At 38.0% G+C, this 133,184-nt stretch overlaps 3 protein-coding genes across 5 annotated transcripts; 1 reads left to right on the top strand and 2 right to left on the bottom strand.

The window, feature by feature from the left end:
* Positions 1 to 36,056: 36,056 nt before the first annotated feature.
* Positions 36,057 to 89,224, bottom strand: txndc16.L (thioredoxin domain containing 16 L homeolog). 3 transcript variants are annotated; one of them, XM_041573049.1, is made up of 22 exons: positions 88,937 to 89,214; positions 80,048 to 80,197; positions 77,463 to 77,539; positions 75,811 to 76,013; positions 71,733 to 71,815; positions 69,395 to 69,456; positions 67,302 to 67,376; positions 66,864 to 66,985; positions 66,194 to 66,284; positions 65,451 to 65,598; positions 63,557 to 63,723; positions 63,233 to 63,293; positions 62,976 to 63,093; positions 61,045 to 61,191; positions 59,510 to 59,569; positions 56,614 to 56,782; positions 52,241 to 52,377; positions 51,272 to 51,353; positions 49,508 to 49,646; positions 46,817 to 46,977; positions 42,318 to 42,508; positions 36,057 to 36,656 (listed from the first exon to the last, which is right to left on the bottom strand). In XM_041573049.1, the coding sequence occupies exons 4-22, from the start codon at positions 75,959 to 75,961 to the stop codon at positions 36,391 to 36,393; spliced, it is 2,430 nt and encodes an 809-aa protein (XP_041428983.1). In that variant the 5' UTR covers positions 75,962 to 76,013; positions 77,463 to 77,539; positions 80,048 to 80,197; positions 88,937 to 89,214; the 3' UTR covers positions 36,057 to 36,390. The 3 variants fall into 3 exon arrangements, 2 of the variants coding, with proteins under 2 accessions (XP_041428983.1, XP_041428984.1); XR_005963437.1 differs by having other exon boundaries at positions 36,497 to 36,656; positions 46,864 to 46,977; positions 88,937 to 89,224; XM_041573050.1 differs by lacking the exon at positions 77,463 to 77,539 and having other exon boundaries at positions 88,937 to 89,215.
* Positions 89,225 to 89,402: 178 nt separating this feature from the next.
* On the top strand, positions 89,403 to 108,387 carry gpr137c.L (G protein-coupled receptor 137C L homeolog). The gene is made up of 8 exons (XM_018230531.2): positions 89,403 to 89,542; positions 89,658 to 90,074; positions 96,984 to 97,027; positions 97,237 to 97,465; positions 99,414 to 99,563; positions 103,096 to 103,221; positions 103,304 to 103,428; positions 104,735 to 108,387. The coding sequence occupies exons 2-8, from the start codon at positions 89,757 to 89,759 to the stop codon at positions 104,874 to 104,876; spliced, it is 1,134 nt and encodes a 377-aa protein (XP_018086020.1). The 5' UTR covers positions 89,403 to 89,542; positions 89,658 to 89,756; the 3' UTR covers positions 104,877 to 108,387.
* A 437-nt stretch (positions 108,388 to 108,824) lies between these two features.
* On the bottom strand, positions 108,825 to 128,010 carry LOC108698765 (ERO1-like protein alpha). The gene is made up of 16 exons (XM_018230529.2): positions 127,622 to 128,010; positions 124,999 to 125,118; positions 123,798 to 123,881; positions 122,329 to 122,364; positions 121,199 to 121,284; positions 121,041 to 121,114; positions 119,572 to 119,692; positions 119,107 to 119,153; positions 117,065 to 117,076; positions 116,315 to 116,341; positions 116,070 to 116,162; positions 115,456 to 115,702; positions 112,681 to 112,750; positions 112,116 to 112,202; positions 111,888 to 112,021; positions 108,825 to 110,182 (listed from the first exon to the last, which is right to left on the bottom strand). The coding sequence occupies exons 1-16, from the start codon at positions 127,748 to 127,750 to the stop codon at positions 110,125 to 110,127; spliced, it is 1,425 nt and encodes a 474-aa protein (XP_018086018.1). The 5' UTR covers positions 127,751 to 128,010; the 3' UTR covers positions 108,825 to 110,124.
* Between the last annotated feature and the right edge of the window lie 5,174 nt (positions 128,011 to 133,184).

The raw sequence follows: 133,184 nt of genomic DNA, 5'->3' as shown, positions 1-133,184 counted from the left end.
ATCATTAATAACTGGTTTCCTATTAATAAAATTGGGATCATATCACTGGCCTTCATATATATTTATCTTTATTCCCTATTAATAACATTTAGATGATAGATCAACCATTATTTTTACCGGCCAGGCCAGTAAAATACCAACCAGATGCCAACCCTACCTACAAATTGTAAGCAGCAGTCCTGCCCTGCTTTATGCCCTGCTTTATGGCAGCTGAGATTCTAGCTATCTGTATAACAGAGCATTCTGTCCCAGTGGCTGCACAGATCCTATCTGATCCCCATTGTAAGCAGCAGTCCTGTCCTGCTTTATGGCAGCTGAGATTCTAGCTATCTGTATAACAGAGCATTCTGTCCCAGTGGCTGCACAGATCCTATCTGATCCCCATTGTAAGCAGCAGTCCTGCTCGCTTTATGGCAGCTGAGATTCTAGCTATCTGTATAACAGTGCATTCTGTCCCAGCAGCTGCACAGTTGGGGGGCCCATAATTTTTCTTTTGCAGGGGGGCCCTGTTACTTCTAGTTACGCCACTGATCAAGTCATTTAAAGGGGTAGTTAACCTTTAAATTAACTTTTAATATGACGTTATGAGTAATATCCTTAAAACTATCTGCAATTGATTTTGATTTTTAGTTATTTGTGGTTTTTGAATCATTTAGCTTTTTATTTGGCCACTCTCCAGTTTGCAAATTCAGCAATCTGGATGCTAGGGTCCAAATTACCCTAGCAACAATGCACTGATATGAATAAAAGACAGAGATATGAATAGAAGAGGACCTGTATAGAAAGATGAGTAACAAAAAGTAGCAATAACAATACATGTGTAGCCTTACAGAGCATTTGTTTTTTAGATGGGGTCAGTGACCCCCATTTGAAAGATGGGAAAAGTCAGAAGAAAACAATTCAAAATGTAAAAAAAATAAAGACCAATTGAAAAGTTTCTTATAATTAACCATTCTATAATATTCTAAAAGTTAACTTGAAGGTGGACCACCCCTTTAAAGAAAATGGTCCCCACACAATCGCTGTGTCTTTCCATAGTTTAAAAAATCCTGTCCACCTAAGATGCTATCAAAGAGCCATAGAGACCATAATGGAACAACCCTTAACATGTCCATGGGTGCAGCCATAGCTGTGAAAAAGCAATTGTAACATTTAAGCATAACTATTAAATTAAAACAGGAAACCAAAAAAATCAGTGTACTGTATGTGTGTGTGTGTGTGTGTGTATATGTACGTACTGATTAACTGGCCAAAACAGGGTCATTTTCTTTGCAAAACTGAGATTTTCTCACTTTTACCCTGATTATCACTGTTCAAATCATGCTATAGATGATTTATTTCACCTTTCATAGCAGATGTAAATAAATTGTAATTGAATGTATCGATTAAAGGGACACTATAATCATAATTATTCATAATAAAATGGCTTTATTTATTTGTATAGAGGCTTAAATTGCAGTGCAGTTTTATGGTTACATGAAATGTGGTTTTCTTGTTCCACTTTCTGTAGTGATGTACACAGTGTAAGCCCTATGGGATGTATAAAAGAAAATTACATAGTAGAATTAAAGCCTTTTTTTTGATTAAAGAAAAATCAAATGTATGTTTTGACACCTTCACAGAATGTAACAATATATATCTGGAAACATGGGATACAAATGAAAGATGTTTTTTTTCCTAAAAAAAATGGCTTTTTGTGAGGATCATAATGGCCTTTTTATAGAATCTGTACAGATACTGTTTTATCCAAGATCCCTGACCCACAATTTAGCAAAAATTGGATTACTGAGTAGGGACTTTTTCAAATCCTTTTCCAATATGTTGATATTTTGTGAAAATATAAAAGGGAACATACAAACAATACTTGCCCACTGGTAATGGATCTGTATGGCCAATGCCCAGCACTTCTGATTATGATGTTAGAATTGTGGTATCACAATCACCAGGTTCAATCCATATATGTTTCCATAGTTATAGAAGCAGCTATTGCTAAAACATGGTTTCATGAGTATCAGAACAGTGCAGAAAAAAGCTCTACCTGCTTTATCTCAAAGAACTGAAGGCTTTCATTGCCACATGTATGGTGCTTTCATCAATTTGTTCATTCCTTCAACATACACAATTGTGTGCTATATATATATATATATATGTGTGTGTGTGTGTGTGTGTGTGTGTTTGTATGTATAATTCCATTGTATGATGGACTCCCAAGCTGTTGCTTGAGTCAGCCAGTCAAAGGACACCTATAAGAACAATTCCCTTTTAATTTAGTATTACTGCATGAATGGTCTCTGATCCAGAATGCTCTGGACCTGAAGTGTTCCAGGTAACGGATGTTTCTGTAATTTGGATCTTCATACCGTAATTCTACTAGAAAATCATATCAATATTAAATAAGCCCAATAGGCTGGATTTGCTTCCAATACGTATTAATAATACCTTAGTTGGGATCAAATACAAGGTACTATTTTATTATTATAGAGAAAAGGGAAATAATTAAAAAAAAATTGTATTATTTGGATAAAATGGAATCTACGGGAGCTGGCCATTCCATTATTCAGAACTTTCTGGATAATGGGTATCCGGATAACAGATGCCATACCTGTATAAGAAAATTGCACAAAGGATACTTTGTAATCAAAAGTAATAAATCAACTTTAATGTGCAATCTTTTATCAGTTCTGTGTATATTAAACATGTTATTTAATTAGGTTTTATAAAAGTGTTATGTTTTTTAATAAAAAAAATGAAAACCTAAAGAGCTTTGTGTGTTTCTGATTAATATATATATATCATGTATATTTCAAAAGGTTTTTAGGACTATATTTATGCACTTGGTTAAGTGTTTATTTAAATGTATGTGTGTGTGTATATATATATATATATATATATACACACACATATATATATATATATATATATATATATATATATATATATATATATATATATATATATATATATATGGGTTAAACCTACATGTGATGACACTGGCACATTTATACTGTGTGGGTGGAGGCTATTTAAAGGAACACTAACATCAAAAAATTTAATTGTTTTAAAGTAATACAATTATATTGCAGTGTTTGCAACAGAAACACTACTATTGTTTATATAAATAAGCTGCTGTGTAGCCACGGGGGCAACTATTCAAAGGAGAAAAGGCTCAAGTTACAAAGCAGATAAGCTTTGTAAAACATAATGGTATCTGTTATCCACTATTTAACCTATGCCATATAGCCTTTTTTCGATTTCCGCCGTTTTACCAGTGCAGAGCAACACTACATGATATTTTTATTACTTTAAAACACTTTAATTTTTTGGTGTTACTGTTCCCTTAAGTGAGAGTTTGGTGTATATATATATGTACCTTAGAAAAAAAAATGGTTGTACATACAGTACTATGCAATATTATTTCTTTTTTTGATACTGCAAGAGCCTTGGTGCTGGCTTTTGATTTATAATTTTATATATATATATGTATATATATATATATATATATAGACAAATACAATACATATATTTATATATATATATATATATATATATATATATATATATATATATATATATATATATATATATATACACAGTGCACGCTACCAATTCATTTGTGCCACACATTTAATTCCAAATAAATACAATACATTTAAATACAAATAAAATACAGACCACACTGAACTTAAAGTAATTGTTTAGTATAAAAATAAAAACAAATAGTTAGACTGTGTAAAATAAAAAATGTTTCTTATATAGTTAGTTAGGCAAAAATGTCATGTATAAAGGCTGGTGTGACTGGATGTCTAACAGAACAGAAAACTTCCTGCTTTACAGCTCTTTTGGTTTCCACTGATTGGTTACCAGGCAGTAATTGATTGTGATGACTTATCAACACATACATTTTTCGGGAATGCCTGTATGTAAGCTTTGAACATAGTGGGTAGAGGGCTTTCCTGAAGGGCATTACCACTGTATAACATATGTATTAATGCACTTTGTTATCATCTTGTAGTGCAATCTTAAATCCACTGTGCTCAGGATTATATTTGTATTTATGTCTTGAAAAGGGTCAGATTTGTTTGTTAACTTTTTAAAATTTAAGAAGAAAAATTCAAAGTATAGACACATCCTATATAACCTATTGCTGTCATATCAGTGCTATCCACAAACATATAGAACATGGTCAGATGTTGTTGATAGATATATGGAAAATATACACATAAACATTACCCCACAAAGAGAAGCCATAATTGCACCAAGGCAATTCACCCCACTTTGAGAAAAATGACACATTATAATAAATCACTGCTTGGAGCAAATTCACTTAAGAGCCGTGAAGGCTTCACCACATTCCGCCAGCCGCAAATTTGCTACCACTATGCTAATTCACTAAAATGCAAAGTTGCGTCTCAGCAGCCGAACACTGGCAAAGTTTTGCTAGTGTTAATTTGTCAGCGCCAGCATTTCATAGTGAACTTCCGCTAATATTCGTTTCTGCCTAGCGAAACTTTGTTAGTACTCTTGTAATTAGGTCAATTTGAATAGGGCGGGTACATATAGGTCATATATATGACTTTATTAGAGAAATGCTTAAAGTGGCCACTTAATATTACAAATGTCCAAGGAAGCAAAGTAAAGACAAAAGAGATCCGCTAATGCCTTAGACATGAGCCCACCCTAAAACAAATGTGGCATGCCCATCAAATGGTAAAAAATATTAATAGTTACAACTTTTAAAGACAATCCCGCTTTAAAATATGAAAAAAAACGCCAGCCTTTTTTAGAGCTTGTATGGCTTTTCAGCATACAGGATATGATGTCACTGACATAAGATACAAGAGGATGTAGCTTCATCTTATCAGTTTGCCAGGTCTAAGCTGGTGAAGGAAACTCTGGTGAGGTAACGTTCTGTAATATTCGCACTTTAGTGAATTTGCAGAGTAACGTGAAAATTCGTCTGGGGATAGAGCGCGAAAATTCTATAGCGATGTAATGCTAGCCAATTGTCCTCTATGCCCGTAAATTGTAAATTGCCAATGTCCCTGCAGATTGGATTTCGGGCAAATTTTCACTAACGATGGCCACTTCACCCTTTAGTAAATCTGCGCCTTTGTGTCTTTGTGATTCCCCTCATTTTGGTGCCAGAAATTTCTGTGCAAAAGTTCCAAAATGTGGGTGAATGGCCTAGTGTGCAATAATTGACATTCTCTGTTCCACATCCTCTCTTGGAACTGCCAGAGGTTTTCATGGGTTGCTTCCTACTGTGGTTGCAAAATCATTCTTCAAAAACATAACACAGGCAAGGCTTGTGTCTGTGTGTCATACCCACTGCAGTGTCCATTAACTACAAATGTAGGCATATAATGTCATGATATTGTGCAATCACAACCTTTCCTTAGGAAATTCGCAGCAATACAGTGTGACTGTGACATGTGATACTAATTAGGTGAAGGACAGAAGGTGTTGCAAATTTGACCAAATCAGCAAAAGAAATGGACCCTCAGTTTGTGTTTATTTGAGTGACGAGAGCAGTGTTGTAATTATTACAGTCTGTTGTATTCATTTATACAGGGTCTCCAAATCCAAATTCTTTGCAGTAGCAGCAGCAGAAATAGCGTGTATACAAGCCTCTAACTGGCTAAGTGATATGGTTAGGTACTAAACCCTTACCAAATAAGCCTGCTGCAAAGGGATACATGGCCATAGCAGAGGGTTTTACAAAACAGGAGGCATGCAAAAAGCTATGAAGCAGAAGACATTGTTGTCCCAGGCAGTGTAAAGTAATCCTATGAATAATATGCAGTCTCAATTATTCACAAAGTTTTCTGAAGGGGGTTAAGTTGCCCTTAAAACAAAAATATCATGCTCTCTTGGACTGATGCAGAATTTTAGGACATGCAGAGTAAATGCAGGAGGCAATCATATTATATTATAATATAAATTATATTATTTTCTATGACATGCTAATTATTTCTGAGATAGTATACCTTCAACATCATGACATCTTACAGCTGTTGTTGTTTTATGTTCAAAAAGTGAACTTAAAGGTGGAGGGCAAGGTCTGCCCTGCTATACACAAGGCTCCAAAGAACAAACTGGTCTGAGAAAGCTAGTATTTAATGTGCTAGATTATTATTTTTATAGCAATTGTTCTTTTCATGTTGTTAACAGTCCGTATCAATCACCAAATTACTTGTGGCAAGGAAGGATAGCACAGAGCAGACCATGATCATCAAACCCATCTATAAGCATGAGATAGATTTAATCAATATAGATTTAATCAACTCCTCTAATCACTGAAACATAGGGGTCAACTTATTTGATGACGGCCCTAGCAATCGCAACCTACAATAAAATACTAACACTGGCACTTGGAAATATATAGTAAGTAATGTCCACACCCTCCTGTTCTGGTTCATTGTCCGGTTAGCTAGCTCTGGCTTTTGGGTGTCACGGTTATTATCTACTCCTCTTGCCTTGCAAACCTAATTACTTCTTACTGTCTTCAAACTACCACTCTCATTGCTTCCTCCCTTATCCTTGTAGCTGTCTCACCATAGCTACATTAAACATTTAAAGATTAATCAACTACTTTGCCAAGATTGAGGTGAGCACCAGATGAAATACTGGGTATGAAACATTCATTTCAGTTGGCACTTTAGGGTCACCCTAGAGTACAGTTATTGGACTGGAAAAAGGTTCAACACCATGGGAAGGATTCCTATAGTTATACTAAATATTGTTGCTTTTTGAAAGAAGACCACCTGCAGACAGCCTTAGCCTTGTTGCCTCTGTTCTTACATGCGTAGAACCTAGTATCAGAATCTAGAGCTTGGTAGTATATCCTAAGAGGGAAAAAGGGGCCCCACTTGTGTGTGTAAAATCATATTTACTCAACACAACAGTGTGTATATGTTGGTAAATAGAAGGTGCCTAAGGTGACACAAAGTGCAATTAGTATTTTTGCCCTGTTGGAACCTAACATACTGACCTGTAAAAGGGTAGAACCTTATACAGTCATATGAAAAAGTTTGGGAACCCCTGTCAGCCTGCATAATAATTGACTCCACTTTCAACAAAAAAAGATAAAGGTGGTATGTCTTTCATTTCCCAGGAACAACATACTGGGGTGTTTTCTGAACAAAAATTTTAGTGAAGCCGTATTCAGTAGTATGAAATCAAATCAAATGTGAAAAACTGGTTATGTGAAAATTTGGGTACCCTTGTAATTTTGCTAATGTGAATGCATGTAACTGCTCAATACTGATCACTGGCAACACCATAAGCAAGATTTACTAAAGTTCTAATTGTCGCCAGCGAATGCTTCTCACACATCACACCACTTTGCCAGGCACAAATTTGCTAACACTATGCTAATTCACTAAGTATGGCAGGGTGATGACAAAGAAGCCCTTTCTGCACTCACACCACAAACAGAGTCACTTGTTGTATGCAAACGCTCATTTAGACAAGCCACAGTCATTTTGGAACAAAGTGCTTTGGACTTATGAGACAAAAATTTAGTTATTTGGTTCATAACAAAAAGCTCTTTGCATGGCGGAAGAAGAACACCGCATTCCAAGAAAAGCACCTGCTACTACTGTCAAATTTGGTGGAGGTTCCATCATGCTGTGGGACTGTGTGGCTAGTTCATGGACTGGGGCCCTTGTTAAAGTTGAGGGTCGGATGAATTCAACCCAATATCAACAAATTCTTCAGGATAATGTTCAAGTATCAGTCACAAAGTTGAAGTTACACAGGGGGGCCAATGGCCCTAAACACACTTGGAAATCTACAAAGGCATTTATGCAGAGGGAGAAGTACAATATTCTGGAATGGCCGTCACAGTCCCCGGACTTGAATATCATCAAAAATCTTTGGGATGATTTAAAGCAGGTTGTCCATGCTCGGCAGCCATCAAATTTAACTGAACTGGAGAGATTTTGTTTGGACGAATGGTCAAAAATACTTCCATCCAGAATCCAGACACTCATCAAAGGCTATAGGCGGCGTCTAGAGGCTGTTACATTTGCAAAAGGAGGCTCAAATAAGTATTGATGTAATATCTCTGTTGGGGTGCCCACATTTATGCACCTGTCTAATTTGTTATGGTGCATATTTTATGTTAATAAACTTTATGTCCCTGCTGAAATACTACTGTTCCCATAAGGCATGTTATATATTAAAAGGAAGTTGCTACTTTGAAAGTTCAGACAATGATAAACAAAACTCCAACGAATTAAGAGGGGTTTCCAAACTTTTTCATATGACTGTATGTTCTCTATAAATATTTTTTTTAGCTTTACTGGGGCAGGGACTGATGAGGATGATAAATAATCTCTGTAAAGTATTGCAGAATCTGTTTGTAAATAAAGAAAAGAATAGTCACAAATTGGATTTCTGTTGACCCTCTCCTCTTGGTAGATTTAAAAGAAACTCCATTACTGCAAATACATTACCATTTTCATCTTTGTACCTCTGAAAGGGAAATTAATTTTGTAAAAAGAGAAGCTCTAAAATGGTAAAACATTTCTGTTTTCTTATGTCAGACTGCTGTTTCTAAAAATGATTCTGGATAAGTACTGAAAAAGTGTAGTTTTCCTATTAAAGGGCTGATTTACTAACTTTTCAATTTCAATTTCTTCTATAAAATATATATATATATATATATATAGTCAAATACAAAAGTCCTCTGCACTCAACCCATTATCAATATATTTAAGACAGCGACATTTTGTGCATACTGCTACTGAAAAATGCCTTACCCTTTAAACAAAACAGGGATTGTTTGTCCATATATTGCAATATATTTAAGCTGGCCAACTACGTCAAAGTCATCCCATATCTGGCCAGTCCTATGCTCAATTTTAACTGATTCATTCTATTGATAATGGGTTGAGTGCAGAGGACTTTTGTATTTGACTATATGTATTTTGTGGTCACACCCTCATTGCACCCCCGCCTAATGGTTTTAAAAAATAGTGGTGAGCACAACTTTCCCTTGTTTGTTATAGTTTATACAGGAGCAGTGACCAGCTCCATGTTGTAGCTCCCACCCTTCCCAGCTATAGTCAGGTGATCCCACTGGTGTCTAATAAAAGGGCAGCCAAGTTTGGGAGGTTTACTTTGAAAGCAGCAAGTAAGTTGCAGGTAAAACTTAGTCCCTTTGTAAAATGTATAATGAAGCAATAGAATTCTTAATGAATCAGATGAAAATTGAGCATAGGACTGGCCAGATATGGGATGACTTTGACGTAGTTGGCCAGCTTAAATATATTGCAATATATGGACAAACAAACCCTGTTTTGTTTAAAGGGTAAGGCATTTTTTAGTAGCAGTATGCACAAAATGTCGCTGTCTTAAATATATTGATAATGGGTTGAGTGCAAATACATATTTGACTATATGTATTTTGTGGTCACAGCCTCATTGCACCCCCGCCTAATGGTTTTAAAAAATAGTGGTGAGCACAACTTTCCCATATATATATATATATATATATATATATATATATATATATATATATATATATATATATATATATATATACATATAATGAATTCTCTAAAACTTTAAATCATTGTGGTAAAAACCACGAAAAACTCCTAATACAAAATTATGTAAAGTAAAAGTAGTCAAGGGCCTATAGAAGTCAGTGGGAGCTGTGATAATCCTATTGGATCATTGCATCGATTTAGAAGTTTTCAGATTTTTTTTGTCGCTAGTAATTGTCCTAAAAACGTGGACAACACTGTATCCTACTGCGCATCGTTTAGCATTTTCTTTTTCATTTGTACTTTTTATATTTGGGTCTTTTAATAAATGACATGGCATTTGTGGTTTAAAATTAGTTTATTTGTGATTTCAAAAACCTCTAAAACCACTAAAATGAGAATGCTGATAAATGGGCCTCCTCAATTTTGGAGCTGGGATTTTTATCATACACCTAGCCAATTCTCAACCTGCAGTCTGCGCCACGGTTCAAACAAATGTACAGACATATTGTACATGACATTCTTTATTTTTGGGGGTTTTGCATCTGACAGTCTAACTGCTTGAAGCAAGTTATGTAGCTTTTCATATATGCACCAAAACATAGCACGAGCATGATGAAGAGTCATTAAAGCACCCATTCTGCTTTATTTGTTGGCATTACTTCTCTTTGTTCTCATCCTCTTTTTATTGAGCAGTTTGCTCTTTGTCTCTTTATTATGTAGCTTAGCAGTAGGGATTTTGAGAGGATATTTTCCTTTTGAATTCCAGTCTGTAATAAGAGGATTGGGCTAACAACTGAATAGTGAGCTAAGCTTTCCTTTCCTTTCAGAATACAGTCTGTTAACAAAATACAATTGAAAGGTTGTCTCCTCTTGAGCAGAGTAAGAGGCGCAAGCTCATTTATTGAAAGTGACAAAAATGTGTAAAAGACGTATGTGCCCTAAATGCTCTGGATCCAAAACCTGTCTGTGTGGGAGTTGTATATTGTTATAATATTCAAAAGATTGTATTCTTCTCCACATATGTAACTGATCACATCCAACCAATCATGATGGACTCAATTGGTGCATCAAAACAAACTCTATTTGCTTTAATTCCCATGAATGCATTTAGCGTATATGAAACACATCGTTAAATGGCTTTTTGGCATGAAAGAGAAACAATCGGAAAAAGCTAGTTTGAATTATAGTGCATCTATTTAGAGAGAGACATTTAATAAACACAAGCCAAACTATTTGTTAAGAACATCCAGATGTTTTGCACTCAAATTAATATTTGAAAAGTTACAAAGTTAAAAAAAACATATTGAACTTGGGACGAATTTGAGCGCCTTTAGGTGGCAGAAAATAACGCAATATTTATTATATTATAGCATTTTTATACTTCCGTATATCTAAAGAATGTAAAATATATATTTCAAGTATCAAATTCAACAGATATATTTTAGTAGGTTTGGCTGCCCATCCAGAACAGACTTAACTAAATAAAGGCATATGTTGTTATTTGTATCCAAGGAAAAGTTATGCATGTTATTATAATTTAGGCACATTGAGTCCATGCCTTGCGGAGCTCATAGCTCAAGTTTTGGTGCCTAATGTTCAGTGCAATTAGATGACATGCCCAAGGTCACAAGTAGGGGAGACACAAATCAGTTCCAACTTTCCTGAACCTTAAGTTCTCTTATTCATTAATATACAACATAACACTACATGCAAGCTAGATGCACGCATGCCGTCCACCGACCACCATTTGTAAATAAACTGTCCACCCTTGTGTTCAAGCAGATGTGACGTGTGTAAATATAATTATCTGATGAATGAGAGGGCGTATGAATATGTTCTTCAACTGCTCAGGGGACCAAAAGACTAACCTGGACCAAGCGTGCAGCTAAATTAAGGTCATGTTGTGTAATCCCTGCAAACACTCATAATGTAAAACAACGCTATTCCTTTAGACCAATGACAGAAAGAGGGAGTGATTTACCCTGGTAAACCACAAAGGTAAGACTTGAACCCATAAAAAGTCTTTTAAAAACTGGCCTATAAATTTCTAAAGAACAGCATGTTCTACATGCACAGAGAAGGACTTGCCACATGGTGCCTCAAACAGCTGCATGCCCATAATATGTAAAGCTCTAGTCACCCCTCCTGGTGAAATATTTTAAGGTGTAATGTTCTCCCTGTAATAATATTTAGAAGAGCTTATCCTTTCACAGGATGACCCTACATTTCTGCCAGCTATTATCCTGTAACAAAAACGTGTGCCAGTTCTATTACACATCTTGTTGCATGGGTTGATAAACAGCTTAATTATTTTGCTTGTGCTCCTGCAATAAGTGATAAATAGAGGAGTTGTAAGCCCTCTGCCACACAGGAAAGGGAGCGATCCAATAGCTTTTAGTAACAGGCTATTATTGAGCAAAATTAAAAACATGTGGAACCCATGGTTTAATGTGTGACATATTGTTTGTGTTTCGGTGAGGAATTAGTATGTATTTATGGTAGGGCTAAAACAGGGGTGCCCAAAAGGGAAATCAGGGTTCTACCAATAGACCTTTAGCTGGTGATCAGTAGATCTCAAGACACTGTCAACAAACAGCTTGTCAAAATCACCCTCCTGTTTCGTGCTTTTCATTCAGATATTTATTTTGTTAAGGTTACATAAGAAATACTTGTTTGTTAAATATAGCAATATATATTTTCCCATAAAATCAATATTTAAATAATGTATTCCATGGAACAGAATGCTAACAATGCTTTTATGGATGTAGATCATAATGGGACAACATCACTAAGGGGCAGATTTACTAAGGGTCGAATTTCGAAGTACAAAAAACTTCGAAACTCGACCATCGATTTAAAAAACTTCGAATTCAACATTTTTTTTAACAAATTTGGTAATCCTGCGGTTGAATAAAAATCGTTTGAATCGAATGATTCAAATAGCGATTGAACAAAGGATTTCTATTAAAAGATGATAAACAAGAAATGCCCTAGTCAATATGTCTCCCTGTATTCATTTCATAAAACTAGATTCGGTCTCTGCAAGTGCTACCAGCAGTCACAATTGGCTTTTGAAAGGGGTTGATTTTCTATATAAATCTTCTTTCTATATACAGGTATGGAATCCGTTCTCTGACTTGTGGAAAGCCAGTCTCCCATAGACTACATTTTATCCAAATAATCCAAATTTTTAAAAAATGATTTCCTTTTTCTCTGTGACAATAAAACAGTACCTTGTACTTGATCCAAACTATGATATAACTAATCCTTTTTGGAAGCAAAACTAGTCTATTGGGTTTATTTAATGTTTACATGATTTTCTAGTAGACAAACACACACTTTTTTTCAGTTCAGTTGTTTTCAGATTGTTCCCCAGAAATAAAGACTTGTTTCAATTACTTTCCATTGTTTATTTTTTACTGTTTTTCCAAAATCTAATTTTAAAGTTAAATGTTCGTGTCTCTGGTGTTTGAGTCTGGCAGCTCAGTAATTCAGGTGCAGACTCTGAACTGTTACAATTTTGCAACATTGAGTTGATCCATTTCTCAGCAGCATCTCTGGAGTATTAGCAACTATTGTATCAATTCTAACAGCTGCCCGTAATGAAACCCTGAGATTCTGCTCAGCATTATCCATTATGCGGAAAACCCTAGGTCCCGAGCATTCTGGATAATAGGTAAAACCTATAAATATCTACAGTTTATCCAGGGCAGTAACACTGGGGCTTATAAGCTCATGGGATCTAAAAAAGACTCTGAAAAGGTAACCTCAACTAGTCAATAAATTCACTCATATGCTAGAAAATCACATAACTATATAAATGTATTCAAAATGTATAAAACTCAGTCACTGGGTTAGAAAAACTGAATGGAGCCAACAACAGCCAATCAGATTTCATTCATTGACTTCACATGTTTTTCAAACCAACATGAAGCTTATTTTTAAACTTCCCTTTCTAGTTGTATTTTGCAAAGCATTATAATGTATGTTAAATGTGTATTAATGTATTTTGGTGTGCAACATAACATTGAAACACCTCACCCTTTATTTGATTCATCTCAGGAATCACAATATTTTTTTGCTGTTTTTAAGTTTAACTGCATGTTTTTTCCCTTTGTTATGCCAGTGAATATTGTTTAAAAAGTTGCAATTTTATTTACTGAATATGCTATGCACAGTATTGGATAAAAAAATCCATATATATATATATATATATATATATATATATATATATATATATATATATATATATATTTATATTATGGATAAATTATCTCTTTAAGCAACTGGGTAACTTTTGCTTTATGAGTCTTCAGGGATATCGTTAACATCTTATTACAAGAAAGAGGAAGTTCAAGTCTTTAATCAAGCTATGTAAATACAATGTACGCATTTATTACATGAATGGGATATAATAATAAAATTTTCAACACATGTGCTGGCAAATATAAACCATGCAATACTGTTACCATGCTGTAAAAATCGTAAAGAAAATACTAATGTTTTGATGTTGATGACTGGGAAGGCCATACAGGCAATTCAGTTGTGGTACTATACCAACTCTGCAGCATGTGCAAGACTGTATCTCAGTTGACCGTTCTGGCTTTCTGGAGGCTTTCTCACAGTATTTAAGCAGTGTGAAAGTCCCCATGTAGCCCTTGCCTAAAACATATGGAACATTTCAAGTGGAAAAATTAATACACATTTAATGTGCAGCTTGACATACTGAGAAAATTCTTGTCATACTTTATTCCTGCCATGTTTCACTGTTTCGAAAGAGGAATCCCCAAAGGAACTAGAAACACTAAAAATGCACATGTGTAATTATGTCTGAAGTTCTAAGAGGACTTAACATTCAATTGGGAAATGCAGTTGCTTGCAGTTATGGACTCGTACATGGAGGACTAGCCTCCTAGAGGCAGTGGAATATGGAGTCGAGTGACTGTATAAATCATGTGAGTAAAGTGCAGATTTTTTCTCAGCCTTTGATCTAACCTAAATCTTTGATACTATTCGTTATGGGATACATACAATTTTTTCTAGTTTTTCTTTCTTCCAGTCTCCCTTGCCACTTTTTTTCTTTTGATTGCCCCCTCCACCTACCAGTGTAACATTTTCGTATGACTTTACTCTTTTAGGAGGGTCATTTTCTCCTCTTGAGGCACCCTCCTCTCTTTACTACGGTTAACAGATAACTATGCAAAAGATCTTGTACAGCGTGCAGCTTTTAGGGCAAGCATTGCAAAATTAAAAACAAAGCTAAGGCACTTTAAAATATGACTCTTCAGTACTTGCTGAGCTAAAATTTCGCAGCATCACCTTAAAGGTATACTGTCATGGGAAAAAAATTTTTTTTCAAAATGAATCAGTTAATAGTGCTGCTCTTGCAGTATTCTGCACTGAAATCCATTTCTCAAAAGAGCAAACAGATTCTTTTATATTCAATTTTGAAATCTGACATGGGGCTAGACATTTTGTCAATTTCCCAGCTGCCCCTGGTCATGTGACTTGTGTCTGCACTTTAGGAGAGAAATGCTTTCTGGCAGGCTGCTGTTTTTCCTTCTTAATGTAACTGAATGTGTCTCAGTGGGACATGGGTTTTTACTATTGAGTGTTGTTCTTAGATCTACCAGGCAGCTGTTATCTTGTGTTAGGGAGCTGCTATCTGGTTACCTTCCCATTGCTCTTTTGTTTGGCTGCTGGGGAAGGAAAGGGAGGGGGTGATATCACTCCAACTTGCAGTACAGCAGTAAAGAGTGATTGAAGTTTATCAGAGCACAAGTCATATGACTGGGGGCAGCTGGGAAATTGACAATATGTCTAGCCCCATGTCAAATTTCAAAATTGAATATAAAAAAATCTGTTTGCTCTTTTGAGAAATTAATTTCAGTGCAGAATTCTGCTGGAGCAGCACTATTAACTGATTCATTTTGGAATTTTTTTTTTACCATGACAGTATCCCTTTAAAGTTCGCTTTTTAGAGGATGCTAATCGAATTGCATTAGAGAGCCATGAGCTTGGCATCTCTTCCCTACAAAAGCACTTTAAATGTAATTTCCTCATATTGTATTTTGTTTGTGACTATAAATGATTTTACAATTAATACACATTTGTGAGCATGAATTCAATGGGGACATAAGAAGACATTGGGGAGGGCATCATCATGTAGAGAGACCATTGGGTCCCTTAACAATAAGTTATTTTGATATGTGTTTGTGTCAATGAAGTTAGTTAAATATATTTTTCAAAAGTGATGCATAATGATGTTTGTGCTATATAATTAAAGGATATGTAATACAAATAGTTTAGGCCTTAAACTTTTTTTTTGTGGGGCCCAGAGACTATTTGTTGCCATAAGCTTAATCATTCATATGGTCTTGATTGCTTCGTTATTAAATGCTGTCCTTAATAGTGATATGCAGGTTGACCTGTGGATTGACCACTGGTTGGGAGGGTTCGGTTTGAAATTTGGCTAATCAGGGTGGGTTAGGGTTGGGTTCAGGTCAGACTGGGAAACTACATTCTTGCACAGCTCCTGAAGATTCTGTGTCTTGGACCCAGAAGAGAGCACAGAAGTAGTGTACAGAATGTGTGTGTACAGGTGTAACCAAAATGTTGCAGGTTAGGGTTGGGTGTGTCATAATCTGCCTGCCCTATGTTCCATGTGTGTGCCATATTCTGTCTGCCATATGCTCCCTGTGTGTGCCAAACTTTGCCTGCCCTATGCTTCCTGTGTGTACCGTATTCTGCCTGCCCCATGCTCCCAGTGTGTGCCATATTTTGCCTGCCCTATGCTCCTGTGTGTGCCATATTCTGTCTGCCATATGCTCCCCATGTGTGCCATACCCTGTGTGCCCTATTCTACCAATGTGCCATAACAGGCCTTTTGGACAAATAAAAAACAAGAACACAGCAATTCTTTTGGGAGAATGTGCCTAACAATTGGAGCAGTCGTAAACATGTACTAATGCTCTCTGCTCCAACCTGGAGTGTTGCATGTGGTCCACCCATAACCACACTCCTGCCAGGCTGGAATATTGAAGGAGATCTTCTCACAAGTAACATTTGTCTCACTTTCTGTGCTGCCATGTAGTAATTATCTGTATTAATTACAAATCAGCCTTATATTGTGACATTTCTATTCTATGTGTACTGTATATTGTGAGTGGGTCCCTAAGCTCAGTAAGTGACATCAGCACAGAGCATGTGCAGTGAATCAGCAGGAAAGATGATGGGGAGCTACAGGGGCATCTTTGGAGACACAGATCTTTACTGCCAAGAGGCTGTGGTTTCTTTGGGCTGGTACAGAAAAACAAAACATATTGTGCAAAATTTCTAGCTACTTCTTCAGTTAGACTTTAGTTTTCCTTTAATGAAATGATCTCAAGCTACACTTTTAACATTTAATTTATGCTTTTAATTCACTTCTGTGGTATTGTTTATATTATAAATGAAAATGATCTTCCTGTAAGGTGATAGGTGCTGATGAATGTTTGGAAAAGTTGGAAATCCCAGCTAGCTTTGTGGAAGGGTTACTGGTTATTAAATATTTGGTGCGTGGGAACACAAAAAATAAAAATGTTGAGTCAAGCAATTACCACCTAAAGCAAGTTAAAGGAGAACTTTACCCCCAAAATGAATACTTAAGCAACAGATAGTTTATATCATATTAAGTGACCTAGTAAAGAATCTTAACAGACTGGAATATACATATTAGTAAATATTGCCCTTTTACATCTGTTACCTTGAACCGTCATTTTGTGATGGTCTGTGTGCTGCCTCAGAGATCACCTGACCAGAAATACTGTAACTAACTGTAACAGGGAGAAGTTTGGAAGCAAAAGACAGAACTTTGTCCGTTAATTGGCTCATGTGACCTAACATGTATGGTTTGTTTGTGTGCACCTTGAACTGTAGGATCCCTTATTTTTTAAAATGGCAGTTTTCTATTTATGATTACCCAATGCACATACTACTAAAAAAGTATATTACTATGAAAATGGTTTATTTACATGAAGCAGGGTTTTACATATGAGCTGTTTTATGCAATATATTTGTATAGAGACCTACATTGTTTGGGGGTATAGTTTTCCTTTACAGATTAGTTTATTGATCGCTGGGTCCAGACAGCCTGTCAATTGAATGGTAAAGAGCGCACTCTTCGGTCCTTTTCCCCAAAATGTGCTCCCTTTTTAATAAAGCCTCTAAATCGAATATACTTCCCTCTTTGTGGCAAAATTCAGCATTTGGTCATGAACAAATTTTTACCATTAAAAAAACTCAAGAGAAAAACTTCCACAAAGAAAGAAATTTCTCACTGAAGCAAAATGGGACAGATTTGCTCATCGCTATTCCCATTAGCACCACTGTATCTGACTGTTGATATCATGTCCTTACTATGGATTTATGGATTTGCTTGATGCCAGACAAAATGTCAAGTTTAGACTGTTCCCATAAACCATTATTGCAAAAGGATTAGGGATAATCCAGGTGTGCTTCTGTAACTGTGATATGAATATTGGTGTTACTTTTGAATAACAGTAGTTTCCACCTTGCTATTCTCCCATCAATCACAATTTTGGCCAGTTGTGAAAATGCAAACACTGATGCTAAGGCTACAGAGACCTGCAGTTCATTTTTTTTTTTTAAATACTTTAACAGGCTGCCCACTCACTATTGTGTTTTCTACATCTGAATATCATATAAAGACACAGTCCATGAGCCTTTGAAATGGCTTTGTAACCCTTTAAATATACTGTATATAATATATATATATATTTTAGCAACTTACGTTCTCATCTATCATCTTAAATTCTTTTTGATTGTGGTGAACCATTCTGTAGAAACTTGGTTACTTTTCAAGGTAAGGTAAAAAGTATATATATCGTGAGGTTTAGATTCAATTGGGCTGATGGCAATCGGTTCAATGAGCTGATTCTAATTGGCATCTTCATTTAGTCAACTGGTTGAGTAACTAAGGGCATCGTTTATTTTCACATGGGTCATATGAGGGTTAAATGACTTTTTTTTTACAGGGGTATTATACTCTCTTGCGTAACATGAGTTTAATGAAAAGGGCTTGCGCCGCACATATTTTGCCTATTGTCTTTATCACAAAAAAGTCCAAAGTAATTGTGCCCTTCCTGATACAGTTTTCAAATGGTTTATACATTTATTTAAAGGGGAATTATACTCCTTAATTCAACCTGAGTGCAATGAATAGGGCTTGTGCTGAACATATTTTTGCATATTGTTTTAATCACAAATAAAAAGTATGTTCTTGAGCGACACAGTGCAAACAGGGAAATTGAAGCTACTCAATTTTTGGTCCTTGTGAGGTAAATACTCTGATTATTATTACATAACCTCTCTCTCTCTCGCTTCACCATTTGTTGTGACTGTTTTGTCAGAAGGAATCCATTATTTTTTTGGGGGGGGGATAATCTGTGCACTGGTAATCTTATTATTTACCATACCTAGGCCAGACAGATTTTTTCCAAGCACATTGTCACAATATATATCTGCAAAAATGGTTGCACGTCCAAACAAAGCGACAGTCCCCAATGTGCTGGTGCCAAACCATATAGGAGAATGCAATGAAAAAACAGCCAACTATTGTTAAATTCCAACTGGGGTACAATGCATCTATGTTCTTTCCATGCTAGTGTGGGTTTCCTCTGGGAACTCCTGTTTCCTTCCGCATTAAAAAAACAATTAATTGCCTCCTTATGAAACAGATCATAATGTGTGCGGTAGGGACCAGAGATGGTAAGTTCCAATGGGCATTACATGTGAATGTAAGGTACAGTCTAACATGAAAGTACTACATAAATAAAAGATAATAATAGCATGCATGACAAAACCCACTGAAATCGAATAATTAATATAACATTACTATGACACATTGACCCAAGAGATTCATTTTCTTAGAATATAGTCTGTAGAAATGTTGCGTGTATATTACAGGAAATGTAATTTATAAAATCCAGAACCCCTGCCAAGTGAATCATTCCCTAGCGCCAGAAGGCAGCTGTATGCAGAATGCTCCATCTTTTTACACACATGCAATATGCTCTCAGGATATAGTCTGATGTTGGCACTGTACATTAGAGAAAGAATCATTGGATATCCATAGAGATTTGCGATCACTGGGAAATGTCTTCAGATAGTTCTCATGGCCTTTATAAAATAAACAGCTTGCTTTGCCTAGATGCAACAAAAGTCTGCATTTTTTCCATAACACCTCTTTATAAAATAAGCCATTGACATGGCACTGAACGCAAGCTACCCATGTCTATCTTTTCACTTTTTGTTGGTCACCAATCCTTACATTTTCTACTTTTTTCTTCAATTACTTTTTATGCTTAGTAATATCCAAGTATCTACGGTCCTCAACCAAGGTTTTACCACCCTTTGGAAACATAGAAAGCTTCCAAATTCCTGTTTCTGAAGGCCACTAGCTAACTTAGTCTGAAATGTGTTTATTAGACCATCAATTTAAATACCCACCAACATTTGAAAAATCATGAGGGACAAAAGGTTCTGGCACACATATTGCGGCACATTTGTTTTGCCCATTTTGTGGCCACCCACCCCTAAAAACCATGTCCATTTTACAAAATTTGGCAGGTTATGGAAAGTCTGAACACATTTCTGGGGGTTTTAGGGCCATGTTTTATGTGTTAAGACAGTTTTGCTTATGAAAGTGAATCGCCCTTTAAGCTGTGAGTCACAGTTTCCCCAAGAGACCTGCTTATCTTACAATTGTATACAATTTCAATAAATATTGGTAAAATAGGTCAATCTGTAGACATTTTGGGGGTCTGAAAAATAATTTGCTGTGGGACCCGGTAATTTCTAGTTACACCACTGTTTCCACTGACTGGTTACCAGCCATTAACCAATCAGTGACTTGAGGGAAGCACATGGGTAATAACTGTTTGCTTTTGAATCTGAGCTGAATGCTGAGGATCAATTGCAAACTCACTGAACAGTTATGTCCCATGTGGCCCCCCTTATAGTCACTGACTAACTCAGAGTTAGAGAGCTGAAAAGCAGGAAGTTGTGTTCTGTTCCATTATGTTAGACATCCAGTCACTCCAGCCGTTATAGATTACATTTTTGGCTAGCTACCTACAGTATATTAGAATTTTTAAAGTGTCAGTGGTAGAATTAATGTAAATACTTTCTAGTGAGTGATCATCTTCTGTTCCCAATAAATGCTGTATCAGACAAAGTCCATTAAGTAAATCCATTCTGCTGGGAGATTTCAACAACTATGGTCATGTACATGATTCCGCAGAATAGCAGAGGATTTATTTATCTCCGATGGGCAACCCACACTTCCCAGTTACTCTCACTGGCCAGTTCACAAAACCCTGGTTGAACCCTGGTTGCTCATTGAAAAGCGGAGGTGACAGCCAAAAATATACATGAGGAGACACATGAGGAAATGCAGATTGTAGCAAAGAAGTAAAGGGCATTGACTGCTATCAAAAGGATTTTGTAAGTCAAGATTAATGTCATGTAGTCATGATTAAGATTTTATCATTGGATGAGCAGATTCCTTCTGAGAGCAGGAGGATTCTAGCAGTAGTGTTTTATGTGATTGAAGGATAGTGGAGGGAGTCAGAGACTGGTTATTAGAAGGTTGCAATAGTCTAAGGTTAATCTAATTGTTAATACGGCCAGATATTGGTCTGTTGCCAGTTTGTTCTGGAAGGGAGTCAATAGTACTGACCAGTGTATGGACAGCTTTAGATATCAAATGGCAGATGGATCTATTAAATCTCTCAGAGTCTGATGCACTTAGAACCCCTTTTTTCATATCCGCACCTAAAATAACACAGGTAAAACTGTCAAAAGTACAACTCAGCTGTTGATTAATACCAAGTCTGAGCCCAGAAAATGTGAACAGCACAAACAGTAATCTATAAACAGTGGTTGAGGAGAGCACTCAGAGAGCAGTCCTGCTCACTTGAGAAGGGGCAGGTAAGGCCCAAAATATGTTGTATATTTATGTAGTCCTGAATTAAAAACTTGATCACAGCAGTCCTGCTCTCTGAGTGCTCTCCTCAACCACTGTTGATAGATTAACTATCGGGATGGTAGTAACCCAGACGAGGATTGATGTACCTACACTGAAATTAATCAAAGACAGAGCGTAAGACACTTTACAAATTTCTAGCATAAACAGTAAGTTTGTATAAACAAAGTATACATAACTTTCTTAGAATCTGTGTACACAACTTTTTGAAATTGTGCATAAAAGATCACTGTACATTCAAGAAATTAGAAAACGACTGCTTCTGATGTCTTTCCTAGGTCTACTGAATACTGCATACAATATGCTGCAACCAAGAGTGAAACAGTCTCCTCTATCTCTATGAATATTTAAAGAAGAACTAAAGCTTAACTAAACAAGTAGGACAGAAATGTTGTACTTTTATGTTTTGGGCTTCTGTACCAACCACAGCCCTTTAGCAGTTAAGATCTGTATGATCCAGTAGCACCCCATTTTTTTTCTGCTGATTCACTGCAAATTCTCTAGGTGCTTTCAGTTACTTAGCTTAGGGACCGACAACACAAGATACTGTATATATATTATAGTGAATAAAGTACCCCTTATTGTAAAATATAAGGATATTATAAGTCACCGAGACCAAATAAAAAACTGAAGGCCAAGTGCTTTTACACAGGTCATGAAACTCTGAGGTTACTTATATGTATGCAATCATTCAAAGTGGGCCAGCACACCAAGAGGCAAATTTACTAAAGGGCGAAGTGACTAACGCGGGTGAAAATTCGCCAGTACTTCGCTGATTTACTATCGGTCGCTGGCGTAACTTCGCTAGCGAAGGAGATAGACTCTAGTGGTACTTGGCTCCCCAATGCCTGGCGAATTTGCGCTCTGGTGAATCGACGTAACTACGCAAATTCACTAAGATGCGGATTTTACTGAACGTTACCTCTTTGCTGCAACATATCCGTCCATTGAACTTTAAATTCCCACCGTATGCAAATTAGCCAACGCTAGCGCAACTTCGCCAGTGTTTGATGCCTTGGACGCAACTTCGCATTTTAGTGAATTAGCGTTGTCCTGGCAAATCTACGCCTGGCGAAGTGTTGCGCTGTCAGTGAAGCAGTGGCTGGCAAATTTGCGGAGGTTAGTGAATTTGCCGGCAACTTCCGGCGTGAATTTGTATTCAATGCACAAGTGATTATTGAATAAAAATTCACTCCTAACAAAACCCAAGATGGGAAACTGCTGTGACAACTTTGAAAGCCTGGATCATTACTACTATAGATATGCTAGTTCAGTATGTTTGATATATAAAATATGCCATTTCTAGTCATATTCATTTTTAGGATTTAGTTTTCCTTTAAACATGCATGTATATGTTAAGTATTATTGTGACATAATTCAAATTAAATCTAGCTTTTCTGCCAAAAGTGGAAAACAAGGATGTCTTCAAAATCTGAATTTCTTCTGAATTTAAGGACAATGAGATTGTGCTGAATTACGGTTCAACCAGGGTTTTGTGAACTGGCCAGTGAGAGTAACTGGGAAGTGTGGGTTGCCCATCTGAGATAAATAAATCCTCTGTTATTCTGCGGAATCATGTACATGACCATAGTTGTTGAACTCTCCCAGCAGAATGGATTTACTTAATGGACTTTGTCTGATACAGCATTTATTGGGAACAGAAGATGATCACTCACTAGAAATTATTTACATTAATTCTACCACTGACACTTTAAATAACAGTATCATTTATGCTGTAAGAAAGTGGAAATGGAAAGAAGAATTAGGCTGGGGTGTGAGAATTAGAGATATTGTATACTTAGCATTCAGTATTCAGCAACCCTAAGTAACTTGTTGCCTGCAGCTAATTCTCTACATGAATGTGCAGTTTAATCTGTATAAGCAAGTTTCTAACATCTGTACATAAATGTAATCTCTGTCATCACTTCATTAATCTAAGATCCCTCACTGAAGTAGCCGTTGCACAAGTTTGTAGCCTTCTTCCTGTTATTACAGAAAATCATCAAAGAAACTTTCCATCTTATGTTTTTGGAAACAAACATTGAAGAAACTTGTTTTATGTCACTGCATTGCCTTCTGTCTGTTTGTCTGGATAGAAATTGTGACATTTTAATGCTTCCCAATTGGACAGTAGGGAAGTTTTCAGCTGAGGCAGGAAAGCCGCTGGTCTCCATTACCAAAGAAAGAACAGGGAAGAAGAAATATCACTAGTTAAAATAAAAAAGGAAACATAAAGAGAACAACAGATAGAAATGGGGAAGCTCTGATTCATGGGAGATGGCAAGAGCAGAGCTGGATTGTGTGACAGCAAATATTATTTGGAGAATGGAAACGGGTGCTTTCTAAATGGACTAAATTTATTGCATAACAAAGAATAAAGCTCATTTTTCGATTTGAATATCCTCATGAAATCTTGAAACAAAAGTGACATTTTTACAATCTTCAGATTAAAACATGTTAATCTGATCAGAAAATGCTGCATACTGTAGATAGGCAACCTAAACTTAAGGTTATCAGAGGAAAATCAGTTATCTAGTAATAGTGATCAAAGTCTAAAGCTGACATGTCTGAATAGATTTATTTAAAATGTTTTCATCCCATGACTATAAAATAATATTGCCATTCATTTGATTTAAGGTACAATATTTTATTTCTGCTTTACTACTTCCCAGGGCTTTCATTATTTTTTTTATTTTTTTTTAAAAAAGGAGAAAGAACCCTTACAGGGTGGCAATAAGGACTCTACTGGATCACTCCATATAAACACATTAAAGGCTAAGCTAATATTCCATATTGACTGTATCATATAAAAAATCTTGTTTCCATAGCAAGTTTGTGTAGTGACAGGAAAGTGGCTCAAGATTGGGCATTGGACTGGACATGTAATGGAGATTTGTACTGCAACTCTGCATGTAACCCATTGCTTCTAAAAGGTTGGCTTCTGATAAGATCAGCTCAGTGATCCAGGAGCATCTGAACTGTTACAATTTGATACATTAGTTGATACAATTAGTTAAAACATTTCTTGGCAGTATTAGGGGAATATTAGCAACTATTGTATCAATTCAATTCACCTTCCTCTGGAAAAGCTAACAGATCAGTTCAGCTACTTTCACTTACGCACAAATGTTGTGTTGATGGCTGAATGCAAGTGCTTTCTCAACCTCATCTACTGTTATATTGTGTTACTTTGAAACTGCAGTAAAAGAGCAGCTACTGTTTTTGCAAGGGGTACAAATATATCTGCATTTTACTTAAATGTCCCATAAATGACATTTAACATATCCCTTGTGTTTTATGTGAAAGTAGACCAATAAACATAGTTTAATGTTAAACAAGCCAATCATTAGCCCTGATTTCCAGTAATGTGGATGAACTGTACTTTTTCTATAATTTTGATAATAAAAGAGTGCTATGCTGCATAATATTTTCCATAGTCTGAGCTTTGTCCATGTCAAGTGAAAAATGACTTTGGACCTAGTAGCGCTTCAGTCAGCCCGTTTATGGGACAGATTTAAGATTGTAGGGCATTTTAGACAAAAATCCACCCTGTGTGCTCAGACAGGTGAATTATAATAATTATAATATGGGCTGAATCAGCTGTTTCTCGGCCATTTGAAAAGCACAGGTGAAGAAACTTTAGACTTAGCCTACCCAAAAAAATTCACCCTCAGCCTATGCCTGGGCCACTACTCTACATTGATGATCTTTCTACTACAATTGGATGTATTTAAGCTCATACTGTATGTGGAATATTAGCATGTTAGTTAAGGGGGTTATTTATTAATGGTCGAGTTATTAAATTACAGTTATTTGAGGGTAGTTTCAGTAAAAACTCAAATTTTTCGATAAAAAAACCTCAAGTTTTTCAAGATTTATTATGCTCCGAAGCTGCAAAAAACCCGAATCTGAAAGTACTCCACCTAAAACCTGTCGAGGTCAAGTAGAAGTCAATGGCAGAGGTCAGTCTTCATGAAATTTGTTTTTTTCTGATGTTTTGCACTCAAAAACTCAATCAATTGTAGTTTTTCTTCTGTGATAACTGGATCAATTTGAGTATTCAAGTCCCCCCCCCCCCGACAGCATTGATTCGAGTTTTTACATTTGGGGTTTTTCATAAATAAGCAAACATTTGAGTTGTGAGTTTATTTGAGGTAGAAAAAAACTCACAAACTTGACCTTTGATAAATAACCCCCTAAGACATAGATATTGATTTGCTGAAGTAGCTGCTGTAATGTAGTATACCAGCCTGGACGTAGTGAAATTACCAAAATGTATCATATTTGTTTTTGGCAAAAGTTCATCGAATTTGATATTTCACAATGATCATTTTTCCTTCCTCTGGGACAAAACTATGTTTAACAAGGTGTAGCATAATCAATCCTTTTCTGAAGCTGGACACTAAACCAAGATGCCTATATTTATAATATCAGACTGGCTGATAAGCCTTTATACAATCTGGGAAATCACTAGGAAGAGACATAGATAACATTGGCTGCCTATTTTCACAGTATATGCAGGGAAGTTGTCAAATATTTGTGTTCTGATGGTCCTGGTTTGTGTGAAACAGAGAGGGTTAAAAAATAGTCATGTTTCTTACTGATTTATGTTTTGTGTTCTCAGTTGTACAAGGTGTGTTTATTTGATAGGTGTATTTACATAATAACGCATAAAGATAACAATTAATGAACTTTGTATGTGAGCTATAAAATAGTAAAATGATAATACGAGAGAGAGAGAGAGAGAGAGAGAGAGAGAGAGAGAGAAAGAGAGAGAGAAAGAGAGAGAGAGAGAGAGAGAGAGAGAGAGAGAAAGAGAGAGAGAAAGAGAGAGAGAGAGAGAGAGAGAGAGAGAGAGAGAGGTCCAAGTTGTGACAGCCCAAATCACATACCAAGCAGAACTTTCATGAGAAAATATATTAGTTGCTGGCAGTACTTCATTGCAAGTACAGTATTGCAACTTCTTCATTTTAGCATCAACCGTAACAGCTGTATACAGATTTGTGATCTGTTATCCGGAAACCTTTTATCAAGAAAGCTCCAAATTACGGAATCAAAAATAATGCAATTTATCAAAATAATTCAAATTTCTAAAAAGGATTTCCTTTATCTCTATAATAATAATAAAATAGTAGCTTGTACTTGATCTAAACTAAGATATAATTAATCCTTATTGGAAGCAAAACCAGCCTATTGGGTTTAATTAAGGTTTGGATGATTTTCAAGTAGACCTAAGGTATGAAGATCCAAATTACGAAAAGATCCATTATCTGGAAAACCCCACATCCCGAGAATTCCGGATCTCATATCTGTACAATATGCTAGTGTTTAGATTATCATCTCCGCCTATTATGGCATACTGATTAATTAATTACACAAGAAAAAGACTGCAAACTGCCAGCAGGGTCAACGATAATTGTGTGAACAAGGGACAGGAAAAATATTACCTTTTTAAATAAATACAGTGTAAAGTCTGAGAGCATTAAATGTGCTTATAATCCAGATTCACTTCTACAGCACAGTACTGGGAAAGTCTCCCAGCAACCTTTATTATAGATATGGTCATACTTTATAATGACATCAAATGGATATCACTAATATTTTACTAATATCATTGTTGTGGTTCAAGAAAGGGCAGAGAGCAAATGCAGTAATAAGCTTGGAAAAAGAGATATTCTACTTCTTCTAGGAGCTTGCACATTAGGAAAGAACTACTCGTATAGACACAGAAGAGTGTCATGATCCCAAGAGTGGGTGCTTCACTTGTTATGCTTACTCTAATATAACTTTAGTCATATAAATGTAGCCTTATAACTTATTCCTGCAATTGAATATTTATTAGGGATGAAAAATTACTTTTATTTGATCTTGCCCCATTGATCTAAGTAAATGCTAAATAATGCAGAATCATCTTGGTGGATTCTCCTCATGTTTGAGGGTGCAAGCAAATGACCCAGGATCATTTACAGAAGAATTCAGCCTCAAACCCAGTTTAATATGGAACAAAGAAGAAATGATGGACTGAGTTTGCTAGTGATTCTTGCCACCATCTCATGAGTCAGGGACCAGTAATCTGGAAGGACTCATTTACTAAACCCAAATGTATTGATAACAATGTAACAACATTTTCCCCATGCTTCTAAATTACTTCATATATTATTGGCCAGAATGGGAAACTGAATACAAAGAAATATGCTCCAGCCTAAGCAACAAAGGACATTGTCCTATTGCTCAGTGTTGCCAAGTAACTGGCACCTAATAATTATGTAGCAATTCAGGCAGAATATTTTATTATACATGATCAAACCCAAAAAGATATAAATCATAGTTTTTCAGAGGTAAAAAATGAATGTTAAATGGTCCATCCCAAAATTATATAAAGAAAAAAAAGTGGAATAAAAGTGATGGATAAGAAAAAAAAAAAAGATGGGTTAGTGACTGAATAATGTCTACTGCAGGAGCTCCTTGATAAATATTGACACTGTGGGGCAGATTTATCAAGGGTCAAGTTTTTTTCATCGAATTTGGGTATCCTGTGGTCAAAGTAAAAACGTTCGATCGAACGATTAAATCCTTCGAATCAAACGATTCGAAGTATTTCAGCGATCGATCGAAAGATTTTACGTTGACTTCCAAAAACGTCCCCATAGGCTAACATAGCACTCCGGCAGGTTTAATTTGGCGAAGTATTGAAGTCAAAGTTTTTTTAAAGAGACAGTACTTTGATTATCGAATGGTCGAATATTTGAACAATTTTACTTCTAATCGAATTTGAAGTCATAGTATCCTATTCGATGGTCGAAGTATCCAACAAAAATTACTTCGAATTTCGAATTTTTTTTACTTTGAAAATTCCTTTGAATTCACTTCGACCCTTGATAAATCTGCCCCTGTATATTGGGGTAGCAACCTTCACTTCTCCAGCTGTTGTTAAACTACATACAATCTGCAGTGGCTGATCATTGTGTATTTATATGTTAACTGAGCAAATATCTAGTATTTATAATTAGAACAACATAAGAAATCTCTACTAAATTATCTCTGGCCACCGGCCTGGTTTCCATCAGCAACTTGTCTGGGCACTGCATGTCCAGAAGCAACTGATATCGTATGTGACTGATGAACAGGATAACAAATAAAAATAAATATTTAAAATTTAGAGACCTAAGTATCCTGTTTCCCCGAGTTACTGTATTAACACAAGTTGCTGTCACTGCCACAAACTAATCCAAACTGTAAATGTTTCCAGTGAAATTATAATGTTTTTATCCTGACCATCGAATGGGCTACTTCGACCTTCGACTACGACTTCGAATCGAACGATTCAAACCAAAAATCGTTCGACTATTCGACCATTCGATAGTCGAAGTACTGTCTCTTTAAAAAAAAAAAACGTTCGACTATTCGACCATTCGATAGTCGAAGAACTGTCTCTTTAAAAAAAAAAAAACAACTTTCGAACCCTCTAGTTCACCACCTAAAAGCTACCGAAGTCAATGTTAGCCTATGGGGAAGGTCCCCATAGGCTTTTGGACAATTTTTAGGTCGAAGAAAAATCGTTAGATCGATGGATTAAAATCCTTCAAATCGAACGATTCGAAGGATTTAATCGTTCGATCGAACGAATTGCGGTAAATCCTTTGACTTCGATATTCAATACTCGGCAGTCGAATATCGAGGGTTAATTAACCCTCGATATTCGACCCTAAGTAAATCTGCCCCCTAATATTAGCCATAGCAACCAGTCAGCAGTTTGATTTGAACAGTCACCTATAAATTAGAAAAGCAAAGATCTGATTGGCAATATCATTGGTGATGTTGGTCTCCAGTGTTAATAAATATGCCCATAAGTAACACCATTTTTCACTTGTTCCTGACCATGTTGATTGATGGGGTAAGTTTTAATTGGCTTCATTTCACTACTGGTCTAATAACACAGCAGCCAGTCAGGTAGCATTAAGCTGTTTAAAACACAAAAATGTGATTGTCTGCTATAAGTTACTAGATGTGGGCAAACACAAGACTTTTTATTACATTACTCTGTTTATATAACAAATATAAAGTTTCCACAGAATCTAGAACTATAAGCTGTGTGTATTTTTTGAAATCTGTTTGCTTCGACTAAGAAAACAAGATGTGGAAAGGAATAATCCTTATAAAAACAGAAATTGTTTTTAAAATAGAAAATTGTTTGTGGAATCCCCATGATGGCAGAGTTCACAAGTTTTCCCACTGCTGTGCTTTATCCCTCAAGTCCAGTTTTAAACACACTTGTGTCACATGGAAAATAAAAGGAATGACAAGCTGCAGTCACAAAACTATTGGGAAGTTCTACCATTCAAACTTCATGGATGTGGCTCTTCCTAATTGTGAAAAAGTGGAACATGTGCAATTGATATATAAGAGATTGAGCATATGTGCTTTATATACACACCAATCTACTAAGAATTTTCTTCCAGGGCCGCTTTATTTAATGCACACTACTGAGGTAGAGACTGGGACATTGACATGAGCGTCATTTCCCAAAATCATGTAGAAAAACAGAGCATCTTACAGTTTCACTAATAACATTAAAGAGGCCCAATGGGTCCTCTGCAGCTCACCCTCTACTGCCAGTTTAGTTTAACAAGGTAAAACCCAGTTAGTGAATTACAAGAAGGCATGTAAAAACTAAAGAAGGCTTGTAGCTAACCCAGGGAAGGACTAAAAGATATTGTATAACTTCAGTAAATCCTAGTAATGTAATGATTATTAATACTTCAGTAATAAAATGCTATTGCCATTAAGATGAGTATTCAATATATTACAGTCAAACCAATCAAGTATTCTGAAGGTCTGTCAGAGCTGCCCTTAGCCTAGGGGTCCCAACCTTTTTTATCCATAAGCCACATTTAAATGTAAAACGAGCTGTGGGAGCAACATAAGCATGAATATAGTTCCAGGGGGTGCCTAATAAGGGCTGTGGTTGGCTATTTGTGGTATCTCTTATGTGGACTGGCAGCCTACAGGAGGTTCTGTTTAGCAGTATAATTATAAGCTTCATCATACTGAAATAAGAAACTTTCAAAATACAATCAATCACAATCCCTCTCTCAGCATCTGTTTCTCTTCATTCTCTCTTCATACAGGAGTTGGGTGTCAGATAGTCATTGACAGTTAGATTCAATATATCTTATAGGGCAGTGTTTTTCAACCTGTGTGCCGCGGCACACTGGTGTGCCGCAAACTAATGTTAGGTGTGCCGCTATCAATTTGAAGGCCGAAGTGCGCGGACCTTTCACGTGACGTCACGTGACCTGAGCGGGCAGAAGAGCCGTGCCTGGGTTGGCTGATCAGGGAGGTCGCTGGCTGCACTGCGCGCAGCTTCGATGTGAAGGCAGAAGGCAGAAGTGCACGGACTGACAGGTGAACGGCTAGTGCTGTTATCAAAATATTAAGGAAGCAGACCCTGCGGCTTAGCCATGCTGTAATAAGGAGAACCATATTTCTAGCTGTCTGGCTGCAATGCATGAGGCAGAAGGTTGTCAGTAAGAAAGTAGAAGGAAACATATATGAAAAGGCCAATTGAACTTTTACCTGATAAGATTTTCCAAAGCAGGGTAGCGCTGCCCTCTATTTAAGCTGGTAGGGGCAATAGCGTGGGTACCCGGCATAGCAAGCTTACCCTGGCCTTGAATGATGAATGTGAGAATTCTCTCACGAACACAGAGATTAAATTATTTTGTTATTGTGTTTTTTTGTAATAACAAAATAATAATAAGTGACCTGCTTCTCCCTTTGCACAGTTGCTAGCTGAAGCACCAGATCTAGTTAGTTAGATTTGAGATTTGATTATCAGTATTGTTTATTTATAAAACCCCAACGGTCTTGGCAGCAATTATAAAATATTTGGGGGAGTGTTATTACAAAAAACACAATAACAAAATAATTTAATCTCTGTGTTTGTGAGAGAACTATTGCCCCAACCAGCTTAAATAGAGGGCAGCGCTACCCTGCTTTGGAAAATCTTATCAGGTAAAAAGACTGCAGATGATATAATAAAGTTCAATTGGCCTTTTCATATATGTTTCCTTCTACTTTCTTACTGACAACTTTCTGCCTCATGCATCAATGTTTAAAAAAAAGCTTACATTAACAATAGCACTTATATTGTTAATTTAAGCTTTTTTTCACATTTTCAGCTGGTGGTGTGCCGCGGGATTTTTTCAATGAAAGAAATGTGCCTTGGCTCAAAAAAGGTTGAAAAACACTGTTATAGGGGGCTCCTTTTGCCTAGAAGATGTATTAGAGCTCACTCTATTGGAGTCACCAGTAATCCTGTCTCTCTACATGCAGAATTTGTGCAAAAGGCAGTTATTTTGTTTGTACTGGAATCAGTTATTTGATTAAGCTCTAATACATTTACTAGGAAAGAAATCCCCCTATTAGATATATTGGCTATGTAATTGTCATATTTTTTTCATTTTTCCCTTTAAGTTTTTATGCAACCAAAATGTGCCTGGAATTCAAATATAAGCACCTACCTGAAAGCAAATCCAAAGGGTTGGTGAGAAGCATGTTGTCTAGAGCCACTGTTAGGGATCACTGCTATAGCCCATAGAAACTGCACAAGAGGAGGCCCTTATCCAGTGGTACACTGGGGAGAAGTGTGAGATAAGCTGGAAGCTTTAAAAAAAACTGAAACAAAAAGAAAATTAACTAGAGAGCAAACAAAACAGATGGCAGATTTTGAAATACCCATTACATTTTAATCAGTGGGCTAAACATAGCCAAAAAGACCTCTGTTGTATGTTAAAGACTAACGTCTTCTCAGAACAGAATGTTGTTCTCTTTGCCTCAAAACCAAAAATGAGGCGTCACAATCAACATTTATTATACAGCATCAGCAAGTTATAAAGATTTATACAGATTAACCTATGAATTTATAGAACTTTCTATATCAGAGCCATGTATACAGACCTGTTTTGATCTTGTCCTATGATTTCAAACAAAGAGAGTAAAAAAAAAAAAAAAAAAAGTGAAAATAACACCTCAAAAATTAAAGGTCTTACCTGGAAAGATAAATTATAAACAAATTACTAAATTGCATTGATTTTTAATTTGTTGATATTAAAAAATTTTAAAAGTAGATATGCAATTAGAAAATCGAAAGGGTGTGGAGATATCCCAAAATCTGCTATCTACAAAACTGCAAACCACAAGGAACATGGAGGGAAAGAGGACTTCAAGAAAAAGATCAAGGAGAATATTGCACTGCAAAAGATTTTCAAAAAAAGAGATCGTAGCCACTCATCAGGCACTTTATTTACCAAAGAGTACACCTCAGTGTCGCCAAACAGCTTTTTGGAAAGTTTATATTGTGAGACACTGTAGGTGTGATTTTGTGTGAAACTGAATATTATGGTTGCAAGTCCAGAGCATCAGCACTAAACAGTATTCCGAATATATTTCACAGTTTAGTTTTGGAAACTGCATTTCCCCTTGCAAAAAAAACAACAATTGTTATAAGGAATTGCAAGACAGACCCTTTGGGGCTCATTTATGATGCAAAATATTTATAAAAACCAAGTTGTGCCCAACATATAATGGTCACTGTGGGCAGAAAATGTGAATGCCCTTGCACACCTAATTTATTCAACCAGTAAAAAAAAAAAGATTGCCAGGAGGTGAAAGGGACAGCTTTAGCACTGCACCTACAACCTGCTCAAAGAAAGGTGTTAAAGGGATGGTTCAGCTTTAAGTTAACTTTTAGTATGTTGTAAAGTGGCCAAGTATAATTTACTTTTCAATTGGTCTTTATTATATATAAATAGTTTTTAATTACAAGTGCTCTGTAAAGGTGGCCATACACGGATAGATCCGCTCGTTTGGCGATGTCGCCAAACGAGCGGATCTCCCTCCGATATGCCCACCTTGAGGTGGGCAATATCGGGCTGATCCGATCGTGGGCCCTAGGGCCCAACGATCGGATCCTAGCGTTCGCCAAACGGGCGGTCGGATCGCGGGACCGCATCAACGAACAGATGCGGCCGCGATCCGACGGGATTTTTAATCCCATCCGATCGAGATCTGGCCGACTTTCGGCCAGATCTCGATCGGGGAAGCCCGTCGGGGGCCCCCATACACGGGCCAATAAGCTGCCGACACGGTCTGTCGGCAGCTTTTATCGGCCCGTGTATGGCCACCTTAAGGCTACACATTTATTGTTATTGCTATTTTATTTACTCATCTTTCTATTCAGGTCCTCTCCTATTCATATTCCAGTCTTTTATGTAAATCAATTTATGATTGCTAGGTTAATGTGTGCCCTAGCAACCAGATTTGTAAAATAACTCAAAAACCGCAAATAATAAAAAATGAAGCCAATTGCAAATGGTCTTCCTCCATAATACTAAATAACTCAAAGATGAACAACTCCCTTGTACCACTGAGCACTCCACTCTGTACCTTGTGCCAAATGTTCTACCCATAGCAAGGCCTATTACACAAATACTCATTCTAGGGATAGCAGCCACAGCCACTCCAAGACTTGGGTGTACTCTTTAGTAAATGATCTCTTTTATAATACAATGATGAAATGATAAGGAATGGCATAACAGCCTTTTTAGGTCACAAGATGAAAGTTTTCTAACATTAAAAAAATGTATTGACAGTTCTTTTATTCATAGATAGCAACATGGTGAGAATGAAATATAAAAATATTAAATAAAGCAGCTGTTGTCTGTATGTCATAAGAATCTTCAGTCATGGGGACCACAGACATCACCACTGCCTGTGTGACGCATATTGGTGCCGAAAGCAATAGTTGCCAATTATTTTCCTAACACATTTATGACTGGTAGAGCTTAAAAGAGAGTTGTTGAAATATACCAACTTTCTGCTGGCCATGCAACACTATGGGGCAGATTTATTATGGTTTGGGTTGTGTTTTCCACTAAACAATTCGAATTTTCGAGGTTACTTAAGATTTTTCTGGTTAAAAACGTGAATTTTTGGAGATTTATTATACCGCGACCCTGAAAATTCACCATCTAAAACCTGTCGAGCTCATGTAGAAGTCAATGGCAGAGGTCCCTTGAACCATTTGAAGGTGTTAACAGCCTTCATGATGTTTGAATTTTTTTTGGAGGGTTTCACATGAAAACTTGAGCGATTTGAGGTTTTTCTTTACTGAAAACTCAAGTCAGTTTTTGGGTTGTTGATTCGAGCTTTTTCTTAAATTAGAAACCATTCAAGTTGTGAGTTCATCCGAGGTATAAAATAAACTCTAAAAATCGACCTTTGATAAATAACCCCCTATGCATTGTTAAAATGGAACACTCCTGTTGGGAGTGTGTTTTTTTTATAATGGATGAATGCATTTGGATATGCAGTTCATGAACTTTAGATTGAAAAGTGATTAGCTGCTACTTAAACCACCACTTAAAGGTGGTTATATGGACACATGCTTAATGAAGTTTTTCTTGATTGCATACTCCATGGGGTTTAATTTCATATTTATGCTTATAATATACACGGGCACTATATCAGTATAGAAGTAATATATTATAGATTACCTTTATACATAAAAAGAAACTGTTTAATGCCATTGGTATATTTATTCACAAACTCCTAGGTTTGCGCTTGTAACAATTTCCAAGTGGCTCTTTGCCACAGTTCTGTCCTATACTATGAGGAGAACAGATTATTATATGACATGCCATGATACCATAAGTACAACAGACAATGGCTTATTACTTGGTGGAAGTAAATTCCTCTTCCCTACAACGATGTGACAATGAGCTCTAAATGGCTTCCTCCAGATGTCCATCTGATCAATAAATTGTTCAATTAGGTTGTTATACAGAACAGCAGGAAAGACCAAATTAATTAAGAATTAATTAAAATAATACAGTATAATTGATGATACCAAAAACACAACAGAATGTTCTTAAACAATAAAATAATGTAATAAATAATATGTGTGCTGAATTATAATTGTGAAATATTTGGTCCTTGCACAAAAAGTTCTACAGCATGTTCCTAATATAGCTTACTCAATTTATGCTTTGAAAATGAAATATATAAAGGGCTTTGCAAGTTTATACAGAAAACAAATTCAACTTGAATTTCTGCACAGCAGATCATTTATATAAATTGCATTTTATTATTTTGCTACTACTGTTCCTTTAAAGAATGGGGAATGTAAATTTTTTGGTTGGTAGAGAGCACAGTTTTATCTTACTTTATCTTATTTTATTTTCATTGATGAATTTTGTTATTGTCTTTATTTGATGTTTGGTTAGAAATGAATTGTTGTGTAATAATTCTCTTCTTTTTATGAAACTGACAAATGTTTTGCTGAGCTATTGCTTTGCTGCTTTTTGTTCTTTTTGTTTATTCAAAAATGCTAATAAAAACAATTGTAAAAGAAAAGTTTGGGGAATGAAATACTTTTGCAAACTGTATAAGATTTTTATTATTTATTTTTAAGACAATTTTTCCCCAAATAAAAATAAGCAGTCATATAATAAAAAGCAACGTTGGGTCTTTAAAATAAAATCGGTTAGATAAAAAGCAAAGTATTTGTTAATCAGGACAATGAAAGAATAGGTCAAAGGTTTGAGTACATTTGCAAAGAACTGAATATTTTCAAAGGATTTTATAAATAAGTAACACAAAACAAAAAAACTCAACATGAAATAAAACAGAAAAGCATCCAATAAAAAAATCATGAAGACTTGAACAATAAAAAAAGTGGAAAACTGAACATTTTTCCATAATGGCGTCTATGATGTAAAAGTAGAAGAAAACTGCTCAGATTAGGAATTTTCCACAATATATTTTGTGATCCATACGCCATTTAGATCATAACTCTGTGTGACTTCTGAACTTTTTTCCCTGTTCTATAAACTTTGGCACAGTTCCACGTAAACTTGAGCCTGGCGGATATTCCTCGACTTCAGTTTCTTCTGCTTCAGCTCCCTCTGTGGAATCTTCTGCTTTTTGCCTTCTACTGGGCTTCATTTGAATACGTATTTTCTGTGCAGCAAAGTCTGGGACTTCTGCATCCATCATGTCCAGGAAATTGTAATCGGGAAGTGGTGGTTTCCAGTCTTCATTGGATAAACTATCTAGAATGACAGAAAATACTGTTAAAATACAATTTTTAGTGGTTAGACTAGATGAACTAGTGTTTTCATCTATTAGAAACACAAATGAAATGTGGGAAAGAGGGAAAAGCTCAAATGAGCAGCATAAAGATTAGATGCAATGCACACAATATAATAAATTAGTAATAGCAAGACAATTTTACTCACTGGTTAAAGTCTACCAATCCAGATGATCTATTTAACTCTATGTAGTGGCTTGTTAGCAACATGTTGCTCACCAACCCTTGGGTGTTGCTCCCAGTGGCCTCAAAGCAGGTGCTTATTAATTCCTAACTTAAAGGCAAGCTTTAGCTGTCTAAAACCCATCTGTACTGCTAAACAGAACCTCATGTAGGCTCCCAATCCACATATGGGCTACCAATAGCCAATCAGAACCCATATTTGGCACCCCCCAGGAACTTTTTGCATGCTTAGGATGCTTTTTACAACTGATGTACTGTAGCTCACAGGGGGAAAAAAGGTCAGGGACTGATTTAACTTTAACTATACAGTATATTATATATATATATATATATATATATATATATATATATATATATATATATATATATATATATATATATATATATATCCGTACAAACTGATGTTGAGCGGTATCCCAGTCCGCGACTTAGTCCAAATAATGGACAAAACATATATCCAAACAAAGAAGTCCAGACTCCAATTGCAAGTAAAAAAGTCCTTTATGTGCAAAAAATTGCTGCAACGTTTCGAAGCTCCCGCTTCTTTGTCAAGCATCACATAACATTATGTCATCATTTCCTTTTTAAAGGTAACTAATTAACACACTCAACAGGTGAATTCAAGTCTCACAAGATTTAACCCTCGCTGTACTAACTACAATTAGCTAGTACAGGCAATAGTACATATTCAGCACTATAGACATCTTAACATTTTATATCATATAACATTATTGAGTCAATCATGATAGGGTCAGAAAAGAGTAACAGTATCTCCCTGTGTGCTAACATACAAAGTCCCTTTGCCCACCCCATATTCACAAAATTCATATTTACATAAATGCATACAAGTCGTATTCCCTATTGAGACCTCTAGGATGCAGTGTCTGTAATGCATGTATCCAAAATTTCTCCCTTCTTTGGAGTAACAAGAGTCTGTTGCCCCCCCAGACTTGTCCTCAGAGAGGACAAGCACGCCCGACGCGCGGACCACGTGACACACAGGGGGTTGGACGGCAGGATTCGTCACGCAGCGCTTCGGGAGGATCATCGCAACAAAGGAACACCGATACGTCGGGGGTCGTCTTTTTTAGACGTGGACAGTGCTCCATCAAGCAGCGGAGAGCGCGAAGGGTCCGCAAGAGAGGACGGCGGGGCAGTGGCAGCAACCAGCATACAGCAGACGCGGACAGGCGGCAAGACGGCGCACAAGAAGCAGAGTCGCTAGTGATTAATATATCTAAAAAGGTACTGTCTGAATCGGAAGTGGGTGTGTTACAGAAGGGTCTTTCTTTTTGTCCCTCCTCAAAGTTAGATACTTTCTCTTTGGACATTGATTTACAGAGATTCTATAGACTCCTACGATTGAAGGTGCAGTTTAAGGACAAAAGTTCCACACCAGTTGTGACTAACTCGCTTAACATACAACAATTTGGGTTGCATAAAAAGAGTAGGTATTTACCTCCAACCTCATCACACCCTGTTGAGACAGTAATTGGCCTGATTTCCTGGGACATTGATCGATTGGTGCAGGATCCGAAGAGCCTAAAAACAATGAGGTTTAACAATAATATGTCTAAAATGGAACGTATATCATTAAATGAGTTGATGAGTGATAAGAGTGTTGTATATAAACCAGCTGACAAGGGAGGGGCATTGGTGGTCCTAGATACCGATTATTACATACAGGAAATATTGGGCCAATTAAGCGATACATCCACGTATGCCATTCTGGAGGGGGACCCCACACAGGGATATAAGAACCTAATAGGTGAGATACTGAACCGGTATGAACAGGGTGGAGTGATTAATGAAGGCTTAAAGGAGTATTTAACACAGGATTTTCCTTGTATCCCAGTGTTCTATACTCTGCCCAAAGTCCATAAAAATCTACATTTCCCACCAGGGCGCCCTATAGTTGCAGGAGTAAATTCGATTTTTGCCCCTATAGCCACATTCCTTGATAAAGTTCTTGCCCCGTTTGTACCAATGGGTATGTCCTATATCAGAGATACCTCCCATTTTTTGCGTGCCATCCAGACATTGGAATTAGGTGAGGATCGGATTCTATTGGCAGCGTTTGATGTGAGCAGTTTGTACACATCGATACCCCACGATTTGGGGTTGAGAGCAGTGTATAAGGTGCTGGAGGGATCTGAGTATGAGAAACAACAGGTTGACTTTTTTATGGAACTACTGACGTTGGTTTTACAGAGGAATTATTTTCTTTTTCAGGACACCTTCTTTTTGCAGTTACAAGGGACGGCTATGGGATCTAACGTCGCCCCCACCTACGCCAATATATTTATGAATCAATTTGAGAGCGAGCATGTGTATGTACAGGATCCCTTCAAGGAGCATTGCGTCAAATGGTGGCGCTATATTGACGATTTAATGGTGGTTTGGAGGGGCGATGTTGGATCCCTGCAGACATTCAAGGCATACTTGGATGACTGTGTTTCATCTATTAAATTTACATTGGAGTACAGTGAGGAGTCTATAACGTTTTTAGACACTAGGGTATACAGGAAAGGAGGACATCTGTTTACTGATCTATTTGTGAAATCCACCGACCGCAATAATCTGTTGAGGTACGAGAGTGCACATCCAAGAGCTAATATCTCCTCTCTCCCCAGGTCACAATTTTTACGGGTCAGGAGGATAGTAACTGAGGAAGAGAAGTTGACCACCAGACTGGAAGATATGACCTCTAAATTTGTTGAGAGAGGGTACCCCAGTGAGATGTTGAGTCAGGAGGTGACACGGGTCCAAACGTTGGACCGCGGAGCAATTATTCAGGAGAAAACACAAGTGAAGCGAGAAGGGAAGCGTATTCCGTTTGTGCACACTTACCATCCTTGTGTGCGTAAGGTACATCGTATAATACATAGACACTGGCCGTTGTTAAGGAGGGCATATCCTGATATTTCTGAGTTCTTGGAACCTCCACTTATGTCGTATAAACGACCACGCAATCTGAGAGATAGGCTTGTTAAGTCAGATTTGGGCACAGCGAAAGTGAGTCCTCAGACTCTTGGCTCCACTTAGGAATGGCATGTACCCGTGTGGTAGATGCACCCAGTGTTCTAGTGTGATACGCACCAATGCCTTTTCGCATCCTTATACAGGAAGGAAGTTTGACATACAGGGTCACTTCACTTGTGATTCGGAGTATGTCGTGTATATGTTGAAGTGTCCATGTGGGCTGGCTTATATTGGTGAAACCATACAACCGATCCGCGATAGGATCAGCCAACATAAATCTACTATACGCAAAGAGATGGTGAAATTACCAGTTCCACTTCACTTCCAATGTGCACAACATACTGCAGCGAGCCTGAGATTTTTGGTGATAGAGTCTGTTGCCCCCCCACGTGGGGGGGGCAACAGACTCTTGTTACTCCAAAGAAGGGAGAAATTTTGGATACATGCATTACAGACACTGCATCCTAGAGGTCTCAATAGGGAATACGACTTGTATGCATTTATGTAAATATGAATTTTGTGAATATGGGATGGGCAAAGGGACTTTGTATGTTAGCACACAGGGAGATACTGTTACTCTTTTCTGACCCTATCATGATTGACTCAATAATGTTATATGATATAAAATGTTAAGATGTCTATAGTGCTGAATATGTACTATTGCCTGTACTATATATATATATATATATATATATATATATATATATATATATATATATATAGGAATAAAATATATATATATATATATATATATATATATAGGAATAAAATATATATATATATATATATATATATATATATATATATATATATATATATATATATATATATATATATATATATAGGAATAAAATAACTGGAAAAACAGCAAATAATACAAAAAAGATTTATGCAATGAAAAATATCAGTAATACCAAAACACGTTAAACTGACTCTTGTCTAGAATGAAGGCAAAAGTTTCATTCCACCTCTTCTTTTAGTAACTTTGTAGTTAAATTACTTGGATCCTGAATATATTCTTCCCATCATGCAGATCAACCAATACACTGACTGCAATGACTGCCTACAACTGTTTTGACAACTATGTTCACTAAATTCATTGATTATTACATACAACTGTTAAGCCAAGCCATTTATTTATTATGGAATGGATTATTTATAAATCACTAGCACATTTACTCAGCACTTTACAGAGATAGAGAGTTCATCATTCACAACAGTCACCCTGCTATTCAGCTTTTGAAAATATGAACAAAAGATGCAATTGGACAACAACTGATGTAGCTCATCATTTTATATCACTTTCATTTCTATAAATTCAAGTTACTCTTCACTCTCCCCCTCTGAGCAAACCATCTCTCTTCGTTTTGTCTTCAAGCAGTAGGTGGAGACAGTTAGGTCTAATACATCCTTTGGGGGGTTGCCCCCTTAACCCAGGTGTTCACACTTTAAACATAACCGGGTCTGATGGGTGTTTCATTGCATGCAAGGGTGTTTGCCAGAGTCTGTTATTTTGTTACCTTTTGTTTGTGCTGGAATTTGTTATTTGAGTTATTCTGCTAAGAAACAGAGTCCCCCTAAAAGACCTACCTGTCACTGAAAATCTGACCCAGACCACAGCATGAAGAGAGAATAAAGAGTGACAGGTTGTGGAGAGTACCGAAGACTAACTTGATTTGATATTTCTTAAAAAGTCCAGAATTTTTCAATGATAAAGCCAGGGGGCCAATGAACAAATCATTCTGTGGGCCTACTGACATTATTAGGGAGAGGGACGCCTCAAATCATCCCATGGAACTTGAAAATCTGCCTGATATTTGTCCAGCTTTTGGCCAGATATAGTTCTGGCAGACAGTCCTGAGGGCCTTACACAGGGGCTATGTCAGCAGCTTTTATTGGCCTTTGTATGGTGTAAGTATATAAAGTGATCCAGTATCATGTATTGCTATCCTGTGTAACAAAGAAAAGCCACTTTAAGCCTGACATCATAAACTTCATTAATTTTAATACTTCCCTGTTATTGTCGCCTCAGTTTTCTGACTGTTTCCACATAGTAAACAAGTTCCAATAAAACATTAGGCTTCATTTATTATTAATCTATTTGATCATTGTTACTTACACTGCTTCCATTACGTGTTTCATAAGTATTCAATACCCTGTTAGTTTAAGCAAATAATCTCTCTGGCATAGGTAATGTACTTTATTAGCTGTATCTATTAGCCTTGTTCTTCTCTCTCTCGATTATAATTTATCTAGCAATCTTAGTCAAGTCCGTAAGACTGAGGCACAGAATTTCCTTTCAACAGGGACACATTTACAGGGGCTGGGGATAATTCTCAATCCTACATGAAACACTTTTGGATCTGGGTCATTGGAAGTGGATGGAAGATAGGGAAAGATCTTCATGATTTTTTTTCAGCTCAAAGTTGCAATTTTATTTGCTGGTGTTTGTACTTACAGACATGCATTTCCTCTCCTGCTTTAATCATCTCCAACCAATACAATATATTTACTTCAGTAAGATGGTGATCTGAGGGAAATGGGAAGACTTGACCTGAGGCATCAAAATCAATAAGTACAAACTGTGGTAAACGTGGTACTGCGCCAAAGTACCGCCTCAGTATTCCAATGCCCACTGGAGTATTCTTCCTATAAAAATATAAAAGGAGGATACTGTGAGAAATATGCTTGATCTGAACTATGAAACATTGTGAAACTACATGGTAAACTTCGATTATAGATAGGGATGCACCGAATCCTGGATTTGGATCAGGATTCAGGCAAAATCAATCTTTATCAGGAATTGTATTCGGCTGAATCAAATCCAAGCCCTTTACAGCTGTAAAAAATCTGTGGGCGATTCACATGTGCATTAGGTTTTTCCACCTGTATGTTGGCTTTAACTGCACAGATAAAGGGTATGGATTCGGTTTGGTATTTGGCTAAATCTGTAACCCTAGATTCAGCTGAACCCTAAAGAGCAGGGCTCGTTGCATTCCTAATTATGAATGATTTTCTAGTATAAAATGCACTTTTATAAACAGGACTCTTTATGCATCGAACATTGTCACTGTTTTTCAGCTAGAAGGTACAATACCAAAACTGTACCAAATATTTATCTTAACTCCTCAAGTGAAAACTTTAATCCTCCATGACCATATCTTGCCATATATCAGATTTCTTTTAATGCAGAGTACAGCATTTTTAGTAGGATCTTGCATCTGTGCTTAGAGGGGATCTTCTCTATTGAGCGTTTGGTTTGGAAATGTGCCTCCAGCATAAATGTTCTTTCAAATTTGTTTGTCACTTGATATCCCTTAACTCCTAGCAAGCAGATTTTAGGATTAAGGCTACATTCCTTATACCATATGGACTAGACACGATTTGTGCATCTGTTACACAGAGAACTACATCTGTTTAAATGAGAACAATGTGCATCAGATAAGCAAATATTGGGCAAGATTCAATTCTGTGATCTTGTGGTTTATCATGTGAAAACTTTTGGACGAGATTCGATTCAAAGAGAAAAACTTTTCTCCTAATTCAGTTCAGTTTTACCATTCCTTATACCATATGGACTAGACACGATTTGTGCATCTGTTACACAGAGAACTACATCTATTTAAATGAGAACAATGTGCATCAGATTAGCAAATATTGGGCAAGATTGAGAAAAAGTTATCTTGTGGTTTATCATGTGACAACTTTTGGACGAGATTCAATTCAAAGAGAAAAACTTTTTCTCCTAATTCAGTTCAGTTTTGTCAGGTGATTAAAGGTGAGATACGTTTTTCTGAACTGAATTGCATCTCAAATTGCATCTGATTCATGAATTTTTATGCAATAAACCTGTTTCTAACGGCATTTAATCTGGCCCAGTGTCTGGTTTCTCCATATATCATATGCCAGCAAACTATTAACACTGGAGGCAGTTCCACTTTAATTAACTTTCAGAACTTTTATGTCAACAGTATAAATCTTCTAATATCTGCTACTGCAACAGATTATATTTGCCCAATAAAATAATGTAAGTATGGGAGTGAATTTAGTTATTTTAAAAATATGAGAAGACACTTGGTTCATTATTTGGTCATATTCCCCTTTAAATGCGCAACTGATTTTTCTGTTTATGTTCTGAAAAATTGTTAAACCAATAACGTTATAATGAATATGACAACAACCTTTTAAAAGAATACACAAGTATTGTTTTTCTTCACAAACACCAGGCATGAGTGGAAACATATTTTGGGAGTATTATTTCTCCCAGGCATGAATTATGTAAATAAGTATCCTAAAATAATCTTTAACAGGCTTATAAAAGGAATTCTAATTTCCTCTTCCTTTATATGTTTTGATCAGTGCATCCACATGCCTCTGAGTCACATAATTAAATCACACTGTTATAACAATTTGAAAGTATAAATTATTTTGCTGCTAGGCTACAATTTGCTTTAAACTGCTCACGGGCTGCTGTCACTGAGGAGATGCAACATTATAAAGAGATGAGTATTATATAAAAATAAATATAGATTACATATATATTAATGGCTAGATAGAACAGTTGTCACATAGCTGCCTTCAAATGCTTGGGCCAAGTGCCAACATACTTATTGTGCTTATTAAAATGTGACAGGGCTGCACTTTGCAGTTGCCACTGACCAGGCAGTTAGTCCCATTTTCCATTGCTAGTGCATTTCCATTCAATACCATATAAGTATTCATGTGTAACCTGCCACTGTAAAGCTCACACTGTAGTGGGTGCAACCTGCATGATATATACAAGTAAGGAAAGTTTATATCCCAATGTTTTAGCGTAGCATGCACTTACATAAGCAACAAATTCAAAATTTTACTGAAACTTGTAGCAGGTTAAATGATGCTAGCATTCTGAGGAAAACTGTGAGAACTGAATCAATTTCTTGTATTTTAAAGAAAGCTATTGGATTTATTTATTATAATTGGAAAAATCTTGATTTTACATACCACATCTCATGCACAATAGATGATGTTGAAAGCTTCTCATATTTATTGTGTTTATTGTGTATCCAATGTAAAGTCAACTGAAATGAATTATACCCCCCAACAATTCTTCCATTGTATTAAAGGAGAAAGAAAGGTACCGAAGCAGTTTACTGTCAATAGATTAGCCACAATAGTGCAAGCTATAACACTATTTATTCTGTAGAATGCTTTACCATACTGGAGCAAACAGCTCTAGAAGTTCTCCCTGTTTGTTTAGGATAGCAGCTGCCATATTCACGTCATCACGTCCTGCCTGAGTCTCTCCCAGCTCACTCATAGCTCTGGGCTCAGATTACAACAGGAAGGGGAGGAGGGAGGGGTGAGGAGCAAACTGAGCATGCTCAAGCCCTAGCCCTGGAGGTTTATGCTGAAAACAGGAAGTCTGATAGAGAAACCCATATGTACAGAGGAATCAGAGCAGGATTACTTTGAGGGTTTACTGGTATATTTATATAGACCTTTCTGATAAAGCTTACTTAATTTTAGCCTTTCCTTCTACTTTAAATTACACTACACTGATAAATTTTCTTTTACTATGCACCACCTTTAAGAGTTGCGCACCTGTAAAACATCTGTAAAACCAGAAAAGTAATCAAAATGCTATGATTCAAAAAAACACAAAGTAGTGCTACACACACACTCTCACCGCTCTTTGCAGCGTCGGGTGCCGTCTGTGATCCTGTCTGCCCAGGTCTAGTTCACGCATAAGAAAATACTTCAGCAGCACTCCGATTATGGTGAAAAAATTGGTACTTTATTCGTGCCTCAAGCTAAGCGACGTTTCGAGCTTTTCCAGCCCTTTATCAAGCTTGATAAAGGGCTGGAAAAGCTCGAAACGTTGCTTAGCTATAATTATAATGCTATGATTATTCTCCTTTATTTATACAGTACCACTGTTCCCTGCCCTACTGGAGCTTACAATCTAATGTTCCTAGCACATTTACACAACAGTTAATTTAGCCAGGAGCCCAGAGTTGGAAAGCAGCAGTGCTAACCACCGAGTCACTGTTCCACCTTAACCAATGCGATTCCAAACGTAACCAGTACTTAATTAATATCAAATGAAGCCCAACAGCAGAAGATTTATAACATGCATTAGGAGTGATCTCTGAGAAATATATCAGCTGAAGATAGCAAAAAGGTTTTAACCTATGCCAATTTATTGTATAGTCCTTGCACTACCTTCTAGTTGAATGTCTATTTACAAAATGTATGTGTGTGCATGTCTGTCAATATACTTAGTTGACCACACCACCCTGGCATGCCATGCCATGTACATGTGTAGTCTTGCATGCTGGAAAAATACAAAGGCTTGTAAACGAAAAGTGTACAAAGAACTACGTAAAAGTAATGTAAACCATGGCACCATTATCACCTTCAATAACATAGAAGCAATTACTGAATGATCTACCGTGACAGAACAGAAAATAAAAAACCCAGCACATTTGAAATTACTGGCAGTAGTTTAATTACTATATTGGTATTCAGGGAAACACCCTTGGTTTGCTAAGCTCAGTCAGCGTAATCACACCCTCATTGAGTAGTGAGAACAACTTTCCCATTTTGCTTAACTCTCAATCAGTGCCAGGAGACGACTGCCCATTATTATACTATACTCTGATTCATTGATTGGTTGGCACAAATACAATAGGTGTCTGTATGGCCATATGTTTGCTCTATCTTAGCATGTATTAGGTGTTTTTCCTCTGCCAAATTCAATACTCATTAAGAAAAGAAAAATAAATACCTTGCAAAGAGGTGATAATCAGGGCATACAATGAATAATACCCCCTAATGGATTATTATGTGATGGTGGGAGAATATATATCAAAATAGACCCTAATTACAACTTGTTATAATACTCAATCATGCATGGGCACATGTACTATTTCAGGTTAGGTGGGAATCAGTTTTCTTACACTGACTGTTACTCACAGGTTTAGCCAGCAAGTCAAATATTGATCCAGATACTTTCCTCTCACCAAGTTCAAAATGTGCTTTTCATCACTCTGGGTTGGATTAGAATCAGAAAATAAAACCAGTAAAGGCTTCTTTTGCATGAAGAATGTTGGGAAATTGTCCACTGTGATTTCTGGCTGTAACATAAAAAGTGAAGGAGAATTATCACATTATCCTTTTTAAGACCTTAACATTTGGCCACATACGATGTTTAATACGCCAACGTAGGAACAATAACCTCACAAAAGTGCAGTTCAAGTGCATTGTTTTTATATATCTATGCATGATAGATAAATAACTTTCATGAATAAGTTCAGGTAATCTTGAGCTCTGCAAGAAAGTTGATACTGTTTTTAGCTGGCACAATGATTCCATTTCAACAGGAGTAAGATTTAGCTTATGTACACACAGGAGTATTTAATGCACAAAGTTGTACTGTGTGGCCTTTTTCAGACTTAAAGATTACTATGCCAACACATCTTTGCATTTTAAATAAACTACTTGTCTATATGAAATGTAAAAATGTTTTTTTTTTTGCACATCAGAAAATACAATTCCGAAAACAAATAAATACATAAATCTTAACACATGTATTTTCTTCTTTGAAGGGCACATAAAGCTTCAGATGTATTTCTGTATATAATACATCAATGGAAAGTACTAGTCGGGGCATTTTCAACAAAATTGAAATGATGAACCTCATACCTTACAAGGATAGCCTATATAGGCAGAAATATTTTTGTAACAATCAACTACAAGCTGGATAATAAAAGCAAAGACCTGACTGGCTGCTACTACCAACTTATTGGCAAATACAGTATGTGAGTAAATACGCCGGGTGAGGGCATGGCACAAATGATGATGGTATGGCCTCATCTTACTTAGAGAGGGCTTGGCAAGAAGCAAATCCAACCAAATCTGTCTCATGACTAAGTCAGACCAAAAAAAAATTGTAAAAAAAAGTGTAATACTAGATTTCTACTAGGCAAATATAATATATAATAGCAAATGCAACAAAATTGTAAGTACATTACCAGAAAAGCAAATTCTTTGCATAAAAAAATTAAGTCAAAGTTTTTTTTTGGCCGAAAAGGTCCATTTTCAGCCGAATTAGAATCGTACGAAACAAAGGAATTTCAATCAAAAAAACAACTTTGATTTTTCCAACAATTGATGCCAAATAGGTTCTAGGAGGTCCCCCATAGGCTGAAAAAGCAATTCAGCAGGTTTTAGATGGCGATTGGTCAAAGTCAAATTTTTAAAGAGACAGTACATGATAAATTTCGATATTCAAATTATTCCCTAGTCGAAGTACACAAAAAATAGCTTTAAATTTGATTTTTTTTTCATCCGAAAATTCACCTTGACCTTTGATAAATCTGCCCCTAAATGTCTCAATAACTCACTGTATAAAACTGTGTTATTGTGATATACAAAGTCACTGTGATACGATTATATGTACCAAATTATAAGCATTACCAGCTGTTTAACCTATCATTTTTGAAAAGCAATAAAAATGCTCAAATAAAAATAAAAATAAATGTTCAATTATTATTTAAATATAGCACAATGTAAGCCATCTGTTGCTTCTAATTTTAGTATGCAGCATTTTGTTTTCATTATGCTTTGATGCTATTCATTATTAGATAGACAACTGAATTTGAGACTGTATAAGCAGGGTAACTTAATACTTTTAAGCTCAGTCTGGATCTCATTGATTCTTAGGATACTGACTAATTGTGCCTAGTGTTATACAAAATTTACACATCTGCACCAACATAATAATGTTCTGGGAGTCCATCAAACACATTATTTGCACTATAATCAAAACAGATAGGATCCATTTCTCCCATTAAACTGTTTACTTAAGTAATAAGGACATTTTTAATCAATACAAATCATGGAATGTTGAGTTCAGCTCAGCCTATCACTGGCTATTTAATAATTGTTGTTATAGGAGAGATGTTCCAATCCAATAGTTTAGGTGCTAAGTGATTCATAGCGGATTTTTTTAATGCTAAATGAGAGTAGCAATAACTCTTTTATTAATTGGCCACACTATAAAACACTTATTCACCTACATGAAATCTTGGACCCTACACTAGATTTTCACCCAATGCTGTGACCCATATGAACTGCACTACTACAGTGAGCAAATGAGTTTGTATCGCTTAATTCATATATGCTATGTCACTTAATTACTCCATCTAGGGTTAAATTAAAAGGCAGGTAATAATGGCGGGGATTACACAATTAAAGTTGTTAATGCTATAATTCTGAGTGGCAATTTTCTAGTTAGTAGATATTTTTAGGATCCCTGACCCGCAGGTAAAGAAACTAGGGCAAGATCACTCCTAGAAAAGGATTTCTTTCCCCCTTCACCTATAAAGATACATGTGAACCCCAATTACTATTCTATTATATAATTCAGAAACCATCTGCAAAGAATTTCAATACTATTGTTCATGTTATTTACAAGCCTTGTTAACATTACATTCAAAAGTATTTTTGTAACTTTTAATATAAAAGGTGAATTCATAACTGACTGAAATTTGTCTTCCAAAAGAAAAATGCTTAAATAAAAGGGACTGATCGCTCATGTTCACTTCAAATAATCAGGGCAGGACAGGCAATTCTCTAAATCTCTCTTATTTACACATTACTTACAAACTCTCCAAGTAATTCCAATTTGACACGGTGAACGATGTCCCTTTCGGCAGTATGTTGGAGTGTAGCACTGTGTACTTGGTTACTGTTATGCCTGGCAAAAAGTAGAGCAGGGGGAGCTGTGCCATACTTTTTTGACCTACAAGAAGAGAAAAATGGTATTTTAATAACCAAAAATAAATGACACCAACCATTCACATCAATAACAGCAAAGAGGCATTAGTAAACAATAATACATCTGTACTTGTGGATTCAAAAAGAAAGAACTGAATGAAATTAACACATGATCACAGAGTTCTAGTTCTCAAAATGTGACATAACACTTTCTGCTGTTTTCTCCAAAAGAAATTAAATTCAGTGCTCTGAACTGCACTGGTATTTTGTTTACCTATTTGTTTACTACTGAACAATGCAATCTCAGATATACAGATCGAGTTACCATTTATCCACGGATTGTACTTAACAAAACATCAGGTTGAGATGAAAAATCAATTGCATTTAATAGGTATGGCCATATAACGGTGACCCCTATCACAAATGGCCATATTGTTTTAGATATGTGGACAACCAGACCCAATCATCCCAATGAGCCCAAGCAACATATGGGGGCACATTTACTAAGCTTGAGTGAAGGATTAGAATGAAAAAAACTTCGAATTCCGAAGTTTTTTTTGGCTACTTTGACCATCGACTACGACTTTGAATCGAACGTTTTGAACTAAAAATCGTTAGACTATTCGACCATTAGATAGTCGAAGTACTGTCTCTTTACAAAAAAAATTCGACTACCTACTTCGCCACCTAAAACCTACCGAGCACCAATGTTAGCCTATGGGGACCTTCCCCATAAGCTTTCTAAGCATTTTCTGATCGAAGGAAAATCGTTCGATCGATGGATTAAAATCCTTCGGATCGGTCGATTCGAAGGATTTAATCGTTCGATCGAACAATTCTTCCTTCGATCGAAGTAAATGTGGTAAATCCTTCGACTTCGATATTCGAAGTATTTTACTTCGATGGACGAAAATCGAGGGTTAATTAACCCTCAGTATTCGACCCTTAGTAAATGTGCCCCTTAGTGTGTAACTTCTGTTTCCTGTATTGCAGCATGGAAGTCTGGAAGAATATGAACCAAGTAGTGTCACCAAAGACTTTTGCAGTATTATAGAGGAAACCAGCAGATCAGTCTGTAGCAGCAGGCAGGTAACATGCTAAACAGTTAAATCATGCCAATCATACAAATACATAACACATTCTTAGAGGCAGGCTTATTATATATTTTCTATTCTAACTTATCTTCATAAATGAATGGAAGTTCATTTTTAACAGCCTTGGGGCATAATAAAGCTCCAAAAAATGTGAGTTTTTTTTCCTCTAAAAATTTGCTTTTTCCATTTAAAAATTCAACCAGAAAAAAATTGAGGCTTCATAAACAGGCCCCATACTGTTGTGCCCTATCAGGCATTTTTTTGGCTGTGTAAATAATTATTAAAGCTACTGTGTACCACTTCTGTTTACATCTGGCAAAAACCTGAATATAATATCCATGTGGATTGCCAGTATTCAAATAAGTATTTAAACAAAGCAGCCCATGGGGCCTTTAGGCTGAATATCCAGACATCAGCCTGCATAAAGCTACATTTAGTTAGCAAAATATTATGATTACGTTGCCTCTAGATGTCATGGCATTAAAGTACAAACTGAATACATACTTTACTCTGCAGCACAAAGCAACATGAATGGAATATGAATGTAAAGACTCACAAGATCATGGCATTATCTTCATAGTAGACTCCCAAGCTTATAATTCCCCGGAGATGTTTGCAAGCCTCAAAATATGAATCGACTGTTGCGTTGAAAGAAATTAAAAATGTTGGTTTCAGTTCAAGACTGTGTAAGACAATAGAAACTGTGCATTGAAACAGGTATAAAGAATGTATAACACAGGAGACAGCTGTAAAGGTGATTGGACAAGTTATAGTATATTGGAATTTTGTATGCAAAGCTTCAGTAGAATATTATATTATATGATTATATATCCTTTAAAGGTGAAGGAAAGGTTAAAGCACTGGTGGGAGGTGCCAAATGTTACGCAACCCCCCCCCCCCTCAGTAATTAAAATCACCTACCTGATACTTGCAGTGGCCTGGGGTAATTTTCAGCAAGCACCACAGTGTGACCATCTTCTGTTTCTTCTTTTTTCAATGGCGGCACATGCGCAGTAGAGTGAAAAGGATGTCTTTTTTTGCTTATAGTTAGCTTGCCACTATAATGCTCATGTGCACCCATGCAAAGAAGCGGGAAGAAGACTGCAATGTGGTGTTCACTCAGAAGATCCCTAGGCTGGGGTATCAAGTCATCGATTATAATCACAGAGGGGTGACTAAAATTTAGCACTCCCCAGTGATTTAACCTTTCTTTCAGTAATTTTCTTTCAGAAAGCATTTGGCATTTAATTCCTCAAAATATGGATCCTATATATGTACCCGCTTATTGCCTACAAGGCAATGTTTAACCATCATAATACAGATATACATAGAGGTTTGTGTGGTCTGTGAGCTGCTGCACTAATCCACTTATTAAAATAAGGTCAAATAAGAGCTTCAAAGCTTTCAAATGTATATACCTCGTGCATATTTTCCTTGTCAGCAGAACGGTTTCAGAACTGAAGCATTTACTAACCAAAATATACATTGTAATGCTGCTATGATTATCTGCTAAACGAACACTTACCTTCTTTCATATTTTTTTTAAAGATTCCCAACACTGAAAGATTATGATAAGGCAGCAGGAACGGATTACGATTCCCACTGAGAAAACTTTCCGCCTCCCCGTAAGAAAACAACTCTAAAGGGCAGTCTACCTTGGCTCTGCAAAGAAAAACATAATATAGGTCATATAAAATCTGCTTATCTGGAATGTTGTGACATTCACAAAGGTCACTAACTTCTCCAGCGATCACTTTCTTTTCGATATTTATAGTTAAGCTTCTAGATTTTTATAAATCTTCTGCCACGAAGAATAAATAAGGTTTGAATTGAATTACTTTATACCCCAATTTTATAACAGGATAATAAAAGTTATGTTTTAATGTTGCTATTATCTGGTCAATGATAAGGTTATCTCAGACATACGTGATGTAGATTTGTCATTCCCCTGGTTTATATAAATATCACAGCTGTCTCTATGGGTGGTGTTACTGTACTGAATGATATGTAGTGATAGATGGTTCCAAGACTACTAACCTATTTTGCTATTTACTCATTTAGAAAAATGTGCTAATAATCTCAAATTCTATGGATTTGCATTTGGTTTTATCCATCCACTCTGATATATTCTCTAGGTTGGATTAGCAGAGATGGATGTATTTCTGTTATCCAACAGTTTCCAATGACACATTTAGGGGGTTACTTATCAAAGGTTGAGTGTTAAGAGTTTTTTTATACCTTGAATGAACTCGAATGGTATCTTATTTAAGAAAAAACTCGAATGTGAAAACCTGATTCTGTGCGTTTGAGTCCTGCAACCCGAAAACTAGAATTGCTTGATTCATTTGAGTTTTCAGGCAAAACCCTCCAAAAGTTAACCTCTTCAAATGGTTCAAGGGACCTCTGCCATTGACTTCTGCATGACCTCAACAGATTTTAGGTGGTGTATTTTCGGATTCAAGCTATTTTCAGGGTCATGGTATAATAAATTTTGAATATTCAATTCAATTGCAACTTTGGGTGACTTCAGAAACCAAAGCAATCTGAGTGCCATCCTGCCGGCGATTCACATTCTAGCCAGCGGGAAGACATTTCGGGGGATTAGTTGCCTAAAGAAGAGGGCATTTGTCACTGGGCGACTAATCTAACCAAAACACTAAGTGTGCCACCACCCTTAGAGCTTTGTCATATAGGGTGACTGAGCTCGTTTTGCGGCCCATGTAATTGCCAGCTCAGTTAGGCTAGCATTTGGCCCTCAATTGCCCTGTATGGTATTTGCTTAGACCTCACTGGTTTACTTGCAGATAAGGCAATTATTGCACAAGTGTCTGTTTCCGAGTGCTAATCATTTGATCTCTGAGTGCACCAGCATATTCCAAGCAATTACCATCTAGGTTAAGGGAGAGGAATGAGCGTTGGGCTACCTTACTGGAAATCATAAGTGTGGCAAAACGCCTAGAAATCGATCCTTATGCCATTGTCCGTACAGTGATTTCTTAAAAATATTAAGATTATTATGGAAATAATGCACATCAACCAAATATCCAATGGCAGTCCATGCATTTGGACACAGGGTGATGCAAAAGAGCCCTAATGTCCTTACTTCTGTGGTTTCTAATACTGTTCTTTTCCTGACAATATAAAGGTTCATGTAACCTGGTGTTCACTGCTGACTTCATACAAAACGCATATAAAAACCACTATATAAACCAAGGCAGCTGGACAGCATAGGCTTGAGTGCTTTTTGGCCTGAAAATGCTATGAAATAAACCAGGTTCTCACTGTGACATTAGCCTAATGGAAGACGTGCCCTGAGACTAAGTGGGTGGTTGTTTTTATATAAAATAGACCAAAAGACACAAACAATATTCATGAGCACACTAACATACCTCCCAACATTTTGGAAGTAAAAAGAGGGACAAAAAATTTTTTCGCGCACGTAGCGCAGCAAATTTTTTGACCACACCCCTTTCTGTTGCCACACCCCCTAATTACCATGTTAGTTTTACAAAATTTGGCAGGTTATGAAAGTTTGAAAATATTTCTCCTGTGTTTTTGTGTCTCAAAATTGTTACAAAGTATCTTATTTGCACCTGTTCTGGGCTCTCTGCTAAAAGCCAATTAAGTGAGAAACTTTGTTTCTTTTTCTGGCTGTTCAGTGCAGAGAAAAGAGGGACTTTCCAGTACAAATGAGGGACTGCGGGTTGAGCTGTCAAAAGAGGGACTGTCCCTCCGAAAAAGGGACAGTTGGGAGGTATGCACTACAGGTATAGGATCCCTTATCCGGAAACCCGATATCCAGAAAGCTCCGAATTACGGAATGGCTGTCTCCCATAGACTCCATTTTATCCAAATAATCCAAATTTTTAAAAATGATTTCCTTTTTCTCTGTAATAATAAAACAGTAGCTTGTATTTGATCCAAACTAAGATATAATTAATCCTTATTGGAAGCAAAACCAGCCTGTTGGATTTATTTAACATTTAAATGAATTTCTAGTAGACTTAAGGCATGAAGACCCAAATTACGGAAAGATCCGTTATCCGGAAAACCCCAGGTCCCGAGCATTCTGGATAACAGGTCCCATACCTGTACAACGAATTTCACTTGTACTCAGTTAAACCACTTTAAAGTACTAAACTGTGGAGCTTATTTATAAACACTGGGCAATTTTGCAGTAACCCATAGCAAACAATTAATGACTGGTGTTTTCAGGCAGAAGTTAAACATTTGATTGGTTGACTTGGGTTACTGCCCCGATGCAAATGTGCCCAGTCTTTATAAATGAGCCCTATATGCCAATACAATTAAATAGTATACAGTTTTTGGGCTACTATTCCATTATGGAAACAAATAAAAGCTTTAACGAAAACGGATGTTTATTTATGATATTGTAAGGAAGTTTGCAATTGACTAAACAAAGAATCAGTGGTCTAAATAGAAGAAAAATGCTAAAGTACACATTTTAGTAATAAATTCTAGCCTTTAAAATTTCTGGTGTCAAGCACCACTGATCTTAGATAGCAGTTAAATTGCTGTCTGGAGACAAAAGAGGAAGGCAATTGATTCAGAAGCCAACAAAATAAAAACACCAGTAACTTAGATTGCTTTTGCCTAAAAGATACTAACAGTTACATTCAGGACAACTTCCTCTTTAAGTTCAGTAAAACCAAATTTTTCTCAGGAATACGGGCTTCTGTTCTCATGAAAAAAACAAGCTGACTTTGTGAACCGAAAAAAAAAGCCAGATGCCATTCTCTTCTAGGAACTGCTGTTTCCCGACCACACAGTCTGTTTATTATATTATAAGTTTATGCAATACTGGACTTCACTTCTAATCCAAGCAACAGAAGATCATTAAGAGGCATCAAAAGCAGGAAATTAACTGTAATCACTTGTTAAAATTATTTTACTCCAATTAAAATGCAGTTGCATTTTTAACATATGTTTTCTATTAAATTACAGGTCAAAATGTTGTTCAAATTGTATTACTTTAGAAAACAGTGTTCCTAACTACTTCGAGTTTTTCATATAGTCTTGTCATACACCAACTGATTTTGCCATACTATTCCACCCGATTCATACCATTATCATTCCATGTTTGGAGCCCCCCAATAAACGATCTATATGTTTGTGAGTATCTGTGCAAGGCCTCCAAAATAGCATACCTCCCAACTGTCCCTTTTTCGGAGGAACAGTCCCACTTTTGACAGCTCAACCCGCAGTCCCTCATTTGTACTGGAAAGTCCCTCTTTTCTCTGCACTGAACAGCCAGAAAAAGAAACAAAGTTTCTCGCTTAATTGGCTTTTAGCAGAGAGCCCAGAACAGCTAACAGGTGCAAATAAGATACTTTGTAACAATTTTGAGACACAAAAACACAGTTTAGATAAGGAGAAATATTTTCAAACTTTCATAACCTGCCAAATTTTGTAAAACGAACATGGTAATTAGGGGGGGTGGCCACAGAAAGAGGTGTGGTCAAAAAAATTGCTGCGCTACGTGCGGAAAAAATTTTTTTGTCCCTCTTTTTACTTCCAAAATGTTGGGAGGTATGAAATAGTGTTTTGGCCATCTGAACGTTGGTGCAATTGCGCAAGCAATCTAAACTTGTACAGATTCATCTGGCAATTCAAAACAATATAGGGCTATCATTTTTGCATCGAACCTGTCATCATTCAACTTCAGACACTATTGGGCCAAAGCACTAAAAAGAAGTGTCTGAGCCCATCAGCTAATTCAGCGCAAACTGGAAATCTCCATTTCTGAACAGACATCAGAACATCTGTACAGCCCCTGTAAGACCAATTTTAACTGTATGAAGAATTTCCCTGTGATTATCAAAATGATTGTGTATATTCAGCATCACAGTGTGAGAAAAGACTAACAGTAATACTTACAGCATACTGAATCTGAAGAGTTCCTCAGCACCCAGCATACCAGTATATTCCAATGGATCCTTCCCCATATGGTAGATCTTTACCACAGGGATGTTACTAACATTTTGCTCACTGCAAATATTTGGCCAATCTGCACAGTTAACTCTGGTTAAAGTCATATCCAGTTTGTCTGTAGAGTGATAGAAAATATACAGAATAAAGGTCACAGGATCTAACAGAAATAGGCAGGATAATTGCAGGAAACAAGAGACAACACTGAAGTTCTTTGTACAGATTCCCTACATTGCTCTAAAGAAATATGGCAGAATAAGTCATTCAAGTCCTTTTAAATGAAAAGGTAGTGGTTGAGTTTTTGAAAGCAGTAGGATTATTAATTGTAATCTTTACAAAAATACAATAGATTATATAAAGAGATATAATATATAAATATGTCAGGGCTGTTTTCTTTCCGGTGGAATAATGTAAAAGCACATTTTATTCAAAATAAATACAGTCATTTAAAGGGGCATCACACTTTTGGACTGTCCATCTCCTTAACATGAAATTTGCTTCACTCACCTAACTCTGTATTTATTGCTTACTCTGATCACTGATATGCTTACAATCAGGCACATTTAGCGTATGTGTAATTTAAGTCACATGATCTCATTAAGCCCCAGGCCCTGTACTTCAAGTACTGTTTTTATAAGTTAACAACAGGCAGTTGTCCAGGGATTTTGTCCACCACTCATCTCCTGTCTGATCTCTTGGTTGGCTTCCTACTGCTGGTAGGCTACATATTTTCCCACCTCTATTGTTAGCTTTGCACTGAAGCCAGGATATTTGTGTTATCTACTTGGCTTCAACATCTTTTTATAATTGAAGTTAATAGCCTTTAATTTATGACCGCCTGTTACCTTTAATGTATTTTCCAAATATTCCACCATAATGCTCAGGGGCAATTACTATTCTAAAGATAACACCTAAGGAGACAGGGACAGTAGATAAGGTTCTGGGTGCAAAGAGTATTAGGGTACAACGGGTCAAATGAATCCTACACAAAGAGTAGTACAATAATTATAAAACATTAATCCTATTCAGCACTGCGATGAAAATAATAGTTGGAAAAATGAATAAACTAGTAGTAGCAGACTATAGTTTCTTCAGTGATTATTGCACGCAATATACGTGGATGAGCATCAGTGAGTGTTACACATTTTTAACATCTAATACATGATATACCTAGCGTATTAGGCTGTATGGTTTCTCCCATAGCATTGACATTGTAATTTCACTTTGTAAACACACCAGTAGCTGTATTTAATTTTAAACGGACTTGCTGATATATTTACGTATTTTTACAATATTGCATGCTTAGTTGAGCAATTACAGAAATACTGGAGTAGGCGGAAATTGGCCTAAAGGCCTTCAATATCTGCTTACGATATGCATGAGTTATGATTCATACCCAAGTCTTTGTTTCGCCAGGTGAAAACCTACTCTGTTTAAACTGGCTGCAGAATCATACTAAAGACTGCATAGATGCATTCAATTACAGTGCCTTAAAGCTCTCTGTTTGTAAAACTCCGGATTTACACAAGACTAGTATATTCTTTCATGTTACTTTCATGTGTAACATAATATTATAGCAAGACTTTGCTTTGGAAAACAACAGTGCAAATATATTCATTTGATAAATGGTTTATGCAATACTGGATTCATTCTAATTCTTATCAGAAGATCATTTAGAGGAATCAAAAGCAGGAAATTAACTGTAATCGCCTATTAAAAGAGAACTAACCCCTAAAAATGAATATGGCTAAAAATGCCATAATTTATATACTGTGTTTATTGTATCAGTGAATAGTTTCAGCTACTCAATAGCAGCAATGATCCAGAGCATCAAACTTCACAGGGGGTCACCATTTCGGAATGCTCAGTGGGCTCTGAGCAGCTGCTGAGAAGCTAAGCTTTAGGGTTCGTCACAAATTATCAAGCAGAAAATGAGGTTGGTCTATAACAGGGGTCCTCAACCTTTTTTACCCATGAGCCACATTGAAACGTTAAAAGAGTTGGGGAGCAACACAAGCATGACAAAAGTTCATGGGAGTGCCAAATAAAGCATATATCTGTTAGTTCTATGTGGACTGTTAGCCTACAGGAGGCTCTGTTTTGGCCATTAACTTGGTTTTTATGCAACCAAAACTTGCCTTCAAGCATGGAACTGAAAAATAAGCACCTGCTTTGAGGCCACTGAGAGCAACGTCCAAGAGTTTAGTGAGCAACATGTTGTTCATGAGCCACTGGTCTATTATATAAGGCTGATTATTAAATCCTGATGCTAGTTTCTCTGGTTGCTACGCTGCCATGTAGTAATTATCTGTATTAATTATTAATGAGCCTTATATTGTGACATTTATATTCTAATGTGTACTGTATATTTTGAGTTGGTCCCTAAGCTCAATAAGTGACAGCAGCACAGAGCATGTGCAGTGAATCAGCAGAAAAGAAGATGGAGAGCTACTGGGGCACCTTCAGAGGCACAGATCTTCCCTGTTAAAGGGCTGTGGTTGCCTTGGGCTGGTACAGAAACCCAAAACATAATGTACAACATTTCTACCCTACTTATTTGGTTAAGCTGTAGTTCTCCTTTAAAATGCTTTGAATCCAATTAAAATACAGTTGTATTTCACATCCATTAAGCACGTTGTATAGCATTTTTCTAAGAGAGTGGTTTCCAAACTATTTCACAGTGTTTTCATTTATCTGTATCCTTGTTTTAAACTAAGGGGGCTCTGACCTGAAAACCACTGCCCTAATACCTTTAGTATAGCAGCACTAAAAAGATGAAGCAAGACATTGATCGTTACTATTTCAAGTAAAAATGTTACCAAACTTCACAGAAAAGAAGCCATACCTTTATACTTTTCAGCCATATGCACAAATGTTTGCAGCAGAGTCAATGATATTGCTTCCCCTAGAGAAAACATAATGAACTTTATAGTTAAACTGACCATTAATGTATAGCTACAACTGACTGTACACACACACACACAGATGTTTTGTAGGCAGAAACACACAGAGACAAAAAATGTCTTGCAGTTGCAGCAAAAGGGATTTTGCTACTAAGACACAAAGCCATTTTAGGTACTCAGCACTGAAGAAATTCCTTGCTTCTGACTTGGCACAACACATACACTTTGATGCTAAAGTTCCAGACTCGGCAAAGATATAAATGCAATGCAGTTGCAGCTCCAGACTACACACAAACATACATAATTGGCATCTCCAGTCTCAGGTTTTGCTTAAACAGACAAGCTAAGAAGGAATACAAATATTTCTGGTCTGTTAAACCATTAATTTAAATTGCCAAAATGTGTGCAATGCCTAACCCACTTAGATTAAAACGGTGGTTCACTTTTAAGTTAACTATAAGTATGTTATATAATCGCCAATTCTAGTCAACTTTTCAATTGGGCTTCATTATTTATTTGTTTATAAATTTTAAAAAATTTTTTTACTCTTACCAACTTTCAAATAGGGGTCATTGACCCCTTCTAAAAAAAAATGCTCTGTAAAGCAACAAATGTATTATTACTGTTACTTTTTCTTGCTTTCCTTTGCTACTCATCTTTCTTTTCAGGTCCTCTCCTATTCATATTTCAGTCTCTTATTCAGATCAATGCATGGTTGCTTGGGTAATTTGGACCCCAGAAACTAGATTGTGGAGATTGCAAACTGGAGAGCTGCTGAATAATAAGCTAAATAACTCAAAAACCACAAATAGAAAATGGAATCCAATTGCAAATTGTCTCAAAATATCACAGGCAACATCATAATATAAAGTTAATTTAAAGGTGAACAACCCCTTTAATGTGTATATTAGTGTGTATTAGTTTAAGTCATTGTAAAGGCTGGCTAAAGACAAGTCCATTGTTCCAAATTGACCTGTTGTCTAGTAGAATGGTTTGCCACACAATTCGATGGCCAGGTATAACAAGTAGTATTTCAAACTTAAACTGGGGATGTAAAACTTGCAGTCTTTCATTTATTATAATAAGAGACAGATGTCAGGGAATACTAAAAGTTGAACAATAAAAAATGTATAATAAGGGAATAAACATTCATAAACAAATGAGATATAATGTAAACAAAGGCTTCGACTTTTTCCTTCAGTCCTAAAAGGCTGTATCAGACACGTAGCATCATCATCATGACTAGGACTGCAAAGGCAGCATTGATTTACGGATTATTTGTAAATGTACAAACAAATTCTGAAAACAGTATTAGTTTACACTTTACTATTTCTTGCACAGCTGATATAGACTACGTGTAATACTATAACAATGCAGCAGTAGTCAGCTGTTCTCAAGTCTAAACTTGAGCTCCCACAATGCCTTGCATATTCTTGCATGCAAAATGTTACAATGTGTAAATGGACAGAAATCTTACAGCTTGCATAGTATAAAACCATTGACAGGGTGGTGTTTGACAACACTTGCTTGAAAGTTTCTTCTGTCAACGAGGGCACTAGATGGAGGGGCAGGGTCCGCTTTCTGTCTCTGTACACAGCTTCTGCAACTTCATCATCTTGAATTTCTGTAGGTGTGGAAAGTATGCACAGTTTAAATATTTCTGCATTAATGTATACACATATGTACTTAAACAAATAAAGAGTCTGTAATGTAAGTTTCTTTGTGTGTAAAGAGAAGAACCACAGAGTGCAACAGGCCATGTAAGCCAAATATGCAAAAATATCTAAGTGTAGCTTTTCCATATTATAATAAATTCAGGTAATGTGAATGTGGTGTATTGGGGCTGTTGACCATAGCATACTCTTGCAATCACCCAAAATAATGGCAAGCCCACTCAGTAAGGTTCAGCTGGCCCATAGCCAGATTCATTTTAAGGCTTTCCCAGACAAATCAAAACACATAATACAATCCTAATCCTATCCAGCACAAACTATTACACAGATTATTTTTTTCCATCTACCATGGTGTAAAGGCTTAGCATCTCAGACCCTACTATTATCTGTAAGGTTAAGTTGCAAGTTTGTTTGATGGTTTACCACAGCAAAAAATGCCACCCACCCACAGCAACAAACCTAGTCTCCTCCATTCAGTGCCTATACACTAGGGGTTTCCAAAACTGTGTCACTGGTGCTCCAACAAGTGAGTGAGAGGGTCCAGTGTTGAGATTGATGAGATTGTGAGATTTTCTTACTCACAGTGCACATTTTCTAGACACCAAACTGCAGCACATTCTGGATTTTAAGGTGGCTAACACTTCCAGGTTCACCTTTGGTGGATTATAAAGTAAATGTTTGACTATCCATGATTTTAATTTAGATATGTGAACTTCACCAAGTGATTTAAATATCCTTCTGTGACATTTTGGGGCCGATTCACTAAGCTCGAGTGAAGGATTCGAATGAAAAATACTTCGAATTTCGAAGTATTTTTTTGGTACTTCGACCATCGAATTGGTTAAATTCGTTCGAATTCGAACGAAATCGAACGAATCGAACGAAAAATCGTTCGACTATTCGACCATTCGATAGTCGAAGTACTTGCCCTTTAAAAAAAACTTCGACCCCCTACTTCGGCAGGTAAAACCTACCGAAGTCAATGTTAGCCTATGGGGAAGGTCCCCATAGGTTTGCTAACCTTTTTTTGATCGAAGGATTTTCCTTCGATCGTTGGATTAAAATCCTTTGAATCGTTCGATTCGAAGGATTTAATCGTTCGATCGAACGAAAAATCCTTCGATCGATCGAACGAACGTTTAGCGCTAAATCCTTCGACTTCAATATTCGAAGTCGAAGGATTTCAATTCGAGGGTCGAATTTCGAAGTATTTTTAACTTCGAAATTCGACCCTTAATGAATCTGCCCCTTTAAGTGTCTATTTGCATATCATGGCCAAAATAAACTTAATTCGGAGATCTCCATACAGCTGGTCACACTAGCATATTTATAGTTATTTATCTTTATTTTAATTGTAGCCAAAAATCAAGTGTTGCTGTTTTAAACAAAGACATTGCACTAACCATTACTTAGGATGCACCGAACCCAGGATTTGGTTCCAAGTGCCTGGCAAAACCAAATCCAAAAACATCAAGTGCCTTTTCATCACACATTCAAGAAAGTAAAAAATTTTGAGCCATGCGCTGCATGCACGGTTTTCTTTCCCCCTTCCCCCAATTTACATATGCAAATTAGGGTTCGGATGCAATTCGGTATTTGCCAGAATCCTAAAATAGTGGATTTGGTGCATCCATAAACTACTAATAAATATAAACATAATTATTCCATTGAGGAATTTTCGTACTACATTTAATAAATAATCAGAAACACTATAATCTTTGGAGATCCTCATTACCTTGGTCAACAAAACCAACTGTCTCCTCAGATTTTTCATACTGCTCCAGGTTAGATTTTTCAATAATATTTTGAATGTCTTGGGTTTCTTCCATCATCATGTATCGGACGGGGCTATCCTATGGGTATATTGAAATTAGTGAAGCTGTAAAGCTTGTACAATATTAGTTGCTGATTTTACATAAACATTTACTGCAACTCTTACACCTCTCTTTATAAGAAATACATTTGATTGCTGAGCGAAGCAAAATAACTCACCTCTTCTGGTCTTTTTACTGCCACGTTACAATTTGTTGGAATTGATGTAGAAGCTTTTTCCCTGTAAGAACAACATTCAATTGAATGAAATGAAAATTTTAATCAGTCTAGGCAGAATCAAACCAGAACAAAATTGTTTTTGAGTCTCCAGTGGTACAATTTGGGATGAGGGAACTCTCTGAAGGAACCCTACAGTTTCTTTCTCCCTTAAAAAGAATTACATCCAATTCAACCTGTCAAACTAGCATTCTCTCTAAAAAACCTTTAGAAACAAGTTTGTGGATTTGCAAGCTTTCCTGTTGTGCTACAGATAGGAAAACAAACCTCAGCAGTATCCCTATCCCTGCCTTTCCCAACAGCTGCCAGGCCACATGCTCTGCCGTTGTTCTATCAAACTCATAGGTTTCTTGTTGACTGAGAATGAAAACCATTGGCAAGCCAAGTTGCAGGTGAACACTTGTAACTTTTTCAGGATCTCCAGAAATTTCAGTCTAGAAGGAGAAAGAACAAAATATTGAGCAACCCTACAACAGGAAAGGGGCAGATAACAGATGTGTAGTTTGTAGATTAAAGTTCACATCAAGTACACGTCTATGGGGCAAATTCACTAAGCCGCGAAGCGCCGAATGCTAGCGTTAATTCGCTAGCGTTTGGCATTTTCGCTACTGCGCAAATTCACTAACGAACGCTGGCGTAGTATCGCTAGTGTTACTTCGCAACCTTACGCCAGGCGAATTTTCGCTAGCGACGAAACTACGCAAATTCACTAACTTGCGCAGTGTACTGAACGCTACCTTTTACGCTAGACTTCCTTCGCCACCTCAGACCTGGCGAAGCGCAATAGAGTAGATAGGGATTGTTTAAAAAAAAAGTCAATTTTTTTTCTAAGTCCCAAAAAACGCTGGCGTGTTTTCTACATGATGGCTGATAGGCTGAAAAAGATCGAAAAATTTTTGGGGCTCCCCTTCCTCCCCCCTACATTTCCTGACTCGTGGCAACTTACCTAGACAGTGGGCACATGTGTAGGGCAAAATAAAAATTTTATTTGCTGATTTGAAGGTTTTCTAGGCATTTGTAGTGCAGATACGTGTTCATCCATTGAAATTTGAATTTCGCGCCGTATGCAAATTAGCCTTCGCTAGCGTAACTTCGCTTTATATAGCGAATCAACGCTAGCGCAACTTCGCAACCTTATGCTACCCCTGTGCGCAACTTCGGATTTTAGTGAATTTGCGTAGCCCTGGTGAAACTACGCCTGGCGAAGTGCGGCAAAGTTGCGCCTGGCGCAACTTCGCATCTTAGTGAATTTGTCCCTATAAGTTTTAAATGTGTAATACTAACACAACTAATATAAATACCATAACTGTCAAATTCAGCAGTTTATGAGATAGTCAAACAGATTCCAGCACGGTAGAATTATAAGGGCTATTTACAATTTGTGGCACCGAATGTAATGTGGCCCCCCATCCAGCCCCCTAATTTACACATCATTCAGACATACAAGTTAGGGTGTAACAGTGCTCTACTCTGATTATAATTAAAGAAGAAGTTTGCCTTCAATTAAAAAAAAATCCAATACTAAAATATATCAACAACATTGATGAAGTGACGCTCAGTCACGAAACGTGTAAAGCTGGTTCTCCTACCCGTTTATATTTCTGTATTTTAATATGGATCAATAAAGATTTATTCATTTTATTCAAGTTTGGTTTCCCCAGTTCCTGACCCGGTGATGTCATCCCTACTATCAAGTTTGTCTTGACACAACATTCTAAACCAATATTCTTTTTTAACCATTTTGTGCACTTACAATTATTCTTGCATCAATTTTCTGTTGCAAATTTGCACCTATACATACAAAGTTCCCCCGTGTTTGTGCTAATACTGAAAGCAATGAAACTGGGGCATGAAGATTATAATTAGTTTGGAATCATTGTAATGAACAGTAGTCACTTCTAACACCTATTCAGTTGAGCATTTCTTTGAATAACCAGGAAGCATGGACCATGGGTCAACCAGCAAGAAATGTAGACAGTGTACCATCTGGTTAGAAAACTTTCCCATCTATGATACATAAAGAGAAGAAAACATAAAACATACATTCCAGACTCATTACATGCCAATCCTCCGGCTGTATTCCAATTACATGGAGCAGAAAATAACTACATGCAAGAAAGAGTATAAACTGTACTGGGCCCCACCTCCTCATGAGACATACCACAAGAGGAGCATCCATGAGTTTCAGAAAGCGATGAATATTTACTATAGTCATTTCCTGTTCCATCATTGTTCTGGGACACTTCTGTGAGTGGGCTGTTATTCTTCTGCAGTGGCTAAAAAACAGCTTTGCACTGTCAACATTGGTGCTGTGTGGCAAACATACATATTTATGGTTAAAATGGGGAAAGCATAATCATAGTTTATAACAGAAGTATAAAATATGTATCAAACATAATATACAACACTATGGTCCTAGTGACAAGTTTATAATGTGGAATACAACTGAAGTAGACTGCACTATTCTTCAGCTGTTCTTCACAGAATAAAACTGGAGTGCCCTCTGCTGGATATAATATACAAATATATTGAAAAAAAACAAGCATATTACAAATGAGTAAAAAGAATCTTTGGACAACTATAGTCACTAAGGTCCCAGATATTAAGAACTGTACCTTATTGCACACTAAAACTGTGTCCAGTAGTTGTTTTATCCTGTGTTGTACAGTATCTTCAGCGGGAATAACAGCTTTGATCAACCACAAAAACACAGGAGAAAAAAAAGTCAAAAGCCCTTTTTGCTAAACTGGTCATTTATAAAAATGTAAATAAGTAATTTTTGGAGAAAGAGACACAACACCTCTAAACTAAAAGGCAGTCTTTCACTGGTAAAATAAAATTTCCCCTGTGTTTAGAAAAGGTAGCTTTAATATAGTACACCAAAAGGAGTTCTGGAATACATACCTTATGTTTTCCAATAACTTTGTTTCTGTGGTTAAAATAAATTGGTATTTGGTTCCATACACAAAAGCAGTCTCCATGACCGATCTATGTTCTGTGGAAAACAAGGGTAAAGCAGCAAGTCTGCAAATTACTTGTCGCAAGGATGTCACAAGTCTTCACAACACTCTAGTAGTGACATAAAAGTCTAGAAACTGGTGGGTACAGAGTACTATCAGCTAACCTCTTAAGGCTGAGGAAACACATAGTGATGGTTCCACTGCTCTCAGCCTGTGTTTGGCACCTCTGCCTGTTTTTCTTGCAGGCTAAGAGAAACAGGTTCTCTCCCTGCACTAGCCCCCTTGAGCTGCACAGCTTCTGTTTGCATGCAGGCATACACAGCAGAGCAAAGGTCAATCCAAAAACGAGAAAGCAGGCATTTCCAGGCCAACTGGAAGCTGCACTTTTCTGTGGAGATCAATGGAACTGCAGCACTGAGCAGATCTGCTCCTCTCAGCCTGCAAAAAATGGCTCTATGTGCCGTGGTTCTAAAAACACCATATTTATATTAGATTTCAATACATGACTGTGCTTGTGTAGATACATGGAGTGCAACACAGGATAACACATTTCTTACATCACTCTTCAAACAGCACGTTCCCCAAATAAAACCAAATCCAAACTATTACACTACCTGGTATTCCTATTGCTTGAACATAGGCAAAAATGAGGTCTCGTTTGCCTTTCATAGCATTTTCAATATTTTTGTGCTCCATAGAGGTGGTTATGTATTTAACTTCATTATAAAGCACAACACTGAAAGAAAAATAGCTCTTAGTTATTTGCATTGCTAAAGCTTGGTGATAACTACAGGTCATACAGGTACAGATATGGGACCTGTTATCCAGAATTTGTGGGACCTGGGGTTTTCTGGATAAAGGATCTTTCCGTAATTTGGATCTTCATATCTTAAGTATACTAGAATCCTGTAAACATTAAATAAACCCAATAGGCTGGTTTTGCTTCTAATAAGGAATAATTATATCTTAATTTGGAGCTTTCTGGATAACAGGTTTTTGCATATCTGGCATTGAATAACTTAACAGTCAGTAATCAAAGATAATTTACTTACAATAAGACATTGGCCACGATAGAATCAACATCAAAGAGTGCATCTGCTGGGAATTCTCTTACCAACTTTGTACCCCTAATACAAGGACATGAATAATTGCAAAGACAATAAGTATTAACCACAAATTTAATTTCATCCTAAAAGGCAAATACTTGCTTGTAAAAAAAAAAAAATCATTTTTCAAAAACATTAAAGGTGTCATGATTTTTATGGTGTAGATTTTATTTCTAATTTACACTGTTTAAACTGCAAATAATTCACTTTATGAAATTTATTTCCTGAAACAATAAGTGTATTTTTTTTAGTTATAATATTGGTGTGTAGGCAGCCATCTCAGGTCATGTGCTGAAAAATGGATTACAGTGCAGAAGTCTGCTGGAGCTGCCAGTCCACATAGGGGCTACCAAATAGCCAATCACAGACCTTATTTGGCACCCCAAGGGACTTTTTCATGCTTGTGCTGCTCCCCAACTCTTTTTACATTTGTATGTGGCTCATGGGTAAAAAAAAGGTTGGGGATCCCTGCTTTAAGGCATTCGCAGAGTCACAGCCAGCACCACAGGTATATACACTGGTATAAAGTATATGCAAGTAACAATATGCAGCGAGCGATAGTAGCAAAGATAAAAACAGATTCCTTCCTGGATGTGTAGCGTTACAGGGCCTGTACTCTGGATGGGGGAAACAATAGCATTTTTCTAAAGGTGGCAATACACTATAAAATCTGCTCGTTTGGAAAGGTCGCCAAACAAGCAGATCTTAACCCGATATGCCCACTAAAAGTTGGGCGATATCGGGTGAATCTGAACGTTTGGCCCCGAGGATCTGATTACAATGCTATGAATGGGCGCCAATGGATTGCAGGACCACATCAACTAGCCGATGTGGTCCTGGATCGTAGAAAAAAATCAAACTTGATCGATATCTGCTCAATTTTTGGTCAGATATTGATCGGGGGGACCCATCGGGAGCCCACACACATGGGCAGATAAGCTGCCTAATCAGTCAAGTGCTGTGATCGTTGCTCCAGGAGAGGAAAAATACTATTGTTTCCCCCATCCAGTATAAACAATTTACAATTAATGAAAGGCTGACATTGAAATTTTATTTGATCTTGAATATTTTTTTCACATTTCTGACGAGAAAGATTCAGCAAGAGCAAGAAGAATTTTCAGATTTGGATAGACCTCCCCCTAAGTATAATGGTACACAGCAGCAGTACTGTGCCTAGAAAGTAGTGCCAGAAGTATAAGTATAATAATAGCAGGCCTGCTTAGATCTCAGCTATCTGGGCTCTCTCAATGCTTAAAAGAGAACAAAACTATGAATATGGTTAGAAATGCCATTTTTTATATATTCAGCATCTTTATTGTAGTAATGATCCAGACCTTCAAAGTTGTCACAGAGATTCTCGACTTGAATTTTGTGTCTGATACATGCACATGCTCTGTGCTCTGAAAAGCTGCTGAGAAGCCAAGTTTATGAGTTGTCCCAAAATCAAGCAGATGAGGAGGTCTGCCTGTCATATAAGCTCATGCTATAGGGCTGATTATTACATTCTGATGCTAATCGTGCTGGTTTTTAAGCTGCCATGTATTAATAATTAAAATTATTTACTAATAAGCCTAATATTGTGCCCTTTATGTTATATATATTCAGTATATTGTGCATCGGTTCCTAAGCTCAGTAAGTGACATAATGTACAACATTTCTGCCCTACCTCTTTAGTTAAGCTTTAGTTCTCCTTTAACAAACATTGCCGTGTATAAGTATTCATAAGTAGTATAAGTAGTGAAACGTGTAATATTTGTAAATGATTCCTTGTGACTGAAATTTTTTCTTAGTCCATGTATGCATTGCTCAGCCAAAAAATTCTTTAACACCCAGACTGGCCCTTGTGTGTCAGTAAGCTATTTACAAATTGTACTTCCTAACTTGTTACCTTGATTTCTTGTAAAACAGTTGGTAAGAACATATAGTGGTAAAATATACTTTGGCTTAGAGTGTTTATCTCAATTTAAATACGGGGGAAGCAGACCGCAACACTTTCGTGCTTTACTTATTTAAATGATTAAAAATTGCGACACACACACCTAAACAAATATGCATTCTCTTCACCACAGTACTTTTGTAGGTCTTCTTTGATACAATTAACCTAAAAAATAAAAATAGTTATTCGAATGTTATGATTTAAAACAGTTTTTACAATTTATATTGTGTACAACACATGCATTCTAGATGTGTGGCATAAAAGTTGTATGAATTCCCATAGGGAGGAAGCACACCGGACACTTGGCTTTGTCTTTTAGAACATTTATCACAGCAGAGTTGGCACAAGCTTTCGGGGTCAACCACTTCCTCAGGTGCAATAAAAGTCAAGTGAACACAGTTGCATTAAATACCTGTAACACCATGGGGCACATTTACTAAGCTTGAGTGAAGGATTCTAATGAAAAAAACTTTGAATTTCGAAGTATTTTTTTGGGTACTTCGACCATCGAATAGGCTACTACAACCTTCGACTCGAACTAAAAATCGTTCCACTATTCGATAGTCGAAGTACTGTCTCTTTAAAAAAATACTTTGACTACATACTTCGGCAGTTTAAACCTACCGAGGTACAATGTAAGCCTATGGGGACCTTCCCCATCACTTTTCTAACCTTTTTTTGATCGAAGAAAAATCCTTCGATTGATCGATTAAAAATTTTCGTTTTGAAGGAATCGATCGATCGAAGGATTTAAATTCGAGGGTCAAATTAGAGGGTTTATTAACCCTTGATATTCGACCCTTGATAAATGTGCCCCCATATGAGCTATCATGTGATACAATTTAGCCCTTAAGTGCTTGATCCCATTCATAGTGAATTACATGAATCCCATAATTCATGAAGAAAGGAAGAATCCCTTTAGGAAAATTCATTGCCTGCAATATAAGAATAAAAAATATAAATAACTAGATTAAGATATTCTTGTATCAAATAGTATTTGTATCAATATTTTTAAAAAAGTACAGTACAATTGAGAAACTAACCACTTCAATTAGTAACTCCACAATTGTAGCATAATAAAAGATTTTGTTACATACTATAAAAAACATCTCAATTTAAAACTTTCATTTTATCACATAGGTGTTAGGGAATCTAATATTTCTATCCATACTTCTTTGCGCTGTAACAGCTGTTTTCTTATGTTACCACCCCTATTGCAGGCAATGAATTTTCCTAAAGGGATTCTTCCTTTCTTCATGAATTATCGGATTCATGTAATTCACTATGAATGGGATCAAGCACTAAAGGGCTAAATTGTATCACATGATAGCTCACATGGTGTTACAGGTATTTAATGCAACTGTTTAATGTTAGAAAAGTGATGCAAGTATGTTTTGGCATAAAAGATGTAGCATAACACTATTTTGTTTCAGGGTATTGTACATCAAAAACTATCTTTTTTATACACAGGGGTTTCTACATGTGAGTACAGAGCTATGTTGCAGTTTTCTGTACACAGACCACATCAGGCACAGAAGCTGTTAATATAACTATAGCTGTACACAGGGCAGAAAATAAAATATTTATTTTGCTTTGTTTATTTGAACAAGTAATGTATACGACATGTTTCAGACAAAGTTAAATCTGCCCACACACGTTTATACCAGCCTTCCTATAAAGTACTAACCATATTGCCTAGTCAGTTAAACCTAGGGTTGCTGAGACTGCTAACATTTCATAAAACTTTGGAGATTTTTAAAGGGACACTGACATTTATCACATCGATATGATCTTAGAATCTGAACAATCTACCTTATGTTCTGTACATTTGAAGGTACATTTAAAGCGATACTGTCAGGGGAAAAAAATTTTTTCAAAATGAATCAGTTCATAGTGCTGCTCCAGCAGAATTCTGTACTGAAATCCATTTCTCAAAAGAGCAAACAGATTTTGTCAATTTCCCAGCTGCCACAAGTCATGTGACTTGTGCTCTGATAGACTTCAATCACTCTTTACTGCTGTACGGCAAGTTGGAGTGATATCACCCCCATCCTCCCCAGCAGCCAAACAAAAGAACAATGGGAAGGTAACCAGATAACAGCTCCCATAACAGCTGCCTGGTAGATCTAAGAACAGCACTTAATAGTAAAAACCCATGTCCAACTGAGACACATTTGGTTACATTGAGAAGGAAAAACAGCCTGCCAGAAAGCATTTCTCTCCTGAAGTGCAGGCACAAGTCACATGAACAGGGGCAGCTGAGAAATTGACAAAAAGTCTAGCCCCATGTCAGATTTCAAAATTGAATATAAAAAAATCAGTTTGCTGTTTTGAGAAATGGATTTCAGTGCAGAATTCTGCTGGAGTAGCACTATTAACTGATGCGTTTTGAAAAAAACATGTTTTCCGATGACAGGATCCTTTTAATATAGCAATATTACCTTAGCTACAGAAATGCCATAGTCTTGAAGTGCAGCAGCAGACTTTTGCAGGTCATCCAATAAAATAATATTAGTGGGGAAATCTGAAACAAAAAAGGAAAATGTAAATTTACCAAATAAAGGCCATTATATTGTAGTGCTTTCCATGTATAGATTATAGACATAAGCAAACACTGTAAGACCTAAGGGTATGATATCGAACTTAGAAGTGTAATATAACAATAAAGCTGTTGTGCACTTTTTATAGGGGACCCGTCACCCAAAATAATGATTCAAAATCCTATGTTATTATTTTATTATTATTATTAACATGTATTTATATAGCGCCAACATATTGCGTAGCACTGTAAAGTAAATGTGATTATTCAACTAAATCACATGAATTATATACATAGAACATATGGAGTTACATACATCACAATCAATACCGGTACAAAAAGGTGAGGAAAGCCCTATGCATAGGCATACAGTCTAAAGGGAAGGGAGTAATACACAAGGTGTGGGAGTGGGCAAGATCGAATTAAGTGGGTGAGAAATGTGGTATTGTATGTGGTGTTGCGTTTGGTAGTTAAGCAGAATGAGGGTAGGCTTCTCGAAAGAAGTGTGTTTTCAGAGATTTCTTGAAAGCAGAAAGGCTGGGAGAAAGTCGGACAGACCGTGGGAGAGAGTTCCAGAGGAGAGGTGCAGCCCTTGCAAAGTCTTGAATGCGAACATGTGAGGAGGTAATGAGAGAACAGTTGAGTAGCAGGTCAGTAGAGGAGCGTAGTAAGCGATTGGGTGAGTATATAGAGATGAGTTCAGAGATGTAGGGTGGGGCAGAGTTATGAAGTGCTTTGAAAGTCAGTGTCATTAATTTGAATTTGATTCTGAAAGGTAATGGAAGCCAGTGCAGAGATTAACAGAATGGCGAGGCAGAGGAGGAGCGGTTGCTGAGGTATATGAGCCTCGCAGCAGTGTTCATTATGGACTGGAGAGGGTCTCTGTAGGGGAAGGCCAATTAAAAGATGAGTAGTCTAGACCCAATATGATGAGAGTGAATAAGAATTTTGGCAGCACCTTGGGTGATAAATGATCGTATTTTGGATATGTTCCTTAGGTGGAAGTGACATGATTTAATAAGTGACTGGATATGAGGCGTGAATGACAGGGCAGAATCTAGGATAACCCCAAGCCACCGGGCCTGGGGAGAGGGGGTGATAGTGGAATTGTTAACTATGATGGATACTTCCGGGATGTTACTGGTGTTAGTTGGAGGAAAGAGAACCATTTCAGTTTTAGAGAAGTTTAATTTAAGGTAGCGTTGTGACATCTAGGTAGACATAGCGGACAGGCAGTAGGAGACGCGAGTTAGGAGTTCTGGGTTGAGATCAGGAGATGAGAGATAGATCTGAGTATCATCAGCATAGAGGTGATAGTAGAAACCATACGAGTTGATTAATTTGCCAAGGGAGGAAGTATAGAGGGAGAATAGTAATGGTCCCAGGACAGAGCCTTGAGGAACTCCAACAGAAAGACGTAGGGGAGAAGATGATACTCCATTGTAGGAGACACTGAAGGAACGATTGGTGATGTAAGAAGAGAACCAGGACAGGGCTGTGTCATGAAGGCCAAGCGAATGGAGGGACTGGACGAGGAGAGGATGATCTACAGTGTCAAATGCGGCTGAGAGATCAAGCAGTATTGGTAGTGAGAAATGATTGTTGGCTTTAGCGGTTAAAAGGTCATTAGTTAGTCGAGTCAGGGCAGTTTCCGTGGAGTGTTGTGGCTTAAAACCAGATTGTAGGGGGTCCAGCAGGTTATTGTCAGAGAGGAATGAGGTTAGTCGGTTGTAGACTAGGCACTCAAGTAGTTTAGAGATGAAAGGTAGCAGAGAGATAGGTCGGAGGTTGACAAGATTGGAGGGATCAAGAGAGGGTTTTTTCAAAATGGGAGTGACAAGAGCATGTTTTAGTTGAGAAGGAAACAGTCCAGTTGAGAGCGAAAGATTAAATAGGTGAGTTAAGGCTTTGATTAGACAAGGATTGGTATTGTGGAGAAGTTTTGAGGGAATTGGATCAAGTGGGCAGGTGGTAAGGTGAGAAGAGGCCAGAAGCTTTGAGACTTCCTCATCAGTGACAGGGGTGAAGGCGCACAGGAGAGACTGGGGAGTGTGGAGGGAGGGTGGTGGAAGTCTAGGGGGGTGGAGTAGTGTAATGTCCCTTCTGATAGTGTCAATTTTGTTTTTGAAGTGCTCAGCAATATCTTGGGCAGAGACAGATGTGCATGGAGGGGGTGGAGAAGGGGAAAGGAGAGTGTTAAAGGTGGAGAAAAGTTGTGCTGTTTTTTTAGAAAGGGAGTTAATGAGTGAAGTAAAGTATGTTTGTTTGGCTTGGAAGAGGCTGGTGTTATAGGAGCACAGGGCAGATTTGTAGCTCCAAAAGTCTGATTCTGAACGGAATTTGCGCCAGCGACGCTCAGGTGCACGTGAATGTCTTTGGAGCGCTTTTGTATGAGCAGTATGCCAAGGGTGAAGTGGTTTGGGTCTAGAACATTTAGTTTTTATAGGAGCAAGCTCATTTAGGGCAGTGGTCAACATTAGTCAAGCAAAATGAACTTTAATTACGCTATATAAATTATTTGAATCTTGTTTCCTTCAGTCTGGGAATTCATAATTATAGCAAGCAGGCAGGAGCCATTTTGTGGACACTGTTATTAAGGCAAGCCTTGCATCTTCTCAGAATCTTGTTTGTGCACCAGAATGGGGGACCCGATGTCCATCCCCATGCCCTGGCTACACAATTAAACGGTGAAAAGAATGGAGGAATGTGTGGAGAGCAGCGACATCTAGGAAGTGCTAAATGGAAATTGAAAGTAATTGTCTGTCCCGCCTCTATATCTAAGGCATGGGGGGTATTGGAGGTGTGCCATAAGCCTTAAAATATTGAACATCCTGCTTGAGTGGCTATCTAGATACATGTGTATCCAATTTTAAGGGCATTTATTAAATTAGACTGCAGACCAAGCAAATTAGCAGAATTACTTTTTCTAGAAATGCTTAAAGAGTCAACTGAGCTAATTGCTTCCAAACATTTAGTCTGAGATTTGCACATTGTGCAAGCTACAGCCATCAGGAAATCCTTTCAAATCTGCATGTCATGATTTGTGGTCTATTTCAGTATGTTCACTGTAATATCTGAATTGCTGAAATGGTTTGAAAGGTAAAATCAATTATATATCCTTATTTATCAAAATTAGATTTTTTTTTTTAATTTAAACAAACTCTAATGTTTGCTTATTGATTAAAATGAGTTTGCAAATCTAATTAAAATTCATGAGTTTTAGAGCAAAAAATTCAAATCGTAGTAAAATTCCAAATTCGAACGTTGATAAATCAGCCCCATAGTGGCAAACTAAGGAAGTCTCCAATGCCATGTTTTAGCTAAAAATATAATATAACAAAAACAAAACATTTTTTTTTCATTTTTTGGTTTATTTTAAAGCAAGGTGAATATTGACCCAATATGTTTATATATATTATTAGTTCTTGAGAAAGGGTCCGTGCGATCTGAAACATGTTGTGAGAACAATAAAGTTTATTGCAGCAGAGTCTGCAGTATGCACCTCCGCCTTTTTCATCATCTTCATTATTTATTTATAGTGCCAACAAGTTAAGCACTACTTTACCTTAATTTATAACAATCGGGGACTAAATGGTGAATAACAAACAAGGATTTACAGAGTATAATAGGATTAGAGGGCCCTACATGTGAGAGTTTACAAACAAAAGGTTTTTTTTGTTTTATGCACATTTTTTGGTCTGTCGGTGTGACCCATGTGGAAGTAGAGCACGGAAACAGGAGAAGGTGCTGAAAAATGCATAATTATGCATTATTATATATTATATTTTAGTAAATTCTACCACTACAAAAGAATATCCTATCAGTTATTCCAATACATTCCCTAAACAGAATCACTAGATAATGCTGTTTTTCATAATTCAGGAACAACATTTTAATATTGCATTCTTGCGCAGCCTTTACCATTTCCCTCCTCAAGTACCACATTGAACATTTTAGTATTAGAATACTCGATGGTTTACCTGGATTGGTGAAATAAAGTAGTGATGTTTTCCCAGGCATAAGGGAACTGAAATAGGCATCTGATCTGAGTTCCTCCAAAATCATTTTAGCCTTTGTCATAAACATACAATTTACACACATAAAAGTGACTAAATGGATCAGGCCAGCCATTATTACAATTAGAAAAGTATTAGAAGTAGCAGTTTGGATCAGCTGGAATCATCTGAAAAATACAAATGAACATATAAATAAACACAGGTCACAGACAGCAGTCACATAGCATCAGCTGCCAAGTAGACAGCTCACTGTCATTTATAACATTGGTCAAACAAACAGTCCATTCTCGTATATTAAAAACGTTAAATCAAAAAAACATGCAGACAAACAAACAAGACAATTCCATTACCATTTTGAGCACTGGTGCTGAGGGATCACAATGCAAAGGATGCAGACACACACTAATTTGACCCAAGTCAAGAATCCCAATTAAAGCAAAAGGCAACTGACCACTGATGAGATTTGTGGCAGACTGTGTTATATGAAAGTCTGAATCTCATTTGTTATATTTCAGTAGAAAGAACAATAATAGTGTGACCATAAAGACATTGCTATTAAGGGTTAACAGGGTTATGATTCATTTTTTGGGACCTAACCAGAAAACCAAGGCTTGAAAAGTCTATACAAATTGTCAACAGTATTTTAAAAAAAAGTACTAGCATAAAGACAAAAAGGAGTCACAGGAATTAGAAGTTAGAGACCACAATAAAGCACAGCAGGACTGCAAGGGTATGAAATGGTGAAAATAGTGCCAATAAATTTTAATTTTCATATACTGTAACACACTGCCCAAATAATCCTATTAATATTTCTTCCTATGTGAGTGCTATCCCTTTGTTCCTTGTATGTCTGCGCAATCTGCACATGACAAAAGCCTGTTCTTTGTATGTGCTTGGTGACCTGTAATTTTTCACTAAGCTTGCACTCTGTATTCATATCTATAGCCCACAGTCATTTATTTTGTACACAGTTATAGCCCTGGGCCTTTTTATTTTTTTATTGTGTATGTATCAATATAGCTTGCAGAGCTGATATTTGTATATATATACTTCAATTTGCTATTGGTATATATATATATATATATATATATATATATATATATATATATATATATATATATATATATATATATATATATATATATATATATATATGTCAGATACTTGGATATATATATATATATATCCACCATGGTGTCGGCACTCACAAAAAACGATTTTAGTATGCCTGGGTGCAGAAACAATAATTTTATCCACAACACCTCCTGTTCTAATAAATATTTTTAACTTTATTTAAGACCTGTGAGTGCGGATTCCTTTGGAGTGTATATATATATATATATATATATATATATATATATATATATATATATATATATATATATATATATATATATATATATAGATAGATAGATATCCAAGTACCTGACATACATGCTTGTACATATATTTTCTTTTCTGAGTGTGAGTGTGTGTGTGTGTCTCTATAAACTGAGCTACATTTTGAGGTCTGAGTTTATTAAGTAGAAAAATATATGCTGGGAATAAAAGACTGAGTTAACAAGAGGCAGCTAAATACAGTAAGAGATACTTCCATGGCAGTGACACATTCTTACCATGTTTTCAAGTGATTTCACCAAGGTGACAGAGACTATGTATCTGAAGCAGGAATTTTCTCATCCACTAAAAAAGACTTTAAAAATAATCATGTTTTCAGTTGCAACTCAAAACAGACACAGAACCACTAGAAGCCTAAAATATTTTACATATTTAAAGACATGTATAAAAAGGTGGCATTTGCACATTTGACTGCAGTTACATGGTATAAAGAAAAACATGTTTGACACCAGACATACACTGGACCCATTGCTTGCACAGAGTAATCGTGTGATGAAATGTATATATACATATATGCTTGTCACAAAAAAAAATAGAAAGATGGGTGGCAACTCCAGGTTCCATTAAAAACATTAATTTATAAAAAAAGAATTTCAGGATTGTGGCCTTATGCATTTCAGGCGTACTCGCCCTTAATCATAGGCATAGTGCGAGATATAAATAGTTGTGCATATAAATTAAAAGGGTTAGCACCATCTAGTGAATTATTAAAACATTACATGTGTAAAAATATATTATACAGTTGAAAACGTTTTGTGATGAATCCACATACAAAACTATCAATAGCATTATTTAAGAATTTAACACATTATACAAGCCATTAGCTACTCATCCCATTTAGTATCTAATTAGTCCAACATAGAAAAAAAGCACTGTAAATATATTCTGAATTGCCCAAAATCGCATTGAAAGGTCCATAATTTCAAAAATTCCAAACATATATCTTTAATGTAAATGTTGTACGTCTCAAGGGTAAAGATACAGACTGCTGAATTTTCACCTGTTCAATAACTTTTGACACTTTCAGTACATAAGACAAGTGTCGTCCTATACAGAACATTGCCAGTTCAATTCATATGTCCATGTAGCCTCTTTTTAGCCATCTTTTAGATGATGCGTAGTGCGTCCTACATCCTGTTTTTTTTGATTTGCATTACATTAGGTAGAAGACATTTATAAGTTTAGCAACTAGTATATTGCCATTTAATATTGGCTTATTGCTGTAAACTTGTAGAATTTGTTTTAAATTCTGCATCCATTGTGATGACCTTACAGGCTTTGAATAAACTTGTTCCACATCTATATATGTTCTTAATTGTCAACGATTTCTTATGTTGGTGTACCCTAAGTGATGATACCAACTAGGTTGGGTGGTTAAAAAATGTGCATAGTGTTGAAGCCTTATCTCAGTATTTACAGCTATAGTCCGTGACAAATGAAATATCTTGGTAGTCTTTCTGGGCACCTTGTTTAAAATTATCATTATTATAATGTGTTGTTGACATCATAGAATGGTGTGATATACATTTTTTTTATGTTTCATTTTAGCTCTACTACACATATAACATCTGGTGATACTAAAGATCCAAGTTACAAGCTTTAAAATAAGCTTGTTTATTCTGTGTGTCCTTAAAGGAGAACTAAACCCCAATAATAAATGTGGCTAAAAATGCCATATTTTATATACTGAACTAATTGCACCAGCCTAAAGTTTCAGCTTCTCAATAGCAGCAATGATCTAGAACTTTGAACTTGTCACAGGGGGTCACCATCTTGGAAAGTGTCTGTGACACTCACATTAGGGTGGGCTCTGAGCAGCTGTTGGGAAGCTAAGCTTAGGGGTTGTAGCAAATTATCAAGAGGTTTATCTGTAATATAAGATGATGCTACAGAGCTGATTATTAAATTCTGATGCTAGTTGCACTGGTTTCTGTGCTGCCATGAAGTAATTATCTGTATTAATGACTAACCAGCCTTATATTGTGACATTTATATTCTACATGTACTGTATATTGTGAGTGGGTCCCTAAAGGAGAAGGAAAGGCTAAAATTAAGTAAGTTTTATCAGAAAGATCTATATAAATACACCAGTAAAACCTCTAAGTAATGCTGCTCGGAGTCCTCTGTCAAAAGAAACACCACATTTCTTTCCTTCTATTGTGTACACATGGGCTTCTGTCTCAAACTTCCTGTTTTCAGCTTAAACCTCCAGGGCTAGGGCTTGAGCATGCTCAGTTTGCTCCTCTCTCCCTCCCTTTTCCCCCATCCCTCCTCCCCTCCCTGTTGTAATCTGAGCCCAGAGCTGTGAGTGAACAGGGAGAGACTCAGGCAGGAAGTGATGTCATACTAAGCTAATATGGCAGCTTCTATCCTAAACAAACAGAGACAGCGTCCAGAGCTGTTTACTCAGGTATGGTAAAGCATTCTGCAGAATAAATATAGTGTTATAGCTTGCACTATTGTGGCTAATCTATTGGCAATAAACTGCTACAAACTGCTATAAAAAATAAAATAATAATCTAGCTTTCCTTCTCCTTTAACTTAGTAAGTGACAGCAGCACAGAGCATGTGCAGTGAATCAGCAGAAAAGAAGAAGGGGAGCTACTGGGGCATCTTTACTGCTAAAGGGCTGTGGTTGCCTTGGGCTGGTACAGAAACCTAAAACACAATGTCCAACATTTCTAGCTACTTCTTTAGTTTAGCTTTAGTTCTCCATTAATCAAAGTCTATTCAACAAAGACATGGCCTGTTCATCTAACAACTCAAGAGATGCACAATTTCTTCTGTGTATAAATACACTTACTTGGTCAAAGCTGTTCATTTGGAAAGTGAAAACACTAAGCATGACAGGTGTGAGTCCATTCACTATGCAGGATTCTGGTAAGCAAGTTCATGTAGACACGGCATAGATGCACAGATTCATAGCCTCAAGAGTGAACCCAAATATCAGCATCTGAAACATAAGCACAAAAAGCAGCTTTAAAAAAGGTACAGCCAATCTCAAGAGAGATCTGGACAAATGGCGCTCATATCACCTCTCCTGGTTTGGTAGGATAGCGGCCATTAAAATGACGCTATTACCTAGGATACTATACCTCTTTAGAACATTGCCAATACACTTCCCCGAATCAGTAGCTTTCTCACTTCAAAAAGCTGTATCGAACTTCATTTGGGAGGGCAAGAAGCCCAGAATTAAGGCCGCTATCATGACAAAACCGAAATCATTGGGAGGCTTGGGAGTACCCCATCTCTACAGATATTACCTTGCAAGTCGGTTGGAAGCGATGGTTCATATTCATGCACCAACTGAGGAACCCTGGCAATCCATCGAAAATCACTACTCGGCCCCGTTACAACTCGCCCATTTATTTTGGATCCCTAAGTCAGCTAGGGTCTCCCTCCCACACCTCCTCCCCCCGTCACAGCAAGCATTAGATCTTTGGGACTCTGTAGCATTCAAGATGAGATTAAGCAACACTACCACACAATACAGAACTATTTTTCACAATAAGGACTTCCCCCCAGGTGGCTCTCCCATAGAGTTTCGAATATGGATATCTGCGAATTTGACAACCCTATTAGACTTCGTCACTGGTGGGACTGTTAAATCTTTTCAACAACTTAGGGAAGAATATAGTATTCCCCATGCGCAATTCTATCGCTATTTGCAGATTCGGCACTACGTGATCACTGCTTGTAAGTCCCAAACGTCTTCCACCCTTACATATTTTGAGAAGCTGTGTCGCAGCCACACATACCCAACACACCTTATCTCACTTCTGTATGTGAGCCTCGCGACTGACAACACAGTCACGCGTCAGCCTTATATGCAGAAGTGGGAACAGGATTTAGACCTTGCGATTTCTGAAAAGTCCTGGTCGGAAATCTGGGACACAGCCAAACGCACTTCAATATGTGCAGCCTCTAGTGAGAGAGCTTATAAAATAATATTTCGCTGGTACTATACCCCAACGCGTATTGCTACACTAAGCGGTAACCCGGATCACTCGCAATGCTTTAGGGGCTGTGGGGAGAGGGGCTCCTTCCTGCACACCTGGTGGACCTGTACAGTAGCTCAGGTGTTTTGGAAGATGGTGGCAACCTTGCTCTCCGATGTTCTACATTGCGTTATACAGCCCTCCCCACACACTTTTCTCTTGGGAATGAAGATTAGGGCCATACGCTTGAAACAAACACGTACATTAGCTACTCATATCCTGACAGCAGCAAGATCATTATTGGCGGCAAATTGGAAGAAACCTACACTTCCGAGCCTACAAATTCTGATATCAAAGGTGAATTGGATTAGGGTGATGGAATCCATACGGAACAGACTTCAGGATAGAAGTTATGAGGGGGAACTGGAGTGGTATCCGTGGGCTCAACACCTGGAGACTTTGCAACTTCGAGGTATTGTGCACTGATCTGACTATCCTACCTTTCCATATCTAGTCAGACCTGTCTATCTTTCTACTTTCCTTTTTCTTTTTCTCTGTTTACCTGTCAGGGAGCCGGGAGCCCCCTCTGGGGAGTAGTCCGGATCTAGGAGGAAGCCCCTCAGGAGGGATCAGGATCGTGGTATCCAGGGATTAAGCAGAAAGGGTAATCGGGTTCAGGCTACAGGTCACAAGGCAGGCAGAATATAATCAAAGTCCAAAGTCCAGGCAGGGGGTCAATAGCAGGCAGAGAATCAGCGAAGTCCAGGTCCAGGCAAAGGGTCACAACAAGGAATCAGGCAGATATAAGTAGGGAAAACAGCAAGGGAACCCAGGAAACTCTCAGGGAACAGAATCCTATTTTCGGGCGCCATCTTGGCGTCTCAGGCGTCCTTTTATGTTTGAATTTGGCGCCCTTGCGCCAGCGCGCCTGCGACCGTCGCGCCGCGCTGACGTCACGGCGCCGGCGTCGGAACCCACGTGGGTTGACTGGGCGCCGCCATCTTGAATTCTTTGCCGCCGGGAGCGGACGCGACTCCTCGCGCTCCCGGCGGTCTTGACAGTACCCCCCCCCTCACGGGGGGCCTCAGGACCACCGGGACTTGATTTCTGGGGAAACTTGGAGTGGAAGTCTCTTACCAAACGAGGAGCATGCACATCACGATGTCCCTCCCAAGAGCATTCTTCGGGGCCAAAGCCCTTCCAATGGATGAGGTACTGAAGGGACCCTCTGGAGATTCTGGAATTAAGGATTCTCTCCACCTTGAATTCTTGTTGACCCTCCACAGAGACAGCAGGAGGAGGAGATTGGACACCAGAGAAACGGTTGGAGACGGTGGGCTTCACCAGGGAGACGTGGAACACGTTGGGGATTCTCATCTCTGGTGGGAGTTGAAGTCTGATGGCTACGGGGTTAATTATCTCCAAGATGGGGAACGGACCCAGGAACTTCGGACCCAACTTGGGAGATGGCACCTTCAAGCGAATATTCCTGGAAGAGAGCCAGACATTATCACCCACCTTGTAGGGAGGAGAGGGCCTTCTACGGCGATCCGCGAAAGTCTTGTGGACTAGAGCACACTTCTCCAGATTAGACTTGGTTGCAGCCCAAATAGCAAGCATATGGGCTGTCAGATCATCTGCAGCCGGGACGTCCGACAACACGAAGTCCTGAGGAAAGGCTTGAGGGTGCTGTCCATACACCACCATAAATGGAGACCTTCCTGTGGAGGAATGACATGCATTATTATGAGCAAACTCTGCCCACGGGAGGAGGTCAGACCAATCGTCCTGGCAAAGAGACACGTGGTTCCTCAGGAACTGTTCTAAGGCTTGGTTCACACGTTCAGCTGCCCCATTCGTCTGCGGGTGGTAGGCAGATGAAAATTTAAGTGTTATTCCCAAGTCTTTACATAGAGAACGCCAGAACTTGGCGGTAAACTGGGTGCCTCTGTCGGAGACGATCTCCACCGGGAAACCATGCAGGCGGAAGATGTACTTAATAAAGAGTTGGGATAATTCCACCGCAGAGGGTAACTTCTTCAAAGGGATGAAATGGGCCATTTTGCTGAAGCGGTCAATGACAACCCAGATCACAGTATTCCCACCGGAGGGAGGAAGTTCGACAATAAAGTCCATAGAGAGGTGCGTCCACGGACGAGAGGGAACCGGCAAAGGCTGTAACAACCCGCTGGGGCGGGAATGGCTAGGCTTAGAAGTGGCACAGACATTACAAGCAGCCACAAAGTCCTTTACATCCTTGCGGATATCAGGCCACCAGACTAGGCGCCTCAAGAGTTCAAGGGTCTTGGCCGGACCAGGATGTCCAGCTTGTCTGGAGCAGTGGGTTTGTTGCAGGATGGCCAGGCGAAGTTCTGGAGGGACGAAGGCCATGCCAATCGGAGTATCTTGAGGAGCCGAGGACTGCCCAGCCAGAATCTGGTCGGCAAATTGGGGATACAGAGAGGCAATGATCTTGACTGGTGGAATGATTGGCTCCTGCCTCTCAGGGTCACGATCCACCGGAGTGAAGCTACGAGACAAGGCATCGGCTTTCAGATTCTTGGAACCTGGGCGATAAGTCAAAACAAAGTTAAAACGAGAAAAGAAAAGGGCCCACCTGGCTTGTCTGGGATTTAGCCTCTTGAGGGACTGTATAAACTCCAGATTCTTGTGATCTGTGAAAATCTGGACAGGAATTTCAGAGCCCTCCAGGAGGTGACGCCATTCTTCAAGGGCAAGCTTGACTGCTAAGAGTTCTCGATTTCCGACATCATAGTTCTGCTCTGCGGATGAGAACTTCTTGGAGAAAAACGCACAGGGGTGCAATTTTCCATCAGTGGAGTGTCTCTGAGACAGGATAGCTCCGGCTCCGACTTCAGAAGCATCGACTTCGATGCAGAAGGGTAGTGCAGGATTGGGATGTCGGAGAACAGGAGCGGACGTGAAGGCCTCTTTCAAGGACTGAAAGGCTTCTATGGCGGATTGAGGCCACAGGCTGGGTTTACCCCCTTTCCGGATGAGGGCCAGGATAGGTGCAATGCGGGAAGAGAACCCCCGGATGAACTGTCGATAATAATTAGCAAATCCGATGAACCTCTGGATTGCCTTGGTACTCAGTGGGAGAGGCCACTCCTGGATGGCCGACACCTTCACGGGGTCCATCTCAAATCCCTCTGGAGAGATAATGTATCCTAGGAAGGGGATCTTGGATACCTCGAAGACACACTTCTCCAACTTGGCGAAGAGAGAGTTCTTCCTCAGACGAGAGAGTACCTCCTTCACCTGGGAGCGATGACTTTCAAGGTCCTTGGAAAAGATCAGGATGTCGTCCAAGTATACGACTACGAACCTTCCTAGGAGATCTCGGAACACATCATTAACAAACTCCTGGAAGACGGCAGGGGCATTGCATAGGCCGAAGGGCATAACGAGATATTCATAGTGCCCATCCCGAGTGTTGAATGCCGTCTTCCATTCGTCACCCTCCCGGATGCGAATGAGGTTGTAGGCCCCCCGGAGATCCAACTTGGAGAAAATCTTTGCCCCTTTCAGCTGGTCAAAGAGCTCGGCAATCAGGGGCAGGGGGTACCTGTTCTTCACGGTGATCTTATTCAGACCCCGATAGTCTATACAAGGCCGAAGGCCTCCGTCCTTCTCCACAAAGAAGAACCCAGCCCCTGCAGGAGAGGTAGAAGGGCGGATAAACCCCCGCTGGAGATTTTCTTGGATGTACTCCTTCATAGCGGTAGTCTCTGCAGGAGAGAGAGGGTAGGTGCGCCCTCTGGGGGGCATAGCTCCTGGCAGGAGTTCAACCGGACAATCGTAGGAGCGATGTGGGGGAAGGAACTCTGCCGACTTTTTACAAAACACATCGGAAAATCCCTTGTAAGTGGAGGGAAAAGTCTTTAATTCCGCAGAGGAGACATTCACCTTCTCGAGGGGTTTTGACGGAAGGCAATGTTGCAGGCAAAATAAACTCCAACGAGAGATCTGCCCAGTGGACCAGTCTATGGTGGAGTTATGCAGACGTAACCACGGAAGACCCAATATTACTGGAGTAGAAGGACAGGGGATGATGAAGAATGAAAGTTTTTCTTGATGCAGCGCCCCAACTTGTACAGATAGTTCCGCCGTGAACTTTGTGACGAATTCAAACTCCAGGGGTTTGTCATCTATGGCGGTAATTCGCAGGGGTGAAGATAATGGAAGCAGGGGAATCTTCATGCGTTCGGCAAAAAAGGCATCCATGAAATTGCCATCCGCTCCGGAGTCGAGGAAGGCCCTTTCGAAGATAGACTTACTTGCCAGGTGAATCTGCAAAGGAAGAAGAAGTCTGCGTGAACTTTCTTGATACTTCTCCTGAGGACCTCGAGTGATGCCCCCTACATGAGAAACCTGAGACATACCTCGGGGTACAAAACTCTTGGCTTTGGCAGGACAGGCGTTGGCAAAATGGGAATGCCCACCACAGTATAAACAGAGACCTGCCATACGTCTTCGGAGTCTTTCCTGCTCGGAGAGGCGAGTCTTCCCCACTTGCATAGGTTCCTCCAAGGGGGACGTCGACACATGAGTCACAGGAACAGCGGGTGTTTGCAGAATCGGCCTTTGAAAGCGAGGGGCCAACAAGGGAGAAAATCGTCTGCTGCGCTCTCTCTCCACCTGGTGCTCTCTGAGACGAGTGTCCACTTTAATGGATAGAGCGATCAGCCCTTCCAAGGTGTCAGGAGTCTCTCTGGAGACGAGATCATCTTTGATGCGGATGGATAGGCCTTGGTAGTATACAGCCTTGTAAGCGTCATCACACCAGGAAGTCTCCGCCATCAGTGTTCGGAAGTCTATAGCATAGTCACTGACACTGCGGCTTCCCTGCCGGAGCTGCAAGAGACGGGCAGGGGCGTTCGTAACCCGACCGGGAGCATCAAAGATTAAACGAAAAGCTTGGAGAAAGTCTTTAACATCAAAAGTCAGCGGGGAATTCTTCTCCCAAAGAGACGTTGCCCACTCCAGTGGCTTGCCTTCCAATCGAGACATCACATACCCCACCTTGGAACGCTCACTAGGAAACTGTGTGGGTTGGAACTCAAATTGAATTTGGCATTGCGTGGCAAACCCCCTGCAGGCTTGTGGGTCCCCACTGAAGCGAGGGGGAGGTGGAATGCGAGGCTCACCTGTCGGGTAGCTTGCGTTCGTAGGGGCTGCCGCCATGGGGGGATCTCCAGTAGGTGGAGCAGTGGAAGGCTCAGAAGGCACTTGAGCTAGCAGGACATCGAGTGCTTGCCCAATGCGAACCTGCTGGTTTTCGTAGTCCTCCATGCGGGATGCCAGTCCGCGGAGCGCTCGTCCGACATGAGGTGTGGCTTCCTCAGAAGGATCCAGGGCCCGAAAATAATGTCAGGGAGCCGGGAGCCCCCTCTGGGGAGTAGTCCGGATCTAGGAGGAAGCCCCTCAGGAGGGATCAGGATCGTGGTATCCAGGGATTAAGCAGAAAGGGTAATCGGGTTCAGGCTACAGGTCACAAGGCAGGCAGAATATAATCAAAGTCCAAAGTCCAGGCAGGGGGTCAATAGCAGGCAGAGAATCAGCGAAGTCCAGGTCCAGGCAAAGGGTCACAACAAGGAATCAGGCAGATATAAGTAGGGAAAACAGCAAGGGAACCCAGTAAACTCTCAGGGAACAGAATCCTATTTTCGGGCGCCATCTTGGCGTCTCAGGCGTCCTTTTATGTTTGAATTTGGCGCCCTTGCGCCAGCGCGCCTGCGACCGTCGCGCCGCGCTGACGTCACGGCGCCGGCGTCGGAACCCACGTGGGTTGACTGGGCGCCGCCATCTTAAATTCTTCGCCGCCGGGAGCGGACGCGACTCCTCGCGCTCCCGGCGGTCTTGACATTACCTTTCTACTAAATTCCTTTCATTTCCATGAGGATTCATTTTCTCGTTATTGCAATGCTTATCTTCATGCTATGGTACATATGTGCTGATTGAGCTAATTGAACAGTTATATTCTGTTATGAAACAGCTGATACTATCACTTGCATACTCTTTTGCATCAATGCTGTACCGGTTTTCTTTATTTGGAAATGTAGGTCAATAAAAATTTTAAATTAAAAAAAAAAAAAAAGGTACAGCCTGCACAACTAGTAAGCATGTAGGACATATCAGAGAAACCAAAATCTACGTTAGAAACCATTCGAACTTGGTATTTTATGTTTTTACCATAAATCTTACAGTAATTGACTTTCAATCTCAGCTTTCAGTTGTATCTACAAGAGTAAATAAAATATCTCCCAAATATCACAAAGCTGCCCTTCAGACTTTGATCCCAGCCACTGCTCCAAGCAAACTCTCACGGGGCAACCCCACAGTTTGAGAACCCTTGCCCAAGACCTCAACATCTGACTACAGCACTACAAGAATTTCATTTCATATACTGTTAAGAGGAGGATTGTATAATAAGATAAAGGGGGCAGCAATTTTCCTTCTAAGCTCTCTGTGTGTGTATGTATATATATATATATCTATATATATATCTATATATATATATATATATATATATATATAATATATATATATATATATATAATATATATATATATATATATATATATAATATATATATATATATATATATAAATATATATATATATATATATATATATAAATATATATATATATATATATATATATATATACACACATGCGAAGGCTCGGGCACACACTGCAAGTACGAATACCTCAAATATGCTGACGCACACCAGGATTTTTCTTCAAGTGATTTATTTTATTTTATCCTAGAGAGAGAGAGTATATATATATATATATATATATATATATATATATATATATATATATAAATATATATATATATATATATATAAATATATATATATATATATATATATATAAATATATATATATATATATAAATACACGTCGGATACAATGCTGTGTTACAAATAAACACTTCATTCACAAGAATTAAAGTGTGCTGATCTTTCATCATTCTGTATCAAACATATTGATCGTGCACATCTGTCTCATAAAGAATTGAGTGTGGACAGCAACAGCACTTTTATTTATAGAGAGATATATATATATATATATATACATATATATTTATTTATTTTAAAATTTGTATATAGTCCACAAGGTGTGGAAGCAATGCACTTGATTTGACAAGATCTGAGGATATTGTTTATACACATTAGATTAGGTAAAGCCTTCTGAGTGCTTTGCTCCTTTACAAAGTTTCGCTCTGCACCATAGCCAGTACTATTCCTATTTTTCAAAAAATGGCAACTATGATTGAGACGGGGAAGGAGCTATTGGGATGACAAGAGTTGGGATTTGTGTGCTGGTCCAATTATTCACACAAGACAAGTCATGATGATGATTCCCTTTTGATTTTAGCCTTCATACAGAGAGTTTGTATCTTTTATACACAAATCGGTGTAGAACAAGAATTCATTCTTTTATCCTGAATTCAGGATGATTAAACAGGGTATTTGTGGGAGGACATTAAGGATTTAACATTATGGAAGAGCTACTGGCCAAGTAAAATATTGCTGCAAACATTAGAGAAAATAATGTACATCTATTTAACTGTGCAACTGTATGATGGCCAAGCAGTAATGAACAAGTAACAGAGGGCATGTGTCTATAGGCTACAGAACTGGACCTATTTGGCCACAAACTTTAATATTTCTTTAAATAACAGAGGGTCCCCAGTCACCATAAATGGCTACAGTTCTTACCATCCCAGGGTAAGGTCCATATTCTGCGGCCAGTTTTCCTCTGAAAGCATCCTATTGCCTGTACTTCCTGTTTCCCTTTGCTCTCCCCCCCCCACTGCGTGCGCAGCCCGCCTGTCTCATGCCTGTACCACACACTTCCCCTGTGTTCATCGTCACGAGCCCCTTTGGTTGCTAACTACACTTTAGGAGTGGCCAAGCACAACAACAACATCTACAACCACGACCTCTTTTTATCACTCAGTCTCCCAGAAATGAAGATAAATAAGTAGGCATCACTAGCGACTAGACAAAGAACTGACAGACGTTTAAGCCTCCCAATGAACGTGGAATTGTGCTCTAAGCAGGTCAATCCCCCTCCAATCAACGCAGCCGATTAGGCAGGGCTACAAAGGACGGCTCATCCTGTTTCGAAGTGACAGCAATCACGTCCTATGAAAAACACAAGTTGTTGCGAGGCGGGGCTCAGCGCAGCCAATAGGAATGGCGAGCGCCTCAAATGGTCTGGCTCAGCTGATCTCTTCCAGCAGAGTTGTTTTGAACAGAAAGAAAACTGCAGCAGTAGGAGGAGAGGAGACAAGGGGATAGGGGGTCAGAGAGACAGAGAGAGTGAGGGGAAGGAAAGCGAATTGCTTCCTTTGTTGCTTTTAATTGGCTGAACGTCACTTGTTAGCTCAGCTTTTTAAAGTGGCCTTTTTTCGTTTCTTTGTTTTTATTCCCATAGGAGTCACGGACTAGCGCACGCCCCCCTGTCGGACAACATTAGTGCCTTCCCTGCCCTCCAATGTTAATATCTGTCTGAGAGAGTTCCCCGGGGCTGACAATGAAAGCGGCCGTCCCCTGGGCAGTGGAATTGGGACTGACGGTGCTGTACACGGTGCTTTGCTGTGCACTCTTCCTCACCATATACGTGCAGCTCTGGCTGCTTTTACACTACAAACAGAAGAGGTTCGGCTACCAGAGCCTCTTCCTATACCTGTGCCTCCTGTGGGCATCTTTTAGGACCGTTCTCTTCTCATTTTACCTTAAAAACTGTGCCCAGTCCAATGACATGCAGCCTTTCCCCAGCTGGCTCCTGTATTGCAGCCCCGTGTGTTTGCAGTTCTCCACTTTGTGTCTACTTAATGTTTATTTTTCGCAGGTAAGTTGCCTTTTCCCTTTGCTTTTGCACCATTCACTTGTGGGTGACATCACTCTTTAACCGCTTGCTTACCCACGCATCTTGTGAGACAGTAGGGGGAGCAAGCAGCCAGTTGAGACTGTAGGGGGAGCAAGCAGGCAGTTTGTCCTGTCTCTGGCTTCAGCCTCCCAACCCCTCTCCTCCTCTTGCTTTTTTTTATATTGTGTATAATACATATGTCCAAACAGCTGCTAATGGACTACAACTCCCAGCAACACTTTGATAGGCCAGAGAGCCATGTCTCTCACAGGAAACTGTAGTTCAGCATCTGTTGGATCACAGTTTTGGGTTTCAAATTGGACCTAATATCAATGCTAGCCCTAATTTCTCACCTTAATTGTGCATGCTAGTATCTATAAAATGCCTTGGACAACAGTGATGTCCTGGATGGGGTTCAGGGTAGACAAGGCCTTTATTTTGCCCCCTTCCAAGCTTTCTTGATCAGTTTCTAACCATGGCTACAAATATAAGTAGAATATTTAAAAGTGTTTGTATTATTATTCCATAAATTCTTGTGGTTTTTTTCCCCAGCACATGATTTCATTGGCAGTTCACTCATTTGTAAAACCTTTTGTGCTGACTGTATACCTGGAAAGCCTTGCACCCCAAAGAACCCTAAATAGAAAGTAGTAAAGCAGATTTCATATTTAGTTTAAGGCACTGGTTAAAAACTTGGTCCCACTAAATGTGGTAGGGCTGGAATTCTCATGTTTATTTAATAATTAGTTTCAGTGCTGTTTCCCCTTATTGTTGGGGCCCCATATAGCCCTTAATAGCTACCGCAGCTTTTCTTGCCAGGAATTCCTACATTTGTCGTAATCTACTACTTTTATCATTGGACTTTCTTTTACAAAACTATACCCTCTGCTAAATGCATTTCATTTGCTATTACTTTTTATTGATTATCATTAATTCTGTGCAGTGCTCTACATCAGGCAAATACTACCTGCTGCCCTTCAGCTGCTTGTTGTTCCACTCCCAGCGGGTGTCCGTTAATACTAATACTTTATATTGTGCAGTGGTGCAGAATATGTTGGCTCTATTTGAGGATGCTTTACACATTCAAGTGCTACTCCAAAATCCCAACAAGCCGCAGATGCTGTTAAGAGAAAGCATACAAGTGACACAGAATTATATATTGTACTTTTATATATTGCTCTTTATGCATTGTATGGCACTGTGGCTCCCTAACAGTGCTTTACAAATAGTTATATATACATACGCAAGTAGGGAGCTTATCTAGTTAATCAGCAGCTCTCTGCTTCACTTAGCTTGTACGTCAAAAATCTTAAAATCCTAATTATCACATCTTAAGTGTGGCTTGTTTTCTAGTGGTGACTAAGGGATAAAGGATATGAGGCTTTAGTAATGAAAGGTGGACACTGATGGCCAGCAAGATGTATATACTGAATAGTTTAGTGATGCCAACTGGAGGGCTTCTTGCACATCCCTAATGTACTGATCCTGTATTGGAGTAAACGTTAGTCCTCCCAGTTATGTCACCAGCTGATTACATCATCAGTATGTATTCTGTTATTGTTGCAGCAAATCTGCTGCTGTCTCCTTTAACCCAGGTGACTGTCTATATGACCCAAGTCTGGTACTTGTTTTGTTTTTACCAGTTATACAGAGCCGGCTCTTCTTTGCAGTACTTCGTTTTTGGTGTCAAAGAATGTTTATAACGTAGTCTTGTTAAATATCACTTGCCCATTCTTCAGCAAATTCAGCCTTTTTAATTTAATATCTAAATGTATAATCCAGTCAATGCTGTATTTATTATCCCTTATTAATTGTTAAACATTACTTAGTAGCATAAATACAAAGAAGAGTTTTTTCATGCAAAATGACAAGTATATAAGTTCATATTTTCTTAATAATTTAATGTATTAAAAGCACAAAGCTATTGTTCCATTCACTAAGGAGTAATATTTCAGAGTGTTTGTATCCCATGCATTTGCCTGATGCTTTTATAATTGTGGTAAAAACACATTGAATGTGTAATGAACAGGGCACCCTTTTACAGAATGGATGATAGATTTGGCCTGAGTTTAGCAGTAGTTCAACTGCATATACAGGTGTGGTATCCGTTATCCAGAAACCTGTTACCCAGAAAGATACAATTACAGAAAGGCCATCTCCCATAGACATTTTATCCAAATAATCCAAATTTTAATTGAGCCCAACTAAAATATAATTTAATCCTTATTGAAAGCAAAACCAGTTTATTGGGTTTATTTAATTTTGACATTATTTTCTAGTAGCTTGAATATCTAAATTACAGAAAGATCCCTTATCCCAAAAAACACAGGTCCCAAGCCTTCTGGATAACCGTTACCATACCTTTACATCCACCTGGAGCACTTAGACATTTCAAGGGATGTTTGAAATAAGTGAGCGATCATTGTGTTTCACTGTTTAGTTTGCTGTGCCTGAAAATCCTCATTTTCATTGTGGTTAGGTTAGTGAACAAGTTACAGGCTTGCAGAATAATCAAATTTTTGAAAGAAGAGCGGCACATCAGAGTGTTCACTACCTATGCCAAGCATATGCCTGCAAGGAGTTGGTATGTTCTCCTTTTGTGTGGGTTTTTTTTCCTCCCACTCTACAGAAACATACAGCCATGTTAATTGGGTCTTGCTTAAATTGACCATAGTTTGCCTAAATGCAAATTTAAACTGTAATCTGAAGTGTCAAATTTTGTCACGTGATACTAATTAACCTGAAAGGCTCAGATAGTGATGTAAAATCATTGGGGTCATTGTCATGATAAATATCAACCTACAATAAGTGAGACTATGGGTTGGGGGTTCTGTAACTATTTACACTTCCCCTGTATAACCATGGATACACCAAATTGCAGTATTTGACTGAATACTAATAAGGGCCTATTTATCATTCTGTATAAAAAATGGAGTGAAGCATTATCTGTGATGTTGCCCAGAGCAACCAATCAGCAATTAGATTTAAACAGTTCAAAAACAAATCTGATTGATTGCTATGAGCAACATCACCGGCAATGTTCCACTTTTTACACAACATGATAAAGAGACCCCTAAGGGTAGATTTTACCTGCGCTACCTTCAGTTCCGATGCGATGAGATTAATCACAGACGTCACATCAGATTCACAGAATCTAATGTAAATAATACAAATGTTGCACATATTCTGCGCATCCGACGTTACGCCTGCGATCAGTCTCATCGCAACCGAAGGCATCGCAGGTAAAATCGCCTATGGAGTTCTACCCTAAGGGGCCCATTTACTTAGCTCGAGTGAAGGAATAGAAGAAAAAAAACTTTGAATTTCGAATGTTTTTTTTGGCTACTTCGACAATTGACTACGACTTCGACTTTGAATCGAACGATTCGAACTAAAAATCATTCGACTATTTGATAGTCGAAGTACTGTCTCTTTAAAAAAACTTAGACCCCCCTAGTTCGCCACCTAAAATCTACCGAAGTCAATGTTAGCCTATGGGGAAGGTCCCCATGGGCTTTGTTACGATTCGAAGGATTTAATAGTTCGATCTAACGATTTTTCGTTCAATCGAATGAATTGTGGTAAATCCTTCGACTTCGATATTCAAAGTCAAAGGATTTCAATTCTGCAGTCGAATATCGAGGGTTAATTAACCCTCGATATTCGACCATAAGTACATTTGCCCGAAAGTGTTCAGCTGAACCGAATAAGAACCTTTAAATCATTTGAATGAATTTACTTTAACCAAATGGTTAATTTAGGGTTCAGATTAGATTCTGTATACGCCACATATTTTGCGGAGCATTCGATGCATCACTATGTACAGTACAGGCATTTCCCTCTACAAGAAGCACCTAAAGGGGGCATTTACCTTTAAACAGACTTGTAATTGTAGTAACTTGGAATACTGCAACTTTGCAATGGTTGTATGTGTACTTGTCCTATGTTTCTTGGGTCAGTGATCCTAGCAACAAGGTAGTTTACATTTTAGGATGATGACTTAAGGCTAGTAAGGCAAATAAGTTATATAAAAAAATAAATAAAAAAATGAGCTATGGCACATAGAGCCAAACCACCCTTCCTGCCTTCCTTTAATTTCATTGGGAAACATTCTTTGCCTGAAAACACTTCATCAGTGGTGTCTTTAGGAGTTATTCAGAGGTGCCTGGTTGGTTGTGGGTGCAGCTCCTTTAACAGTCTGGCATTTAGATTAATGCAATCCTTTTGTAACAGGCCTATTCCACTTAACTAACTGACACAGAACATGGAAGCATTCAGGAGTTTTTCGAGATTTATTATACCCCAACCTTGGAAATTGTTTGAATTCGAAAATACACAATCTAAAACCTGTTGAGGTCATGTAGGAGTCAATAGCAGAGGTCCCTTGAACCATTTGAAGATAATAGATTTTTTCCGATCAATTTGAGCGTTTTGAGCTTTTTCTTTCTGCTGGAATACTTGATCAATTTGAGTTTTCGGGTTTCGCAAAAATCACATTTTTTCCATTCAAGTTTTTTCTTAAATAAGAAACCATTCGAGTTGTGACTTAATTTGAGGTATAAAAAAATTCTAACATTCGACCTTTGATAAATAACCCTTATCTGTTCATATAGCATCTACAAGTAAACTCTTTCTTGACAACACATGTCTAGAATAATCATTCCATTCAATAGTTCTATGATTTGTATGTATTGTACACTGCTTTTTTGTTACTTTATATTGTGCCCTATATCTCTAAAAGGCTACCCCATGGCTTCATTGCAGCTTATTTTCATATATGTTAAGAGTCTCTGAAGCAAACACAAAGTTTGCATTAGTGTAGTGTAACAGTACATGATGTTTAAATGCGAGACGGTATTAATATTCTAGCACTGTGGTTTATATATTGCTTGTAACCAAGGGCCAATGAACAGAATTAAATAATCTGTTTAATGGTGACATTACACCACTCATGTTTAGCGAAAAACATGTTCAGATTTGTGGGGAACTGGCATGTAGTACTGTGCCCTGGAGGTAACACACCTGGGCATGGTTTTGTTCCCCTTTAATTACTTCTTCAGCTGCAGTTCTGAGCTATGGAAAAATATTAGTCTCTTGTTACTTTTTATATCTGACTGGGCATCTGCCAAAGAAAGCCGTCAGCTTCTGCTCCCTGTACCACCTGAAGTGGATTGGTTACAGTATTGGCAGTCGTATCACTGGAGTCATTGGAAATCATTTTCAACTGTGTATAGTAATTTTACAACCAAGCAATATAAAAATATTTTAGGACACATAGTATGTAAACATTGTTTTCTCAGTGTGTTCTATATTCTAAAACATTAACTGTGTTAAATGATTTAGGGTATTGGGACCTCCAGGAGGAACTCCAATATACTCCAGGCCCAAATAGAGCACCATTTTGCCTTACACATCCGTCCATAAATCTTTCGGCTTATTCTTCCTATATTTTATATAGTCCTTCCATCAATCCTACAATTTCCCAATGCTCTGTTTCTGTCTCATTATTACCCACTGTTTAATATTCCCAGAAACAGGCAGATATTAGGATTAACCTGTGGGCCACCAGCCCTGCACAGAGAACTCTGCTGTACCAAATCTGTTGCCTTTGCTCTCAACCACTATATATTGTGTCCCAATTCCTTTGTTAATAAAATTTCAAATATTTGCCTCTCATGTATGTTAAAAATAAATGCTATGTGTGTATATATAATATATACACACAAAAAACAAAAACTGTTTTTGTCAAAAGCCAGATTTCATGACTACCACTAAAAACTATTAGGGATTTCGGAATAGAAAAGTAATTTTCGATATTTATTTATTTATGATTCCATGGGTAAATTCACAATGGTACATTGTGTCCTGTGACTCATTTTGAAATCTGAGAGACATATAATAGGGAGACTTTATGTGGTGATAAACTAGTGCTAAAGGAGATATATTGTGTGAAAACAAGAATGTGCCAGTGTATTATACTCTTTTTAAAGGAATGTGCTGAGAAAAGTAGAGTTTTGGGCTGATTTATTTAAAAGTTCTACAAAAACCCTGCTAGCCCCTCCCATCTGTTCCTGCCAGCTGATTTTCCTGGCTCTTTCCTCGGCACACTACACTGTAGGATATGAACCAATCAGCAGCTAGGCTGACCTGATAGGGAACCGAAGCCTGTGTTTGCTTGTGTGACTGCAGGAATGTGCATGCTATTCCCCTACTATTGTGCTTCTGAGAGGAACCATTAGCTCACACCCGCCCCTCATTTGAAACACAAACAGTAACTATAGCAGATCTACGGGGAGCTTCAATAAAAGGGCCACTTTTAAAGATATTTGTTTTTAGCCTAGAGTGAAACCAGCACCATATATTATATATCATTGCCTAAAAGATTAGGGTGAGTCTCCTTTAAGAAAGAATTATTCAGAGGAAAGGAAAAAGATATTTTAGGGTTCAGTAGATACATGTACTACAAAGCATGTATGGATACATCTAAAAAGCTATGGATTGAATGAGCATAACTAGAGATATACCCCTTTGCCCTCTCCACTGAATAACACTGCAGTTGGTCTCTTTGTGGGTCCCACCAAAGGGCAGGCAAGATCATACTCTTCTCCTGTGTCCGCCTTCTTCTGCCCATAGTTGCACCACTGTGATTGATCCTCCCGGCTATATAAACCAGTTTCAGTAAAAGGGCAATGGACATATTCAGTGGGTCAGAGTTCATCTGCATTTATAGTTTTAAGGATTAGACTTACTGAATATTTTAAATAAATCTAAATGTATGTTGTTGCATTTCCATTTGAAGTAAAAGTATTGTATGTCATATAACATAATGTGACTTTTGTGCAAAATCTATTCTTCTTGAGTTTATTTTTTTTTCTGTTTTGTTCTTCTCAGGTTATTTTTAAAGCCAGGTGTTCTCCAGAGTTTAACAAATACAAGTAAGTAATGGACTATACCCAGAATCAAGCTGATGTATTACTATTATCTGGCATGTGTTCATTATATATCGGTAACCAAGATTGTGTTTATTTTTAGGATATATGTTTTGATTCATTTTGCCTTGGGCATGGCTAGAAATCAGTCCCTAGAATGTTTAAATCTCTCTCTCTCTTTGCAGTTTTCTAACTTCTCTCCCTGTATCCTGCAGAACTCCGCTTCGTTTGGGATTCCTATTCATGTGTCTTGCTTTTCTGGTTGTCAACCTGTGCTGTATCCTGCTTACTTATGACAGTGTATCGGCTGACCAGCAAGGATGGATAACCATGACAAGAACGATAGTTAGTGATTGTCTCTTTGCAGCTTGTTCAATTACGTTGGCCAAGAACACCTACAAAATTGCAAACTTATCCCCGGCCTATGTCTACCTAGAATCTAAGGTTTGTAACTATATATGTGTTGCTAGTTTTATATAAACATCTGTGATCATTTTACCTCCAGAAGTTAATACTTCTCTATTCCCGGCCAGCAACAACCTGACACTGTCCTTCTCAAAAAAACCAAATTCATTTCAAAGAGTCTTTAATTTTTCAGGCTATTGACTTTTAGGGTAACATTGCTTTTTAAAAGCCACAATGATAAAACACAGGGAATAGCAACAGGTAGTTTCCCTATATTTTAAGTGGAAATTCCATTGATGACTGCTCTCCAGTATTGGAGAATCATTTGAGGTGCTTACATTACTTATGTTACTAACATTCTGCCATCAAAACTGGCAATTGATACGTGTGCAAAACCTTTTACAAATAGTCTGTTCCAGCGTCAGTATATTTGGCTTGTGGAAAACTAGGGATGCACCGAATCCACTATTTGGGAATTGGCCAAATCCCCGAATCCTTTGTGAAAGATTCGGCCGAATACCAAACTGAATCAGAAACCTAATTTGCAAATGCAAATTAGAGGCAGGAAAGGAAAAAGTGGGAAAAGAATGCTTTACTTCCTTGTTTTGACATGAAAAGCCACATGAGTTCCCTTCCCCAGACCTAATTTACATATGCAAATTAGGATTCGGTTCGGCCACACACAAGGATTCGGCCAAATCCGAATCCTGCTGAAAAAGGCCGAATCCCAAAGCGAATCCTGGATTCGGTGCATCCCTATGGAAAACTTTAGCACTTCCAAAGAAGGCAGATACTACCACCAAGTTCCCATTGCTTATTGCTTTGCTTTCAAGTATTTCTCCGTTCACTAAGACAGACCATGTTCGCCATGCATGAAAATGTCTTAAATTGCTATAAGAAACTTTTTAAAGTGGTTGTTCATCTTGAAATTAACTTTGTTTAATGTAGAGATTAAACTATAATCTATATGAAGACTATATGAAATTGGGTTTCATTTTATTATTTGAGTTATTACGCTTTTTATTCATTATTTATTTATTCATAAATGAACTTTTAGTTTAATGTAGAGATTGATATTCTGAGACTATATGCAATTGGGCTTCATTTTATTATTCGAGTTATTTAGCTTTTTATTCAGCAGCTCTCCAGTTTGCAATGTCAGCAATCTGGTTGCTAGAGTTCCAGTTACCATAACAACCATAAACTGATTTGAATAAAAGACTGGAATAGGAGGGAGGGGCTGAATAGAAAGATGAGTAATAAAAAGTAGAAATACATTTGTAGCCTTAAAGAGCATTTGTTTTTTAGATGGGGTCAGTGACCCCCATTTGATAGCTGGTAACAGTCAGAAGATAAAGGCACTAATTCAAAAACTATGAAAAAGACAAAAAGAAGACCAATTGAAAAGTTGCTTAGAATTAGCCGTTCTATACTACAAGTTAAAATAAAGGTGAACCACCGCTTTAATACTAACTCTACCCTCTCTGAGGATATGCTGGGAGTTTGTGGTTAGAGAAATTCCCAGATTTAGCCAGTGCCTTGGAATGTCACGTGCATATGAGATAACAACCCTCCCTGCTAGCTTCCTTCAGTTGCAATATGCCATAAGTATTCATGAAGGTAAAGTATTCGCTTCTTTGCAGCAACACATGTTTTAGAGCTTACCCAAGTGATTTAAAATGCACATATGTGAAATTTCTGAGAGATGCCTCTTCAGAAATCCATGTAACTTGCAGTGCTACTGTATATTATTTGTAGATTCTGGCACCTACCTTCCTTATAACGTAACCGAACAATGCTACAACCTGTGGAGAGGCTACAGACAAAACAATGATGTTTAAGATTGAATACATTCCCTTAGAAGGTGCACACTACTGCTTTTAAACCACAGGGAAAGCCCTACACTAATCCTGCAGATTCTATGCACTATATCAGTAGGTTTGATGAGACAATGAGATTTTACATGTTTTTTTTTCCCTTCATCTAGGGCACATCTGGGCATCAAGCAGTTGTAACGGGTTCTGTAATTAGCTTACTCTATATTTTGAGGGCCTGCTACAATTTGGTTGTAATTTCTATATCGCCAGAGAATAAGCCAAGCCCTTTTAGCTATGGATGGAACGGTGTCTCTGATCATGTAAGTACTAAATACTATTTTGCCAACTGGCTATAACTACCTAAATAATGAAAGCACAAATGAAATATTGTGGTGTATTGTTTAAGATACCAGGGCTGTGGAGTTGGAACATAAATCCTTCAACTGGGACTCCTGCCTTTATGGTACCTCCAACTCCTCTATTTTTAAAAGAACAGTAACACCAAAAACCAAAAGTGTATCAAAGTAATTAAAATATAATGTACTGTTGCTCTGCGCTGGTAAATACTGTGTGTTTGCTTCAAAAAGACTACTATAGTTTATTTAAACAAGCTGGAGAAAAGGCACAGGTTACATAGCAGATAACAGATAAAACACCATTATATTGGGCAGGGCGTACCTGTTGTTTGCTATGTAACTTGTGGCTTTTTTCCAGCTTCAGTGGCTGCCCCCATGGCTACACAGCAGCTTGTTTATATAAACTATAGTCGTCTTTCTGAAGCAAACACACTGCTTTTACCAGTGCATGCTAACCATTTATTTTATGTTAATTACTTGAGAACATTTTGGTGTTACTGTTCCTAATGTAATTTCCATGTTGATTGAAAGAAATACACAAACATACAAGGCAATTTATCACTGCCAAAGCTCAAAAATATAAACCATATCCTTTGGTAATTCTAAAACAAAAGCAAAGTTAAACTACATAAACCAAACACAATTTTGAAACCTAAAACAACTTCTATATTAAAGGGGTGGTTCACCTTTAAGGTAACTTTTATTATGTTATAGAACGGCCATTTCTAACTTTTCAATTGGTTTTCATTATTTTTTTAGAGTTTTATACTGATTCCCTTCTAAAAAACAAATGCTCTGTAAGGCTACAAATGTATTGGTACTTTGTATTACTGATCCTTCTATTCAGGCCTCTCCAATTCATATTCCAGCTAACAATAAGCGGGAACATCAATAATAAAAAATTAAAACAAATTGCAAATTGTCTTAGAATAGTAAAAGTTTTCTCAAAGGTGAACAACCAACACTTTTTTCAGTTAAGTTGGTTTCAGATAGTTTCAGATAGATTTTTTTTCCAATGACTTTCTATTTTCTATGTGTGACAGTTTTTCTAATATTGAAGTGTAAAGTGTCATTTTTCACCTTCTAAAGCCGCTCTGGGCGGGGGTCACAGACTCTGTAAACTTTTAAATTGATACATTTAGTTGATAGGTTTCTTATCTTTGTCCCTGCTGTGCAGAATCCGAGTTTCATTAAAGGCAGCTGTTAGAATTGATATAATAGTTGCTAATACTCCAGCGATGTTTCTAAAAAAAATGTACTAACTAAATGTTGCAAAATTGTAACCATTTAGAATCTGCACCTGAATTACTGAGCTGCCAGACTGAAACACCAGAGACAGGGAAATTAAATTTAGATTTTGGGAAACCGGTAACAAATTAAAAATGGAAAGTACTTGAAAAAAGTCTTTATTTCTTGTTTACAATCTGAAAACAGTTGAACTGAAAATTTTTTTGGAAGGTGAACAAACCCCTTGAATTGAACCTGGTATTTAGCTGTACAATAGCTGTTAAATACAATCCAAAATGAACTAAAGTATTGTTCTTAGAAACAGAATTGCTTCTGCCATATCCTCCTTCATAGAAGCTCTTAAATCTGATTTGATTAGTTTCAGTGCTTGTATTTAGTAGTTATTAGTAGTCGGTATATTTTTGGCGACTCCGACTGCTAATGACAATTGCCATGCTGTGACCGTTCTTTATCTGAGGCTTAAGCTGGCCATAGACGCAAAGATCCGATCGTACAAATCGTGGATTCGTACAATTTTCGGACCATGTGTGGAGAGTCCCGACATTTTTCGTCCGTCGGAGATCGGTCGTTTGGTCGATCGGACAGGTTAGAAAATTTCTGTCGCCTGCCGATAATATCTCTGCATGTATTGCCGATCGTACGATTTTCAGAGGGAGACTGTCACTAGTGTTGTCAGACATAAGTATCGTACGATTGCTGTCAGGGGCAGAACATCAGCTGATCTGTTCTTATTTGATCGGAATGGTAAAGACTTTGATCTGAATGGTTAGTGGAGGGTCGGGAGATGGGAAAGTCCGATCGTACATTGATTCGTACGATCGGATCTTTGCGTCAATGGCCAGCTTAAGGAAGTTGTTTTTATACCCTAACTTAAATGTAAGCACTTTCTGCATTTACTCGCATTGCTTGTTAAAATACACTCTTTTTAATACACATTACTTATAGAACATGTTTTCTTTTTTTTATAGTTATTTGTAAATGAAATGGCTATTGAAAACAGTGTTTTTTTATTATTTTCTCTGGGTCTGATCTTTGCTATAATGTAACAGGAGTTGTTTTCCTCCAAGCCTGTTAATCAGTTGGTTTCTGCTTCATGGTTTCAGAAATCCAAACCAGGAGTGCAGAGAATATAAACACTAGTGATGTGAGGGTCGGGTTTTTCCCGATCCGCACCTGCCTTCCCTCCACCCATGCCTGCCCAATTACCTTTATAGAACTGCACCACCCTGCCAATGACATCACAAAAGGGGCGGGGTGAGCAGGCGCACAGCTGTAAAGCCTGAAGTCTTCAGTTGAAGATGGCGAGCGGGAAAGCAGGTGGAAGAGCTCGGCCCGAACTCGATCGACTCGCGTGTAAACCCATGGGTCTTGCGGGTATCTGGCCAGCCCGCACATCACTAATAAACTCCCATAAAAAGCAATTACAAATGAATATTTTCAGTGGTTTTAGAGGATACCTAAACATTAACAAAAATGTGATGTAAATTTTCTCAGGCTACTCAGAGCATCTTTCCTGGGAAGAGCATCATCAACACACTGTTTTCCTTCTGAAGGAATTTGATGGTCTTTGATTGTACAGTTACGGGAACTGACCAGCAGCTGACACTGTCATGACAAAATTCATTACATTTGCAGCTAATTAAAACCTAAATAGCAAAACTAATGTTTTGTTAATTACAAAAGTGCACAATTTTACTCCCTCCGGTTTTTTAAGGATTATGGAAATTTGCATAGAATTTTATCTTTCCTTTAGTGACCATTTTTATCATCATCATTTATTTATATAGCGCCGACATGATACGCAGTGCTTTACCTTAGTTATATCAAACAGGGAATAAATGGTGGATAACCCTCAAGGGTTACAGAATACAATAGGATGGGCCCTACATATTAGAGTTTACAAAGTAAAGGTTAGGGTACATTCGAGACATTAGGATTTTAGAAACAATTTTGTGATTTTTGATACAGCAATGATTGATTAATTAAGGTACATTGAATAAGCTTCTTTTTTTTTTTTAGGGTGGAGTTCCCCATAATTTTCAACTCTTGTCAAACCCAGTTTCATGCTTTCATACATATTACCTTACCAGTCACTAGTTGTTTCTCTGCATGAGAGTGTTGCTTATAGAGTCTCAGGAATTTATGTGAGTGAAACACTCCTACTCCTAGAGACACATTCTCTGAGAGGGTTGTATTGTTTAATGATTCAAATGTGTATCAACATGAACTATATTCTCTCTCTTTTTAGGCTGTTGCAGAGGATGTTATTGGTCTTGAATATCTGCTGTTTGGAATTCTTATTCTGTTTTGTGAACTCCTGCCAATGGGCTTGATGGTGTATTTCTTCCGTGCAAAAAGATTAAGCCAAAACCTGGTGGGTGTTTATTTTTGTGTAAAATTTTTTCTTGAAAACACAATTTCTACCTTGTCATTTTACTATGCTTTCTCCTATACAGGAAGCTGCAGGGATGGTGAACAGTCACAGTTTTGGATCCAGAGCATACTTTTTTGATAATCCCCGGAGATACGATAGTGATGATGACTTGCCAAGGCTTGCTTCTGCAAGAGGAGAACGAGGAAGGTAATGCTGTGCAAAATTAGTGAGGGATTTGCAAGATACCTCTGAAAATATTCTAATCTAATCTGCAAGATAATTATCTGCCCCTTCTGAGGTGGAAAAGATTGGCCCAAATATTCCAGCAGTCTATGCAACTAAAAATATGGTTTACATTTGCTTGGGCAATTTAATTGATGCGCAAACCCCAGTTTGCAAAGTCTGCGCAGCAGCCCCCAGGATATCATTGCTGATGACTGATAGGTTAAAGGAGAAGGAAAGGCTAAAATGAAGTAAGCTTTATCAGAAAGGTCTATATAAATACACCAGAAATGGCAGAGACACCCGAAGATTTGGGGAGATTGCACGCGGAGCGCCGACAGGATGGCACTTTGAGTTCTTCGTTTACCGAAGTTTCCTTGTGATGCAACTTAGGGCGATTTCGGAAAACAAAGCGCTCCAAGTGCCATCCCCCCGGCAATTTAGATTCTAGCAGGCAGGAAGGCTTTTCGGGGAGATTTGTTGCCTAAAGAAGAAGCGATTTGTCACTGGGTGACTAAATCTACCCAAATCTTCACATGTCTCTACCATAAACCTTCAAACTAATGCTGCTCTGAGACCTCTGTCAAAAAGAAACACAGCATTTCTCTCCTTCTATTGTGTACACTTCTGTATCAGACTTCCTTTTTTCAGCTGAAACCTCCAGGGCTTGTGCTTGAGCATGCTCAGTTTGCTTCTCTCCCCCTCCCTTTCCTTTCCTGCTGTAATCTGAGCCCAGAGCTATGAGTGAGCAGGGAGAGACTCAGGCAGGAAGTGATGTCCCACCAAGCTAATATGGCAGCTTCTATCCTAAACAAGCCGAGAGAGCTTCTAGAGCTGTTTACTCGGGTAATAAATATAGTGTTATAGCTTGCACTATTGTGGCTAATCTATTGGCAATAATCTGCTTCAGTCATTTTCCTTCTTCTTTAAAAGGGAAAGGCTCCATGCAGACTCTGTTCAATGTCTCCCATTGCTTGTGGGTGAGTCTGGGTTTCCTCATAGGACAGGGAAAAGGTTTAAAGCTCAATTTTTGCTTCAATAACCCCCCCCCCCCCTTAGGAAGCTACTTGTCCATCTAAACCAGGCCTAGACTAGAAATCTGTTGATTCTGGCAGTGAAATTCTATAGACTGTTTGTGCTTCTGTGTACCTGAAATGCCAGAGCCTATTATGAATCCCAGATGTGATCTAAACCATACATATTAGTTCTTAGTGCTTGTTACTTGTAACCCCACTGTTATAATATATATCACAATAAAATCCATCAATGTTTTTCTTTTTTCTTTTTCAAGTTTGTCATCTACCCCCAAAACCTCTGCATGGTATGGAGCAATATGTCCAAGTAATGGCTGTGCTCTCTCACCACCTCTGCTTAATGGACCTGCTTCAGGGACTCCTATACTGTTTACATGTGGAGCACAAACACTGGCATAGCTTTGGCTATTCACCACACCATTGGACTGCACCTTTTCAGCTGTCTATTACCCTGAGACAACAGGCAGCTTGTGTTTTTGTTTACGTTTAAAAAGTAACTGCATCGGCACATACATTCCGTTTCCAAGGCCGCTCAAACCTAGCTTTTGTTACTAATAAGCTCAAGACTCAATCGTGGCACTGTTCAAGGCACTGACTCTTGCCTATGAAAGTGTACATTACTGCGTATTTGCACCCGCGTGTTTCCCATTAACAGGCTTAGGTTCTACAAGCAAGCAATCCAACCAATAGAGATGGAGTCAAATCTCAGCATTTCAAGCAGCTCTCCTCTTGTACATGAAGCCTGTCATCCTGCAAACAACAACAGCCCTCTGTTCTGTAATGCAAGGAAGTTTTTATTATTTTAAGACATATCTGCCATTTATTCAAAGTGACCTTTTCACTCTAATTCAACATTCAGTATTAGAGAATTGGCAAAACTCGTACCATAGAACTTCATTTTTGTTTGCACTGCTGTTTTTGAAGAGAACCTCTCACCTAAAATTCAGTAAGATAAGTTATGTAACATCTGACTACTTACATGGAGTGCCTTGTTTATAGAAGATGCACAGTTATAATGAATTATTAAACGGAAAGTATCACAAAAGTTACTTGTGCTACCAACAAGAACTGAGGGGACTACACAGGTGCATTCTTCAACACTTTGTGGGGTCCAAATCATGGGAACTAATAAGGGAAATAGTTAGGCTTTGCTTCTAAAACATTAAACTGTTTTACATTTGCACATTTTATGTGATACTTTCCTTTTAAAAACAGTCCTTAAAATCTGTTCATCTTCATTTGTGCAAAGGAAAGGCAAGCACTGACTCGCAATGATCCTGAAATACTTTGCTTGGTCACTTTTTACAATAATCCTTCCTTCCTCCCTCCTTTCCTCTTTATTAGTTTAGGGATGCGCTGATTCCACTATTTTTGGATCAGGCCAAACCCCGAATACTTTGTGAAATATTTGCCCGAATATCGTATGAAATCCAAACGTTAATTTACATATGCAAATCAGAGCAAGGAAGGGTGAAAGAGAAGCATAGGTTAAAAAATGTTTTGCATCCTTGTTTGGGTGACAAAATGTCTCATGATTTTAAGAATTCAGTTCGGCCGGGCACTTGGATCCCGAACCAAATCCTGAATTCGGTGCATCCTTTTTAATAGTGCTGATGTTTTCTGTTATAAAAGATTTCCATGATTTTCTAAAATAAGCATTAAGTATTCTGGATTGTGTGCTCTGCTATATTGTTTTATATCTCAACTGTTCCATCCCCAGACAGCCTTGTAGAAAATGCATGTTGTAAGGAGAATTATGGCAGAAATTCTATGGACTGTGGTCTTATATATCCATCATCTCTGGAAAAAGCAGGTGCGTGATTGTTTGAGACGCTAGCTTGTCCCATCACTTGCAAATCTAGAAAACCCTACATCTCTATTGTTTACATTTTGAAAACCAGCAGATTTTTCCCATCACCACTGCTGTTTGCAAACTATATAAGGGTTGACTGTGTTTGTTTTCTTCTTATGGCAGTGGATTACTGTCTAGACAAATTGCCCTTCATTTACCTCCCCTTTCCCTTAGCTAAGCTGCTAGTGTCTGTAAAAGTGCTGTTCTAGCTTATAGTTTGACCTGGTCTTCATCCAGTCTAATGACATTTTATTACTGTACTTGACAAACCTGCAAAACAAATTCCCTCCCTGCTCAATGATTGAAGAATTCTGGGAAATCCGTACTCGCTGGATTTACCCATTTATGGGTGGTTACAGATTAAATGGGACTGTGCACAGTTCTTTTGTTCTTTCTTAAAACTACTCGTAAGGGGTTCAGGGTTTGGAAATGGTCCTCTTAGTAATAGTTAAAAAAAGCAGGTTGTAGGCTATTTAAATGGTCTTTATATAACCTGTGAAAACATACCATTTAGTTTAGTGAGATAGCCAGCAATGCTGGCATGCCCAGAGAGCCTGTCGCTTGATGTTTTGCTGGCAAGACACATCAAACAGGCTTCCCATCAGTTTATGCTGATTTTTCTAGTGTAATAAATGAATAAATGTGCATGCATTGCAGTTCTAGTTTTTTGTACTTGCCCAAAGATCCCTTTTCTGGTGCTGGCTTGGGTTTTATACTGGAGAAATATGAGGCCCCCTCCAGAAAGATTACTGTCAGTATTAATGCAAGTCTCTCACGTAAACTATTTGTGACTCTCAATACATTTTGGCTCGTGAATTTTATATTTGCTGACCGTGTTATGATTTCTATTATTGGCTCTGATTTTATTCCACCAATCAGGCCAACTTGAGCAATATTTCAGTGTGCTGCTTTTTACATTTGTCCAATTTAATATTTCAAATGAAAATGTGAGACCCACAAGATTTTTTCAGAAAGCACAATGGATACTTTTGGTGACGAATCTACTATTCGGGAACAGATAGAGGTACAAAATCATCACAAATTAGGGTGCTGCATTATTGTGTAAAACAAATGTGGTTGGCATTCAACGTACTGCTTTATTATTTGCACTTGTCAGAGACTGATGGTTACACAGTAAAGATGGGAAGTTACTGTGTGACTACTGAAGTGTGAGAACAAGGTTCATTAGTAAATTGTAGTTGACATTGTTAACTGTCTGCTTCTAATACGCAGCAATATATTTTGTTTCTGCTTCCCAAAGGAAATATATTGTATCCCAAACTTTCAAATGAGGTTTTACTTGACAAATAATTCCTTTGCCCAGAGAGGCCTAGATCCTCTCGTTTGTGCTATTGTGAGGCCGTACAAGCAAGCGATTTGCCTGGCTCATTAGTCACATAGAGCTCGTCCTCCCTTCACCAAAGAGTACAAAAGAGAAAAGTGATTTTTTTTGTCTTAAAGCACTAGGTGCACTTTATGGTAGAGAAAGAATAAAAAAAAATGGCATGAATGCCTCTTGCACCTCTGAATATGTTGTTCTTCCATCCTGTAATGAGGTGAGTTTGCTCCAGTGCTTTACTTTTATTTAAAAATCTCTAGAACAGAAGTCATTTGCCCTATTAAACTTGTTTTTCTGGTAGGCAGTGTTTAGAATATAAAAGGGTGCTACTCCAGCCATAGCAGATGTGACTGTGTTAATAATCTTGAATATTGTCACTATGAGTGTTGTTGGTGCCATCCCACTAACTCCGTATCTGCCTGCCAGCTGGTTTTCTCCAATGCATGCATCAGTCACTGGCAAGAGTTTCACCTCTACCAAGAGCCAAACCTAAACTTCTCAAAGCACACTGGGGCTGTGACACTGGTACAGCATGAACTGTGCGTCCCTAGCTGTTATTAAACTGCAATTCCAACTATAGGTAGGGGGTAATGGTGGTTCTTATTCAGCAAATACTGGTACTTAACATGCAGCATCAAAATGTAATTGGCCAATGAATGTACACACTTTCACTAAACTGTAATGAAGCACTACCATTTGAAAATAAAGTTTTATCTGCACTCAGACTGGATTGATTGATTTGCATCATAAAACACTGACCTTTGGGGGGGGGGGGCTGCCTATATAACCATGGAATGGACTTTCTCTAGCAGCACTCAAAGGCAAGCACATATCTATATACACCTCAAATAAAGTGCAATTTGTATGCAAAGTAAAAAGGATCTGTGAAGTAATATAATATGCTCTTTATTATAAGGCACAGGTTAGAGTTAGACTGTGACATCCCCCCCTGCAAGCTGGTCTACCAGGCATTATTTAGGTTAACACCCTGAATATAAGCATATTATTATTATATATTTTTAACCCCCAGAAGCAAACCACCGGCAAGATCTTTGTTTTAAATGTTTACCCTACCACCATACTTACTGGAATACGTCACTCACAGTAGCCTGATAATAATGGAAAGGCTAAACCCAAAAAAAGAGTCAGACAGAAATTAAATATTAAATGATTTTATTAACACTTATCAAGCACAGTCCAATTGCCAGTGTAATATGAAGACTATTGGTACAGCAGTCCTTGTACTCAATGAAAACCTATGTGATCACATGAAAGATTCCACTCAGTCTGCATCCCCCTTGCTTGGGAAACTGAAGCCCATTACGTCACTAATTCCCTTTATTTTATCAGGCAAACCAGGACAGGTCCAGTTAACAAGGCCTGCACCATTATACCACCATCTACCTCCCTTTGGTGGCCAGGATAGTCTTGAGTCTACTCACCACATATTTAGAGCAGAACAGCATCGGTGCAAGAGACCATGAAGCTATGTGAGATCTTCATGAACACATTACATAGAACAAACCCACTTCGCCAGCTACACAAACAGATCTTGGCTTTGATTAGGTCATTGTGCTTGAGCCACTATATTTTTTTTTGGCCTTGTATTTGGCCCTGTTGAAAGATCAAAATTTCTCCCACAACTCTTTTCCCACCACCCATTCTTCTTTTCTCTTTTTATGGCATATTTTGACAGTGGCAGATTTGCAATGGCCCAGTCAAAGCTCCGATTGAGAATTTGTCAAAATGTAGACACTCCCAACGAGTGAGCATAGTTTGTATGCTGTAACCTACTCCAAAAGGCTGACAAGCTGTAACAGTAGCCAAAGACGCATCTACAAAGTACTCAGCCAGCCAATGTCTGCTTTATTTTGTAGAATTCATTTGGTGTCACAATAAAAATACATTTTGCACCTCAAAAGTAAGTTACACAAATGAAACAGTAAAACTCCAAAATCAATGTAATTCCAGGCTGTAGCACAACAAATTGCAGAAGAAGTTCATGAGGGGGTGAATACTTATGCAAGGTGCTGTATATTTATCATTAATCAATTTCCTTCATTATTGCATTGTATCTGTGTTTTAGGCTGCTGTAAGGGCTAATAAAGATACTGCATACTTGAACCTGATACCAGAAGCAAAACCTCCTCCCCAAGAGGTGGGTTTTTGGTATTAGATACATCATTTCTAGCCATTACATTGCTCTTCCAAAATAATTACAGGATTTCTTCAGTACTATAGAACCACAAATTCAAAATATTCAGAATCTTATTTACCTATATACATAGTTGGTTTGGTTTATTAAAAAAGTACCCGTATCTACAGCACATTGGAAACCAGAATGCCCCTTCCCACGAGGGCCGATATTTTTATTCATTATTGCATAGTCTCTCAGTAGTGCCAATAATGTGGTAACCCAGGTGTTTGCCAATGAATTCAGGGAGGTTGAAACGCCTTTAAACTTTCTCTAACAACTTCCTAAAATTCTCCAGTTCTTTAACACTTGTAGAAATCCTGTAGAAAGATTAAGAAGGATGTTTAGTGAATTGTTTTGAACAGTTCTAAGCTGTAGTCACTTTGCTTCTCTCCAATTTCCTGCAGAACTATGTCTTGTATATTAGGATACCTACACTCTATCATATCCCTATGAGCAAATGTAAGTGACATGTATATCCAGGTAAAGTCAAGCATTTGTTTATTTTAACCTTTCTATTGACCTTGGGGGTATGAAAGATGCCTTAGAGGGTTTAGTTTCAACTGATGATCCTGCATTTTTATTGGTTATTTTATCATTGAAAAAAAGCCAATTTTTTTTTTTGTGGTTGGGAAGCAGTGATCCATTTGTTTGACAAATAATACCCAATTGATGCTATTAAGCCTCTCATGTGGATGGATAAATTATTCATTATCTTGACTTTTGGTCAGACAGCAACAAGCCTGTGTATTGCTCCATTACCTAACCAGTAATCTGGGCGAGAGGCTTGGCTATGGCTGCTGTACAATTCTACTATTTGGTCTGAAACTAAACCTACTCAACACCAATTGATGCATGTTCTAGGATCAGCAATGCTTGAGCACTTACTTGCATCATCAGAGGCTTACCCATCCAAGTGCTTCAAATGTGATGCAGAGGTGGTGGCAATTCAGCATTAGGGTGGGGAAGAACCACATTCAGGGTAGGACTCCATGGGCGATTTCGGCACGATCCGACGCACTGCTCAAAAACGCAGGCATTCCATCGGTAATAAGGTAAGAGATGAAAACGTCGAATGAAGTCACAGCGTTGATCCAATGCAACACGACTTTCGAATGCAGACGCAGCGTCTGCATCAGACAGTTGTGTCGGATCAACAATGCGACACGACTGTCTAATGCAGATGCAACATCTGCATCAGACAGTGGTGTCGGGTCAACGATGCAACACCATCCGACAATGCGATTACTTACCTTATTTCTGTCGCATCCGACGCGACGCCTGTGCTTTTGCTCAGCGCGTCAGATTGCGCCGAAATCGCCCATGGAGTCCCACCCTTAAAAGATGCTTAATTCTTGTGTATGGGAGTATTAAAGCAATGCCTGAGTAAGGCTTATCTTCTCTGAATCTTTGCATAGGATAGAGCAAACCTCACCATGATATTATTCATGCATATCAATGAAATAGCAGATGAGGTGTTTTAGCTATGCCTCAACAGTAATGACAACTTCCCTCCCCCCACCGATAAAAATATTTTAGATAGATAGATATAGATATATATAGATATAGTCAGGTGATCCCACTGGTGTCTAATAAAAGGGCAGCCAAGTTTGGGAGTTTTACTTTGAAAGCAGCTAGTAAGTTGCAGGTAAAACGTAGTCATCCCTTTGTAAAATGTATAATGAAGCAATAGAATTCTTAATGAATCAGATGAAAATTGAGCATAGGACTGGCCAGATATGGGATGACTTTGACGTAGTTGGCCAGCTTAAATATATTGCAATATATGGACAAACAATCCCTGTTTTGTTTAAAGGGTAAGGCATTTTTTAGGAGCAGTATGCACAAAATGTCTCTGTCTTAAATATATTGATAATGGGTTGAGTGCAGAGGACCTCTTGTAGTTGAATATATATATATATAATTTTTTTTTTTTTTTTTTTTTGGTTAAGATTTTCTCTGATTATGACTAAAAGCAAACTAAAATACAAAGTGAATTTGAGTGTGAGCAGACAATATACCAACCTTCCAAATGCGTTGAACAGTGCCACTATTTCTTGCCTTGTCAGGTGGAATGCACTAGGTTGGTTGCTCTCAGACAGATTCTCGATTTGTTTTTCAGAGAACAGGATTTTAAGAGCTGTGCCCAGACCCTGGGTCTGAAGGAGACATGTAAAATTATAAATAGAAGGAATTACAAGCGGGATGATGCTGTGATCTTTAAAAACACTATCCCATTTCATATATACACACCTGCAGCTTGCCCCATAAGCGACACTTAAAACAGCCAACACAGTCCATTATTTTGGAGATGTTTCTAAAATGTTGCCTGAAGTCTTCCTGTAAAAAGAGGTGTTCAAGGTTCACTTTAAAATAAACAGCCTTCAGCATGTATGTGTGCCATGGTACTTTATAAATAACATCTATAGCACCAATAAACGTTCTCTGGTCCATGCCATAAGGAATACAAAGTTTATAGTTTTTAAGATCCACTCAGACAGGGACGGATGATTTAGAAGCTCTGTGAAGTGCTGGAGAACATGTCAGCATTGTATAAATAAATACGAATATATTTTAGGACCTAGCATGTATAGGAAGATTAAGGCTAATGCAATATGTGGTGCTTTCTATAACAGTGTCAAAATAGCAGAGAAAACACCAATCTGCCCAGATCCATCCCAAAAATGCTCAGTAAATACTCAGGCTAGATCCAGGATGGATCAGGGCAGAATGGTGGTTTTTATGCCAACAGAGAAAATGGCATTAACCCTACTGTGCTGGTGGATATTGTTTTCAACTGAAAGCTATAGCCACAAACCTTCAACTTGGCTGCTTCTTTTTTATCACCAGAGAAAAGGGAATTTTCATCGAAATGCAAAGGAAAATCTCTAAAGGGGGGGAAAAAAAAAAGTACTGTTCATAAAATCCATTTCAGCATATGAACGGAACAGCTTTAGTGATGATTATGACTATGTAAACGTTGAAAATTATAAGTATTTATGAAATACACAGAGGAGCGCATACTCATAGCATAAAACTATAAATGCGTTTATTAAAATACGAAAAATATGCACACAATGTGCAGGTGTAAAAGCTTTACAGGCCAATAAACATTTAGTAGTCGAGTCACATATCTGCATGTTGTGGAACAGTCACATTTTCTAAAGGACAGCCCCAATAAAATGTTTTGATTGTTAATCCCGCATATCACTATACAGAACCTACACAGTGTCTGCTGTAGTAAATGTGCAGGTGTTGTCAGAAAGCTCAAATTTCCTGGTGTAGCTTATACCCCAGTGGGGTTGGTAGTTGGCAGTACAGGTATGGGACCTTTTATCTAGAATGGTTGTGACCTGGTGTTTTCCAAATAACGGATCTTTCCATAATTTGGATCTTCATACCTTAAGACTACTAGAAAATCATGTAAACATTAAATAAACCATATATATAAAAACATAGAATCGGATATACAGTGGTGTGAAAAACTATTTGCCCCCTTCCTGATTTCTTATTCTTTTGCATGTTTGTCACACTTAAATGTTTCTGCTCATCAAAAACCGTTAACTATTAGTCAAAGATAACATAATTGAACACAAAATGCAGTTTTTAAATGAAGGTTTACGTTATTAAGGGAGAAAAAAAACTCCAAATCTACATGGGCCTGTGTGAAAAAGTGATTGCCCCCCTTGTTAAAAAATAACTTAACTGTGGTTTATCACACCTGAGTTCAATTTCAAAGGTTATAAAGCCATTTCTAAAGCTTTGGGACTCCAGCGAACCACAGTGAGAGCCATTATCCACAAATGGCAAAAACATGGAACAGTGGTGAACCTTCCCAGGAGTGGCCGGCCGACCAAAATTACCCCAAGAGCGCAGAGACAACTCATCCGAGAGGCCACAAAAGACCCCAGGACAACATCTAAAGAACTGCAGGCCTCACTTGCCTCAATTAAGGTCAGTGTTCACGACTCCACCATAAGAAAGAGACTGGGCAAAAACGGCCTGCGTGGCAGATTTCCAAGGCGCAAACCACTTTTAAGCAAAAAGAACATTAAGGCTCGTCTCAATTTTGCTAAAAAACATCTCAATGATTGCCAAGACTTTTGGGAAAATACCTTGTGGACCGACGAGACAAAAGTTGAACTTTTTGGAAGGTGCGCGTCCCGTTACATCTGGCGTAAAAGTAACACAGCATTTCAGAAAAAGAACATCATACCAACAGTAAAATATGGTGGTGGTAGTGTGATGGTCTGGGGTTGTTTTGCTGCTTCAGGACCTGGAAGACTTGCTGTGATAGATGGAACCATGAATTCTACTGTCTACCAAAAAATCCTGAAGGAGAATGTCCGGCCATCTGTTCGTCAACTCAAGCTGAAGCGATCTTGGGTGCTGCAGCAGGACAATGACCCAAAACACACCAGCAAATCCACCTCTGAATGGCTGAAGAAAAACAAAATGAAGACTTTGGAGTGGCCTAGTCAAAGTCCTGACCTGAATCCTATTGAGATGTTGTGGCATGACCTTAAAAAGGCGGTTCATGCTAGAAAACCCTCAAATAAAGCTGAATTACAACAATTCTGCAAAGATGAGTGGGCCAAAATTCCTCCAGAGCGCTGTAAAAGACTCGTTGCAAGTTATCGCAAACGCTTGATTGCTGTTATTGCTGCTAAGGGTGGCCCAACCAGTTATTAGGTTCAGGGGGCAATTACTTTTTCACACAGGTTTGGATTTCTTTTCTCCCTAAATAATAAAAACCCTCATTTAAAAACTGCATTTTGTGTTTACTTGTGTTATCTTTGACTAATAGTTAAATGTGTTTGATGATCAGAAACATTTTGTGTGACAAACATGCAAAAGAATAAGAAATCAGGAAGGGGGCAAATAGTTTTTCACACCACTGTAGCACTCCTGGGATTTTTTTAAAAAGTTCAATTTTATTTCATGCTTAAAAATAATCAACGTTTCTTGACAAAGGCTCTAGACAGTAGCCGAAACGTTGATTATTTTTAAGCATGAAATAAAATTGAACTTTTTAAAAAAAATCCCAGGAGTGCTATATCCGATTCTACGTTCTTATGCATTTTTTCTTTCGGAGCAGCACCCGGGTTATTGCATCATCTATACTAACGGAGTGCCGATCTGGTTTGGGGGGGGGGGGGGGGGGGGGTGTGTGTGTGTGTGTGTGTGTGTGTGTGTGTGTGTGTGTGTGTGTGTGTGTGTGTGTGTGTGTGTGTGTGTGTGTGTGTGTGTGTGTGTGTGTGTGTGTGTGTGTGTGTGTGTGTGTGTGTGTATTAGTTTGGATCAAGTACAAGGTACTGTTTATTATTAGAGAAAAAAAGAAATACATTTAATTTGGATAAAATGGAGTCTATGGGCGATGACCATACTGCAATTCAAAGCTTTCTGGATAACAGGTCCCATACATAATCACACATGGATTAGCAGGTGGCCAAATCAGTACCACTTTATTCATGGTTACTGTTGCATGTAAGGCAGCAAAACACTGAAATGGAAAAGGACATTGATTACAGCTATCATAATGAACTATGATCGTATTAGTTCTTGCCCTCAAGTTTATTAACTTAAAACGTACCTGGCATCCTGAAGGACATCCAACAGTATCTTTTTGGTTTCTTTGTCTTTAGTTTCATTTCCAGTGTACAGCAGAAAGTTAGAACGTTCAAAGAAAGGAAGGACCTTAGATATGGCTCGCAGTTCTATTAGATAGATGAAATACAAGTTCCTCAGCCTCTTTGGGCCTTCACCATGGGTGAGGGTTGCATCAAACCTCTTCTGAAATTCAGCGACATTGTGACCCCAAATCTTATCCATCCAAGTGTCTAAAAACATAATGGTAGATATACTTTGCATAAAATCAGTTTTTTTCCCCATGAAAGTGAAAAATGCAGGATTCAGAAATGCTGTGGAGAATACATGCAGGAATAAGCAATTCCACATATTAAAGAAAAACTAAACCCTCCCACAAACCGCAGCCATTCACCTGGCTTTCATCCGCTCATACAGAGACAGTTTTCAGTGTAATGGACCTTGGAGGGGGGAGATGGAGGCAGAGGGAGGGTTTAGTTCTCCTTTAAACTTCTCTAGAAATATTGAGGCCTTTGCAAGTGCCATGGATTCCACAACCCTACAACATTGTGGCAGCCACAGCTGAGTGGGACTATATAATAACACTATATAATGTTTTACCTTTCAGCAGGTATGTTGCACACAGATGAATATTGATGCTGGCATGTAATCCAGAAATAAGTCTGTAAAATGCTCTCTTCTCTACACACAGACCTGAAATAACAATTTGCACGAATTAATCAAAGGAATAAAGGAAGTTTAATGTTTCATATGAGAGGCAGCAAAGCCTGCTAAACATAGTGTACCTTTCCTAAAAGGCAGGAAAGAAATAATTAAAAAAAAAACAAAAAAAAAAAACAACTTACCATCCAGCCAGTTGTAAAACATATTGCCTGCAAACAAGAGAAGTAATTGTAGTTACAATAGCAAATTTGCCAAGGAGTAGGTGTGAATCATCTATAAAAGGAAACTAGAATTTAGGGATAATTAGGTCTACACCACACAATAATCCAATATATTATAGACACACCCTCAATGTAAACTTGTTTTTAACCTCATTTCTCATATAACCAGCTAAGAAAAGCTGTGGGTGGAGCCAGAAAACAGGAACAAGTAATAGCACATGCATGGAGAACATAAGTGTTAGGGAAACAAATACAGAATGTCAACATTTTCCTCAAAGTGGGCCTTTTGTGCTGTTTAGGTCTTGATTATTTTTAACACATCAAAGTAATATTGGAGCAGTCAAGGGATCTCCCAAAACCTGTTTCTTTTGCATAATGAAATAAAAATGTAATTCTAAGCAACTTTCCCTTATATATTAGTTGAAGGAAATGTAAACAAGAGCATTATTACAAAATGTGCCTTTCCTCGGGAAAATAATCTAACTGCCAAAATGACCAGCAGGTGGCAATGTAGCCAATCCCTTCAAAACTAGAGAAAAATAATTCATGTGCACTGCTAATGTACGCGGAGCTATTTTACAGTAAGTTTTTTGGGTTTACATTTTTATTTAAGTATTTTTAAGGGTTTTAAAATAAAAGTGCTCAACAGGGCTGCTATAGAAAATTGCACCATAAAGCACATTAGAAATGATTAAGATATAAAGCTCTTACCTTCATTTTCTCCTGTAAGGAAAACAAAAATACATCAAAGTCAGATCATGTTGCAAACATTGTCATTTTAAGCTTTTTTTAGATTTGTTAAAGGAGTTTATCTACTGACTTAAAAGAGAAGGGGAAATCACTGGGCGTGCCAAATGTTAGGGCCCCCCCCCCAATGGATTATAATCATTTACTGGTTAGCAAAAAACTGTACCGAACCAGGGTACTTATCAGCCAGCACCATGAAACAATCTTTTTCTGCTTCTTCTTCAATGGCCCCAGGCCAATGTATGTGCAGTAGGGTGAACAAGATGGCTTCTTGCTTATAACTCTGCCTTTTGCTCTACTGTGCATGTGCACCTCCAGCATTAGTGTTCACCTTCCAAATACTTTTTTTCAGTTCAGTTGTTTTCAGATTGTTCCCCAGAAATAAAGACTTTGTTCAATTACTTTCCATTATTTATTTTTTACTGTTTTTTCCAAAATCTAAGTTTAAAGTTGAATGTTCGTGTCTCGGGTGTTTCAGTCTGGCAGCTCAGTAATTCAGGTGCAGACTCGGTCTGCACCCCCCCCCCCCCGGGGCTGATTCAGAAGGTGAAAAATTACACTTTACACTTCAATGTTAGAAAAACGGTGACACATAGAAAATATAAAGTCATTGGAAAAAGTGTGTATTTCTGGTGATCTATCTGAAACAAACTAGTTGTTTGAAGGTGAGCCACCCCTTTAATGCTGTATGCACTAATTTTTGCTAAAAGCAAAGTAAACAAAATGTGTGCATTAAATGTGTGCATTAAAAATATACTTTTTGATGCAATGAAATAAGACTATGAGGACTTAAAACAATGTGGAGAATCATTTTTGGTTCCTGGCTCTTAGGTTATAACAATTAAAAACACAATACTTTTAGGCAAAAGGTAAAACCTAATTCCATTTCAATCCCACCAATAGTCCCACAACTGAATTGACTGCATCGTTGTCCTGGGTTTTCACCTTTTTAGCAGTCTGTAGTACCACTAGCTGATCAAGAAGAAATTTATTATAAGTTATTAAATGCTTAATCCTTAATCCACTTAACAAACAAAAACGTGTGGAAGTAATACGTGATACGTTATAATTGGATCACTGAAAATATGTGATAGAGACATGTCTAATGGAACTGAACATTCTATGTCCAAACCCCAAAACTAGTGCCACACTGCATTCCAGATATAAAAAACGCCCTATCTTTGCACTGTCATGGACGAATTGTTCTTCTGTATTTACAGAATGCTTAGGCTGGGGCTTGTTGTGCAATGCCTGTGCAGAAGGAAATAAGGAAAAGCTATTCTGAACATAAAATCATTACTGTCACTCAGAGATAATCAGAGTCCACTCAATGTACACAGGGCAGGGGAAAAAGTGCACCTTATGCACAGGCAATTTTACACATTTCCTACATGATAATGCTATAATATGATGGTCTTAGTACATATCAGTTATGTGGCCTGTTTCTCTGGACTCTGTGCAACATTCCAAGCAGGGGAAAGCTGCTTAAAGGAAAACTAAAACTTTACTAACGTTTGGGCTTCTTCACCAGCCCAAGGCAACCTAAGCCCTTTAGACAGAACGATCTGTGCCCCACAAGATGCCCCAGCAACTCCCCATTCTTTTCTGCTGATTCACTGCACATGCTCTGTGCTGCTGTCACCGAGCTTAGGAACAGACACACAATATACAGTACACATAGAATATAAATTTCACTAAACAAGGCTGATTAGTAATTAATACAGATAATTATTACATGGCAGCACAGAAACCAGTGCAACTAACACCAGAATTTCATAATCAACCTTGTAGCATCATCTTATATAACAGGCTAACATAATTTTCTGCTAGATAATTTGCAATGACCCCTAAGCTTAGCTTCTCAACAGCTGCTCAGACCATGCGAGTGTCACAGACACTTTCCAAGATGGTGACCCCCTGTGACAACATACAATATATTTATTTATGTTGAGATTTAATCGTACACTGTACAAACATACTAACAGTAAATAATCAGGGGCCCGTACCTCGAGATGATGTCAGTGGGTTTAAAGGTCTCTGAACAGCTTTTGGTCTGTTGAAAAGGAAAAAAATATAATAGTCATTAGTTATAAATGTTATGGTTACAACTGTGCCAGATGCAGCCTTGTGTGTGCAGTCACTCACAGGAATGGTATCTGCCCACATACCAGGGTGGATTTGGCTTTAATACCCAAAACATTCAGGTGCTTGCTGCAGGCAAAAGTATGTTTACTTGATTCAAGTGAAGGTAATGTGTAACTTAGTTTGTAGTCCCGCTAGCATCACCCACTAACCTGTTAAAGAAAACTCATTACAAAACATTTGGTACCAAGAGCCTACACCAGTGAATTAGTTTTTGGACTATTTTTGGGAGAATTTTATAAACAATAATACCCACTTAACACATACCGTTGCATGTAGGCAGATTGAACCAGAAAAGTAATTTTTATAGATATACATCTCACACATACTTGAAACAGTTTTCCTCGTATATGCTATTCCAAATCCTCCATGTATCGGCTCCCTTGTAACCAGTGAAGCGTTCAGGGTTTTTTAGCAAATCTACATATTCTGCATCTGGAGACTCTTCATCTGCAAGACAAAAACAGACATCATTAGCTGTACTCTATATTGCCCCATAGTATAATCTATATCTGGAAAATCAGTGAAGGACAGTTGTTATAAGCAGGTATTCCTAATTTGTACATAGTTAAATACAAAGTCTTTAGATACAGACCTATTGCTTAGCAAGTTAGAAAATACATGATGGCTGGCATAATACATAAAGTAACAATGTAGATCACATGACTTGTTAAATTGCAGTTTTTTATATGGCCTTTCAGTTACAAAGTAGGTAATGGTATGGAATGGTCTATGCTGAGGGGTAAACTTGATGAACCTGTGTTTTGTTTACTCTCAACAACTAGCTGTTAGGACACCATTAATATTCAGAGGCAAAAGAATCTTTAGTTTGTCAAAAAAAAAAACCCTACTTTATTTATTCCTTGAATGCAAGGAAAATTACACAGACTTTTGGAGAGGGCCCTGTTGTCAGGTGTATATGTAAGCCATATCTTCTTTGTACTGTAGTGGACTTCTGCTTGTGAATGTGATGAGCGCCAGTACTTCACAGTAAATGTGAACAGTGTGTGGATGTAAGTATTACATTGCATTAACTCTTTCCACCCACTGCATTTGCACATTGCACTAGGGGCATTTTAACAAAACCACATGAATGGAAGAGGACACAGCTGCTATGCAGGTACAGCTTATCGCTGAGTTTATGTCCAATCATATTTCTGCTGCGCTAACCACTCAAAGGGAACAATGTTCACAAAAGAATTCCTTTTTCTAAGGCCACAAGCACTCGTAACCAAATAACTTTATAATATATGATAATGTGCTGTCTCTCATGTTACTTGTCTTACAGGTTGGGCCCTCTTGTTTATTCTAATCTCCTTGTCGGATGTAAAAATTGTTATAAAGTGCTGCTAAGTTGCTGGCACTACATAAATACATGATTATGTGCAAATGCTTAAAGTTATACGGACACTAAAAAACTACTCAAATTTCAAATATTAATGTACATTAATGTTACGTGAAGTTCCTAAACCTGACTGTTTTGCAAAGCTGACGGTCCCTTCTCAACTTGTCAGATTTTCAAATGTAAATGGATTATTGCAGCACAAATATTGCAGCCCTCTCACAGAGGAACATGGGGGATCAGATGGGTAAAGTACAAGCATCAGGCAAACACTATTATGGCAAAATTATGAACTATTATGGCAAAATTATGAACAGCATGCAAAGACAATGTTAGGATATATGTAATAAAAAGGTATAGTTTCTGGTGTCAGTATCTCGTTAATAGGAATTGGATAATAAAAATGGTTCTTTACTCTCAAAAACACAACTCTTAAGGGGAATAAAAGTTGAATACCATCTACTTCACAGAAGTTATCTGAGGAGTCATCATGGCGATTCCACTTTAACATGGCTTCCTGAGTCTCCACACTGTGAAGAGAGAGAACACACACATGTTTAGCAGGATTCAGAAAAACTCTTCCACACGAAGAGTTTTCATACAATGTCTCCTACCTTAGAGATTCATCAACAGCACTGAGTCTTTTCTCCTTTTCACAGTCATCTACATCTTCATGCACATGATTTGCTTCTTCTGTGTACTGGAAATAAATACAAATAACAAATACCGCATTTTGACAGTTGTATCAACACTTATAAATTCAGAAGTAAACAATAAGCATGACACACAAGCCAGGTTCAAAAGATGTGGATCATTTCACCCATTTGTCAAAGTAGTGCAGAATTGTGTGGTTTGGTAATTTATACAGATAATACAATTGCACAAATCTTGTCAACAGGCCTGTGGAGCTGATGCACTCAGTCTCACCAGGTTGCACTGTTGAAGACATGTATAAAGCAGGCCAGAAGAGAAGCCCCCAAGTCATCATAACTGATGGTTCTCACAGGGTGACTGCGTTCTGCTGCCAACTGGCCAAAAGGAATTGTTATTCACGTAAACTGAAAAAAAGCCTTCTGTATAAAGAGGTTCTACTGGATTCTCCATATTCCTAATGAGTAGATTATTGCAACACAGAAAGGCATGTACATAAATATACACAGTGTATTAAAGCACATACATCAATATGAGATATATGGCCAGGCCTTGAGAGATAACGATTTTTTTCCTGGTACAATCCATCTAACTGAAAGCTCTCTGAAAAACATATCTCTGCGTGTGACAACAAGGCTGTTTGTGTCCATTGTCACCAAGAACAACCAACAATTGTTGTGGATGACACTTGTTAGTGTATCATGTAACATAGGGAGAAAATGCTTACCATTAGGACGTCGTGCATTATGACATTGGCCTAAATGCTACTACAAATTTTGCTACTTGCTTGTACATTATTATTATATTATATTAGAACGATCTATGCTTAAAAATAAACCACAATAGATGTGGTAGATCAAGGGATCATTGCCACTGTGCAGAACAACTGTGAATGTTTCCCTTTACATTCCCCTAGTCCAAGGGAAAGCACAATCAATTACAGATTATTTTCTGTTAGAAAGTTCACACAATGCTGGAGAATAATGTGTCCGTCAGTTGCAAGACCTCTTTAAAGTAACGTTGTTGCTCTAGTACAAAAGATGAAGTGGATTTTCAAGCCTGTTAACTCTGCTTGAAAACAAGAGGCAAATACCTTAAATCCTGGAGGTTTAAATCCTGGAACTTCATCCTGGAAAAGTACAGTTACGTCAAGTTAAAATAAAGGAATATCACCAAAACAACCTTTTAAATGACTGGGAACATTGCGCTATAAAGCCATAATGTAATTTTTTCCTTTACGTTTTACTTGAAGCAGGTGGGGGCATGCTTCCCAAACACATACTGAGCTAAGGGAGCTGTGACAAGCTAAAGTACAAGTGTAAATAGTGGCACCAGCATATGAAAGCTTGCAGCACTCCTGACCCCTTGTCCACTTGGAACTTCATCTCCCACCCCTCAGAATTTGAAGCAATACAACAATCATGCTTTGTCACCCTGTAACCACTTGGTGAAAATTAACAACATACCTGTACTTAAATAAAAAAAAAAACCATTGCTTATTATCTATATATAAAACTTTTATATTTAAAATACAACCTATTCAACATTATAGCTCCCCACCAGCTAAGACTATATTTCCCACAATTTCTTGCACACTTCTGAGATTCTGTTTCTTTACAGGACTGTTAATCTTTGGGCCCAAGGCCTCAAATTAACAGGAAATTTACCTAAACATGCCTAATGCACAATTAAATAAACACTCAGCGATTACATTTTCTTCATGCAGGTTGTCCAACCAGTGGGCTGAAGATGATGTGGCTCACTTAGGGATTTTGTGTAGTAGGGTTACTGCAAACTGTATTAAAATTCTTAATATAAACAATAACATTCAATGTAAAATCTTGTCTTAACTTTGTCATTGCCATAATATTCAGAAAGTGGGACAGTACAACAAAAGCATGCATTTTTTTTTTATTTTCAAGAAAAGGAAAACATGTAAATGCACAGCATACATTGTCTTACATTCACAGTAATATGCTTCACATCAGTAATTAAAACAAAGGAAAAAAAGTTTGAAGGAATGGATAACAAGAAGGAAGGTGAAATGCCCCACTCTCATTGTGGCATTAGTATAAACTGCATGTGACCTATACCTAACACTTTACTATTATTAAAAGTTAAGCTATTTTGCGGCAACATAATTAGACCATGGCTTCCAAATTTTAACAAACTGTTCCATTTTGTCCTGTACTCGGGCTGATAGCTGCTCCATTGTGTAAATTATATTAATTTTGTTCAGAGTATGTTGCCAGACTATGTTTGGCGTTAACCAACTTATAGCTAGGGTTCATTTCGCTGCAGAAAGCAAATGTTTAGCTAACTGTCTGTACTGCTTGGGATTTTTTATCGGTAGATTGTGCAGCAATTCCCATGGGTTCAGTGGGAATGTTGTAGTTCCAATGGGTTTGTGCAACTGGACAGTCCCACCAAATGTGTACTAATGTTCCTGTAATATCGGGAAGATTCCCATTTCTTAAACAATGCTAAATATATCCAAAATTAGTTTGTGCAGCAGACACACAGAAGATGAATCTCAGTGAAGCATAAGTTGTAAATACTTACAGATGAGCATGGATTCACAGCACAATCTCTGACACCACAGTGAGAGTTATCCTCCCAAAACGGGCAACTTTTTTTTAAGTTAACCTAAAATAAAACCCAAAAGTTTAGTCACATCTAACAGAATTTCCATAAATTACGATTTGTACTATGAAGACTAAAACCTCTGTTAAAGGAAACTGCACAAAAGATGAAAATCTAAGCGAAGTCTAAAGGTGACCATAGACAGTACAATTACAATCTTTCCAGGAAAGACGAGCCGTCTGATACCCAAGTCTATCCGTCAGCTTGTCTCCAACCATACATGCAACAAATATCATAGGAAATTTTTTTGTACGATATTATTGGTGCGTCTATGACCACCTTAAGGCTCATGGTCTGTGTAGTATCTTCTTCACCTGTTACTGTCCACTAATGGCAACTACCTCACTGCTGGTGTCTATTTGTTTACACAAGGGTAAAATTGAATTACTGGTTTTGGCGACTAGAGATTGTCCCCCAGTCCAAATGGATCAAATAGGAGTGGTTCATGCATAGCCAGCTCAAGGCTAGTGGCACACTGGGCATTTTCAAAAGCCCGTCTGCCTGCATACAGAACACAGAGGGGAACAAAGCTGATCTACCCTTTCTCCACCCGGGCAGAATAGTCTAGTGTGCCTCTACCATAAAGTAATTAGAACAATAAGAATGCAGGAGTTGAATTTTATTTATGTTTAACGATCTAGTGTTCAACATCCAAGAAACCCAGGGGCACTCACATACATACATAGTAAATATATAATATAGATTTGCTTTTTCTACATTATATAACTATGGGTGTAGAGACTGATGCAGTTATCACAGTTATTACAAGCACTGTACAATTTGCTCAACTATATCAATCTTGCTATGTTTGGACATCAAAATCCTACCCAGATATAATCAATGCTGTGAAATTATGACAGGACGTTTAATTTTAGATAGAGGGAAGAACTTTTACTAAGACTGGCTACATCTACCCTATCAATTATCTTTAATTAGTCGAACATAAAGAAAATGTGACTAGCTGCTCTGGATTACTGCACAACTTGTTGGCCAGTGTTAGCAAATAAGTAAACAAGCCTCTGCATGACACGAGTAACAGAAATACAGTGCTCACTGAGGCACTAAGTGACTTTATGGCTTTTCTAAAAATTTATAATTTTACACAAAAAGTAAAAATTACCTTATAGTAACGAAAGTAGTCGCTTGCCACCAGTTGTTGTAATTTAGGAAACAGCCCATGATTATTGAAGCGGTCAATTGTTTCTACATCACAAGTACAGTCATCCAAGTAGCCTGTCACCTGGAAAATAGAAATATCATAAAGGCAAAGTAAACATTCTGGTGCATGTCCCAGTATAGCGGATAACACAGACAAACCAAGCCAGTGTATCACCCTGAGAATGGCAGCAATTTACTTATCAGTCATCCTAACTGGACTTCATGTGTGCACCATTTTAAGTATTTTGCTTTTTCAATTCAAACCATAAGCGTGACCTACACTGTACAGAGTAAATATTAGTTTGGAGGGCTGAGGCTGTAAACTCCAGACCTCACGCACACACACATTGATTTGAAGTTTTAAAGGGCTGACAATGCCAAGAACTTAAAATGCCCTTAATGCAATTATATATTTTCAGTTCTGCACTACGCCATTGACATCTCTGCATAATTTCTAGCAAGAATGATATATTTTATTTAAACATAAATCTCAGCTGTGCTTGTCTCCTGCCAAAAATGTGTATTATTAAAAACTAAACTGAAAACACTTGGTGAGTAAGCGTAAGTGCAACAAATATGTTACAAAAACGTTGATCACGGTGTATATAAATTTTTCTATAAAAACAAAGCTATACTTTCACACACACATTATACCTATCTGCCATTAAAGGGGCTGTTCATCTTCATTAACTTTTAATACAATGAAAAGAGTGGTATTCGGTTTTTGAAGTTATTTAGCTTTTTAGTCAGCAGCTCTCCAGTTTGCAGTTTTAGCAGTATGGTTGCTAGGGTCCAAATTACCCTAGCAACCATGCATTGATTTGATTAAGAGACTGGAATATGAATAGGAGAGGCCTGAATAGAAAGAGGAGTAATAAAAAGTAGCACTAAAGGTGCCCATACACAGAGATCCGCTCGTTTGGCAATGTCGCCAAACGAGCGGATCTCTCCCCGATATGTCCACCTTGAGGTGGGCAATATCGGGCTGATCCGATCGTGGGCCCTAGGGCCCAACGATCGGATCCTAACGATGCCTAACGGGCGGTCGGATCGCGGGACCGCATCAACGAATAGATGCGGCCGCGATCCGACGGGATTTTTTGTCCCATCCGATCGAGATCTGGCCGACTTTCGGCCAGATCTCGATCGGTGAAGCCCGTCGGGAGGCCCCATACACGGGCCAATAAGCTGCCGACACGGTCTGTCGGCAGCTTTTATCGGCCCGTGTATGGCCACCTTAACAATACATTTGTAGCCTTAGGGCAGGAACACACGGGCAGATTCGGGGATATTTAGTCGCCTCTTCTGCGGGGCGACAAATCTCCTCGAACTGCCTTCCCCATGCTATAATGAGAAAACACCAGCGCAATTGCACTCGCGGTGCTTCGATTTCCGAAGTCGCCTCACGAGGAAACTTCGGAAATCTAAGCGCCGCGAGTACGTTGGCGCAGGTGATTTTTCATTTTAGCAGATGGAAGGAAGAAGAGGCGACTATAGCTGGCCATAGATGTTGAGATTTTTAAAAGATCAGATCCTGATCGTGAGACCACGATCTTCTCAGAACGATCGTACAAATTTACCATCAACTAAAAAGACCAATTTGCCAGGAAAACAAAGGGGAGCTGCCTGCTTGGCCCTGCAAACATAGATACATTGCACTGGGACCGACAAAGATTTTTTGACCTGGCCGATCAATTTCCTGACAGACGTCGGCCGAAAAATCATAAGATGTATGATCGTTCGAATCCCACTAACCGCACGATAATTTCGAAGGATTGGTCGGACTTCCCTAAAATCGGTCGTTCGGCAATTAGAATCGTCGCGTCTATGGGGAGCTTAAATCTCCCCAAATCTGCCCATGTGCCCCTGCCCTTACAGAGCATTGGTTTCTAGAAGGGCCCCTAATTGAAAGCTGGAAAGAGTCAAAAGAAGGCAAATAATTATAAATAATGAAGACCAATTGAAAAGTTGCCATTCTGTAAGATATTAAAAGTTAACTTAAAGCCGAACCACCCCACCATCTCTTTAAGAAACAAATAAGCAAGTAAACAACAAATCATGGACAGAATTGGTTTGTTGTGTTAATTTACTTGTTATCAAACCCTTATGTGAATAAGATGCAGGCCTTTCTCATTAGGATCATACAATTACTGATATGTTACAATGATATACAGTTATTGATTATTAGCCTATAAAGAAGCTATGTCTAGCAAATGCCCAACATTGGGCTGTGTTGTATTATTATTGTATTATAACTGCTGTAACATTGTTATTTGGGGAGGCTACAGTTCTATGACAATATAGGGCAGCTGCTCCAGCCTCTCTAATCCCTCATTATTCTCTGCCTATTTCAGAGGGGCAACTCATTTCAATAAAGTTTGCAATGGTCGTTACCCCAGCAAGTGTGTGTGTCATACCAGAGCACAAATGATGATGATTTGAAGCTTTACATATGGAAATAATAAAGCTGAGCCTTTAGAGATGGTGTAATTGCAAGCTGAGTGGGAATGCTGCATTCAGCTGCGTAGAAGCCAATACAACGTGCATTTATAGCACAGAAGACTAGAAAGCAGCAGACAACTGACCTGACAGAAGCATCTCTGAGCAGCAGAGGCCGGTGCCTCCTGAGCGTTGGTTCCCCATACGAGCAGGGAGAAAAGGAACAACACAGAGCCGTACGAGCTCATGTCTAACCTGCAGCACTCTCTCACCATCACTCACAACTGTGCCGCCTATACCCGGAACCGCCTGCAAGCGTAGGGGCGGGGCCTGCGAGCAGCAATTTTTGATCAGTCAGAATGGTTCCAGCCTGGTACGTGTTGGTGAACACATACGCGCCGCTGGCGGAGACGGGGACTTAGCGCATTATTATCACGTATATTGGGAAATCACACTATGAATATGCAGCGCAGGAAGGAAGGAAAGAGGCTAAATTTCTCTGTAGCTGAGCTGTCACTGTCTACTTGGCTCTGTCCTGTCACGTGTTGCACGGTGCCTGTACCATGTCTGAAATGAGGGGTGTTGCGAGACTTCCTTGTCTGCAGGGGCGTAACTACAGAGGAAGCTGACCTTACTATGGCCAAGGAGGCCATAATTAATGTGCATTTTCAATATATATTGGTAAAACAGAAACTTTTGGATATTTAGGGGGAGGGGGTCCTAAAAGTAATTTTCTTTGGGGCCCAATAGCAACTGGTTACACCACTGCTTGTCTGTCTAATTTAATAATAGGACATGGCAATCCCAACGAATGGGGAATGACTGGGAATAAAATGATCTCCTAACAGCCTCATGAAGTCCATTGAATCAGGCAGACCATGTTTCTGAACCCCAGTACAATCTCTGCCTGTGGCTGAACCCCCCATCTTCATCGCTGTTCTGCCATTCTCACCAGGGCTCGCTCTTTGTACCAAATGCAAGCGCCTAATGTCATGTGACTACAGTTCTGTATTACAGAATTATTTTGCAGCCAGTCACTACCAGGGCAGACCCGCTGTTAGAAATCAAGGGGCCCATAGTACTTAGGAGGCTCCTCTCCGCTCAAGTGGGCCTGGGTCAGGTCTGGGAGTAAAAATAGGCCCTGCTGTTTCAAGTACACAGAGGCCCAAATAGTCCCCCACCAGCCCACTAAATAGTGACTGTCTATGGGACCTTACAGCAGCCACTCTGGCATTTGCCAGCCCAGAACCCACAGATTGCCAGTCCGGGCTGAGCCTGGGTTACTAGATCATCTAACGACAACAACCTACATATATACATAATTTACATATATACATACATATAGTCGCAATAATTTTTAAAAACTCGATCGCAGACAAAAAAACTTTTGCTCCATGAAACTACTATTTTATTGTTATTGTCACTTTTTTTTATTAGCTTTCTATTCAGGCCCTCTCCTATTCATCTTATTGACTCTTATTCACACCACTGCCTGGTTGCTAAGGTAATTTGTATTACAGCAACCAGATTGCTGCTGAAATTCCAAACTAGGAAGCTGCAGAACAAACAGCTAAATAAAAAAAACAAACAAAAAAAAATTTACTCAATATCATCCTCTGTCTACAGCATACAAAAAGTTTAATTTAAGGCGAACAATCCCTTTAAATGCAAAACTGGGAAGGGGAAATTTTAATAGAACTGTGAGCTTTTTCTTGAGCAGGGCCCTATTTATCTGCTGTAGCTGTTAGCGATTGCAATTTTTTTATGTAAATCAATTTGTCAGCTGTGGAATATATTGGCACGTTAGAATTTTGTGATAAAGTTGCATGTTGTCCTCAGAATGTCATTATACAAGCCATTCTAGAATGTAGGGAAATGTCAACCATTAAGACAAATTCATATAAAATTGATCTGAGCATTCGTCTAAGCACATTTTGAAAGTTACACTTTTTTCTCGTTGTCTGGATATTAACCTTTTTAAACTAATATAATGAATTGGAAACAACATTGCCATCTGCTGGTCATTAGATATTCTGTGAAACGGAAGTGATGTTACTCTGATTAGAAACTGAAGTTAGTGTGAAGAGAGGAGTCATCTGACAATTCTCTGGTCAGTTCTAAGCAGAACAACATCATAAACATCTGCTATGTTGATAACCTTGTAGTTAAACTTTTTGTGTGATACAGTAAAGCTTTATACTCTTTCCATATATACCTTTTAAATTATACTATTGGGGTTGAGAATCAGGATCAGACTTTACATTGTTTAGCATGCTATGGGATTTGCAATTCTCCATGGTGGTTAAATGGTGCAATATTCAGCATGGCATAATATTGATTTATTGCATATCTATAGGGCCTCCAAAACTCCAGGAAGGTGACCTGTTTCACAAACATATTTTGAAAGCGGCTGTTGGTCTCTCTACATTCTGGAGCCCATGTGGAAGTTACAGGGACTGAATCCCACTAATGTTAGTGTGCAGGGACTGGGGTGTACAGACTTGGATAGTAAGAGGCTCCAAGTAGGAAATTAGCAACTTAGCTGCATGCTCATTGCAATTATTACACCACATAGACAATATGCTGCAGATTTATTAAAGGAACAGTTCAGTGTAAAAATAAAAGCTGTCTAACAGAACAGAATCCAACTTCCTGCTTTTCAGCTCTCTAACTCTGAGTTAATCAGCGACTCGAAGGGGGGCCACATGGGACATGACTGTTCAGTGAGTTTGCAATTGATCCTCAGCATTCAGCTCAGATTCAAAAGCAACAGTTATGGCCCATGTGGCCCCCCTCAAGTCACTGATTGGTTACTGCTTGGTAACCAGTCAGTGGAAACCAAGAGAGCTGAAAAACAGGAAGTAGTGTTCCGTTATGTTACACATTCAGTTACTCCATACTTTATACACTACATTCAAAACATTTTTTATTTTGCATAGCCTCTTTACCCAGTTTTTATTTTTACACTGAACAATTCAAAGTAAAAATTCAAATTCAAATTATTTTTTTTTGGTCAAAACTCTCAAATTTAAATTGTGAATCATCCAAAATCGATGAGTTTTAATTCGTATTCAAATTTCAAGTTTTATCATACTCTGGCCCTTTTAAGAACTCAAAATTCGACTATGCACCACCTAAAACCTGCTGAATTAATCAATAGGAGAGGTCCAGGGATCAATTTGGTAATGTTTGTAGCCTTCCTGACATTCAAGTTTTTTTGGAGAAATTTTACCAAAATTGAATAATTCAATTTTATTCAATTTCGATTAGTCAAATTTCAAATCTATGGGAGTTTAGGGGCATTTAAAAAAAAACTCACATGAATTCGAAATTCGACCGTTGATAAATGTGCATCCCTGTGTGATCTAAAAGAGGGCCAGCAATAAATGTACTCAGTAGTTTGATGCAACATTTAAAAATGAAACCAATATTCGTTTTATGGTCAAAACCCCAAAAATATTTTATTAATATTTAAAAAAAAAGGTAAAATACAGTTTTGCAGTCTTGGCACACATTTAATACAGTCTTTTCAGGTCATAACCACTTTCTAACAATAACCTTGCATGCTAGGAGGATGAATTATATAAACTGTTAAAGGGGACCCCAATCGAAAAACTGTTTTCACGTTTCCAATATTCATTAATTAAAACAATGGTTTTAAAGTGGTATTCAAGTTATTTGTAGATGTGATTTCAACTGAGAACAGTATTTATTCCACCCATTGCTATTTCTGACTTTTGAGACAATGTAGATGAACTCTTTCTTTTCCAGATCTGTTAACCAGCTGGTTTCTGCTGCCCTGTTTGAAGCTTTAAAGGGATACTGTCATGGGAAAAAAACATTTCCAGTTAAATCAGTTAATAGTGCTGCTCCAGCAGAATTCTGCACTGAAATCCATTTCTCAAAAGAGCAAACAGATTTTTTTATATTCAATTTTGAAATCTGACATGGGGCTAGACATAGTCAATTTCCCAGCTGCCCAAAGTCATGTGACTTGTGCTCTGATAAACTTCAATCACTCTTTACTGCTGTACTGCAAGTTGGAGTGATATCACCCCCCCCTCCCAGCAGCCTAACAACAGAACAATGGGAAGGTAACCAGATAGCAGCTCCCTAACACAAGATAACAGCTGCCTGGTAGATCTAAGAACAACACTCAATAGTGAAAACCCAGGTCCCACTGAGACATATTCAGTTACATTGAGAAGGAAAAACAGCAGCCTGCCAGAAAGCATTTCTCTCCTAAAGTGCAGGCACAAGTCACATGACAAGGGGCAGCTGGGAAATTGACAAAATGTCTAGCCCCATGTCAGATTTCAAAATTGAATATAAAACAATCCCTTTAAGAACCAGTGGTGCAACAATGGACAGACTGATACTGCTTTTAACAGCAATAACATTTACAAAATAACTTTATAACTATTTAACTTGTTATACATACATAGGAAAGTATTGTCCATTATCTTGAATTATACAGAAATATATTTGGATATTTCAATTTGATCATTAGATGCAGTGCAACATACTGTAATAGTAGACTGTATGAGAAATCTATACACAGATGTGAAGCATGCTGCTGCTACTGAGGGGAACAGGTTTGAATATTCACATTTACTCCAAGGGCAATGGCACAAATGGCAGCAACAGATCACTATGTATTGTCTCAAATTGCTTTGCATCATGGGCAACTAGCAACAAAAACCCAGCAGGCCAGTTTGCAAGTGCTCAGACATGACACATACACAATGTTTAATAAGAAGCTATTTAACTGCTGATTGTGGGTGAAAAAGAATCAATCCCTTGAAATAAACAGAAATGAAGATCCCAAAAACTAACTGTAGCAAACTCTTATCACATTTCTCAGCTTAAAATCTTTATCATGACTTCCTCACCCATAGCACAATTGTAAAGTAGAATATTTTAGTATTGTTTAAATAATGAATTGGAGCCAATAAGATATTGCTGATTTTCATTAGGTTGAGGCAGCCTGTTTCTGTTGGTGCTCACTCAGTGTAGTATATTCCAAAACCAGCTCATTGGCTAACAGTTCATAATAGACTAAAATAATATATTTGTTTGGCAGGTGCAAAGACAGAGACTGAATGGAGTGAAGGTGACAACAAAGCTATCACTCCCATATTTTTGCTCGTGCTGTAGATTCTACAGCAGGTGGCACTTAAAGAACCAAGGAGATATATCATTTGCTAACCGTGTTATGGTTTTTTTTTTCTAACAATATTTATAGCTAATTAATAATTAAAGCTAGTTTGGTTTGGCAAGGACCTTGGCATGTTGAGTCTTGCAATAAGGGTTTGGATCATGGTACTTTTTAACCCCTTTTGGAACTTAAACTGGAAGTGCAGCACATATCTGAAAAACTGATGCACTGTTTGGCACGAAAAAAAGGCTGAAGTTATTTTTACTATGTTACAGAATTGGCAAGTCTAAGCAACTTTTCAATTAGTCTTCTTTATTTATTTTTATATATTTTTTTCAAATGGCTGTCACTGACCCCATCTAAAAACAGAAATGCCCTGTAAAGCTACAAATGTATTGTTATTGCTACTTTTGATTAGTCATCTTTCAATTTAGGTCTTCTCCTATCCATATTCCAGCCCTTCGTTCAAATCAGTGCATAGTTGCTAGGGTAATTCTGAATCTAGGATTGCTGAAACTGCAAACTGGAGAGCTGCTGAACAAAAAAGCTAA

This window comes from Xenopus laevis, chromosome 8L (genome assembly GCF_017654675.1).
Source record: "Xenopus laevis strain J_2021 chromosome 8L, Xenopus_laevis_v10.1, whole genome shotgun sequence".
Taxonomy (NCBI): Eukaryota; Metazoa; Chordata; class Amphibia; order Anura; family Pipidae; genus Xenopus; species Xenopus laevis.
This window is presented reverse-complemented; position numbering and strand designations above follow the sequence as displayed.

Coding starts and splice junctions, on each gene's coding strand:
- txndc16.L (XM_041573050.1), bottom strand. CDS start 75,961: ATGGCTGGCCTGATCCATTTAGTCACTTTTATGTGTGTAAATTGTATG. Junction 63,724..65,450: donor TCATGGATGCTCCTCTTGTG/GTATGTCTCATG, acceptor TTCTCCTTCTAG/ACTGAAATTTCTGGAGATCC. Junction 63,294..63,556: donor GGGATAGGGATACTGCTGAG/GTTTGTTTTCCT, acceptor TTGTTCTTACAG/GGAAAAAGCTTCTACATCAA.
- gpr137c.L (XM_018230531.2), top strand. CDS start 89,757: ATGAAAGCGGCCGTCCCCTGGGCAGTGGAATTGGGACTGACGGTGCTG. Junction 103,222..103,303: donor AAAGATTAAGCCAAAACCTG/GTGGGTGTTTAT, acceptor TCTCCTATACAG/GAAGCTGCAGGGATGGTGAA. Junction 103,429..104,734: donor GCAAGAGGAGAACGAGGAAG/GTAATGCTGTGC, acceptor TTCTTTTTCAAG/TTTGTCATCTACCCCCAAAA.
- LOC108698765 (XM_018230529.2), bottom strand. CDS start 127,750: ATGGTGAGAGAGTGCTGCAGGTTAGACATGAGCTCGTACGGCTCTGTG. Junction 112,751..115,455: donor GATGTCCTTCAGGATGCCAG/GTACGTTTTAAG, acceptor CCCCCCCTTTAG/AGATTTTCCTTTGCATTTCG. Junction 112,022..112,115: donor GCTTATGGGGCAAGCTGCAG/GTGTGTATATAT, acceptor TGTCTCCTTCAG/ACCCAGGGTCTGGGCACAGC.